Consider the following 144,179-nt stretch of genomic DNA (forward strand, 5'->3'; position numbering starts at 1 on the left):
ATACGATTAAATATGTCATAATTAAAAGTCAATCTATAATCAATCGCGATTATTGCAATTTTAAGCAAAACATTCAAAAATAATATCACTATTTAAGGCTCAATCCCACATAGTATTGGGAACAAGTGTTGGTAATGCTCAATCCCACATAGTATTGGAAACACTATTGGGAATGATATTTAAGGCTTGGTTTTCCCACTTCCTTATTGAGTGATAGAGAACAAGGGGGACTCTCGCGCGCCGCCGCCGCCTCTGTCTCGTCTCGTGGTCGTGGTCGTGGTCGTAGTAATATGTGTCTTCGACACGTCCGCGCGAATACTATATTTTTAGAAAAACTTCTTAAGAAACAAATGCAATACTACCAGTCGTTGCGATTTTGGACTATCGCAACGAATTTAGACGCGAACTTGGACTATCGCAACGAATTTGGAATAAATCGCAACGCGAACTTCGACTATCGCAACGAACTTGGAATAAATCGCAACGCGAACTTGGACTATCGCAACGAATTTGGAATAAATCGCAACGCGAACTTCGACTATCGCAACGAATTTGGAAAATCGCAACTCGAACTTCGACTATCGCAACGTGAACTTGGACTATCGCAATGCGAATATGTAAATCGCAATGCGATAGTCGAAGTTCGTGTTGCGAATCTAGAAACTGATTTACGATACCGGAGACCGCGTTGCGAATTATCGATCGCATTGCGATTTAGTTGGTTATTTTGGTAAATCCAAAAAAAATTAATTAAAATCGTATATTATAAGACATTTTTAATTACTGAGATTATTTTCTCTATTTTTAATCATCCCTTATATTTTTTAGGTGCAAAATTTAACGGTCCCACACACAACTAAGCAACTTTTCAAATCATACTACGATACAAGCGCACCTTTGAAAAATCAGACTTGATTTCCACTTTTTGGGGGTTATAAAAGTGGGATGATGGGGTTAAACAAATTTGCAGACCCAAATTCTCCATTAATGAAATTTAGCCTCTCTGTGTAGCCAGGAGCTATGTATGGCAGACAAAGGTGTGTCGAGCAAGATGGAGAAGCAGGGCACGTGCATTACTAACTCCACTGCCAAGTATGCATTCATTTAATTTTTCTTGTTCCTTCTTCCTATAGCTCCATTACTGAGTTAGTTCTTCATGTGCCCCTCTTCCCCATCATGATCACTACACCTTCTTTACTTCCACTCCTGCGCTCTTGGAGAACCTAAACCCTAAGCTAAGTGCTCTCTCTCTTTATATAGGGTTTAGCAGAGGCGGGGTTAGAGATAACACAATTTACATGATGGAATAGGGTTCCGGAATAGGAAGGGTTCCAAAAAAAATTAGATTTATTATAATAAAAATCTAATATTTTTTGATCTAACTCAACTTTACGAGAAATGAGTTCATTTCATGATCTACCTATCCTACACCGTTAGGATTTGATTTAGTAATATCACAAATCTCCCTAAATATACTGCATTCAAATTTGCAATTTACATATGACCTCTTTTTAAGAATTTGTACAGGGCTTTCAATGTCTTAGTTCGGCCTTGGGGTTTAGGGTTTATATATATACAAACTAATATTGTATGATTATTTTCACTCGTTCAACGGTCTTAAATTTATAAAAAATTAAAAAAAAATTGTATAAATAGATTCTAATCCCCCTCTCTCTATAACACAAAACACAACAAGAAACATCCACCCGATTTCAGGTGAGTTAAGTTTCCACTCTTCCTTTAGTTGGCATATCATATCTACGAATACGGACTGAATCTTAGTTCGATTATTTTTAAAAAAAATTGAAGATCTAAATGTGTTTAAACAATGATGCACACGGAATTTTATGTTAGAAGAATGAATTTATAAAATTATAAGGTGTTAAAATTATAAAATTTTATAGGGGTAAAAATAGATTTTCAATCGAAAATAAAAAATATTCAAAATATATAAAAATTTAAAACTTTTAAGAGTGGTCATCTCCACCTGCTTCTTTCTTGATCCATCCATGTATTTAAATGTTAAATTTTAGATTTTAAAAATAGAGAGATCATAAGTAGTTTTGGTACGAATCATATGCATGGAAATATATATACAGGAGGCGAGGTAAATGAATGACTAAATTTCAATGATTTTATAATATGCTTATACAATTATTGTTTTGGCATTTCATATTTTTACTCCGTTAATATTTGTAATTTCAATATCGTGTTTAACGTTTTTTTAATTTAATTTAAGTTTTCGATCTAATAAAAATGTCGACTTATAATATTTTGAAATATTAAATTTTTAGAGCATAATTGTAACTTTTTTTTTCACATATATTTTCCTTTTTAATGTTCTCTACATTTTCTTCTATTTAATTAAGTAATACTTGTTTAATATTATTTTTGTGTACGTTTATCTCGTATTTATATTGTTTTACATGTTTCGTATTTTAATAATTACTTTCTTTTATTGTCTTTGTGTGGGAAATGACCATCCAGCTCAGTTGGTAGAGCACAAGGTTCTTAACCTTGAGGTCGTGGGATCGAGTCCCACGGAGGGCATTTCATAATTCGGAGGTCTCTTACGGAAGCTGCTCTCAACCTGATGTTGGGGGTAGCCTACTATCTTATCTCCCCCTTACCCCATATATATGAGAAAAATGGACAACCATTTTTTTATTGTCTTTGTGTGAATATTAATTCATTTGACCTTTTTTTTACACAAAAGTTTAGGTTAGGGGACTCCCTAGTCCAGAGTCAGGGCATACTTAAGACTCAATTGTGATTTATATATAACTTTACAGATTGCCCACCAAGAGTGACGGTGGTGGGATTCAAACTTAGCCTTACAAACTCAAATTCTTAAATCTCAACCACTTGTGTCAGTACTCATGGCATTCATTTGATTCTCTACATAAATTAACATAACGAGTCCGATTTTCACTCTAAATTCATTTACTTAAGATATTAAAATAGAGGCTTTAAAAGATAATAAGATATAAATTTCAAATAATCATTATTTACTTAAGATATTAAAATATATAATTTATTTTGAATTAATCATTTGTATCCGATCTATTGATCGATTGATCCAGATCGGGTATTGTAGAGGCAATAACGATCTTCCCAGCTCAGTTTACTCCATTCACAAACAAATTGTTATTTTATTGATACAATATTTGTATTATCTAGACTCGTATAAACTCATATATCTAAGATTATTGAACGTTTAAACATATTCGAGTTTACATCTTATATAATGTCCGATGACAATACTTATCAAACTAAAATTAATCGCTATTTTATTTTTAAATGATGAGTTGAAAGTAGTTAACTTACATTTCACATACTAGCCCAAATCGATCTCAACTCACGTCGAAACAATTGGAAAAAAAATAATTTATCAATTAGAAAATTGATCATCGATTTTACTCATAAACTAATTTAATTTTACAGATAAAATTTTATTTATTTTAAATTGTATATGTAAGAAAATGATTAGTATTTTTACATATAAAATTATCACTGCGGTCACTCGACAACTAACTAGATACCAATAGTCCGAGGTGAAAGTTGTTATGTTAATCTTTTTAAAATTAAATTAAAGTGTTGATACAATAATATGTTGATATATGTCACATACTATTATACTTTTAAATTAAATTAAAATTAAAACTAAATTGATAGAATCCATAAATAATGAGGACCAAATGTATAATTATATCAATTTGTTAATTGTCACACTAATATCTCAATCAAATGTTAATATCATATAATTTAATTGACAATATTTAAATAATTAAACTAACAAGATTAAAAAATTCACGATCAAAATTAAAAAATTAATAAGTGATCAATTGTGTAATTTACCCAAAACTTAAATTATCTAAAATAAACAAAAGTCAAATAAAGGTACATATTTATTAAATTAAAATTGAACCATACAAAATCTAACTCATCCAATCTCATACCATCTTATAAAATAATTAACAAAGCCTCACTTCTTTAAAGTTCTAGATTTAAATAATTATATCTATAAATTATAAGAGTTATCAATAATTAATAAATACGATCAACAACCTCGAAAAAAATAGATCACACTCTTTTTTTTTTTTGGAAAATGGAAAAATGGACAAAAGTCTGAAAGAATTGTTTTAGTATATACTAATTTTTATTTAATAGAAAAATCTCCCACGCGAGGGAAGTTTTACAGTACGACATCTTTAATATATAGTTAAAAAATATTACCGATTTTATTATTATTTAAATATTAAAATCGATAAAAAATTATCTAAAACATTACTATTTCTACATAAAACATTAAATTTTTTAACATTTCCGATAAAGTGCCTAACAATAATAAAATCGATAGAAAAAATAATAAAACTGATAGAAATAATAATATTTCTGGTAATTTTTTACCGATTTTATTATTTAAATAATAATAAAATCGATAACATATTTTTACCTATATATTAAAATTACCGCACGTGATCATTTCCCCCACGCAACCAAAAACCCAAACACAAAATTCATCCAAATTAAAATGATTGAAATTTTAAAACCCTAAACCCCTTTTCAAACTCGCAGACAAAATGATTCGGAGATTTTACGAGTCTAATGGGTTGTTTGTTTGTTTCTTAGGGTACGTTTGGTTCACGGAATGTAAGATTACCAGTGAGAATAAAAGATTACCAGTGAGAATAAAAGATTATCAGGGAATAAGATTACTGAGAATGTTGTATTTTGTGTTTGGTTGGTTTAGTAAGAATGTAAGATTACCGTGTTTGATTAAAAGAATAAAATATTATTATAATGTATATTTGACCAAACTGTAATTATTATATATTTGTATAATATTACAAGTTATAAAAAATTTATATATTTTCTTTAAAAAATTAAATTCATAATATTTATATAATTTTTTTACAAAATTAAAAATATAAAAAAGGTTTAATGAAAGAATAAAATTTTATTCAACCCCTGATTTTTATATAGAATTTTAATTATAGATTTTTTTGTAAATCTAAAATAATTTAAGGATAAATTTATAATTTAACCTTCGTAGAATTTTTATTATTCAATGATAGAATAATGATATTTTTGAAAAAAAATAAAAATTTAAGAGCATTTTAGTCCAAAACACCGGTAATGTTACAATACCTAAGGGAAGAAAGGTAATGACATTCCCGATAATATACCCAAAAAAATCTACTATTGGTAATAAAACATTACCGAGAATGACATTCCCGGCCAAACCAAACGGGGAATGTGGATTCCATTCCTGGGGGAATCCCACATTCCCCCATCCAAACACCCCCTTATTGGAATCATTCAGTGTTGAATGTTGAATCATCCAACATTCAGTGTATTTGTTTCACACTTCTGAATGATTTAGTGCTGATTGATTCAGTAAAATAATGCTAAATGATTCAACAAAACAATGTTAAATGATTCAACATAAAAGTATGTCGAAACGATTTTTAAAGTGGAAGCGAGATTTTAGAAACCACGTCATTTTAATTAGGATTGATTTTTTAATTAAAAACAGTGCGATTTTAGAAAACCTCTCTTCCACTTTAAAAATCGTTTCGACAGCTTGGCGACTCCGCTGGGGACCTTTTAGAGAGTCAGGCCTATAGTCGATTAATTAATTGTCTTTGCAAACGAAAGTTATAAGTTCGCTTTGATTTGGTTTTTGATCCCTTGTTTGTTTGAATTGTTTTGTTTGCATCTTAATTTGTAATTTGGGTTAATGAATAAATAGTTGTACTAATGTGTGATCTACATGTTTTCAGTTTTCTGACTTTCACTTTAGTCTATTATTTCTCTTGGATCGAGGCAAAGGATTATGAGTTTCCCCACTGTTGATGTAAACCTTTAATATTTAGAGCATTCTAACTGTGCTCTGTCCCGTTAAGTAGGGGTGAAAGCTACGTTTACGTGAGAAAAATTACTTTTCTCCGCATGGGCTTTAGCTAGTAACCTATGGGGTACATGCCTTATGTTTACGAGTGAAACATTGAGTTTCCTCGCATGGACATAGGGAAATGTATCCTCTCGAAATTGAACTTGATCCGTTTTAAGCCTATAATGGGTGAGGATCGAGGGTCTGGCAAGCTCAATGGGGCACCAGCAAAGGACAATTCGAGGACCCTTTTAGTGATACCAAAACTTGTCCGTCTTATGTTGAATCTCTGTCCGCAGACATGGAGGGGAAACTCATTCTAACCTTTTCCTCGAATTTATTTATTTTTGCAAAAAGTAGGCGAACTAGAGATCATGTGGTTAGGTTCATTTTTTGAACAAACATGTGAATTAGATACCATGCGGTTAGGATTTTTTATGAATAACGAAACCTGAGGGTAGATACCATGTTGGGTAGGATCTACTAAAGCATGATTGGGTAGATATCATGTTGGGTAGATATCATGTGAATAAGGTTTATGATGTATATATTTTCTATCTCCATGTTGTTTATTTATTCTTCGACTATTCATTGTATATACTAACACAATTTTATTTTTGTTTGTGTTTTATGTTTTATTTATTATTGCTGCATTGCATCATCATTCATGGAGGAAGGCGTTGGTTCACGAGGTGGTCATAAAAGTATAAGGCGGTCATAAAATGGACAAGAGCTTTCATAACAAGGAAGTGGATAACGCGGAAGTAAGGTCATGGTCCGAAGAAACTCAGAGGAAGAAAGGCGACAGTTTGACTGAAGATTACATATCAGTACTACCAGAGGTTACTCCGGTCAGTCTAAAGCAAAACGATTTGCAAGAGTTACACAAAATTTGGGAAAGTTGGAATTCTGATGTGAAGTACTCTTTCTGGCAAAAGTATGGTGACATCGCCCTTCTGTTGTACGTGAAAGTAAACGAACCCCTAATCAAAGCTCTCATCCAGTTTTGGAATCCCGCATATAGCTGCTTCACTTTCAACAAGGAAGACATGACTCCCACGTTAGAAGAATACACCTCCTTGTTTCATTTCGAGACGGTACACTCGGACCGAATCTACTCAAAAGCCTCAAGGACACAATCCTTTAAGAGCAAGCTCGCAAGGATTACTGGGATGGGAGAGAAGTGGGTTGCTGATCGAATCCAAAAGAAGTGAGAGTCCGATTGCTTCCCTTGGTCATGCCTCAAGGGGCTTATCGTCAAGCATAGCGATATCGAGAAGAGCATGGAGATGTTCGCCTTGGGAATTTATGGTTTGATGATTTTCCCGAAAGTTCTTTATCACGTGAAAGCCGCAGTGGTCGATTTATTCGAGCGATTGGAAAGTAAGGTAAACCTGTTCCTGTGGTTTTGGCCGAGACATTCAGAGCACTTAGAAGTTGCAGAAGAGCTGAGAGTAGCCGCTTCACCGGGTGTGTCCAGTTGCTTACTGTTTGGATACGCAGTCACTTCTGGAAAATTGACCGAGAGTATAGTCGACGATTTTCTACGGCCTATTCACCCTTAAAAGATTTCCTCACTAAAGAGTGGCCAGAGCATCTCACCAGGAAGGATTGGGTTTCACTCTTCAGAAATTTACAGGAGCATGATATAGTGTGGCGTGTCCCTTGGTTAGCTTTTGTGGATGTGTTGTACAAATGTGGGGATTCCGATTGGGTAACCCTATTAGGGTTATGGGGTGGAGTAGGCTATGCGCCGCTGATGGTATTAAGGCAATTTGGGGCACGCCAATTCGTCCCAGCTACATCCGGTCTGAAGGCATCTGAATTTGTGTACTGTGGAGATCACTACAAGAAGACTGCTCGTGCAATGTCAGAGGCGTGGAAGTCAACCTTTAGAACTGATTTCATAGCAGCTGAGGTCATGCTGACGCCAGATTACGTGGCATGGAGGGCGGCGCGAAAGAATGATATCCTTCCTTTGGCGGATCGTGATCAAGCAATTCCTTTGTAAGCACAGTTTAAATACGTACCGTCTAAGTTGGAGATACTGAAGAGTGAATTCGAAGCGGAAATCGCCAGGAAGGAAGCAGAGTGTGAGGCCCTTAGACAAAAGAATTTCATGTTGGACATCGATAGGGGGTTCTATAATACACAGTTTGAGCTTATGCGCAAGAGAAATGATGAAGTAGAGGCCAATCTCACTAGTTTACAGAGCGATTACCAAAAGATGAGTTGAGCACGGGCAATTGCTGGCCTCGGGAGAACTTCAGAGCAGTGGCGGTTAGAGCTCCGGGCTGAGAGGGATCGTCAAGTTAGAGACGTCAGAGTCGAGAGAGAGCACCGAGTCAAAGAAGTAGAGACAGAGAAGAAGAAAAATCAAGAACTTGAGTCCGAGAGAAGGTCCTGGGTTAGGGCACTGAAGAGCGAAAGGACAGAGGCTAAAGAGTTAAGACAAAGGTACACCTTGAGCAAGAAGCGAGAAGAAGAGTTGCATGCTAATATTGAAGAACTCAGAATGAAGGCAAATAGCATGAAACTTGAACTTGAGATTAGAAAACAAAAGATCGACGAGCTCGAAACTGAGAAGAGGTAAAGCAAAGAGGAGCTAAAATTATAAAGGCAACATCGGGAGAGTGTGCTCCAAGGCAAACAGGATGAAGTATTCCTCTGGATACAAAGGTGCGGAGCAAAGAACGAGCAGATAGAGGTACTCAATCAAGAGATGCATGAAATGGAATCAAGGCATGAGGAAGAGTTAACTCGAGCCAAGGCAAAGAATGAAGAGTACAGTGCCTACGTTATGCAGCTTGAAAGTTCCTTATTTGCAGAAAGCAGTCAGCGTTGCCCAACGGATCAAAGGGTTGGCCTCGAGGAGAGCGCTGCTTTGTAAAAGAAGATTCATGATTTAGAGACTGCCTTACGGAGTTGCCAGACACAAATCGCTGGTCTTGAGCGCACCGTCCAAGGCATTAGGCTGCAATGGCAAAACTCAAACGATAACTTTAGAGACTGGAAGACAAACGTCAATCATGTGATCCGTGAAACCATGAATCAGTTAAGCGGCGTTGCGAGGCAGCTGGGAGAGATGGATCTCCAGGCAAAAGTCATCCAGAGCTACACAAATCCAGCATCAGATATAGGAAAGAGGGTCGATTGGCTTGTTAATCAGATAATGGAGCTGAACATTAGAGCTAGGCCTTTTCTGTAATGGACTTTTCTTGTAAAGATGATGCTTTTTTCCTAAATGAAAGTTGTTCTAAGACTGATCACGTCTTATGAATCAATGCCTTTCTACATGCATTTGCATTTTATTATTAATTTAAGTCTTGTGTTGCATTTTTTCGCACTTTACATAATTTACATTCATCCTCAAAGCATTAAAATTAACAATAAGGGATACATTACAGAATACTGGGAAATTCCAAGCATCACTATAATACAAGGAAAGCCATGGATGATAAGATTGCTCAAATAGAAAGAACTCAACTGCAGTTGCAAGATGATCTGAGAAAAATGCAAGAAGATATGCTTAAGGCTTAAGAGGACATGCTGTCTAAGTTGGGAAGTATGCTGGGAGGGAGAAATCCAGAGCACGGAAAGGCCCATGAGCAAACAATGAAGAACCACTTTACCCTCCAGGATTTACCCATGTACAGTCTCCGAATACCCAAGGAACATCTGTCCATACCAAAGTACACATAAATCCTGACGGCATTGTTGTTAATCCACAACCTGGATCTTATTCGCACCCCGAAGAAAGCCCATATCACCAGGTCCGGACCTTGATGAGGAAGCAAAGAAGAAAGAAAACAAGTTGTTGCAGGAGCAGTATAAGCAGCTAGCAAGTGAAGTCCAAGCTATGAAAGAAGACACCAGCTTGTACGGACTCGACGCGAAGGAACTAAGTTTAGTCCCTGATTTGATCTTGCCTCCCAAATTCAAGACTCCTGACTTCGAGAAGTATGACGGTACCCAATGCCCTTCTGCCCATATCACAATGTTTTGCAGGAAAATGACTGGGTACATAGAGGACGACCAGCTATTGATCCACTGTTTCCAGGAAAGCTTGGCGGGCTCAGCATTGCGATGGTATAATCAACTAAGGAGAGTTGATGTCAGGACATGGAAAGACCTGGCCAAATCTTTTCTTGACCAGTATAAGCATGTGAAGAACGTCAGGCTTAACAGAATGGTGCTGCAAGCAATGGAGAAGAAGCATAATGAAAGTTTCAGACAATATGCTCAGAGGTGGAGAGAGGTAGCAGTACAAGTCCACCCACCGTTGGTAGAGGAGGAAACGAACCTACTTTTTGTTAATACCTTGAAGGCTCCATTTTTCTCACATTTTGTTGGTAATCCTTCTCGAAGTTTTGCTGATATAGTTACGGTAGGAGAAATGATTGAAATGGCGATTAAAAGCGGAAAGCTTGAGGGAGGAGATTCCAGCAAGAAACAGCTGATGAGGAAGAAGGAAAACGAAGTCAGCAACGTAAGGCAGTATGATTCCCATAATATCACAGTGTCCCGACCTCAGGGAACGGTAGCATCACCCCAAATTGATAATAGACAAGGGGCAATGGATCCAAGGAGAGAGAGGCCTCAATTTGATCTGATTCCTATGACTTATAAGGAGTTATTCCACGAATTATATGATCGACATGTAGTCTCACCTTATCATGTGGACCCTATACAACCCCCGTATCCCAAATGGTATGATGCTAGTGCTAAGTGTGAATACTATGTAGGGGTTTCCGGACATTCTATTGAAAATTGTCTCGCTTTCAAAAAGGTCGTCCAAGCTCTGAGAAGAAGAAACGTCATCAATTTTGGTGACAGTGAACAGCCAAACATAGCCCAGAATCCATTGCCAAACCATGCAGGAGTCGGGATTAATGCAGTCGCTGAAGAGAAAGGAAGAATGACTGTAAAAAATGTTAGTGAGGTGATGTCACCCATGTCTTGGGTGTGGTGCCAAATGGTCAAGGTAGGACTATTAAAGACTAATCTGCCATGTGAACAGTTCAACAATGAAGAGATGTGCCACTACCATAACTGCACAAGACACAGTATACAACAGTGTTCTGATTTCTTAGGGCTGGTACAAGAGATGATGGATAGTAAGGAAATCGAGTTCTTCAAAGAAGTGGCTGAGAAAGAAGAAGCGGAAGTTTACGCCTCTGAGGGATCATCCAAAGGGGTCTATAGTGCTAGTTGTCCCCTCGTCATTACTCCCAAGAATCGAGTGGCTGAGAAGGTAGCTCCAAAGGTGATTATTACACCTCCCTCTCCGTTCCCGTACAAAGACAATAAACAGGTACCCTGGAGATATACTTGTCAAATAGGAGAGGTGGCAAAGCAACAGGAAGAAGTAGATGAAGTGGGACACATGACCAGGAGTGGTAGATGTTATCACAAAGAACCTGATAGAAGATTGTTGTCGAGAAAGGAAAAAGTATCGATGTGCAGATAAAAGAAGATGAACCCATCGTCAATGAGCTAGTAATGGAGAATGAAGCGATGGAATTTTTAAAATTTTTGAAACATAGTGAATACAGTATTATTGAGCAACTGCACAAGCTGCCTGCCCGTATTTCTGCCTATCACTTCTTCTGAGTTCAGAGGCTCATCGCAACGCCCTGTTAAAAGTTTTAAACCAAACCTTTGTCCCGAAGGAGATACCCATAGAAAAGCTGGACCTACTAGTTGCCAACATCCAGGCCGATAATTTTTTATCTTTTTCTGAGGATGAGATCCCTTCTGGGATGATTGACAATCATAAGGCTCTACACATCACAGTTAGGTACAAAGGGCATGTTTTATCCAGAGTACTGATAGATAACGGTTCGACGTTAAATGTGATGCCCTTGGTGACCCTGAAAAAACTACCAGTGGATAGTATCCTGATGAGAAGCTGTCAAAGTGTGGTTCGAGCTTTTGATGGAACGAAGAGAAAGTTCTAGGCAAGATTGATATCCCTCTGACTATTGGCCCGGCGATATACGAAGTGGAGCTTCTTGTGATGGACATCATGCCTACATACAACTGTTTATTGGGAAGGCCCTGGATTTATCAGGCCGGTGCGGTTCCGTCAACGTTGCACCAAAGGATAAAATTTGTAATTGATGGGAGGCTTATATGCATTCATGCTGAAGAAGACATTATTGCTTCGGTTTCTACTACTGCTCCATACGTTGAAGTGGAAGAACAAGCTGTTGAATGTTATTTCAGATCGTTAGAATATGTCAATGCCACGTTTGTGGCAGAAGGAAAGAAGATCCCGAAGCCTAGATTGTCAAACTGCACCAAAATGGGGCTTAAACTAACTCTTGGAAGAGGAGAAAAAATTGGCAAAGGATTTGGACGTCGGTTGCAAGGACTGGTGGGCCCAATCTACCCTGTAACTAAAAGAGACAAGTTCGGTTTAGGGTATCAGCCGACTTTAAAAGAAAAACTGAGAAGCATCAAGAAGATTCAGGAATTGAGGAAGGCAAGATTGACTGGTGAGGACCCAAGCTGGGAGCCCATGATATTCCCGTCATTGAGCAGTATTTTCGTATCAGGGGGATATATATTTCAAGGGACTTTGGAAAGCAGTAAAGTGATAGTTGAGAATGCCTTGGAGGACTTGGGCATTAATGTCATAACCGATGAGGAGTTCAAAGAAATGAGAGCTACGGGCATTTACCCTGCGCCACCGGGCTTTGTGTTGAACAACTGGACTGCGGAGGAACTGCCTGTAGTTTACAAATCTTTTGCAGAGTAATACACTAGAACTCTTCCCTATTGTTCATACCCTGGGACAATAGGTGATTTGATGTAAAGGGTTAAGTTGTGTGTTTTTACTTGCTTTCAATAAAAGATGTGTTTTGTTAATTCCCAAATGGCAAACATTTTTCATGCATAACATTTTTGGTAGTATACGTATATATTATTTCTTTCTATTTTCATATGGTAAATGATTCTCCCGTATGCATATATGTATATATATCTTCTCTTCCGTTATCATTTCAGGAGCTCAGATATCAATGATACGAATGCTGATGACCCTGACCCAAAGATTGATTTCGAGATGTCCATATGTCAAGGGGAAATCGAAGGTTATGATGACGATGAGGGATGTGAACTACATTCAGAATTGCTAAAGATGGTGGAACGGGAAGATGAGCAGATTCTGCCTCACGAAGAGCTTACATAGATCTTGAATTTGGGCACGGATGAGGATAGAAAAGAAGTTAAGATTGGCACCACCCTGTCCGCTGAAGGAAGGCAGAGCTTGATAGAATTACTTCAAGAATTTGAGGATGTATTTGCTTGGTCGTACGAAGATATGCCAGGCCTGGATACAGAATTGGTTGTCCATAAATTACCGATAAAGCCTGATTGTAAGCTCGTACAACAGAAACTGGGAAGAATGAGACCCGAGATGTTGCTCAAGATTAAAGAAGAAGTGAAGAAACAATTTGATGTTGGGTTTCTCACAGTGGCCAAATATCCTGAGTGGGTAGCAAATATTGTCCCAGTACCAAAGAATGATGGGAAAGTATGAATGTGTGTCGACTATAGAGATCTGAATAGAGCTAGTCCAAAGGATAATTTTCCTTTGCCACATATAGATACGTTAGTGGACAATACTGCTGGAAATCCCTTATTCTCATTTATGGATGGTTTCTCCGGCTATAATCAAATTAAAATGTACCCTGAAGATATGAAGAAAACAACGTTTGTCACTATGTGGGGGACGTTCTGTTATAAAGTCATGCCGTTTGGATTAAAGAATACAGGGGCAACCTATCAGAGGGCCATGGTGACGTTGTTTCATGACATGATGCATAAAGAAATTGAAGTCTATGTCGATGATATGATTGTCAAAGCCAAGACGGAGGAGGAACATATCGAGAATTTGAGGAAGCTCTTTCAAAGATTAAAGAAGTGTCAACTAAAACTTAACCCAAATAAGTGTACTTTTGGGGTGATATCGGGAAAACTGTTGGGATTCGTAGTGAGTCGAAAGGGAATTGAAATAGATCCCGATAAAGTAAAAGCCATTCAATATTTTCCAGCCTCAAGAACACAGAAAGAGGTTCGAGGATTTTTGGGGAGATTAAATTACATCGCTCGGTTTATCTCGCAGCTGACCGAAAAATGTGATCCTATATTCCGCCTTCTTCGTAAGAATGATTCAGGAGAATGGAGTGAGGATTGTCAAGAGGCTTTTGAGGCAGTAAAGAGATATCTTTCGAATACTCCGACCCTAGCGCCACCTATCCCAGGAAAGCCTTTAATTCTTTACTTGTCCGTTTATGAAAATTCAATGGGATGTGTGTTGGGGCAACATGATCAAACTGAGAAGAGGGAGAGGGCTATCTATTATCTCAGTAAGAAGTTCGCTGAGTGTGAGGCCAGATACTCACCAATTGAAAAATTGTGTTGCGCTTTAGTGTGGGCTACCAGAAGACTTAGACAGTATATGTTGTATCATACTACCTGGCTCATATCTAAGCTGGACCCTTTAAAGTATCTAATGGGGGTACCTGCATTGTCTGGAAGGTTAGCCCGTTGGCAAATCCTGTTGTCCGAATTTGATATCCAGTATGTAAGCCAGAAGGCAGTTAAAGGGAGCGCCATAGCAGAATTCATTGCGAGTAGGGCTTCAGAAGAATATGAACAGTTGAACTTCAATTTTCCAGATGAGGATTTAATGGCTATCTCGGAGGAAGAAACAATTGCGCTCACCAGTAAATACTGGAAGATGAACTTTGATGGTGCTTCAAACGCCTTGGGGCATGGGATTGGGGCAATCTTGGTCTCACCAAGTGAAGAGCATTATCCTTTTACCAGTCGGCTCAATTTTGATTGTACAAACAATATGGCTGAATATGAGGCTTGTGTTATGGGTCTTAGAGCAGCTATTGAACTCAAAGCAAAAATGCTGAGGGTATATGGGGATCCAGCTTTGGTAATTTACTAGCTCAGAGGAGAATGGGAAACTAAAGATCCCAAACTTGTGGAATATCGTAAATTAGTTCTGGGACTTATTGAAGAATTTGAAGAAGTGACCTTCAATTACCTCCCCAGCGGAGTTGCCAAGCTGTCGAAACGATTTTTAAACGGGGGGGCGAGATTTTGAAAACCGCGTCAATTTTTAATTATTCCCTTTATGATTGAATTTTAATTAAAAAACAATGCGATTTTAGAAAACCACTCGTTTCGAAAAATTTGGGATTCCTTTCTAAAATAAAAGGTGTGGTTCGAGGAGTCGCCACTAATCTTTGATTAGGGTGTGATTGGGCACCCAAAAACGTTGTCATTTTAAATAAAAATTAATTTTAATTAAAACAACAAATTAATGTCTGCGTTATCAAAATCTGAGTTCGGGAGTCGGTTACGCGTGGGGAAGGATTAGCACCCCCACAGCGCCCTAAATCGGTACCTAGTCGATTAATTAATGTCTTTGCAACGAATTTTATAAGTTCAACTTTAATTTAATTTTTGATCCCTAAAAATAATAAAATACAAATTTTATGGTATGCAAAAGCAACAAAATAAGTTAAGTTAAAATTACCAAGTCATTAGCAAGATAAAGAATATTCAATTATTTAAAAATATTGAGACCAGATCTTTAGGTCAGTTCTAACGACCTTTTCTCAATAAATTTAAATAGCCGAACATTTATTTTTCTTTCACTCCCAAAATTTTAAAGTGAGAAATCAACCTTTTTTGGTGATAATGACGGGATACACTTGTAATTTAAAATCGTCAAAAATGACTTTTCTGTAAGTTAAGAAAAACCATTCCGACGGCTTTAAATTAAAAGGGTATTACCCTTAATCCAATTATGTGATTAGTTTGAGTTATGCACGTGAGGCTATCATACAAATTATGCCAAATGAATGTCATACAAAGAGTAATTAAATAAATATTATAATTCAAATCTCATGCAACATGAAATAAATAAAAAGAATAAATAAAACATTATATACATATATTTTAATTAAAAAATATAAACTTCACATATTAACATATAATGTACAAATATGACTTAAATATAATAAAAAACATGACATGCAAAATTATTATATTTAAGTATATAAATATATACATATTTCAAAAAGTGACTAAATAGGAATAAAACTAAAATTAAACATACCAATTAAAAGTAAACGAAGGCTAAAATTAAATGAACACAAAATAAAGAAACTAAATTAAAAAAAAGAAAACATTCGAATTAATGACTAAAATATAAAGAAAATAAACCACAGACTCTTTTCATAAACATTGTCATTCCCAAGTACTGTAAACATAATATGAACAAAATATTACATAAGACCAAATTGAAATTTTCCAAAATTACACATCCAATGTCAAATTATCATGAAAATAGCCAAAACGTGATACAGGACCAAAAGGAAACACACTGAAAATTTCAAGGCGAAATCATAAACAAATGAAGTTCAATTAGGGACCAAATCAGAACAGGTTGAAACTACAATGGCCTACACACAATTACCCCCACATCAAAACACATAATACCCTCCTGGACGTCAACACGACGCCGTTTTGGACCTAAACGCGATGACACCGTTTTGGCGTGTGGTTATATGGCATATTAGGGTAAACTTGAAACCCTAATTCATTTCTAATCTCCCCCCCCCAAAGGCTTCAGCCATTTTCTCCCATCCTCTCTTTCTCTCGCTTTTCATTCTTCTTCTCTAATGGCCGACAGAGAAACTCAGAACAACCAAAGTCGGCCACCGCCGATCGGTGGCTGTTATGCCTCCGACTACCTCCCAAACCAACGACAAAAGAAGCCCCTAACCTAAAACCCAACACCTACGTTCTATGACCTTCCAAGCAAGACCCCGACCGAAGCCAAGCGGCCACCGCTGCCCTCTATCGCCCGAGTTTCCCCCTAACGACGAAAAGAACTTCCACAACGAAGAAGAAAATGTAAATTTTTATATGCTTTCTTATTCCTATGGACAAGGTTTCAATTCTAAAAAACTTCTAAATAACTTACATGGATTCTATTTACCTCTCTGACTACGCCGTGGTGGTTACCGACAACGAAGGACTCGAATCAACAAGGTAAACGCTTCACTCTCTTCTATTCTCTAAACTTTGCTTTGGTTCGAAAGACATTGATTTCTTTGGGTTCACTCTCTGGAATTTTCTGTTGCTTGTTAACAGATTGCTTTTGCTTTCTTTGAATGATGAGAAGATCTTTTTGTATTAATTTCCCGAAATGGGTAGAATTACAATGCTTTTCCTCCCTTTTGTTTCCCAAGGAAGCCCCCTATTACAAACTCTAAAAATCCCCCCACCCTTTGAATCCTTTTCCGTTCGTGAACCCAGAGCCTTCTTACGCCCATTCCTCTCGAAAATTCCTTTCGTTCCTGCCTCCCATGTGTTAATGAAATCTCTCTACTCACATTCTCGATGCCCCTTACCCTTGTTTTCTCCTCCGTCCCCCTTCGAATGTAATGGTTACCCCTCTTTCTCTCTGTTGAATACGCTCTCCCTTGAATTATGTGTATCCCTGCTAATGGAGTAATGGGCGTTGCAGGGTATGGGCATGAGCTGTTGGTGGTGTTTGCTCGGGGTGCCGAGCCTTGTCTGTCGCGCTTCACGTGGGTGGATGGTAAGCCCGAGTTGGAAATGGTGAAGGCACGGGCACGGGTTGGAAATGGTGAGCTCGTGGTGGTTTCTGCTGGGGGTTGTTGCTGGCCTCACGTGATGTTTCAACCGGGTCCCATTTTGGGTTTGATGAGTTTCAGGTTTGGGTCTGACATTGTAATTGGGTCCGATTTGGGCCTCATTTGTAATTTGGGTTTAGGTTTATAAGATGTACAAGGACTCTAAACATTTAATTTGGATTTGGGATTGAATTTGGGGCTTCAATTTATATCTTGAATTCCAAAACGAAGCAAATATGATCACAATCCAATTAAGCACCTAAAATTCTCAAATGCAAGCTTCCTCGCTTCATCATTTGAATTAATTCTTCATCGAGCACCTTCATATTAATTTGATCATCTTCAAATAGATTCAAATGGCCCGGACAAAATTAGGGTATTACAAAGTACATTCTGAATGATTCAGAGTAATTATCAAACAGAATATCACATTCAAAGTTAATTCATACAGAAATTATAAATTATTTAATATTTAAATCATTATACACTTAATTATTGTGAAGTAAACAAATAGGTTATCAATAATTCATTGTAGTTGTGTTACATATCTAAACGAATCATGAGCAGCAACAACAACAACATATACTCGGTGTTCTATGCTGACTCATTCAGGCCGGCAGCATCGACGGCACCGACATCCTCCCCACGATAACGCCGTTCTCCGAGCTCATCTATGCTCCGATACTGCCCTCTGTATCTCTCTCTATTTCTCTCACTCAAACTTTTCATCTTTCTCCATTTCTTTTTCTTTTTATTCATTAATTCACGGCAGATGACCCTTTGGGTGACCCCAAAATCATTACCGCACCATCTTCGTCGGTCGCCTATCTCACTCGACCACAGAGCACACTCTCCAGAAGGTTCTAAAACCAAAACACCCCGCTCTTTTTTCTTTTCTTTGGTTTTGCGATTCTGCTCATAAACTTTTCATTTTTTTTGGTTTCCTGTGATTTCAATTCTGTATTTGTTTGGGTGTTTTCTTTTTTCAGGCTATCAGCAAATATGGTCGAGTCAAAAACTTGCGCTTAGTTCGCCACATCGGTAGCAGTTTTTAGGGTTTTAATTTTATATTCATTTAGTTCTGAAACATTACTAGTTTTTGCATATTAGATAATCTTTTCATTATTATTCTAGCTTAGGAGGATGCATTGTGCAGTGACCGGCGCATCACGGGGTTATGCTTTTGTTGAATTCGAATCCGAGAGAGAGATGCGTCGTGCATATCTGGTACTCAACATTGATTCATTTTCTCTTTTGTTTTATTAGTTTTATTCTAGTCAGGGATTACATCTTTAATGTCCATTTTTGTAAAATTAAAATGGGTGAACAAGTATGGTGATTACTCCGTTTGCAGGACGCTCACCATTCAATTATTGAGGATGCTGAAATTATTGTTGATTATAACAGGCAACAGTTGATGCCTGGGTGGATTCCTAGAAGATTAGGTCAGTAGTGATTTTCTCTTCTTTTCCCATTTCTTCTAGCCATGGAATGTTGTCAATATTGACAGATTTCCAAATTTCTAACAGGAGGGGGGTCTTGGTGGTAGAAAAGAATCGGAACAACTTCGTTTTGGAGGACGAGAAAGACCATTTAGAGCTCCCTTGTAGGCACCGTCTTTCCCATCATTTTTATGCATATTTTGATCCATTAAGTTATCAGATACTCTTTGCACTATATGATTCTGATGTACATTCGACCCCGAATTTTCCATCTTTTTTATGCAACTTTTGGTTCATTAAGGTGCAAATCTAATTGTCCTATATTCATAAAAGATTTTAGCTCTTGTGGCTAGATACAGGGAGCTGCAGCTTTCTGTTTGCTCATTCTCTATTTCCCCTTGGAAACCAGGCAACCAATTCCTTATGAAGATTTGAAAAAACTGGGCATTCCTCCTCCACCTGAAGGAAGATACATGTCTCGTTTCCAGGTGCAGCCCCTTTCACCTCACTATCTTACACTAATTCAAACCCTTGGCATGCATATAGATATTCTAAAGTGGGACAAAATAAGCTCCACAAATACATTGTTGCATAAGTCTCGCCGATATGCATTATTTTTCACTTGTACATTTTCTTTGCTTCCTGAATTTGTTAGAGTTGCTGGTGTATGTAAATTTTATTATATTTTCATTTTTATTCTTAAATTACAAATTTTCTAATCTTTTTTTCTTTTTTTTTGTTGGGGGTGGGGGGGAGTTGGTTTTGATTCTCCTCTGAACTGGTTTGCCCCTTTTTGGGTTTAGCCTAACCTAATAAGATGTCGTTATTATACCATCTTGTCCGAATGTGTTTCTAGGTCCCATCTCCCCCTCGAAAACCTAGGAGTTTAGTGGAGAAGGAAGAATACTCTCACAAGAGAAGCTCAACAGAGAGAGAAGATTTATCCCAAAGAAGTAGCTCGATGGAGAGGGATGAACACAGAAGGACTACAGGGGGAAAGCAATACTCCAGAAAAAGGAGTCGTCTGGAGGAAGAACGCCCCGAGGATAGGTTGGAGTATTCTCCAAACTCAACTCCTGTAGAGAGGGATCATAACTACAAGTGGAGTTCTTCGGACAGAGAGGAGCACTACTCTTCCAGGAGCACTGCAGAGAGGGGAGTAATCTCTCAGAAAAGGAGCTCTAGGGACAAGGAAGAACACTCTAGCAAACGCCATAGGCATCACAACCGGTCCAAGCATTAAGCAAGGCTGGTCCCCTTTGTAGATCAGCTGCTGGGCAAGTTGGTCCTGTAGACATGAGATAAGCCTTGCGTTTACTACCATGAAGTGCTGATTAGGATTTTTGTACTGTTTCCCAATCAATAGCTGAAGAAATATGGGAGTTTAGTGTGGCTACAGGGAAATTGTTTGTATCAAGTTAATTGCAGCAGCATTAGGTCACCACTCTCTTGGTTAAAACGAGCTGTAGTTGAATTACATTACATGGATGCCAGTTCCAGGGGAATTATATTTCATTTGAATTTGATGTATTTAGTTTCATTTTTAAATGAATGGATAAGATATTAATGTCGTATTGGTTGATGTATCGTCTTTGTTCCGATATTGACACACATTGCACTAGTGAGCTTTGATGTATCGTTTTGGATATGAGAAAATCGACCGGTATAGTGGCAAAAACCATGGCTACAAACTTTGCCATGCATGACTAGAGTCATAATTGGTTTTTTTTAAACCTAATTTTGTTTTAAAAAAATGATTATGACAGATAGCATTCGCAATCCGTATTTACTCATCCACCCCAACCACCAAATAGAGAAAAAAGGCTTAAAACTTGAAAACAGAGGAACGAAAGAAATGCACACATTTTGGAAGCTGACTTTTAGATTGATTAACATAGGGCAGCGATTAGGAGTGTCCTACTCATGTTTAAACTATTTGAATTGGTTAAAAGATATACAAGCCTTGTTTTAGTCTTACATACAACTTGCAAAAGGTTTTTAATAAGTCTTTCCAAGGAACCACAGAAGTATACTACAAAGGCTGTAACTATCTGGATGAATCTAAAGTTAAGTTAATAAGGCTTTGAGGCACCACTTCCGGCATACATATGAAGCTGACTGAGAAGGCATGCATGCAACATTGGTCATTGGCTGAAGTACATTGGTTGTTACTATCATTTACAAGTAGCAGCTCAGCTACTTCACGGATGCCTACGATTCTCGTGTCACTGATATCAATGTCGAAAATTGCACTTTAACTTGGACTGTATTACCGGGCATCAACTTACGATACCTGAACCGAGGGATAACAAGATCACAAGATCGACCATAAACACAATTAAACATAGAACATGAGTTATGTCTAGTTTGCTTCTCATATTAAGATCACTGGTTGAAATCAAGTTCCCACAAAACGATCCTCTCAACTCCAAAGTTTACAATAAAGATCACCAGAAACATTGATATGAATCGAGATAACTAGTGACATAAAGGAAAAGAGTACTGCTACATCTTGACATATTAAAAACCGAGCAGCAGCTACGATGGGTTCCAAAACATCAAATATGAGTAAGAGTCGGCCAGTCTCACCTTTGATTTCTTTAGCATTGGTGACATGTGCAGCAGTTAAGAAAGGTTCAGCTAGGACATTCTTCCTTGATAGTAGCTTTACTAGTGATTCCCCTCGAGGCAGCTCTTCTTTTGGCTTGTATTTGATGTACATATTCTGCCACTATGACATGAAACATAGGAGCAAGCTTACTCGAAGAGGAAACATTAAGGTTTGCCTTCTTCAATGCCCTGTTAACATTTTTCCGAGTCTTTTGGAAGTGGACCGTACACAGAGAAGGAATGGCTGATCTGAGTATTGGCTTCCCACATGTTATGGGTCCGGCATGAGCACTATACAAACAAATTCAGGCCAATAATAAATAAAAAATCATTCTTCAGCATCCTTATTCCTACCCTATTCATTATCAATTTCAAGAAGAAGAAAGAAATCTTAACTTTTTATGAAACTAAACTATCCATAATCCCTCAAACTCCAAAACCTAAGGCAATTGTGTTTTAAGTGCATTTGGACACTCTCCCTCCGGGTAGGGATGGACCAAGGGGTGGTAGCCCCTAAAAATTTCAATTTTTCATATAATTTATATATTGTCTTTATATTCTCTATTTGACAATTTGTTTTTACCTATGGAATTTTATAAGTTCACCCTCTAAAGTTCGTCTCCCTAGTATAAAATCATGCCGTCCTCTGCAACAAAACATCAACTTCCTTCCTTGGTTATAGCAATCAAATGCCCTTTCTCATTCTAATTCACATACATAGATACATATACACACATACATACCCATTAAATTGAGATTAAAGAAAAACACAAAAAAGTCGTACCTTTTGATGACATATGTTCTTTTGGGATAATAATAGTCCTAAAGGAGGAGAAGCCTCCATTTCAGTTCTGGATGGATGCACCCTTCTCTGCCTTTGGACAAATATCATTAGGTATTCAAGGGGTTCGAAGAAGGATTTCGCTTTTCGTCAAATTCTGTCATTGGTCACTGTATTAGGTGTAAATTATAAATTATATTTTATATTTTTAATTATAAAATTTTAGTGAATCAAACTTTACGAAGACAAAATGACGAAGGCAATAATTTACAAAAATATGTATAATATAGGTTGATGTTTTGTTGAGTTTCCTAACTATTAAAATTACAAAATGGTTTCTTGATTATAGTGTATTGTTTTGTTGAGTCCTCTAACTATTAAAAGTTACAAAATGGTCCCCCAACTATCATATATTTCAAACTCGTCATTTTCTGTTAAAAAATTGTCGGCAGTCTGAGTTGGACATTAACATGCTGACTGTGATATGATAAAATATAATCCAAAACCTCAAACAACTATCATATCTCAGCCAATGAGTTAATGTCCAACTCAGATTGTCGTCAATTTTTAATAGAAAATGATGAATTTGGAACATATGAATAGTCGGAGACCATTTTGTAACTTTTAATAGTCGAAGACTCAACAAAGTAATGCCCCCATATTCGAAGATCATTTTGTAACTTTTAATAGTCGATAGACTCAACAAAGTAATGCCCTATAGTCGGGGGACCATTTGTGTACTTTACCCTAAAAAAATTCAACTTAATTAAACAATTTTTTACAAGATATATATTTAACCTAATATTTCTAGGGTGTCAAATGGAATTAAAATATATTATGGTTAATTAAGAAGATAATTATTTCGCACATCGCTACAAGCAGCTTGAAGGTTGAATAAAACCAGAAGCAGTTCCATCAGCATTACTACATGATGCTTCAGCCGGTTTGTTCCTGTAAATGAGCTTCACGTCCTCCAGCTTTATATCAGTGCAAGGAATGCTTGGGCTACAATCAAAATTCGCTGCTACTTCCGTCGCCGATATTCCGTGGATGTCCCGGTATGTAAAATCTCTGATTTTAATTATTCTTCCTGTATCGATTCTGTAGCGAATCATTTAGTTAATTATTCTTCCTAGTCAGCATAGACCAAACACGATGATTAATTCGATTGATTAACGAAACGCATGTACCAGACCGGGGCAATTGTTTTTGTCAGGGCAGTAGTGTTGATCGATGATGATGGGATTTTCGACGTCCGTCATGGTTGCGTGCTGAAAAAGTATGTTCCTGGCGAAACCGGAGCTAGGTCTCCCCCATGACTTTATTCACCCCGTTTCGAGTACCGGCAAATGTAATGGTTTTAACTGTCACGTTCTGAACACCGGGTTCTTCGGCTTCCTTCCCAAGACTCCCTATGCTGCTCCAATGTCCAACCATGTTAATTCAGAATTTATATATATATATATATATATATATAAGTGATGATCAATCGTTGATTACCTGATCCCATTGCCAGGTCCACATGCGACGCTCTCAATCAATAGATTGTTTGTGCCGGGGCCAACCGAGACACAATCATTGCCCGTTCCGGTTCTGGAGTTTAGAATGGTGACGCCGCTCGAGGCTTGCACGACACTGCCGTCGGTGTTCGGGCTGTTGCCGGTGGCAGACACTCGTACACCGCCCACTTTTACGTTGTTGCAACCATTGATGACAATGTGCTACAATTGGCTGTTTAGCGATGTTAATCCTCTTATTACAATGTTCTTTGAATTGCTGAATACTAAAGACTACAAAGCCAAAACAATGATTAACAAATTGTATTATATAACGTTGGTTAATCGCGAATATAAATAAACCATATGCAAAACTCACCGTGGCTCCGCTGGGACAGCCTTTGCCTGATCTCTTGCATGCCCACAAGCCAGTGCCTTGACCATCAAGTATCCCGCCATAAACCGAAACGCCATTTACATGCTTGAAGAGATGCCAGTTTCCAGTATTTCCGAGAACATTATAATCCGACGGAGCGACGAATGTGCGGTCTATACGTAATACAATAGCATTATTCTTGCACTGTCCACGGAAAACGACATTGCGCAGCGAAAACCTCCCCGGCGGGACGTAAATGGTCGCGGGTTTGATGGAGCCGCAGGCCAAAGTCCATGCAGCAACCATGGCTTTGGTTGAGTCCAAATTGCCCGGTTTGGCTCCATAGCTAAGAACATTGTACGTACTGTAAGTCAATGGATCAGCTACCCCATATGAAGGGAAGACAAGGAGAACAAATGCAAAAAAAAGAACACAGCTGGTTGTATGTTCCATTTTTGAGGGATGACAAGACACAAGTGCCGAAATGGGTATTTATAATTTATAAATTAGGGTTTATGTCTAATTTGAAATGCATGCAGAGTGGCAACTTACCATTGATTGTTGGATAAGCAAACTTGGTGACGCCGCAATGTTTGATCTGTTTTTGCCGATTACTTGGGGTTTTGTCTTTGCATGTGGCCATGCATGCATGCATGCAGCCGCCATTAGCTTGATTAGTAGTATATTATACATGAATATATATTTTGATATGCATATCATGAGAACAATGCAAATCAATAACATATTTATGAAGTAAAAATCATAATTTTGTTGAAAAAGTTGGAAATTCTTTTAGGAAAAGAAAGGTGGTTATGTGCAAGTAATCTCTTGATCAACGCTTACACAATTAGTTAAATAGAACAAGAAATGAGTGATGCACCTGGTAAGTGGTAACAGTTCCAATATTACTCGAACTCAGGTATAAGTGTCGGATGTAATTATGTATCCGACACGAATATTGTCAAATTTTCAAAGTTTTTCATACGTATTGTAAACGATAATTGAAGAGACATGAGTAGAAAATAAGGAATATGAGATGGATGTTGCTTAAGATGGTAGATTTCCAATTTTCCAGGGTGGATTAGCTCTTAGTAGTTAAATATATGATATAAGATTCATTCAATATATATATAAATATATGTATGATATAAGAAAACAATAGTGTTTTCATACAGATATCGTGAGTAGGTAGCCAAAAGCATGTGGGAGTTTGCAATGGAGGCGTCACCATACGCATTTGGCTGGCACCCTCCTCGCCCAGCTACCGTATTCCATGTGAATAACAACAATGCCTTGTCTCTATCTCATAATTGAAAACTTTAAGCTCAACAAAATTCCCACAAATGAAGTAATAAAAAAAAAGAGAGATATGCACTCCCAATTATTGCAAGAAGACAGCAAGGTACCTGGTTTTAAGGATTCCATGTTTTTGTTTCTGGAACTGGAAGCATGTCATGTTCATGTTCATGTTCATGTTCAGTTTCAATGTTAAATTATACTCTTATATTGTAGCATGTCAAGATACCGGATCATATGGATGACCTGGAAACTGCGATGATTGAAGGAATTTATTCGGAGATCTCAATGGATGGAGGACTGGTATTTTCCGGAGACAATCTCCGGAGGTATAATAATAAGTTAAATTCTACTCTGATATTGTTTAGCAGATGAATCTTCCAATTATTTCTTCTGCTTGTGAATGAAAATAGATAAATAAATAAATTGGCCAGAAACATTACACTATGCTGCCGCCTTCAAGCAAGAATGGTTTTTTGTAGTAGTCTGTGAAATACATCAAAAGAATATGGATGGCATGGATTGCTAAAAAAACATAAAGAAGCCACAACAACTTTTAACAAATCAAAACCAATGGTCCCGACATCTCAAACTCCCATGCTCCTTTAGTATTTTACATCTTGAAGTTGTGAGTAAAATGGAATGGAATTTGTCAGGCTCCCCTCCAGTTGTTGCCTATATATGTTTCTACAGACACTCGCTTCTAGAAGCTTCAAAGGCTTTAATGTCAGTGCCTGGAATCGTCGTTCGACTCCAAGGTGCTGTTGTGCTTCCTAAGACTACCTCCTCCTTGGCTTCTCTTGTTCGTGTTTGATTTCGAGCCAATGCGGACCGTCTTTGCTGAGAAGCAGTGACGCACGCGGACCTGATGGCTTTTCGTTTCTGTTGAACAACTTCCGTATACGACCACTGTCAATACCACCTCCTTATCCCGAGTGTCTTCGCACCACCAGTTCTGCGGGATGCCATCGACGAGATCTTCGAGTGTATGGAATTCTTCGTGATGGACTGCAATCTCAGCAAACGAATCTGGTTTGACTATGCCAGAAGCTGGTGTAACCTATGTCAAAAACAACATCACACAGTTCACGAGTCTATATAACATAACAGAGTATACTCCACTTTCTTACAACTTGAAAATCTAGGCTTGGGATTAGTTGCATATACCTCGAGCCAGCGCGGGAAGCCGAAGGCGCCTCTTGGATGGTACTCGGCTACATCCTCCTCATCCTTCGCGGTGGACTGACCGTCACAAAGGATTCTATATATAGCTTTATCCTTGTCGCATTTGTTGGTGATTCGGAGGATCGATGTGTCTTGGTTTTGCAGGACGATGTTGTTGGTGCTAACAACTGTTTCCGGAACGAAACGCAATCCATCGAGTATAGCCTTAATTTTCCGATTCGACTGCATCACCTCCCCAAATGCATGTCTCCTTACTGATCTATCTACATGCGCAACTGTAATATGGAATTTGCACCTTACAGGTTTATGGTCGCTCTCGGTAACGTCCATGCAAGCCTCGTACCTGATCATTACACATTCATTGCAGTTGCACATCAGAAATAGGCATAAGCAGCAGCACAAAATAACACTTTGTGAACAAACTTACAATATAATGGAGGAAACTATAGGACACTCTAAACTGCACTCGCCTGCTGGACCGGCCCTGTTATCACGATATATCACTCGGTCACACCATGCAGGAATACGCTTCTTTTCTCCGGAATCATAACCTTGAAAGGTATAATAAAGTGATTAAATCATCTAAGACAAGCCAAGCAAAACAGGGAAATCAAGTTTTGTTGTTGTTGTACCTGCCAAGCCTGGACGGTGCCTTTCGAACTTGTAGGTCGGAGGGAATCGAATAATGGCCTCCCGCATTCCTTGGAAAACCTTACCGGCTTTCATCTCTACCCTGAGCTGATCCTTTTCTCTTAGCCAATCGAAGCATCTTTGAGAAACAAAGTCCCTAGCTTCATCATAAGATATACCAAAGAGGCGGTAGTTAAAATCGCCACAAAAGACGACCATATCTGCTTCTGCTAAATCAAGCTTTGTTTCTTCAGTGTTAACACCTGCAGGCTGTGGAAAATGCAGTTGTACTTGTGATCTCGAAGCAACTAAGTATGTAGAGAAGGTAAACTAAGATATATATATACAATAAAGATATCGAATGGAATCGAGCAGAGCGAGGGTATACATTATTGACCCGAGCCGTTTGAACAGAAGCTGAGGCTCCAGCTGCAACACAGAGCACGAGTGGCAAGCCAGAAGAATAAAGTAGCCAAAATAAATATGTGCAGAACGCAAGAGAGGAACAGAAAAACAGTAATCGCACCATACCAGCTGCGTTATTGAGTAGATTCGATGACCGAGTGAAGGCCATATTTCGGAAGATATGATCAAAGTCAGCATTTCGCCGGTTTACTGCCTCCAAGTGTGCAGCTAAGTGACAGTTAACAAAGCATATTAATCGGTCATGCACTCTTATCCTCAAACCTACACCTCCCTGCACCATCACATTACCAACTCTTAATCTTCTATATCCTCTGTAGGTGCAGAGGCATTAATGACTATGTTCTAAACCATGAAAAATGAAGTTATCAAAGTGGACAAACCTTATTGCCTATAGCTCGACCAAAGCCACACGGGACCGCCCCAGCATCGATGTCCCCAACATGCGTTCTAAGATTCTTCCTTACCCTATATATAGAAGATAAAGCTACTAGCTTCATTAAATCGAATTCGACAAAATGTTATGTTGAGGTAATGGATACTTACCAAAGAGAAATCAGTAGACCTGCAAGCTGCCTAGAACCCATGCGTTCAAATGTTGTGTTTTCATCTAAGGCCTTTCCAATTGTGTCAAGCCACCAATGCCCAATAGAACTCCCTTCAAGTCCTACCTACACTTAGCTACAAGAGGTTAACGAAGAGATCGCATTTTGTCGAATAAGAACATTTCAGACGACATGGTATCACATTATATCACATTATATATCTTACGGTTTCTTTAGCTGCAGACATTGCAAGAAAACCTGCACCCATCTCCACTTCTTGTAGACCAACAACAACAATGCCAACATCTGATGAAACAGAACCCAACCATGACATAAGTGACTCCTGAGAGGCTCTTCCTTGACCAACATTCCATGTTCCAACAAGCATCCTTATATTGTCTTGTCTCGAGTAGATATGTTCTTTTTCCGATAGTTCTTGTCGTAATATGCCGTCAATTGGTCCCGGAGATGAGATGTTCCATCCTCGTATACCGCCGTGCGTAGCCAAGCTGAAGATATATTCGTTGCCGCTTGTTAATTTTATGACCGGACCGTTGTGAGCCATCCATCCTGCAACCAGGTTCCCCTCAAGATCCATAACCTGGACTATCCCACTAACATAGCCTACATAAATCCGTGTTCCGAAAACACAAAAGCATTGTACTGCACAAGGGTGGTGACTAACATCTTGCAACCGCATTCCATTTCCATCCCACTGCACAAGTAGGCCATTTGTACATCCACTCCATATGCTGCCATCCGGAGCAAGTACTAGTGCTTCGGTCCTCTTATTGTCTTCCGCAAATGCTCCGGCTCCTCTCGTTGCTACTCTACGGACAGCGTCCGCCGCTCCCATTATAGCGTTTCTAGAGCGTTGCAAAAATCCTCCGGATTTCTCCTTTTTCGTACCAGAAACAACTTTTACCTTCACCTCATCTTCTATGGCGCCTTGTTGATCTTGCAATGGTATGTCAACGCGGTTTTCAATCTGACCATCGATATTAAACACTTTGAGAAGATCCTTCGTCCGAGCATCCCTGCAGATCAATTAAACTCAATTATAGAGAAACTATGCAAAGCGAAAAGCATGTTATAAATACATATAATCGGCCAAACCAACCATACCAGAGAGAGAAGGAAAGAGGCTGAACACACCAAACTTTGGCTCTTACATGGTCGGAAACCAAGTACTTGATATCGGAGGAAGAAAGGTTACAATTACCATTAACAGTAACTTGGCTTCTGAGGTCAATGAATGCCCTCTCTACCAATAAAGCAGCCATGTGTTTCTCCTCTGGCCTAAGAGAGAGAGATTTTTCAATGGATTCCCATGGCCAAATCTTAATAACACCGCCTTCTCCACCAGACCACAAGTCACCTGCAACAAAGCATTATGCTTAAATGTTGTTATTTTTTTTTTTTGTAATGTAGAGAAGGGGGCTTAATCTATTGATTGATATGATATAGTTTACCATAGGAGCTCATGACAATGGAAAGAACAGAACCGCGATGCGCCTGCCATGACAAGCCTTCTTTGAACGGAGTAGTGTCATCTGTAGGAAGATCCGTCTTCCATGACCTGATTTTGCCATCTTTGTGGCCACTCCAAACCAGTTTATTTCCACCGTCCACCAGCAAACAGATGGTGGGTGGAGTGTTGGCAGACTCTTGAAAAGGCGCGGCATCTTCATCTCCCCTTCGAACTTTGGAACCGAAGCCAGGCTGATAAGCGTCCTCGAACCTCCAGAACCGAACTCCACTCTCTTGGCCTGCCCAAAGCTGAGTGTCAGTGCAAGCAATGTTCCTCAAGAACTTTCCTACTTGAGTCTCCCTAAGAGGATGTGGCCTAAGCTCCAAGCAAGGTGGGCGCCTGGGGTGGACGGTGGCACGCATTGGGACCTTGAAAATACCGGTGCCACCTCCGGTGCCAATGAACTCCGGCAGAGGCTGGAAAGGCTGGAAAGTTTGGGATTCATCGACGGCACAGCTGCCTTCCAAGGACAAGTTCTTGTCGAGCCTTTCCCTTTGAGAATGACTAGTGATAATATATTCTTCACCAGAGGCGTGGGGAGCATTGTTGGAAGTGGAGTGAGAGAAGAACTCATCGTCCGAAGACTCGTCGTTGAAGTACTCCTGCGGCTTGGGGATGTCATCAAGGCTGTGCTTACGGACTTGACGGTGACGCTTGTGGGCGGAGTTGGCACGTAGCTGCTGGCTGTAGGAATGGATCTTACGTTGGGGAGGCGGGATGGAGCTGATGCCGGCCAGTGCATCTCTGTCCTTATCGTCATCATGGATGGTGTGTTCATCCATAATAAAACATAAAAATGATTGGTGGTTTAGCAGTAGTAGATAATGTTAATGAAATGGATGTTTTGGAAAGAAAGAGTGAATTAATTCGGATGAGAAAGAGAAAAAAATGAAAGATGAAAAGCAAGTGAGAGATGGAAGGGAGGGAGTGCAAAGTGTAGGGAGACAGCGGAAAGGAAGGATGGTGAGGCGGGACATTTCTATTTATGAAGCAGATAATTAAGGACACGACAAAGAATGTTTCTTGCTTTCTTCCCTTTCTTTTAACTGCAATATCTCCATTTGCTTCATCTTTTGTCATCCATCTTAACATTAGCTTATCATCCTTTGTTCTATAAATTGCTTTTTGCACTTCATCACTTATAGTAAACCAAGTTTCATATTCATATTGTTAGTTCCATTATAAATGGATTATTTTTTTCTTAAAGTTACAATTTAATTATTTAATTTAAATATTAAAAAAATGTATCATTCTGTCGTTAAATCTGAAACTATTAAGACCAAATTGATAAAAATACATGAATTTTGAAGACTTATTCCAACTAATATGTAATGGCTAATGACCTATTTATAATAATATTTTAATTGAATGACAGGATTGCATCTTCTACAGAAAAAAATGGCTCATTTGTAACCAGATTAATAATTGAGTGACCTAGAATTAAAATAAACAGAATTATTTCCTATTACAAACGAAAAATACAAGATTTCATACACTTAAAAAGTAGAATGAAAATATTGTATTAACATGAACTATCATGTGCAAAGTGTTCCGGTTCAGATGAACATTGTAAATGAAATTAAGTGTCCTTGATCTTGAGCTCAAGCACCCCTTGGTACGGCCCCTCCATTAGCCATTATCTCAATTCATAGGGAGGAGTTGCCTACAACTCTTTTCCATCTTCCAAGCTTCTCATAGTTACCATTAATGGCTATCATAGTGCATCCAAGGGGAAGCAGCAAACCGCAGCATACAAGTCCAGAAAAGCCAGTGAAAACTTTAAGAAATAACACTCAAAGTGATCAGTCCGACAAGAACCTAGTACTGAGGCAAGGTAACAGTGAGTAACTGGCCACAAGTATTATACTCTGAAAGGGAGGATGGCGAGGCGGGACATTTCTATCTATGAAGCAGATAATTAAGGACACGACAAAGAATGTTTCTTGCTTTCTTCCCTTTCTTTTAACTGCAATATCTCCATTTGCTTCATCTATGAGAAGCTTGGAAGATGGAAACTATGAGAAGCTTTTCCCTATGAATGTCCTTTCTTCCAAGCTTCTTCTATGCTGCGTTACGACAAAGAATGCTAAAGGTGATATATATACTGTGGAACCATCTAGCTGGTTGCTAATTTTCTGAAATTGTAATATTCAGAGCACGTCATTCAAATTCGAATTACAGCTTCATATGAGTTACAGTATAGCTTTTGCAACCTCAGACTGAGAATTTTATTGACTAAAAAGTAAAAACAAGTTAACATACCTTTCTAGCTTTGATGGTCAATTCATTATCAACAATGGATATTGCCTTAAACCCCATTGGATGAAGCACCTCTTCATAGCTGCATGATTACAAAGTTCCAACAGATTGAGATGGATCTTCTCGTGCCAACAGATATATATATATATATACATACATACATATATATGTCCCTATTCGATCAAGATTTTACTAGCAATGGCATGGAAACAGAATTATAAAATATTTTTAACATAATCTAGATAAAAGCAGAAGAAAAAAAGGTGGAAGAAAACTACTCTTCAATTGCTACTTTATAAGGGGGTCCACCAGCATGATCGTCCATCTGCCATCAAGGAAATATATTTTTACTTTTAGCAACACTGTAAAGAGTAGAGGAGCAAAACCACACTTCAAATTACCATAAATTATGCAGAATGTTTTCTTTTACAAACATAGCTAGTTATAATTGGTAAAGAATAACTGAACTGAAAATAAAGGTCCCTCAATGAGGAGATGAGGAAAAGGAATAATTCATAAAACCACAAAGAAAAATGCTTACTGGAAACATCAGTGTAATAAGCTCTTAATCTGGTTTTAAAAGGTTTTGGATTTGCTGTGCCCATGCCGGTCTCATATCAGGCTCAATGGCACACAAAAAAACTGCAAATTCATAAGATTGTGATGATCGAGAGATTTTCCAAATGGGATAACTGCCCCCTTAAAGATGTCATACGTGTAATCAAAAAATAAGATCAAACATATCTGTTGGGCGCCAGGAGGAAAAATCTTCCTTCAAGAAAGTAAAATAATCTGCTTTTGGTGACGGGCAAGACATCTATATTGACAACCAAACATTACATCAGAATAAGAAATTATTCAGAAAGACTATAACTAGCAAAAATACCTAAAATCAGAGCAACTATTACCATTCTAAGGAACTTGTTAAAGTGGGAGGAGTGCAAACAGGGATGGACCGAGGGGGTGTTGGGGCCAGTCGCAACCCCCTGGAAAATTCAAATTCCTATATAATTTAAGTATCTTCTTTTAATGATCTAATTTCGCACCCTCTAAATTTCTTATATACTTCCTAGAGCTTCGTACCCCTAACATAAAATTTTGTGTCCATCCCTGAGTGCGAAGACCTCACTAACCTGCTTTGCTTTCTTTATGCCCTCCTCTGATATGTCCAGACCAACAACATAGCGTCCAGGGCATGCCATTACCACCACATCATAGCCCTGCATATTTTGAGCAGTACTTTATTCCATATAAATCAGTTAAGAAATATCAAATATAATTTTAACAATTGATTGCGAAAAAGTAAAGCCTGCACAGATTTGCGTTGAGCATGAAGCTGTTTTTTTTAAAGCAACAAGGCATATTGCAGAGAATTACAACTTACAGTGCCACATCCAGGAACGAGAGCCCTTCCCATGGGGAGTGATCCAGTGTCATGCAGATGTAAAATAATAGGCGTAGGGCGACCTAAATCCCAAGGGGTGAATCCCTGATTCCAGGACTCGTCCCAACCAACTAAAGATCAAGATGAAAGACAATCATGAAATGGTGTATGAGTTGTCATCTTCCCCAGTGAAAAGCTACATTCAATTAACAGAGCCAATGTAGCAAAACCATTATTTACTTGGAAAAAAAGATTGAAAGAATACCTATTAGCTATACAAATACAAATATGTGACTGTTGGAGTTTAAAAGGACAATTACCAGATGGAATGGTTTTAATTAGTTGTTGGAGTTTTCGTACGCGAGGGTCGGATTCGACGCTGCTGTTAGTAGTGCGGCGGTTGTGGTGGTGATGGTTGTTGTCCATGGCAAGGGTTGCTCCGAGAGGGGTGGACGGCACTGCCAGATAATGAAACCGGAGGGCGAATGATAGAGACAGCCGCATGACAGAGAGTCCTCCAAGTCAATGCCAGAGACAAGTGGGCGTGGTTAAATACACCCCATTGTCCCCACATTATAGCCCTGGTTTTGAAGTAGTCCTCAAAAATTTTAAAATTTTCTACTTAAATAAAAAAAATGAATTGGAAGATGACTTCAAGCCAATGATTTAACTCCGAACAATTCTACAATACAAAGGTCTAAATATATTCCTTGAAACAAGCAATTGAATGTCAGGTGGTATTGAGTCAAGTAGTGAAACTCGATACTAATCAAGAATGGTCATCTTCGTCAGTCAGTCAATTATCATATTATACTCTCGTGAGTCAGTCAATTACCATATTATACTCTCGTGGGATCTAAAGTAACTTCATAAATTAGACTTAATTTCGTATAGTATAAATAACTTTCATCAGTAAAAAAGAGTTGAAATCTACGCTCAAAATAATGATAAACTTCACAGTTTTCGTACAGTCCATACCACTTAAAGACCAATGTAAAAGTTCCATAACGACTTGAAGATACATGACGATACCTATAACTTTTCAAAATTCAACGATCCCATCCAACCCCATCACTAGAGCGGAACACACCTCCAATAACACCAAAACCAATCATATTCATCTAATCTTTCCGTCATCCTAATTGTAAACTTGGATGTTTAGTTCAGTTGGGAACATAACGTAAATAGTATAGAACACATCTATGTTAAAAATTTTCAAAGCGTTCGCGTAAATTAGTTTCACACTCCTAATGCATTTTTTAATGAAAAATTTTCGTAATCACTTTTCTATACGTACAAAATATCTTTCTATACTTGTAAAATATTATAATGTTCAGGTTCTATTAAAATCTTCAAGAATAATAGAGTCCCGTAGGTAGATTACCGTGGGTTTAGGAGTAATTATCCATCCCAATACCAAATACCACCTATGAGTGCTTGAGTTGAGTTCATTACTGAAGTACTAAACATATAAAACATCGATTTATATTAGGGTAAGTATATAAATAATCCCCAAACTTTTAGGTCATTTGTATTTTGATCATTCAACTTTTGAAACTTCTAATACAATCATCGAACTTTTAGTTTGTTTTCAATAAGGTTCCTGGCGTTACTTCTCGTTAGTCTTGGTTGACGTGACACTTAACTCCCATTAACCCCTTCTTCTTCTTCTTCTTCTTTTCACACACATACCTCCCATCAACGGTGGCTCGTACCACCATCACCATCGTTACCGACATCACCTCCCGACCACACCCCAATCCTCGATTCATACTTACCGTCCACCGTACATTACAAATTGTAAGAAGATCGTTCGAACACTCATCCCTGATCTCCGTCATCAATCGTTGATGACCACCATCGCGGGTACCAATAGGAGCGTCGCCCCATTCCTACCAAAACCTTGCTAGTCACTTGTTTAAACTCACATCTGTTCGTTGTAGAGAGGGCCCGAATCTCATTGAAAAACCCCAACATCCCTTTTTTGTTCTAATCAATTTTTGGCTGATTAGGCCATTCGTTCGCCATATCGCCACCACTGTTGGAGTCCTCACACCGTTTCGACCAAAACCCAGTCGATCGTGCCTTCACCCTGTCGTCCCCCCTCCATCTACCGTTGGTTAAGAAGAAGAAGAAAAAAGAATGAGTGGTTAACATGATTTAAGTGTCATGTCAACTAAAACTAACGAAAAGTAATGACATAGACTTTATTAAAAACGAACTAAAAATTTGATGATTGTATTGTAAGCTTCAAAAGTTGAGTGACCAAAATGTAAACACCTTAAAAGTTTGAGGACTATTTATATACTTTACCCTTTTTATTATTGTTAATCTATATAAATTTTATTTATTTAAAAACACATTAATAATACAATCGTTCTAATCGTGTAATTTCAAGTGGATTTAGGACTTCTTTCAATACATTAGCAGTTAAAGGTTTTCACATTGAACAAATTATTAAATAATTCTCTTTACGTAAAACTAAACATGCATAATTTAGGCAAATAGAAAATAAAATATTATATTAAATTAAGCATATATAAAACTCTAAAAATGTGCAATACATATATATCCCTATCATTCCATGTTCCGATCAGGAAAAAAACATAAAAAATAGATATAAAAGATAAAAGAGAGATGAGCAAAAAGAAAGCTATTTTGAAGATGGTCATCCTGCCCAGAACCTTACTTAGCAAACCACAGAGACAGCTTTTCACAAGTTCATACTAAAGCAAGCCCAACAACTGAAGAGAATTAAAGCCACCCACTCAATTTTGTTAATCCTCATCATCACCATCATCGTCGTCATCCTCATCATCGTCGTCATCTTCTTTTCCCTGTCAATGGTCAGAAAATATATTAACAAGAAGATTAACAAAATTCCTACTCCTCAAGCAATGAGTAGGGCTCAATGGTAACGATGCAATTCAACTCATTCGTACATGCATATCAATCTAACTTAAGAACGTGCACAGAAGTGATTTAGTCATGGAATGCATCAGCACGACGAGTGTAAATAAACAAACAGTTATCTGGCAATTCCAAAGCAGACATGAATTCCAATACAGCTTTATACTAAAATGGCAAACTAGTACTCGAGAACTTGAGCGTAATCATATATAGGTACGCTCATTTTCTTCTAAACTTTTCAAAGTATTTGGAGGATCATGTTACCCAAACCATATCTAGATATGCATCCATGTCTGACACAGATATGTCAAGAAAAATAAAGACTCAGAGTAACTATGACCTAGATGGAAATATTTCCTAGAATAAAGGGAAAATGCAAATAATGCTCTCAAATCACCACAATTTTTCTCCATTGCTATTCCAACCTAATTCCAAAATTTTCTGTTATGCCATTAAATCAATTACTTCTTTGATCGGCATTCCAGACTAAATATCTTCATCTTGAATCTTAACTTGGTCAAACACCATTCATCTCACAACAGCTAATTCTCTACACAATGCTGAACTCGGTGAAGAGTTTTAGAGCTAAACCGATCTAAAGTAATTTATAAGGCATGTGCATGCAGAAAAAACCCACAAATCCATCTCACTGATTTGGTGGGTAGAAGAATTATGCCCAAAATGTGTCTAAAACTCACCCCAAAGTATATTAAGGCCAACACATGGTATACATGTTTGCAGGGGTAGACACACCGACCTAGCTACTCACACTATCCCAAATCAACCAACTTCTCCAGGTTTAACATGGAAATTGTGGCATGCTACTAGATTTACATAATGCAAATTGGTGGCTTCTGCATTACTTAGTATAATCAGCGCAATTATCTTACCAAAACAAACCTTCATCTTACAACATCCACTACATAGTAAAGAAGCCCTATCACTCTAGTTTATTAAGAGGAAAACTGTAGTTTCCAGCTTAAACTAAATTTGTTAAGATTGTATGTAGAACTAGTTATAGTACATAAACCCCATGATACAAATGTAAAGTCCAACTGCAGGTAAAAGCAAATTCACATAGCAAGCACGCCTCACACGAATGTCACTAACTCACAACCACCCCAGAGAAAATTATCGACAGATTCCAACTGTTTGATAAGCCTCTAAACCTTAGTAATTGCAATTTATATTCACATTCTGTTATCAATATCACCAGTTCCAGGTACAATTGATAAAGTTCATATTTTAATTTCAAAATATTTTTTTATAGGAATTTTAATTTCAAAATATTACAATTGATAAAGTTCATATTTTAATTTCAAAATATTGTACTAGTTATACTCCTCCCCCACATATCTATCAAAAAAATAGAAACAACTTAATCTTTGATGAAAATTAAACAAAGATCACAAACAGCCATGCAATTTTGATCTAAAAAGCCCCTGTGGGTTGGGGGTTGGAGGGAAGGGGAGGGGAGAGTAGACCAGAGTAAGAGTGAAAAGGCCCAATGCATATATTAAGTTTTTCAAAAAAAAAAAAGAAAAATCTACCTCTTCGTCACCATCAAAATCCTCTTCGTCAGCCTCCTACATCAGGAAGTTACAAATAACAATAAGAAAAAAAACAAAACATAATTTAAACAAAATCAGAGGAAGAAGCCAGGCGAAAAAGAAGTTACATTGTTGAAATAAGTGAGAGGATTGGGCCATAAGTCCTCCTTGATAATCTCTGCTACCTGTAATGGTTTGTGAAAAACTTAGACCAGCTCTTTAAAAAACATAAATACATAACTAAATATAGATAGATGGTATGCCCATAGAGTTTACCTCATCATGAATTTCATCCATGTCATCTTTCTGCTGAGCATCAGCAAACCAGGTAAAGAAGCTGCAAATATGTGTAGGAAAGCTAGCACGTTATAGTCTGAATTGTAGCTTGGTTAAGTGAGAATCTAAGGATCAAATAAGACCAGCACAAATGGATGCAAACTTTATAACACAGCAAATGACTAGCATGGTAGAGTTATAATGCAACTTATAGGAAACTAAAAAAAAATACATGATACCCTTTCCCTTTGATGCTTTGCAATTCTCAATGTTAACATAGAAGACTCGTCTTCAGTAAAATGAAATCTCAATCAGTTAAGATTCGGCTCAATAAAACAGGACAATGACTCATAAAAATGAGAACCTTATATAATGCTAGGCTAAAATACAAGACTACATTTCACAACCTGAAGTTTTCGCCTAAGTTCTAAGATACAGGAAGAATTCATTGACAGGGAAGAAAAATAAACCTTTCTTCAGCAAACTGGCGCTTGTTTCCTTTCTTCTCATGATTAACTCCATTTGGCAAGCCCTTTGTGTATAAGGAAAGTAATTTTATATCATAATCAAGTAATACAAATGGCAAGAAGACGCATGCACATCATAAGCGGAGACACCCTCACCATTCCCTCTTTCCACTTTATTTGGGTGGCCGTAATTTTGGTTCCCTCATCCAGGAATGTAAAGGTCTTTGTAAGCTTTGTATCTTCAAAATATGGATTGGGGTTGAAGTTCTGAAAATATCATAATTAATTGAATTAAAGCATGAACTAATATTGCTTCTGTACCAGCAATTGAATGCAAGAAAAAGAAATGACCATCAATTTCAATTGCCTACCAAAAAGGTAAAAAGGAAGAACATAAATGAACTTACAAATGTAATACAATATCCAGATTTCAGATCTTTGAAATCCTCCACTTCAAGTGAGTTAATATGCTTAAATATCTACGAGTAAAAATAATTGAAAAGAAGATAAAGAAATCAGGCAAACGTCCAGAAAACAAAAAAGAAAGGAAAACCAAACAAGGAATTAATTTTGCAAAATAAAAGAAGTGCATAACTGATTTTTGCAAAAAAAAATGACATTAAACCTTCTGATCCTCTTCAGTCAAAAGTTCACCAAGAACAGGATGACTCAAGAACTGCACGTCAAAAATGTGTCAGTTTAAAAACTTTCTTCAGTAAGAAAAAGTCCCATATATTAATAGGAAAGAATAGAATCACATACAGCAGTTAACCAGAAATCAGGAATCGACTTGATGATTTCACTCCGCTTATCATAGACTGGCTTGCGAACCACATTGTACTTCTGCTCCACTTCCAAGACTTTCTCGCTGGCCTCCTCATTGATCTACAACATACCGCAAAAGGAACAAAAGAAATAAATAAAGAAACACCAATGCGTAATCATTTACCACTTCATCAATAAGCTCATAAACACATCATCATTAAATCACCTTCTCCACAATATAATAACCTAAAGTATCCCACAAAAAGCATGTTTAATAAAAGCAAGATGAACAATTAAACACGCAGAAAAGAACAATTAAAACGAGTCAAGCTTTGAACAATAATTAAAACAGACCAGGTACAAAAACTAACAATCACATGAATGAATAGTATTTTAAACATTTATTCCATTGATCCGCAATTGAAATTAATAAAAACACAATACTTAGACACTTCAAACAATTAACAAAAAAAAGGAGAAAAGAGAACAAATCACTTCAGCCTGCAAATTTTCCTGAATTTTTCATACAAATCATAAACAAGCAAAGAAGCAAAAACCAAAACAGCGCACGTACACACATGGATATATAAAATGAAAGTAAAATGCAAATAAAAGAAACGGACCTTTTCAAGCTCATCTTGAATCTCTTGAAGCTTCTCAATGGAAAGGACAAGTTCTCCATCGATTTGTTCAGAGTTTTCTTCTTCTCCTTTCTCTGCAACTTTCATCTTCTTCCCTTTATCAGCCACCATTTTCGTTTTTCTTAATCCAAACAGAAAAATCTTCCAAAAAAATCAAACGCTAAAAGATTAGTCTCTTCTCTATCTTTTGACCTCTTTCTCTCTGTTTTCTCTTCCTGCTAAAACCCTAAATTCATTGTCGACAAAGTCGCGAGAGAGAGAGTAAAGAGTGATGAAATATTAGGGTTTTGGAGTTTATATCCGCTCCGTTAGGGGGATATTTTTGGATTTTACAAATGGATCAATAGGAATCTGACGGCTGGATAAGTAGGGTATTATAGTCATTTTACCCTTTTCTAAGGGTAATATGGGAAAGGCAATCCGTTTTAATATTTGGACACAGAATCTTCTTAGCTCTCAAAAGTACAACTACACTGCCGAGAAAATTGTACTTTAAAAATTAAAATAAGTTATCGGACAGAACTGAAATTAGTTCGATTGATTTTGTTGTCGATATATTATACATGAGAATATAGTCTGTTCATATCGGAGTTTCCATCAGTTTATTTACAGAGAATGCTGATGCAGGATCACAAACTGTTCATATAGGAGTTTCCATCAGTTTCTTTGGTTAACTACAAGTTCATTGCAGTTAAGTTCAGGTTAGCATCGTTCCGTAGCTTCCTAGTCTTGATAATCCGCTCACCCCGTCGATGCCGTGATGTTTTCACCGGCAACCCAGTACATTTTCACGGCAAAAAGTATCTTTTCCGAGACGAGGGGACCGTCCTCATGATCCTGCATTTGTGTATTCCATCTCATTCCTCCCGCAATTTTACTTACCTTGTTTAGGACGTCAACTCGATCGCGGATTATGACTGCCCCTTCGGGCCTTAAAATCCTATCCATCTCCAGAAGAACGTCTTCAGCTCTGCATCTGCAACAATAAACACACAAATATACTTGAGATTTTTTACGTTTGCGTACCCAAACCACTGAGGTATTAGTATTAGGGCGAAGGCTTACTTGTTACTATACAAGTTGAATACACCATTTGCGTGTATGAGATCGTACGTCCGAGGATATGTCGAGAAAGCTTCACACCTGGGATAAAAGACTGTAAATTGTCCGACAACGAAAACCGTTACATGAAACGTATTTCAAATCTGTAGTGACTCGACTCGCACTTCTGTAACGGTGCGTAGTTTGCACAATGCGACGTAACAAAAGTTTTGAACATAGATATGGAAATATATATGAACATCAATTCTGGCATCGCAGACATAGTGTGCAAGGTTTATAACTGACATCCATGCTCATTAGTAAACTTAGTATCCTAAGCACCAAGATCCAGGGCATCAACGATTCACTTCGTATGATCTTAGATGACTTTTCGGTGCCATTTACGTTAAATTCTCGGCACTCCTGTCAAAAGGACAAGCACAAGCAAGCAAGGCAGATAAAGCCTGCAGGATCCTGGTGAGAAAAATTAGAGAAATTTACTCTCTCTCAACATGCTGTCTACCTTATCGAAACCCCAAAATTCGTCTAAATCGATACAGGAAAGAAACAGAAAAGAAGAAACAGGGTTGATTTTGTAATTATGTACCAGGGTTTTCTATTATAAATAGAGATGTAACCTAGACCTAAAAGATCATTGAATAAAATTCTAGCGCCGCCTAGGCACCGAGGACGTAAGCACATTGCCGAACCTCATAAAATTCTCGTGTTCTTTCGTTTTCTTTACCCATTTTCGTCAACAATTGGTATCAGATGTCAGGAGCAAAATTCGAAGTCACGAAATTCGATGGTCAGGGTAACTTCGGATTATGGCAAACGAGGGTGAAGGATCTATTGGCGCAGCAAGGGATCTTGAAGGCTTTGCGACCTACAAAGCCGGCGTCGATGGATGAGGAAGATTGGGAAGAATTGCAACAGCGAGCGGTAGGAACCATACGATTATGCTTGGCGGACGAGGTCATGTATCACGTCATGCATCTATCGTCTCCAGACGAAATTTGGAGGAAGTTGGAAAGTCAGTTTATGTCCAAATCCTTAACGACAAAACTGTATCTGAAGCAGCGGTTGTATGGGCTGAAGATGCAGGACGATCACGATTTGGCGCAACACGTGAATGTCTTCAATCAAATCGTTTCTGATCTGGCTCGGCTTGATGTGAAAATTGAGGATGAAGACAAAGCGATGATTCTGTTGTGTTCGTTGCCTTCCTCTTACGAACACATGGTGACTACTCTTACATATGGGAAAGAGACTATCAACGTTGAGGAGATTACTGCAGCCTTGTTGGCTCACAACCAGCAGAAGCAGAATGCAGGGGAAAGCTCTCAAGCCGATAGCTTATATGTCAAGGGTAATCGAGATCGTGGACGGAAGCCAGAGAAGGCAGGGTCCGGGAAGCGGAATTCCAGATCCAAATCCAGGGATAAGAAGACGATTCACTGTTACAAGTGCAAGGAGGCGGGACATATGAAGCGAGACTGTCCGAAGTTGAAAAAGCAGACTGATGAGAAGCGTGATGGCTCATCCAAGTCTGTGAACGTGGTCGAGGATGATACTTCTGATTGCAGTGAGGGTGATATGCTTTCTATTTCAACGACACAATTGACGGATGCTTGGATTCTTGATTCTGGATGTTCTTATCACATCACGCCAAATAGGGAATGGTTTTCGACATACAGGCCGGTTAATTCTGGTTCGGTTTATTTGGGTGATGATCGATGTTGCAATATTGTTGGTATTAGTGATGTCAGAATTAAGATGCACGATGGCTCCGTTCGGACGTTGAGTGGTGTTCGACATATCCCAGACTTGAAGAAGAATTTGATTTCCTTGGGCACTTTGCACAAGAATGGTTTTATCCCTAAGGCTGACGAGGATAGGGAACCATTCGGATTGTTAAAGGAGCATTGACTGTGATGAAAGGAAAGATGACTGCAGGGAATATCTACAGATTGTTAGGGAGTACCGTTGCAGGTGGAGTTCACTCTGTTGAGTCCTGTGATGATACGACAAAATTGTGGCATATGCGCCTTGCTCATCTTAGTGAACGTGGTATGACAGAATTACACAAGAGAAACTTGTTGCATGGTGTCAAAAGCTGTAAGCTCGATTTTTGCAAGTATTGTGTTCTTGGTAAACAGACTAAAGTCCGTTTCAAGACTGCGAAGCACACAACTCAAGGGATTCTTGATTATGTGCATTCTGATGTATAGGGGCCTTCCACGACATCGTCTTTGGGTGGATCTAGGTACTATGTTACTTTTATTGATGATTTTTCACGGAAAGTTTGGGTGTATTTTTTGAAACAGAAATCTGAAGTTTTTGAGAAGTTCAAGCTGTGGAAAGCTGAGGTAGAAAACCAAACAGGACGAAAAATCAAGTGTTTGCGGTCTGACAATGGTACGGAGTACACAGATTCACAGTTCCTACAATTCTGTAAGGAGCATGGGATTCAGAGGCATTTTACAGTGCGCAAGACACCACAACAGAATGGTGTTGCGGAACGAATGAACAGGTCGTTGAATGAAAGAGCCAGATGTTTGCGGTTGAATGCGGGGCTTCCCAAACACTTCTGGGCTGAGGCTGTTAACATGGCATGTTAACTTATCAACAGATCGCCAAGGGCATCGCTGGCTGGGAAAGTTGCAGAAGAGGTATGGACTGGTCATGATGTTAGTTTTGATAACTTACGGATTTTTGGTTGTCCTGCTTATGTGCATGTACCTGCTGATGAGAGATCCAAACTTGATGCAAAATCGAAGGAGTGCATTTTTATGGGTTACAAGAAAGGTGTCAAAGGATTCAAGTTCTGGGATCCAGTTGCGAAGAAAGTTGTGATTAGTAGAGATGTCGTTTTTGATGAACAGTCTATGTTGCAGCAGAAGCAAGACACGACAGTGGTAGATTTCGAGCAGTTTCCAGTTGAGAAACCAGAAACTTCTCAACCGACTTCTGGTGGTTCCACTACGGATGATTTGCAGGATTATAGTCTCGCCAGAGACAGGGTGAGATGGACGAATATAAAGCCTCCGAACAGATTGGGTTTTGAAGACTTGGTATCTTTTGCACTTACTGTTAGCAGTGATGATCCAGTTACTTTTCATGATGCCGTTACTAGTCAGGAAAACGACAAGTGGATGACAGCTATGGTTGAGGAGATGGAGTCTTTGAATCACAATCGCACATGGGAGTTAGTTCCCCTTCCTGAGGATAAGAAGTCGATTGGTTGCAAATGGGTGTATAAGAAGAAACCAGCAGTAACAGAAAAAGAGGGGGAGAAGTTCAAGGCTCGTTTGGTAGCGAAGGGTTTTTCACAGCAGAAAGGAGTTGATTATGATGAAATCTTTTCTCCTGTGGTCAGGCACACTTCAATCCGAGCAGTACTTGCATTGGTGGCTAGTTGGGATTTGCATTTAGAGCAGATGGATGTTAAAACTGCTTTTTTGCATGGTGATTTAGAGGAGCAGATCTACATGCGGCAACCTGAAGGTTTCACTCAACCTGGAAACGAGCATTTAGTTTGCAGATTGAAGAAATCTTTGTGCGGGTTAAAACAGTCTCCGAGACAGTGGTATAAACGGTTTGACTCCTATATGATCAAGATTGGCTACAACCGATGTGAGTATGATTGTTGTGTCTATGTTAAGAGCCTTGATGATGGTTCTTTTATTTTTCTATTACTGTATGTTGATGATATGTTGATTGCTGCGAAGAACATGGATGATGTTATCGGTTTGAAAACTTTATTGAGTCAGGAATTTGATATGAAAGATTTAGGTGCTGCAAAGAAAATTCTTGGAATGGAAATTTGCAGGGACAGAGACTCAAGGAAACTGCGGCTATCTCAATGGGGTTATGTTGAGAAAATGCTAGAAAGGTTTGCGATGAGCAGCGCGAAACCAGTTAGCACTCCATTGGCGAATCACTTTAAGCTCTCATCAGAACAGTGCCCTAAGACAGATAAGGAAGCTGAAAATATGGCAAAGGTTCCGTATTCTAATGCTGTTGGCTGCTTGATGTATGCGATGGTATGTACTCGTCCTGATTTAGCTCATGCTGTTAGTCAAGTTTGTAAGTACATGTCTAAACCTGGTAAGCAATATTGGGATGCAGTCAAGTGGATCTTTCGGTACTTAAAGGGTACTGTGGGACATGGAATTGTTTTTGGGAGTCAGCGGGATAATCCTTTGGTTGTAGGATATGTGGATTCAGATTATGTAGGTGACTTGGATAATAGAAGATCTACGACAGGGTATGTGTTTACTCTTGGTGGAGGGCCTATTTGTTGGAAGTCTACTGTTCAATCTGTCGTGGCACTATCTACAACTGAAGCTGAATACATGGCAGCGGCTGAAGCTGCAAAAGAAGCTTTATGGCTTACTGGTTTAGTGAAGAAGTTGGGTGTTCAACAAGGTGGAGTTCAGTTGCTTTGTGATAATCAAAGTGCTATTCACTTGGCTAAGAATCAGGTGTATCGTGCTAGAACTAAACATATTGATGTAAGGTTCCATAAGATCAGAGAGTTGGTTGCATCTGGAGAGGTTTTGTTTTAGAAGGTACATACTGATGAGAATGTCGCTGATATGTTCACCAAGCCAGTTACGACAGACAAGTTCAAGCATTGCTTGGACTTGTTGAATGTTTCGAGTTGTTAAAGAAGCAAGGTAACCCAACCCACATTGAAGTTTCCAAGGGGCAGGATATTCGCCAAGGTGGAGATTTGTTAGGTATGGCTCATAAACATATCAGTAAAGAGGACAGGAGGTGGAGCGGAGTGAGCGAAGCGAACATCAACTGTCTTTACAAAGAAAGTCTCGTTGTGGGGTTACAAATTATGTGGGTTGGGGGTGCGGGGGCGTAGCCCCCGCGGTACGGTACAGGGTTGATTTTGTAATTATGTACCAGTGTTTTCTATTATAAATAGAGATGTAACCTAGACCTAAAAGATCATTGAATAAAATTCTAGCGCCGCCTAGGCACCGAGGACGTAAGCACATTGCCGAACCTCATAAAATTCTCGTGTTCTTTCGTTTTCTTTACCCGTTTTCGTCAACAGTAATGCAGTTCATCGATGATTGAAATAACAGACTTGCATTCCAAGTAATTGACTGTGAATTCTAAAGTACTTTTAACAGATAATCTTCCGGTTCATAAATGTATCGATATTGTATAAATATTTGAATGGTTTGAACTTTTATTAAAATCTGGACGAAGAAAACGATATCCGGAATTGCATATAACTAAGATAACTTCGGCTCTGAAACGAAAACCAGTACCGAACTCAAGTAGGATCTGAGTTAACAATGCCACAAAACAATAACAAAGACCAAAAGTATAGGAGCAATTGAACATGTAATAAAATCCCTGCTTATTGATTACTCGGATCAAACCAAATTTAAGAAATAATAATAGGAGATCAATCGGAAAAGTGGAAGAGATGTTGAAGATACTCATTTTTTTCATTTAAATATTATTATTATTATTATTATTATTATTATTATAATTATAATTACTAATTTTATTATTTATTACTAATATTATTATTAATTATTATTACAAACGGGCCAAATCCGGCCCAACCCAAAAGCCCAAATATGTAACCCTAAACCCATTTAGGGTTTGTATCTAAGTCCCAGCCGCCGTAGATCCAAAGGCCCTGATGCAGTCCAGCCGCCCCACGTCGGCGTCTCAGCCAGCTGCCAGTGCCACGCCACGAAGTCGCCGCTTCGCCAGAAGCCTCCAGAAGCCAACTGCCCCTCCACATGTCGAGCTCTATGGTGAGTCACCATGTAGCTCGGTGACTCACCAAACTTCATTCCTCTGACCAGTCCGAGAGCCACATCATCGATGGCTATAAAAGCCATCGATCACACCTGCAACAAAAAAAAAAAAGGAGGAAGAATCGGAGATAACCAAAACAGACAGCCAACAACAAGAAAAAAAACAGAGGGAGAGATACAACAACAACGAATAGCAACCACAGCAGCAAACCAAAGAAAAAGAGAAGAAGGAGACTTACCCTTGAAGCCTTTGTTGCCCTCGGAAGCCAAACGTTGCCAAACCGCCGTTTAAGCGAAGGTAGAACCCTTCGGTTTTGTTTAGATCTACTGCTATTGAGAGGGATTTTAGAGAAATAGAAGTTAGATTTGTGCTTAAGGAGAAATAGGGCTTCGCTTAAGCTATTTTCCAAATTCCAGCCACCATTCACGGTGGCCGGCGGTGGTCGTCGGCACCGGGATACGACGACCGGCCTGTAATCAGGCTCCCTCCAGGCGGAGTTTGAAGAGAGAGAGGAGAGAAAAATTTTCTCTCTATTAGAGAGAGAAAAAGAAATGAAGAAATGAGAAAATGGCTTAAGGGAGAAGCCGGTTATAGGGTATTTATACCCGAGATGAAACGACGCCGTTTTATAATGAAACTGTGCGTTTTAGTAAACCCCGTCCGTGACCCTTCAGGTTTTGTAGAATTCCATTTTAGTCACTAAATTAAATTTATAATAATTTTAATTCAGTCTTTGAATTTTAATTTTATTCATTTTAGTCCTTTTTTATTAAAATAATATATTTAGGATAAATGACAGATTTAGTCCCTTAATTTTAATAAATAATTTTTTTAATCCCTAGTTCATATTCGAATTTTAGATAATTTTATTTTGGTCACTAAATTATTAAATTAGAAAATAAAATATTTAATACCTATAATTTCAATTAATTAGGAATTAGATTTAGTTTTATTTTTATTATAATTTAGTTATTTATTTTATATGTTTTCATTTTACTGCTTAAAATATATTGTTTTAGTGATATTTTTATTTTATTATATTGTTAAATATTTTTATATATTCATAAATATACATATAATAAATAGTAATTTTTAAATATTTATTTTTAATATCAAAGAAAAGGACAGTCTTAATACAACTGGATGTCCTATTTTGATATTTTAAAATTAAAAATTAAACAATATTATTTAAATTAATATTTATCAATATCAAAGAAAAGAGCTGTCTTAAGGTACCTAGAAGTTCTTTTCAGATATTTTTAAATAAATAAATATTTTTATATAATTTTGAAATAATAAGATTAAAAATTAAATATATTTTTTGAATTTTTAATAATAAAGACAATTTATAATTAAAAAGTACCAATTTTGGGCGTTGTAGGGGTGCTAATCCTTCCCTAAACGTAACCGACCACGAATCCCTTTTTATTATTAAAAAGAATGAATTTTTGGTTATAAACGCAGATCAGTTTAGTTTTTTTTATTGGTGTTTTATTAAAACTCTTTTAAAAAAAATAATTTTTAGGTATTCAACCTACCTGATCCAAAAGGCCGATGGCGACTCTCAAATTATTTTCAAAATTATTTATTCACATCAATTTCCCCGCCAAATTTAATATTTCGTGCCCGGACGAAAACCGGTTACGACAGCTTGGCGACTCTGCTGGGGACCAGTTAAGCTTTAAAATCAATTGTAAATTGTCTCTATCAGTTAGAAATTAAAAATTAATATATTAATTTTTAATTCTTTTCTTTCAATTTTTTATTATTTATTATTTTTATATATTATTATTTATTATTTTATTTATTTATTTTATTCAAGAATTAATTATTTTATTGGTTTGTTAGAGGTTTGAACATTTCTCCTCACACACAACACTTGCATAACATAAAGCTCTATAATTGAGTTTGTTCCTTTTAAGTGGGAGTGAAAGCGACGTCTTCGTGAGAATTTATTCTCCGTGTTAGACCTAGCAAGTAACTTTCGGGGTTCATATGCTCTATGTCTTCGTGAGAATTTATTCTCCGTGTCAGGCATAGAGAAATGTGTCATCTCGAATTGAACTCGATCCGCTAAAGTCTGTAGTGGACTAGGATTGAGGGTTTGACAGCCCAAGGGGGCATCAACAAGAACAATTCGAGTACCTTTACTCCTAGAACTGAAACTCTGCATATAATGAACCCTAGAAATTCTTTTGATCTAAGACAATACTGAAACTCTGTTCATAGGTATACATAAAGGAGAAATAAGCTCTAGCTTTTAATTTATTTTATTTCCTTTTCTTTTTCCTGAATAAATGCATGTGAACTAGAAATCGTGCGGTTAAGTTAAATTTTCCAAACAAAGCATGGAACTAGAAAGCATGAGGTTAAGATTTATACATTGATATACAGTTTTTTTAGTTGGTACTAACTATTCTATTTTTTTTTTCATGTATATTACATTGCTCTAATCTGTTCATATTAATTTCTTTTGTTTGCATTACATGATCATGACATAATCAAAAGGTGTTGACTTGAAAGATTGTTCATCATATTGGAAAGAAATCGTAAATGGACAAAAAGTTTTATGATCAAACAAAATATGATGCGGCCAAGGAAAGACATCCTGAGGAAACTCCGAGGATCGAGGGAAGTTCTGTATACAGAGAACCGGTTATATTAATACCAAAAGTATTACACAAAGATCCTACCAGATTGATACCAAAAGCAATCTATGGTAAGAGCATCAGTCAGTGTATTCAGAGTAGTGGAGATTTTTATGAAGCTCAAGCATGTTATTTGAAGGACTTGAATGACCAAAACAAGAAATTGAGCACAGAGATGAAAACCATGCATGAAGATTTTCAGAAGATCAGTCAAGCCTTTCAAAATGCTGGTCTAGGAAGTACCCCAGAAGAGTGGATAACAGGGGTCACCAAGCTGAAAAAGAGCTGCAACATATATGAAGATCTTGTTCAAGAACTTCTTGGACAGAAAAGTTCTCTTACAAGGGAAAATGAGCAACTCCGAGAAGTGACACAGAAGATTAAGGAGAATGTCATGGAAGAAGTTGCAGTCCAGACAAACAATATGTCCCTTAAGCTGATAAACTAATTTGGCTTTGGAGAAATTAGGAATAAAATATATCCCTATATGTAAAGTTTTGTTTGATGTACCGAAACTTTTGTGTTCAATGAAATCTGTTCTAAGATGATCACTCTTGAGTAACACCTTTTCATACATACATTTGTATTTTACATCCTTGCATTTTTCATTTTGCATTTATACTGTTATGTTTGCTTTTGTATTGCACAATTTGTATTCTTATTATTACATTCACATATTTACATTTACATTTGCATTTGGCATCTTTGCATTTTTTTTTGTCATAATACATTAAAACATTCATTAAAATAAGGATTTCAAACGAAGTGATCTTGGTTTTTCCTTGAAGCAAGAACGCTCAGCACGACACAAGAAAAATGTCTAAAGAAACTGAAGATAGGCTAGCCAAATTTGAGATAAAGCAGAAAGAAATACAAGAGGAATTGAGGAGCAAGTTGGCACAAATCGAAGCTAATTCTCAGGTCGATCTACTGAACAATATGAAAGAAATGATTGAGAAGCATTTGACTGCTAGAAAGAATCTTATTGAAAACTCCACAAATCCTCTGGGTATTACGCCTGCTCATATTCCTGAGCACACCTCTGTACGTCAGGAAATCCAATCACCAGTTCACTTCACTGTTAAGAAACAACAATATCAGGCTGGAGTTTCGTTCCCTACTGACTGTCTTACTGCTTCTAGGTTAAAGCCAAATGAATTCTGTACTATTTCTAGAGAGACGGTTGAGTCATTTTATGAGTTTGACGCCAAAGAACTGAACTTGGTCCCCGACTTAATTCTTCCACCAAATTTTAAAATTCCAGATTTTGAGAAGTATAATGGGACCACATATCCTGAATATCATATCACTATGTACTGTCGTCGTATGACTGGCTATGTAGAGAATGAAAAATTGTTGATCCACTGTTTCCAAGACAGTTTATCCGGGTTTGCATCCAAATGGTATAATCAGCTAAAACATACTCAAAAACGTTCTTGGAGGGACTTATCTCAAGCCTTTTTGGGTCAATACAATTACATGGCTGATATGGCCCCTGATCGAACAATGTTGCAAAGCATGAATATGAAGTGCAATGAAAGCTTTCGACAATATTCACAACGATGGAAAGACGTTGCTTCTCAAGTACATCGACCATTGACTGAAAAAGAGTTCACTACTTTGTTCATAAGCATATTAAAATTTCCTTATGTTAATCACATGATAGGGGTTGTCCCTAATAATTTCTCTGATATCATCATAAGTGGAGAAATCATCGAAATGGCTATCAAGAATGGCAAGATAAGAGGCTCTGACGATACTAAAGTCAAGAAAGAAGCTGGGGTTAATACAGTGAGGTATTATTCAGTTAAACATGGTGCCAAACCTTATAAAGTGGTCAAGAAGAAAAAGAATGTGCAGGGATTTCAATTTCCTCCCTTCCACTGTTCGAGTGAAAAATTGCATCCAAAAATGCTCTCATCCAGATCAATTACTCCACAACTTGATCAATCACAATGGCCTCCAAATGAGAATTGGACCTATAAGGAAATTCCTTGGATAAATCAGACTAGAATTCCAAATTGTTCAGCTAAGGTTCCTGGTAACCTTAAGGGAAATTTCCAAGACCCTTTAGAGTAAGCAATTCAAAAATGCAAGAAAAGGTTAAGGTTCAATACTCAGAAACCGTAGTTGCAACAGAAACTAATGTAACCAAATCCTACGAAGAATATCAGGCGCAAGAAAATGGGAAAAGAAATCAAAAGGCTCCCATGGATGTAATTCGAGATTGGCCCATAGGTCTAAGAAGGAATGAGGCAGATATAACCCAGAAGACACCTCAGATACCTATATCAGATTTTCTGAAAACCAGTAAGGCAAAGGACAACTTAAAAAAAAAATCTGGTTAATATTACCCCAGTTATAGCTGAAATGAGTATTCAGAACCCCCTCGATAACATGAGAGCATTCATTCGTTCAGAACGATCAAAGAAAGTGATAGCCTCGCGAGCGAGAAAAACTCTGAAGGTGTTTCAAGAATCTATCTCAGACATATACCCTCATTTGGTTAAAGGTCAATACATTACACCAATATTGGTGAAGGTGTCACCGAAGCCTTATACTCATTGCTATGATCAAAATAGCTTCTGTAATTTTCACTTTGGAGTATCTAACAGGGAATTGTTGGTCACTGTTAAAGGAAATAGAGACGCTCATCGACAAGGGAGTCTTGACACAAGAAATGATCAAGAAATGGGGGGCAAATAAAGATAAAAATCCTGGGCCAAGTACACACCCAACAATAGAGGAGTAATGATGCATAAACAAGTGGAAGTTGATATCTACCACTGTAGTACCTTTCTACTTTTAGCATCTTGTTTGAATATGTTTTTTGTTCCTTTCTCCGCCTTTTGTGCAATAAATAAATTTGTGTTGCTTTTAAGGTTATGAGCATTGAATCAATTTTGTAAGCTTCCAATTCTTTGAATATCAACTGGATTAAAAATTCTGCATGATTAGAGTTGTAATCTTTGACAAAATATCAAGATTGAAAACCAGAAAAACAAGGACTCTTGACCTTACCCCAGAAGAAATACACCCAAACACTATCCTATTACAAATATGAGATAGCTTTCTCCATTGAAAGGAATTACAAAAAGGCTTGGTATTTATATATAGGAGCGTACAACATGGGGCATCATTGGTATATTACATTACAAAACTGACTAGAGTATTTTTCTATTGATGACATTCGATGATGAGCGTAATTTTTACAAATAGGTAAATCTAGTTTAAGTCAGTTGCTTGGGAATTGAATTCTAACGAAGAGATTTTCTGAATTCCACCAAAACACCTAGGCTATAACAGGTTCTTCTTAACAAGCTTAAGAAATTGGATTTGGATACTCATATAATATAATAAAGCTTGAGTTATCCCCCTAAAGCAATTGGTTAATAGCCCTGGCTTTATGGATAATATTCAGCTAGTCTGTTATGCTTGAGTTGTCCCTCTAAAGCAATTGGTTAATAGCCCCGGCTTTATGGATAATAGTCAGCTAACCCATTATATTATTATATACAATAAAGTTGTCCCTCTAAAGCAATTGGTTGATAGCCCTGGCTTTATGGATAAGTTTCAATTAGCCTGATAAAGGTGATTATATTATTATATACAATAAAGCTGAATTCAGCTAGTCAAAATGGCAAATGTGTTAACAAATGGACTAAGGGAGTTACGAAACGCCTGTTATAGTCAACTTCACACAAGCACTCAGAAATTTCATTTTTAGACCGATATTTTCGCACTACTTTGATTATATGAGTCTAAATGAAAAATTCCAGAGAATTAAAATGGAAGGACTCTATAAGGTATAGTAATTGGTAATCCTAGTTGCGTCATTTTGTACGCATCCAGTTAAAATACCAAGTCCTTAAAGTGAGGCATGTGACAAAGTTCACAAAGAGAGAGAGAGGAGTGACATCTTAAATAGATGTAACCATAGAAAATAGGAAAGCCATCCTAAAACCAACTCAAATTTTGATACTTGTCAAAGAGCTATAATTCTCAAACATTAAAGAATTGTTTTGATATTCTTTGAATTCATGTTTATGATTTGATTCTATTGTGAACCTATAATAGGCAATACTTTGCAAAATTCTTTCATTCTTCAATAAAGAAAAGAGAAAAAACATTTTCAAACAGGACAGTCTCAAACGAGGAAGGTCCTTGAAGAAATTGTTGCATATTCTACCTCAATTGAAGAAAAAGAATAAACAAGGACAGAATGATGAAGCATTTCTTGAAAGCAAGTAGTCCAAGAAGCCAGAAAGTCTGGAGAATTGAACTTGTGATATTCTCCTATGACATTATTAGCAGCTCATCAAGAAAGATTATCGTTTATCTCATGCTGAAGGCGATAAGCATCACCAGACAGATTATTTTCCCCAACCATTAATCCATGTTCTCTAGAAGATTACATCACAGAGATATAAGTCCCAGTAAGATGTATTATGGGAATGAACAAGTCATTACCTGCACTCTGGTTATATCATGATGCTGGCTCAAGTCTTGATACTTCATTACTACTTCTTCTATGCCGATCACTTTCTTTGTCAAGATGATATCCATTATGTCCTTCAGAAGATTGCTGAATTTGAATTTGAGGACTTATGGCACATAATAAGACATTGAAACAAATTCTACATTTGTATGCCGTACAAGATTCCAAAAGTTAAGATAACCAGTTTTACCATCAAATAAACCTTTCCATGGTTAGGGAAGAGTGGGATATGGCAGTGTGTATTTTGGAGCAGCAGAAGAGACAGTCACTGTGGCAGTCATTGCAAGAAAATGCACCAGCAAAAATCTTCTATTTCATTCTGATGATGTTTATTTCTTCCAGTAAGGTTGTTACACGGGATGCTACCGACAACAAGGTTGAATCCGCCAAATCTACTCATCAATTGCTCCAACTAATCATCATTCAGTTCTTGCACATCTATTTTCAAAGATATGCCAAGATAGTAAAAGACGGCCTCTGCATCACTGATTCCAGAGAAAAGAGATAGGATATTGATACCACCGGGAAATATGTCTCTAGCAGATCTTCTTCATTGTGTATGGTTTTTAAGGAAACCTAGAAGCATTTCCGCCTCATCAGATTCAAGTGGAGCAACTTTATTCCTTCCAACCCATACTAGATTCCATTTTCAGCACTCATCAAGAACATACTTCTGGACACTCAAATGTGGCTCATTGTCATAAGCTTCAAGAGCTTTACAGATCCTTTCTGTCAATTTGGCACTTCCTGTACATGTTTATAAACAATTCAACTTTGTTCTTGGATTCCAGGAAGGCCATCATTTCTTTGTCAATGGAAAAACATCATCACATAAAGGAAGCAGAATAAGAAAAAATCTGTTCTTAATTGGCAGAATTATGAATATAGCCCTTTTCAGTGTAGTAGCATGAAAAATGCTTTGAATCTACAAATTCTGGCTCTACATCGAATAAGTACTGTGATATCCCAGTCCAAACATTAACTGGAGCAGAGTGCCACGTTCTCGTGGTAGAAATAAGGAGGCTCATAGCATCTTCTGGAAGTGTTCTTTGAGTTATCTGATCTGGTTTGGGTAAAACCAATCATTGAATTCGGAAGAATAATGTGCTCAATAGCATCTTCTGGAAGTGTTCTTTGAGTTATCTGATTTGGCAGAACCAATCATTGGATTTGAAAGATGAATTTGCTCATAGTAGAAATAAGGAGACCCAATAGCATTTTCTGGAAGTATTCTTTGAGTTATCTGATCTGGTTCGGTAGGAATCCCATAACCAATCATTGAAATTGAAAGATGAACTGCATGATCATCTTCATTAAGAAGCTTCTTTTCAAGCTTCCTCTGCTTCTTCCTTTTCCACAAATCATAGCCCAAGTTTCGTCTTTGCTTGTAATTAGGGTCATTACATATTTGCTTCCTATCTTCTACTGAAAGAAGTGCGTCAGCAGCCTTAACCAGTTGATCAGCACATATAAAATCTGTCAATTCTGCAATTGATGAATCTGAACCACATCTCTTCATGGCTATTGAAGCCTCAGCCTTTGAATATCCTGTTTTTGTCAAGTATAACAGTTTACTCTCCTCATCAGAATTAGAATTCAGGATTTCCTCGATATCAGAAGAACTATCAATATCTGTGAAATCATCCTGAAAGATCGCTTCATAATCAGATGAGTTGTTATCAGAATCAACATGTTGCATGGGTGTGGATTTTTGAAGAGCCTGTATCACTGTATATGTAGTCTTGTATTGCATCATATTACTGTTTGCATAAATTGGTTTCTCTCCCACAGAAAAGTATATTTCAGAGATGGCCTTCATTGAAAGATGATAAGCCACTGTGTCAGCCTGGAACGGATTACCAAGCTATTTTTACTACTCTATCTGATTAAATCCCTCTAGATTCAGAAAATGGTCACCTCATTCAGAAGACACATATCTCAGACATTTCCGTCAGAATGATTGAGTACTTCTAAAGTTTGTGACAACATGAAGAGAATTCCTCCAGTTACTTGACAACACTGCTGTTCAGTGACACCATAATGAGAACATTCAAGATAAACAGATTTGGGGCACGAATAAATCCACAAGTACCTACAACAGTGCATTGTCAAAATTAGACCTCATGAGGATCATGATATTCCAGTCAAACAGACATTAAGAGTAAATCAAAAGCAGAATATTGGGGCATCTCGAAAGCCCATTTCAGACAGAAATGTTTCATGTGGGACATCTTGAGGGCTCATTTCCACCAGAAATAGAATATTGGGGCATTTTGAAGGCTCACAACAATATGAATATTTGGGCATTCTTGGAAGCTCATCTCAACAAGAAGTAATGTTGAGCATACTTTTAGCATCTGTATCAGCAAATGTTGGGGCATTTTAAAGATTCCTTCAGACAGATCCATGTGGGGCATTTTGAAGGCTCAGATTAACAAGAAGCAAATGTTGGGGCATGCTGAAAGCCCATTTCAATCAGAATCAAGAATGTCGATGCATTATGCACGCTTGTATTACCCATGTTGGGGCATGCTGAAGGCCCATATCATCCTGTGTCAAGATCATTGACTTGAAAAAATATTTCCAATGAGACAGAAAGATATGAAGAATGAAAATGGTGAAACAGTGACAGTCGAACTGACTATACATAATTGCTTCGTTCATCAGGCAGTTACATTATGATCATGTTGTTGAACAAATGTTTACTCAGCAAGTATGTTTTCAAAAACCTAATCTTCTTAACCGTATGTCACATGACAGTGTGTTCTTTGATAAATTACATTACGGTTGCATGAATAAAGATGATCCCCAGGCAGACTACTCGATCCAGGGTTCAGTTCCTCAAGATCTCAGCATTCAATTTGGCCTTCTGTGTGTCGGTGATAATTGAAAATATTTCTTTGAGATTCCTAGCAAATAGTTTCAACCATACTATTGAGATTATGAAGCTGTTTTTCACATCAGTTTTTGCTTGCTTGATGACATTGAAAAGGGAGACTCGACTCTCACTTATATTACTGTTATTCCCATTGTTATTTGGGATCATCATTGCTAGCCAAGATGAATTGAGTTTCCATCTATTTTGGGTTTTATCATGTGTGTTTCATCCCCAGCAGCAAGAATTCCACGGATATCTTTCCATACATAGCTCTTATAGTGAGTGTGTTTCTAATTCCTACAATGCTCATTACAGAAGAAAACGTGATCAATATCACACTTGCCCTTGCTCGAGATGATATCAAGATCAGTTGGTATCTTTTATTTAACTCAACACTAGCATATATCGTGAATTTGACCAACTTTTTGGTCATACCAACATTACACTTATATCCCCACTGAGTTTTGTTCTCAAGTGATCTTGTGATATCATACAAAAACTTTGAACACTAGGCAAAGAGCTTTAATAATTGAGAAATCTGAGCAGAGTCCACAGAAAAGGATGAATGCGTTGTCAAATGTTTTACATCCCACAGAAAAGTATGAATGTGTTGTCAAGTGTTTTACATCTAAGCTGAAACCACATGAGATGAAGAATATGTTATCAAATGTTTTACGAACCAGTTATTCTGATGTTGAACCAATGTTGTGATCATATGGTTTCCATTTTTGATCCAAGATGAAGTTTGTCTTCTTCAACTTCAAGATTATAAGATGAGATATGATGAAGATTTTTTTTTTCCGCAAATGGAGAGCTGAAATTTTAACCACAAGAAACTAGTTAAATATGGAGACATATTATATGGTCCAAGTTGCTTTGTTCGGGAACCAATTAAATATGGAGACATGAAATGAATTGAGATAAATTCTCCTTATGATGTGTTTCAAGAGTCAAATCAGAACAGACTTTACTCTCCTAATTAATCCCCGCTGAGTCAGGCATATCTACATCTACACTCTTCAAAGATGGTAGATTCCTTTTTTAAAGATGACAGATTCTCTTTTCAAAGATGAAAGCTTTATCGAATTTCTGCACAACTCCAAGCAAAGAAAATTGGTTTTATCCAAGACAAAATGGGGCATCAAGGTCATAGTTCTGATTACGATAAGAGTTCCACAAACGAAACAATTCTTCTGAGACTTTCATGAAGCAAAGAAGACATAAAGATACAAGTTGATCATATGGTTCTTCAGAAATTCAAGCTTGATAGCATAAGTTGCTACACTGATATCCAGAGGTGAACCTGGCAATAAATGATGAAGTGGAGGAAAACCGAGTTCACCACTTTGAAGTCAAATGAAGATTGCATAAACATTCATGCATCATATTTAGACATTTGCAAAAATAGGTGCATTTTCATTCATTTTATCCATGTTGAATTCTGACAGGAATTTCAAGGATTTTAGCAAAGATTCAAATCCATCATTCAATGGATCAACATTTCCAGAGAGGTTCATAATGAGAAGAACTCATCTGAAGAAGGAAGAAGAAATTCATAATGAGAAGAATTTGTTCAACCTTTTGTTTGAATCCATCATTCAATGGATCAACATTTCCAGAGAGAGTTCATAATGAGAAGAACTCATCTGAAGAAAGAAGAAGAAGTTCATAATGAGAAGAACTTGTTCAACTTTTTGTTCAAATCCATCATCTGATGGATCATCATTGCCAGAGAAGGTTCATAATGAGAAGAACTCATCTGAAGAAGGAAGAAGTTCATAATGAGAAGAACTTGTTCAACTTTTTGTTCAAATCCATCATCTGATGGATCATCATTGCCAGAGAAGGTTCATAATGAGAGGAACTCATCTGAAGAAGGAAGAAGAAATTCATAATGAGAAGAATTTGTTCAACCTTTTGTTTGAATCCATCATCTGATGGATCATCATTGCCAGAGAAGGTTCATAATGAGAAGAACTCATCTGAAGAAGGAAGAAGTTCATAATGAGAAGAACTTGTTCAACTTTTTGTTCAAATCCATCATCTGATGGATCATCATTGCCAGAGAAGGTTCATAATGAGAGGAACTCATCTGAAGAAGGAAGAAGAAGTTCATAATGAGAAGAACTTGTTCAACTTTTTGTTCAAATCCATCATCTGATGGATCATCATTGCCAGAGAAGGTTCATAATGAGAAGAACTCATCTGAAGAAGGAAGAAGAAGTTCATAATGAGAAGAATTTGTTCAACCTTTTGTTTGAATTCATCACTTGATGGATTATCATTGCCAGAGAAGGTTCATAATGAGAAGAACTCATCTGAAGAAGGAAGAAGAAGTTCATAATGAGAATAACTTGTTCAACTTTTTGTTCAAATCCATCATCTGATGGATCATCATTGCCAGAAAAGGTTCATAATGAGAAGAACTCATCTGAAGAAGGAAGAAGAAGTTCATAATGAGAAGAATTTGTTCAACCTTTTGTTTGAATTCATCACTTGATGGATTATCATTGCCATAGAAGGTTCATAATGAGAAGAACTCATCTGAAGAAGGAAGAAGAAATTCATAATGAGAAGAATTTGTTCAACCTTTTGTTTGAATTCATCACTTGATGGATTATCATTGCCAGAGAAGGTTCATAATGAGAAGAACTCATCTGAAGAAGGAAGAAGAAATTCATAATGAGAAGAATTTGTTCAACCTTTTGTTTGAATTCATCACTTGATGGATTATCATTGCCAGAGAAGGTTCATAATGAGAAGAACTCATCTGAAGAAGGAAGAAGAAATTCATAATGAGAAGAATTTGTTCAACCTTTTGTTTGAATTCATCACTTGATGGATTATCATTGCCAGAGAAGGTTCATAATGAGAAGAACTCATCTGAATAAAGAAAAAGAAATTCATAATGAGAAGAATTTGTTCAACCTTTTGTTTGAATTCATCACTTGATGGATTATCATTGCCAGAGAAGGTTCATAATGAGAAGAACTCATCTGAATAAAGAAGAAGAAATTCATAATGAGAAGAATTTGTTCAACCTTTTGTTTGAATTCATCACTTGATGGATTATCATTGCCAGAGAAAATTCATAATGAGAAGAATTTGTTCAACCTTTTGCTTGAATTCATCATTTGATGGATCAACATTGCCAGGTAGAGTTCATAATGAGAAGAACTCGTCATCTGAAGAAGGAGGAAGAAGTTCATAATGAGAAGAACTCTTCAAGAGCTTATTCAACCTTTTGAATGACTCTATCACAGAAAAAAAGAGGTCATCATCATCCCCAGCAGAAAGTTCATAATGAGAGGAACTCATCTGGAGAGAGAGAAGAATTTATTCAATATCTCCATTATGATCCAAGTTAAGTCAAATGAAAAACTTATTATCTTTTCGTCTTTGCTCTATTCTTGTTAACACAAGAATGAGCAAAGAGGGGCAGCTGAAGATACTCATTTTTTCATTTAAATATTATTATTATTATTATTATTATTATAATTATTATTATTATAATTATAATTACTAATTTTATTATTTATTACTAATATTATTATTAATTATTATTACAAACGGGCCAAATCCGGCCCAACCCAAAAGCCCAAATATGTAACCCTAAACCCATTTAGGGTTTGTATCTAAGTCCCAGCCGCCGTAGATCCAAAGGCCCTGATGCAGTCCAGCCGCCCCACGTCGGCGTCTCAGCCAGCTGCCAGTGCCACGCCACGAAGTCGCCGCTTCGCCAGAAGCCTCCAGAAGCCAACTGCCCCTCCACATGTCGAGCTCTATGGTGAGTCACCATGTAGCTCGGTGACTCACCAAACTTCATTCCTCTGACCAGTCCGAGAGCCACATCATCGATGGCTATAAAAGCCATCGATCACACCTGCAACAAAAAAAAAAAAAAGAGGAAGAATCGGAGATAACCAAAACAGACAGCCAACAACAAGAAAAAAACAGAGGGAGAGATACAACAACAACGAATAGCAACCACAGCAGCAAACCAAAGAAAAAGAGAAGAATGAGACTTACCCTTGAAGCCTTTGTTGCCCTCGGAAGCCAAACGTTGCCAAACCGCCGTTTAAGCGAAGGTAGAACCCTTCGGTTTTGTTTAGATCTACTGCTATTGAGAGGGATTTTAGAGAAATAGAAGTTAGATTTGTGCTTAAGGAGAAATAGGGCTTCGCTTAAGCTATTTTCCAAATTCCGGCCACCATTCACGGTGGCCGGCGGTGGTCGTCGGCACCGGGATACGACGACCGGCCTGTAATCAGGCTCCCTCCAGGCGGAGTTTGAAGAGAGAGAGGAGAGAAAAATTTTCTCTCTATTAGAGAGAGAAAAAGAAATGAAGAAATGAGAAAATGGCTTAAGGGAGAAGCCGGTTATAGGGTATTTATACCCGAGATGAAACGACGCCGTTTTATAATGAAACTGTGCGTTTTAGTAAACCCCGTCCGTGACCCTTCAGGTTTTGTAGAATTCCATTTTAGTCACTAAATTAAATTTATAATAATTTTAATTCAGTCTTTGAATTTTAATTTTATTCATTTTAGTCCTTTTTTTATTAAAATAATATATTTAGGATAAATGACAGATTTAGTCCCTTAATTTTAATAAATAATTTTTTTTAATCCCTAGTTCATATTTTTAATTTATTTTATTATAAAATTCGAATTTTAGATAATTTTATTTTGGTCACTAAATTATTAAATTAGAAAATAAAATATTTAATACCTATAATTTCAATTAATTAGGAATTAGATTTAGTTTTATTTTTATTATAATTTAGTTATTTATTTTATATGTTTTCATTTTACTGCTTAAAATATATTGTTTTAGTGATATTTTTATTTTATTATATTGTTAAATATTTTTATATATTCATAAATATACATATAATAAATAGTAATTTTTAAATATTTATTTTTAATATCAAAGAAAAGGACAGTCTTAATACAACTGGATGTCCTATTTTGATATTTTAAAATTAAAAATTAAACAATATTATTTAAATTAATATTTATCAATATCAAAGAAAAGAGCTGTCTTAAGGTACCTAGAAGTTCTTTTCAGATATTTTTAAATAAATAAATATTTTTATATAATTTTGAAATAATAAGATTAAAAATTAAATATAATTTTTTGAATTTTTAATAATAGAGACAATTTATAATTAAAAAGTACCAATTTTGGGCGTTGTAGGGGTGCTAATCCTTCCCTAAACGTAACCGACCACGAATCCCTTTTTATTATTAAAAAGAATGAATTTTTGGTTATAAACGCAGATCAGTTTAGTTTTTTTTATTGGTGTTTTATTAAAACTCTTTTAAAAAAAATAATTTTTAGGTATTCAACCTACCTGATCCAAAAGGCCGATGGCGACTCTCAAATTATTTTCAAAATTATTTATTCACATCAATTTCCCCGCCAAATTTAATATTTCGTGCCCGGACGAAAACCGGTTACGACAGATGTCATTTGGGTTTACCAGTCATGATATATGCCAATCAATCCTTGTTCATAAATAACTCCCAGTGTGTCTTTCTCAGCTATAGTTGGCATAACATTCATAACCCATAGTTTTGGAGAATCAAGGGCAGCAGCAAAACTTCCTAGACCAGCATTCATATCGATGATGTTGCGATACCTCCCCGAGTCGATAATATTGTTCACATTCTTATACGCTTCCACACGCCTCTCCCATAACAACTTATCGTCCTGATATGCCTCAACGGATACTCCGGGGACAGATTGACTCGATATTCTGAAGGGGACCGCATTAAGCCTCTCAGGAAATGGCTTCCAATCCCCGCCAGCAACATCATCCGATTCAGTTGTCTCCGGATATGGAGTTACACATGCCTCCATTTTCTTATACCTATGTTCCATAAAAACAATGGCATAGGATAGACAAAGTTATTTCGAACTCGTATCATTAAAACTTAGAAGAATAGCATGCAGCAATTCTGTGAGTAACAAGAGAAGAGAGAGATCTGAATGTTGGTTCCGAAGATCTTCATGCTCAAATCATAGCAAAGCTTTGATTTGCTGCAGTAATCATACATTTCATCGAACTTATCCGGAAATTGTCATTTTCGTTCGGCCAAGACACATATGTTAGATTGTTAAAAGGAGAATGAGTGAACGGCATGAATGTTATACCAGACATCATCAGGATCTCCTACACAATAAGTAGGTTTCGGATCATTCTTGTGGCATAGATTGTAATTTTTTCTTTTTCTCCAAACAGCAATCTCCTGGATTTCTCGAATCTTTTCCCAGCAAAGGAGTAGTGCAGTCTGTTCAATCTTCCTTTGTTCCTTCTTCAGCCCCTTTTCAGGACGTTTCAATGATTGGTAATTATTCCTCCAGTTGATCGGAGGACCGGAAAGCACCCAGTAACCACCAGGTCTAAGAACTCGATCGATTTCCATCATATACATTCCACCTGCAGAAAGATGTCCAATAACAATGGTATAAAATGATGTTTATTATGGTCTAAGAGTGGCCTTAAACCTGGACTGCATTGAAACATCAGAAGTCAAAATCGTTTTATCGATTGTTATACTTGCCGTTTTTACTCCATGGAATCGAACAACGAGAGCAGTGAGCCATGTCAAAGGCCCTTGAAGGAAACGGCATCTTTATAGTTCCCATCACTCCGATAACAGCAGGAGCACCTCTGTCCAAAGCAAATTGAACTTGTGCTTCATGAGAGTCTCTCGGTGCAAATGACATCGTTATGACATTCTTTTTGAATAAATATGCTCCGAGACTCGCAACCTAAACACAATGTAAGGGATTACTACAATTTGCAGTCATCAAACTATTCAAGTAGCCAAGATTAACAACTGAATGCATAAGTTATCTTTATGCTAATTTTTCAATCACATTAACGGAAAACCTGATGCAACATTAACTTACCCCACATCCAGTATCTAATGCTGTCCGGACCGTCCCGTTTTCCATCGGAATCACAGATGCAAGTTGATTAATATACGTATCCACTCCTTGAGGAAACTGTGGTCCTCCACCTGGGAAGCTAAACACATCAACGTCATATTGTATCCAGTTCTGCAAGCCCTTCTCAACTGTCAAGTTCTTATATGGAGCATTTGCATAGTGCACAAAGTCCCTACTCTGTGGCCACAAAAAGGGGGTCGCATACCCTTTAGGCGCCGGAATAAGGCAATGCAACTTCTTTTCTTCAGGCGGACAATGTCGTTCCCTATAGATCATATTTTCCCGGGGAAATTTCATTGCCCTCGTTTGATCATGACATGGTGTGTAATCAATATACTTCTCTCATCACATGGTTGGAACTCTTTGGTCAGTACGTCCAAATCATCAGCAACTTTCACATCATCACCAACGTGAGGAGTGCAATCAGGTTTTCTGGTGATAGCCGAGGCTATCTTGTCGAATCCGCTGCGCCGCAACACGCCTAACATATAGAAGAAACAACAGAGGCCAACTAGTATCAAAATAGACATAGAAATCGACCTCCTCGTTTTTAGCTCACCAGGATTCTCTTTAGTCGCCATGATCAACCTCAAAGGCAACCACCTAGAATGAAAAAGAAAAACTCCAACAATGGTAGATAAAATTATATGTACACCAGTATTGGTGAGTTGGTCCCGTTTATACTACAAAACAGAATATATATATATATATATTAAGAGATTTGGATTGATCAAACACGATAACCTACTCAAAAAGCCTTGATTAGCTAAACTAGTTGAAAATTTCAAGCATATATATACAAGCAAAAGTGCTCATACATGCATACATACCTACACATACACATATACATGCCTACACATATACATACAAATATATATATATGCCTGCAAAAACATCAAAGTTATAAAGTGGATTGGACAAAATTCAATGAAAATCCAAAGCTGTAATGACACTGAGAAGCAAAAGGTTGAAGCTTTTGAATGAATCAAAGCTGAAAGACAACCTGAAAGACAGTTGTGATTAAATCGCGATCATTGGTTTGGTTTGTAGTTTTAGTTGGTTGAGAATCTCACTCTCTGTTTCTCGGAGGAAAATAGGAACTTGTTCTGTTCCAAATCCTTATATCCATTGTCCAATTACACAGTTGATATCCCACTTTTCTCGGTTTGAAAAACCATAAATATCATTCGAAAACTGCAAAAAAAAAATACTTCGTAATTTTGTGGAGAGTGGGATTTGAACCCACGCCCTTTCGGACCAGAACCTTAATCTGGCGCCTTAGACCTACTCGGCCATCTCTACATTTTACTGCGGTTTTACATATATATATATATACCCATATTCTATATGAGTCTACTAATAGAGTGATTGGAATTTTAATAGAGTGTTAAGAATTTTAATATTTATATTTCATAGAATTAAAAGTCATTATATTTAACAATGTCGTGATAAATTTAAGTATTATTTTATTTTATCTTCAAATATTAGTTTTAGACATTAATTTTTTTTATTCATTTTAAACTATAATTCATAATAATTTAAATTATAAATTTGATTATTATATTAAAATTAAAAAAAATAAACAATTTAATAGATATTGAATTGCACCTTATAAGTTTTATTAAAAATTTTAGAATTTTCATTTATTTATATTCAAACAAGTAAATTGAAGTGAATATTTTTTAGATTAAAATTTTTATATATGCTGACATTGTCTATCGTTGAAGCAAGTATAGAGTTTAGAATTGAAGTAATGAACGTTACACTCTAACCTTTCTCATGATCTCCCGATATCTTTAATTATCACATCTGTGTTTTAATCCAAATGAAATCCCTTTTTCTTATTTACAGGGCAGAGAAATCAGGCTCCACAGGCTTAAACATTTTGGGCATTTTTAACATGGAATCATCATGGCTAATTCTGGCCATCACCCTCTTTGCTCCTCTCCTAGTGTTTTTAGCAAATTTAGATGTCAGTAGGGTGACACCAAGATGCTGTGTCTGATGGCTGGTATCCGATGATCCACCTCCGTCCTCCTGCTCTTCTGCACAGCCTAATACTCCCTCGCCGCCATCGTCGAACAAGTTCTCCTGTTTCGCTAGCTCAATCGCCAGCTTTCTCCTCTTGTACCGTCTCCAAGCAGCTTCGATGAAGCAAGCTCCCCATGACACCTCCATTGGTGGGAATAGTATCTGAAAGCGTGTTGCAGTTTCTTGCTATGCAGTCGCTTGAATTGTTTCGCCACGTACTTGAGCTCCCATGTGCGGAGAGCGAAGGCCTCGACCTCCGTTATCGACTTCACCGTTCGGGTCGACAATGGAAGGTTTAGGAAAGAGTCGGAGTTGGGGATTAAGGCCCATGTTAGCAACTCTTCACCACAGAAGTCACCAGGTCCTAGTGTTATGGAATTGTAGAACCCAATCCTTCCGCCGTTGGTCGTCGAGCTTTCGACTTCGCCTCGGATGATGAAAAGCATCTCGCGCACCGGATCACCTTCCCGGACAAGGAACATGTCCTTGGTGTTCAAGAGGAGACGAGGCGTTCACATATGGCATCTAGGAGCTGGTCATCCATCTGATTAATTAAAAAATGGAACCTGAAAACCAAAACCAAACATTAAGGTTAGTCATTCCTACGGATGCATGTAAGAAAACTAACGGTAGCATACAATCAGGATAGATCGAGAGGCGTTGATGGAACCGATGACCGTTTGAAAAATTCAAATCTCTATAATATTTTTTATTGATAATAGGATGTCATTCCCTTAAAAAATTTCAAGTTCGTTTAACATAAAATTTTATATCTAACCATAGCACACAATGGAGACTCACACGGCGAACAAGGGCGAGACAAAGATGCCGTTGAATTTAACGCCGGAGGTCCAAGGGTAAGGCCTTCAATATAGCTTCTTCATCAACGCCTCTTGTTGCTACCCATTGATAGTTAACGAACCGGCGGACACGGTCTTGCAAATCCGGCGGAAATTGCCGGTGTCTCATCCACTCTTCCGTATCCCTTCGTCGGATTCTCCACTCCTCCAGTCTTGCTGTAGTAGATTGAAGATAGCTCTTCAAGGAAAGCATAAGTTCACTATATAGTAAGATAACTTGGAGTGAAATCACAGTCAATTTAGCTAAGGGTAAATTACAAACTTTATCATTCAACTTTTTCCTCATTCTTATTTTAGTCATTAAGTTTCAAAAATTAATTTACACATTAAATTTTTTGTTTACTCCTATTTTGATCACTGAATGTTGAATCATAAATGAAAGGGTGACATGGTAGCCATGTGTGCTAATGTGGACAACGTTTTATTGATATTAAATTTGTGTGTCATCCATGTTATTTTCCTTTCTTTTTTATTTTATTTTCTTGCTGTAATAATTGAAGTTTTACAGTTTCACCTCTATGTCACACCAAGATATCGACAAATTCATCTCATTGTCTTCGATCATTAAATATATCAATGAACTCATCTCATTATCTCCTATCACTCTATAGTTTAGATTTTACCTAAATTATTTTAGAACTCGTAAAACTAAACCCTAAATCATAAACTCATAAAATCCAAACCGCTTTAATTTATAATAGTCACCAGTTGATCAACTTGAAATCAATATATACAACTCGTTTTCTCTTTCATCATTTTCTCCATCACCTAGAAATCAAAGAAAATTCAAAACAATAATATTTTTCACAAAAATTAGAAAATTTTGGGTTCATTTCATAATTTAAAAAAAAATCCAATCATACTGTCATTAAAATAGAAACAACTAGAAAGTTTACTGAATAAATTGAATTTTTTAAAATTTAATGATTAAAATAAGAATGAGAAGAAAGTTAAATGATGAAATTTGTAATTTACCCTTAGCTAAAAGGTGGGTAATTTACCTGCATGTTGCCTATTAGATGTGAGAAGAAAACTAGACCAGCGATGCAAATAAGACAGCAAAATATTTATATGAACTGCATATATATATATATAATTGCTTCAAGCACTGAAAAGCCAACACCAAAGATGAAACTGATTTTATAACTAAATATTTACAATCCCCACCAAAGGCAATAAAAGAACTTATCCGTGAACGCCGAATACGCGACGTTGTTCGTAAAGGCATCGGCAAACATTCCGAACTCGAAATCTTTGTTGTCGTCGTTAATAGCATCGCGGTTAATGATCACATTAGTTTTCTTGAGCCAAGCGTTCCGTGCTGGCTTCCTGACGGTACTACAATCGAGGAAGTAATGATTGCACGATGGCGAATGCGTCGCGTTCATCTCTTTCGTGCATTCTAAACTCCAGCAATCGTACTGCCGTTAAGTCGACAAGACATACCATGAAGCTCCTAAGACCTGCAATTCAAAACCACAATCACAGCAGGGGATGATTCGAAAAAGAAGGGGAGATGTGCTGCTCACATGGCTAGCTAGCGTGCACAGGACGAGGTTGTACACTGCCCCTGACCAGGCAGTATTGGAGACGACTCCGGTAATTTTAACGATGCCTTGATTGATTGGAAACATGCTTACGAATCGAGGAATGTATTGAAGGAGGACGATGAAAGAAAGTGTATGGTTTGCATAAGCAGCCGTTCCACTTTTCGATCCCGGAATTATGAACCAGATGACAATCTTTGTCTAGAAATTAAGTTGACAAGTTGGAAATTTCATCTTGGTTGATGACCAACTTATTGGAAATTTCATCTTGGTTGGTGGCCAAACTTTGAACATGTGAATTTCATATTTGGTGTCTAACTTGTACACATTAAAAAATTCTTTGGTAGGTGGTCAAACTTTTAACATATTGTTCTTAAAACTCAACTATAAATAGGCCTAAGTATTTCCATTAGAAATCATCCCAAAAACAAGTTCTCTCTTCCTCTTGTATTATTCATTCTCCCACTTTGGGAATTCTAAAGAATCTCATTTGTTGTAATATTGGCGATATAGTGAAGTTATCATCCGGTGTGGTGCCCGAGGAGTAGACGATATTCTCGTCGAACCTCGTAAATTTGGTGTGTTCTCTCCTTTATTGTTTTCATTCGGTTCTTTTCCATTGTGTTTCAATATTCAATAGTTTGACAGGTTTATCCACTGTGCAATCTTTGGTGGTTTTAATCTTGACATTTTAGGTCAATTTTAAAACTACGTTCGTGTGGGAAATAACCCGTTTTCCCCAATAATTGGCATCAGAGCTTCGGTTGAGGTTATCCTGGTGGTTCCGTTGTTGAAAAGATACAGTTCGTGATATTGAATATTGTTCGTTAGAATTAAAATGCCAAAATACGGATCAGTTGAGACATCAAGATCTTCATCTGGACCGGTGAGGAGGGTGATGTCAAATGCAAATTTCTCGGTGGAGTTATTCGATGGATCCAGTCATTTTGGCATGTGGCAAGGCGATGTGTTAGACGTTTTATTCCAACAAGGTCTAGACATCTCCATTGAGGAAGAAAAGCCCGAATATATGGAGGAGAAAGAATGGGGAACAATCAATCGTTTGGCGTGCAGCACGATTTAATCTTGTCTTTCCAGGGAGCAGAAGTATGGCTACAAGAACGAGACTTCTGCAAGTAAGATGTGGAATGCATTGGAGGAAAATTTCCTAAAGAAAAGCTCTCAGAATCGTCTCCAAATGAAGAAAAGATTGTTCAGATTTGATTATCAACCAGGCACTAGTATGAATGAACACATCAATGCGTTCAATGAGCTAGTGACAGACTTATTGGGCATGGATGAAACCTTCAAAGATGAGGATTTAGCCTTGATGTTGTTGTCATCTCTTCCAGATGAATTTGAGCACCTTGAGACAATGTTACTTCATGGCAAGGATAATGTTACCCTTAAAGATGTAACTGTTGCTTTGTATAGTTATGAGCTCAGGAAGAAAACCAAGAAGGAGAGCAAGTACGAAGCAGCGGAGGCCATGGTGGCAAGAGGTCGCTCGAAAAGTCAAAAGCCAAAGTGGAGAGGGAGATCAAAGTCGAAGTCCAGACTGGGAAAAGATGAATGTGTCTTTTGTCATGAGAAATGCCATTGGAAGAAAGATTGTCCGAAGCTGAAGAAGAAAGGAAAAGCTGCTCCAGATGCATGTGTTGCAGAGCATGATGCAAATGACTCTGACATATCATTAGTTGCTTCATCAACAACATTCCATTCTGATGAATGGATATTAGATTCGGGTTGCACCTATTATATGTCCCCTAATCGGGAGTGGTTCTCCGATTTAGTGGAACTAAATGCAGGAGTTGTTTATATGGGCAATGACAATGCCTGTAAAACTGTTGGGATATGTTCAATTCGATTGAAGAATCAAGATTGATCAACCAAAGTTCTGACAGATGTCTGATACGTGCCCAGTTTGAAGAAAAATCTCATCTCGTTAGGAGCCTTAGAATCCAAAGGCTCAGTAGTCACTATGAGAGATGAAGTTTTAAAAGTCACATATGGCGCACTTGTGATGATGAAGGGCATCAGGAAAAATAATTTGTATTACTACCAAGGTAGTACAATTATTGGAATGAGCTAGTGGCAGACTTATTGGGCATGGATGAAACCTTCAAAGATGAGGATTTGGCCTTGATGTTGTTGTCATCTCTTCCAGATGAATTTGAGCACCTTGAGACAATGTTACTTCATGGTAAGGATAATGTTACGCTTAAAGATGTAACTGCTACTTTGTATAGTTATGAGCTCAGGAAGAAAACCAAGAAGGAGAGCAAGTACAAAGCAGCGGAGGCCATGGTGGCAAGAGGTCGCTCGAAAAGTCAAAAGCCAAAGTGGAGAGGGAGATCAAAGTCGAAGTCCAGACTGGGAAAAGATGAATGTGCCATTGTCCGAAGCTGAAGAAGAAAGAAAAAGTTGCTCCAGATGCATGTGTTACAGAGCATGATGCACATGACTCTGACATATCATTGGTTGCTTCATCAACAACATTCCATTCCGATGAGTGGATATTAGATTCGGGTTGCACCTATCATATGTCCCCTAATCGGGAGTGGTTCTCCGATTTAGTGGAACTAAATGCAGGAGTTGTTTATATGGGCAATGACAATGCCTGTAAAACTGTTGGGATAGGTTCAATTCGATTGAAGAATCAAGATTGATCAACCAGAGTTCTGACAGATGTCCGATACGTGCCCAGTTTGAAGAAAAATCTCATCTCGTTAGGAGCCTTAGAATCCAAAGGCTCAGTAGTCACTATGAGAGATTGAGTTTTAAAAGTCACATATGGCGCACTTGTGATGATGAAGGGCATCAGGAAAAATAATTTGTATTACTACCAAGGTAGTACAATTATTGGAGCAATTTCAGCAGCTTCCGGAGGTGATGATTTGGACGCAACCCAGTTGTGGCATATGCGGTTGGGACATGCTAGAGAGAAATCCTTGTAAATTTTGGAAAAGAAATGATTGTTGAAAGGTGCAAAGGCTTGCAAATTAAACTTTTGCGAGCATTGTGTTCTGGGAAAGCAGAAGAGAGTGAAGTTTGGCACCACTATACATAATACAAAAGGTATTGTGGATTATATTCACTCAGATGTATGGGGTCCTTCAAAGACATCGTCTTTGGGAGGAAACCATTATTTTGTAACTTTTGTATATGACTTTTCCAGAAGAGTTTGGGTGTATCCGATGAAGTCTAAAGATGAAGTGCTTCAAATTTTCCTGAAATGGAAAAATATGATCGAGAACTAGACTGGTAGAAAGATCAAACGTCTTAGGACGGACAATGGAGGGGAATATAAAAGTGACAAATTCTTTGACGTTTGATATGAGTATGATATTGTTCGACACTTCACTGTTAGACATACACCACAACAGAATAGGGTGGGAGAGCGTATGAATCGAACACTATTAGAGAAAGTTCGATGTATGTTGTCTAATGCTGGGTTAGGCAAGGCATTTTGGGATGAGGCTGTGACATATGCTGGCCATCTCATCAATTATCTGTCGTCATCAGTGATAGGAGGAAAAACACCATTAGAGGTATGGTCTGGAAAACCTGCTACTGATTATGATTCCTTACATGTATTTGGATCCACTGCTTATTATCATGTGAATGAATCCAAGCTTGATCTGAGAGAAAAGAAGACTCTCTTTATGGGAATCACCCATGGAGTGAAGGGATTCCGCCTTTGGTGTTTAGACACCAAGAAGATAATTTGTAGCAGAGATGTTACCTTTGATGAATCTACCCTAGTAAAGAAGGTAACAAGTGAAGCTGTCCAAATAAGTAGTACTCCGCAGCAGGTGGAGCACACTCCAAAATAGGTGGAGTTTCAGCAGAAGATGATCCCAGAAGTTGATGCAGCTGATTCTTCAACTCCAATAGAAGAATCAGAAGATGAAGAGGTTCAAACCCAAGAACCATTGGAGACATCAGAACCACTTGCAGTTACAAGGCCAAGGAGATAAATTCATAGACCTGCTCGATTTGTTGATATGGTGGCCTATACTCTTCCAGTTGTTGATGATGATATCCCTATCACTTACCAAGAAGCAATACAAAGCTTGGAAAGTGATAAGTGGAAAAGTTCCATGGATGAAGAAATGCAATCTCTCCAAAAGAACAACACTTGGAAACTGGCACAATTACCGAAAGGTAAAAGAGTCATTGGATGCAAGTGGGTATTTGTAAAGAAAGATGGATCTCATAGCAAGAAATATGGTCGCTAAAAGGCACGGTTGGTAGCTAAAGGCTACGCTCAAAAGGAGGGAATCGACTACAATGAAGTATTTTCCCCTGTTGTGAAGTATTCCTCCATTAGAACATTGTTGGCCTTGGTAGCACAGTTGAATTTGGAGCTAGCTCAACTTGATGTAAAGACGGCTTTCTTGCATGGTGATTTAGAAGAGATCTATATGACTCAGCCAGAAGGATACAAAGATGGTGATTGTGAGAAATGGGTTTGTAAGCTGAACAAATCGCTATATGGATTGAAGCAATCTCCGATGCAGTGGTACAAGCGATTTGATAGCTTTATGAGGAGGCAAAAGTATACTAGAAGCAAATATGATCATTGTGTGTATTTGCAAAAGCTGAAAGATGGATCTTTCATTTATCTTCTCTTGTACGTTGACGATATGTTGATCGCTTCGAATAGTCAAAAGGAGATAGATAAATTAAAGGCTCAGTTGAATCAAGAGTTTGAGATGAAAGATCTAGGTGAGCCCAAGAAGATTCTTGGAATGGATATAAGCAGAGATAGATAGAGAGGGAAGCTTTGTTTAACACAGAAGTAGTATCTGAGAAAGGTATTACAATTTTTTGGCATGAATGAAAATACCAAACATGTAAGTATCCCATTGGCTTCTCATTTGAAACTTAGTTCTCAATTATCTCCTAAAACTAACGAAGAACGAGTGTATATGGCAAAAGTTCCATATGCTAATGCAGTTGGGAGCTTGATGTATGCAATGGTGTGTACGCGTCCTGACATTTCACAAGAAGTTGGAGTTGTGAGCAGGTACATGCATGATCCTGGAGAAGAACATTGGCAAGCTGTGAAATGGATTCTACGGTATCTCCAACAAACCGTGGATGTTGGTTTAGTTTTTGAACAGGATGAAGCACTTGGTCAGTGTGTAGTTGGATATGCTGATTTTGATTATGCTGGTGATTTGGATAAGCGTCGATCAACTACTGGGTATTTGTTTACTATTGCTAAAGCCCCAGTAAGTTGGAAGTCTACATTGCAATCTACGGTGGCCTTGTCTACTACAGAGGCAAAATACATGGCAGTTTCAGAGGCTATAAAGGAAGCAATTTGGCTTAACGGGTTGATGGAAGACTTGGGAGTTATTCAAAGTCACATTAGTCTCTATTGTGACAGTCAGAGCGCTATTCACTTAGCGAAAAATCAAGTCTACCATTCAAGGACTAAGCATATCGACGTGAGGTATCACTTTGTGAGGGAGATCTTTGAAGAATGAAAGATTCTATTTCAAAAAATTGCGACATAAAAAAATCCTGCAAATATGATGACCAAGGTGGTAACAGTAATCAAGTTCAATCATTGTTTGAACTTGATTAACATCCTGAAAGTATGAACACCTTCGGGTGTGTGGCGCTTGTGAGCGCAATTAGAGGCACTACAAATTTGGGGAGTTGAAGAAGTTGAGTAGGCTTGGTAATTTCAAGCCAAGGTGGAGATTTGTCTAGAAATTAAGTTGACAAGTTGGAAATTTCATCTTGGTTGGTGGCCAACTTATTGGAAATTTCATCTTGGTCGGTGGCCAAACTTTGAACATATTGTTCTTAAAACTCAACTATAAATATGCCTAAGTATTTCCATTAGAAATCATCCCAAAAACAAGTTCTCTCTTCCTCTTGTATTCTTCATTCTCCCACTTTGGGAATTCTAAAGAATTCCATTTGTTGTAATATTGGCGATATAGTGAAGTTATCATCCAGTGTGGTGCCCGAGGAGTAGACGATATTCTCGTAGAACCTCGTAAATTTGGTGTGTTCTCTCCTTTATTGTTTTTATTCGGTTCTTTTCCATTGTGTTTCAATATTCAATAGTTTGACAGGTTTATCCGCTGTGCAACCTTTGGTGGTTTTAATCTTGACATTTTAGATCAATTTTAAATCTACGTTTGTGTGGGAAATAACTCGTTTTCCCCAACAAATCAATGCATGTCGTTTGACACATGCTGAAAGAAAGCTTGTTTAGATGCCTCTCTAACAAGAACAAAACAATAGAGTATAAAAGTGAGCTAACCTGTGGGAGAGAGAGAGTAGCAGCAAGATCAATGATGAAACTCGACTTCAAGTATCGAATGGTGATCGCTTTCCTGTCCATTATGAGCTCTCCCCTTCCGAAGACCTTAGAATTGGGTGCGACGAAAGCTGTCCTGAACTTGACGGTAATGTGTATGAAAAAGAACAAGTCGGTGACGGTACGGAAGAAGGTGACAACGATGCCGAGGCCGAGATCGATCTACATGAACTCGGGGGCACCGACAACCGGAAGGTAAAAGTAGAGATGGTCCAAAAACAAAGCTATAATACATGTAAAAAGATCAAGGATTTGATTCCACCGCGGAATTTATCGCCTGAGAGAGAAGGTCTGAGGGAAGTCTCCGAACCTTTTGGACGCGTAGTGTTGAAGAACGCAATCCATCTTCCACTAATAAAACAAAACAAAAACACATTTCGAATGAGATTAACAACGACAACAATATCTTATTCAATAAAAATGTATATGAAAGCTTTGTTGTATCAAATGATTTCAGGGAAAAAAGTGTTTAGGATTTTTACTTACCAGAAAGGGGGTGGTGGTGATTTCCCTGAAACCCCCTTGGTTGACATGGAAGGTGGAAAGGTAGGAGACATGGAAGATGGAAAGTTAGGAGACAGGGAATGAAGCGAAAGAGAGAATAAGAGAGTTTGGGTTTGAGGAGATTTTAAAAGTAGGGAGGGTAAGCAAGTTCTGCGGATTTTCATGGGCATGGAGGTAAATACCATTTTTACTTAAACGGCAATAGATAGAGCGCATCATTTAGTATTGGGTTGGTTAATATAATAACATTAGACTATAATATATATTATATATCGGGCTTAAGTGGTTGATTGAATTTAGTTCAGTTAATATTATCGTTGATATATTATAAAAAGATGTGATATTAAATATTTAAATATAAATTTATCAAGTGATTTCGGTAATCAAAAGAAATAATTTTTTCTAGAAGTCTTTAGTTCATATAATTATATTTGTGTGTGCATATGCGTTATCGAAGTCAAAATAAAATTTAAACATATATTATATATAAATTTTATTTACTAATATATTTTCCCCTTTACACAACAATAGTGAATATTTTGTTTCATGTTTGTTGTCTTACTTTTCTAAGTCTTTTTAAAGTTAAATTTATTGTGTGTCTAATCGGTAGTTATTTGATTGTCTTATCAACGTATTCATGTTTTGAACTTCTAAACTAGTTTTCTCATAATTATAAATACTCATAATCACATCAGATATATGTTGTTTGAGTTATAATAAAGTTTGTAGACACTAGTTTTTGTCCCGTTCTCGATACTAATTATATTTATTATTATTACTATTATTATTATTATTACAAATAATACAATAAAAATGAAGGTCCAGTTGCATCAATTTTGGTGGCCCAAATAATACAACAAACTTGGAGCCCACTTTACAAGATCAACTCGGTCTAGGCCCAGACCCGGTTCAAGCCCATATGACCCAAACCCGATTAGGGTTTTCATATCTCATCTCAGCCGCCAGCATCTACAACCGTTGGATCTGGAGAGATCCAACGGTCCAGATATAATCTAGCAGAAACTCTAGAGTTCACCAACCCTAGAGCTATTCCGGCCGCCGCCTCCAGGTGTTCCAACCAGATGCTGCCACGACGCCGCCGCCTCTAACAGAAAGATCCAGAAGAAGCGAGGATAGTCGCACACTTCATCATCTATATGGTGAGTCACCATCATAAATCCGGTGACTCACCGAACGAACAGTGTTTTAAGGGCTATAAAAAGCCTTGATTTCCCTGTAAAAAAGAACACAACAGAAGAAAGAGAGAGGAGCAAGAAACCAAAAAAAAAAGGAGCAACAAACCAAAATAGAGAGAAGAAACCAAGAAGAAATTTACCCTCGAAGAAGCCTATTATCACCGGAAACCATCGGATTTCGAAGGTAAAAACTTAGATCTATTAAGATTAAAGAGTTTTTAGAAGAAATAAAGGTCATATTTAGGTTGGAGAGATCTACATTTAGGGGGTAATTTAAAAAATTCCGACCACTATAAATGGTGACCGATGGTGGTTATCGGTATCTGAGTTCGGCTTCCGGCAATGGTCGAATTTCTTCCGGGGAGGAAGTTTAGAGAGAAGGAAAAGAGAGTTCTCTCCTTAGAGAGAGAACAAAAAATGAAAAAAAAATGAGGATATGAAGGCCATTTTTTGGCCATTTAAGGGTATTATACCCTCACCAAAACTACGTCGTTTTAGTGAGGGGTGTCTCTGTAATTTCTTATATGAGAAAATCATGTATTCAATACTTAGACTTCGTAAACTTTCTATTTTAGTCACTAAAATCAATTTAGATGCATTTTTATTTTATTTTCAAATTTTATTTTATTTATAATTTAGTCACTTTCTCACGTTTATATATTTTATGGTTAATAACGTATTTAGTCCTTTTAATTATAATATTTATATATTAATAACTGATTAATAATTAAGGATAAATTAGACTACTAGTATTAATATTTTTATAATATTTCGAATTATGACCAATAATTTATATATTTTTTATTTAAATCTTATATTATTATTTTGGTTATTATTTAATTGCAAATTTTATTTTATTTTTATTATTACCTTTTATAATTAAATATTTTAAATCTAATACTTATTTATTATTTTTATCATATGTATCCTAATAATCTATACTAGTGTTTAAAATAAAATAAAATGATATTATTATTAAAAATAAAAAAATTGGAATGGAATAGCACTAACTTTTGTTAATAAAATTTACTATATTTTAATATTAATCCACGTTTTTTAATTAATTATATTATTTTACTTTAACTTTTGTTTTTTTATAAGAGCACTAACTTTTGTTCTTAAAATTTACTATATTTAAATCCTAATTCCATGTCTCCACTTTTAAATATATTTAAAAGAGCACTAACTTTTGTTCATAAAATGTATTATATTTTAATAAACCCATGTTTTTTTATTTTAATTAATTATGTTGAGTTAATCGATTGACGAATATGGCCAAGAGGGGGGTGAATTGGCAATTAAAATTTTGGTGGAAGCTTTTGCAGAAAATTGAAAGAAATTTGCACCGCGATTTAGAGTGGTTCGACTTTCTCAACCGAAGTTTACGTCCACTACCTTAGCTATCCACACTAAGGATTTTCCACAAATTCACTATTTTGTCTTTCTTTTGAGGACAAAGAGTAACCTTACAAACCCTCAAGAATTATACCCTAAATTCTTGAGAACACTCTCTCCCAAAGAGAACAATACAAATTTGCAAACTTACAAGGAAATCCTCACAAGGTAGATTGTTTGCACAATTCTAGAAAAAAAGAACACTCAAAAAATGAATACAATTGAGCACAATAAGTGTTCTTGAAAGAAAAATGAATATTGAATGAAAAATAGGCTTGAAATGCTCAAACTTGAGGTTTGATGCTTTCTCTTGATTCTCTATTGATTCTAGTTGCTTGATGTTTCTTGTTGTTGATCAATGGCTTCTAAGCTTGCTTAAATACACCTTGAATCACTTCTGAACGTTGGGGATCATTAATGAAGATAATATAGCCGTTTTAGTGTGAAATCAATTAATAAAATAGCTTGGAGCGTGGGGGAATCGGTACCCCATAGGGGGAATCGGTTCCCTAAGTGTAAAATTCAAATATTTCGACCGTTGAACAGTGGGGGGAATCGGTACCCCCTGGGGGGAATCGGTTCCCTCCGAGCATACTGGAATTCTCGGAGCCAAACCATTCAGGGGGGAATCAATACCCCCTTGGGGGGGAATCAGTTCCCTCTGAGCAATCTGGAATTTTTGGCTTTGAAATGGTTCGAAATATTTTGTAAAATCGTTTGAAATTATTTTAAGATTAAAACTTCATTTTACACTTGAGTAAGGATTAAAAATGACATTTGAAAGATTTGGAGTAATATTTTGATATTCGAATAATTATATCGAATATACTTAGAAAATCTTTTTGGAAAATCTTAAAATTCATTTAACTTAATTTGTTATATCGAAATATCAAAATGTTTTCAACAATCTCCCCCTTTTTGATATAACAAAACATTTTAGTAATTTTAAGATTTTGAAATCAAAAACGACGTTTTTGAAAAATTACTCCCCTTTACTTTAATACTTCTCTCATTTAAAACATTTAACACTTCTCCCCCTTTTTGTTAAATCAAAAAAACTCGTAAAAGATTTTAAACAAGGTTTTTGAAATCATTTAGCCAATTTGATTATAGTTTAAGCTTCTACGATCATAATCAAGAGAAACGCTAGTCATTAGTTTCATAATCAATATTCATAAACAATGTGATATGGAAAAATTGGTCATATATTTAACATGATGTAAATGATGAAATAAATTTAACTAAACCAAATATATAAATTCAAACATCTAAACAAATCCAAAGTCTAATAATCCTCAAAATCAAACATTCCAAAATATTCAAAATGTTGGAACAATAATCTTTTAGTTCAAAGTTCTAAAGCTAAACACATAATCAAACATCCGGATCGAGAGGAGGAAAACGAGCTCTCATAGCGGCCATCTCATGTGAGAGTGCATCAATACGTTCATTCATCGAAGCGTTGTTTGTGCGCATCTCTCGAAGGATTTCTAATTGTTGAGCTCCCATTGTGGATAAATGGGACTCTATAGAAGTAAAGCGCGAATCCATGGTAGCATATCGGAAATCGAATGTCTCTATAAAAGATTGAAAATATGAGGCATTTGATGCGTTTGTTGTGCTTGCTCCTCGGGCTGCTCAGGCTCATCTTCGGCTTCAACGATGTCTCGCATTAGTTGTTCAAGCTCGGGATCATCGTCACCTTCTAGTGGAGCTCGTGAAGAACTAGCTCCCGGAGTATTTTCAGAAGATCGAACCCATTCACCGATTTCCTTATCCTTTATCCATCCCGCTCTCGTTAAGGAAAGAAGATTTATTTATTTCTTTAGAGGAAAGGAGGCATCTAGACCAACTCTAAGCCCGACTTTAGTAAAAAGATTACTCAAAATACAACCGTAAACTAGAGATGAACAGAGTTTCTTGTTAGGAACAAGATTTACGGTTTCAACAATTTCAGTAAAAATGATCTGAGGTAGGTTTATTTTAATACTGTTTTCAAAACAATGTAACCACCAAAGATCCAAGGCTCTAAGAGTAGAATAACGACCTCCAGATGGTCGAAACCACCAAGAAATCATTAGATGAAGAAAACGTTCATGAAGGTCTAAGACACTCGCACTATCCCTTCTTTTATAACGAGAACCTAAAATTTGTTTTTCATTTGAAATATCATCGTTATCTAATCCTAATGCCTTGGCTATGTAAGCCGAGTTAATATGTAAGAATTGTCCTAGGAGATAGGAACAAACTTCTATGGTCTCAGTTTGAGCTCGGTTTTTGACACAAACGGCATTAGAATAAAAGATGCGAACAAGTTGATGGTAAACTATAGGTTCAAGGTCACAAAGTTTATCAAATTTTCACTCTTGTAAAATAGGAAGATATTTAAAAGTAATATCTAACATAGCTTGACGAGAAGGGATACGTTCTTCTCTAATTTTGTAAGAGTCGAAATATTGATAATACCAAAAACGATGATTTCTATGACCAGGATGATTGAAGCATGAATTTTGGATAGTTAGAATGGGATCAACTAGATTAGGATTAGAAATTGGAATTTCAGGAATAGGAGGAGGATTTGGAGGTGGATTTGGTTGACGGTGTGAGCGACTAGATGATGACCTAGCACGTTTAGGATTGGACATGATTTAGGAAATAGAATGGATAACCTGCAATTTAGAAAACACATGTATGCAATTCAATCAATTCCAAAACTTAATTGAGTCCTCAATATTTCAAGGTTCACTAAATCAATCCTAATGGGCAAAGTTTTTGAAAACTATTGAAAAATAAGATTTTGAAAAACAATATATGTATAGTTTTCATAACAACAACATAATTCAATTAAAACACAATAATTTGACAAACATAAATTTCAAATTTTTTATTTTTGATGAAATTAGTTGTAATATCTAGTTTTTATTCACTAAACAATCAATGCCCGATCACTATTTCTATCTAGAACTAATTAAAACTAGTAATATGTTCAAAATCAATGAAATAGAGAGTTTATAAAAATTTACCTTGAAAGATGAGATTGAGTGGATTTTGATGTTGTTTGCACGATTTTAATGATGCTAGTAGGTTTAGAAGATGATATTTGAAGTGAATTTCGATTAAAAACGTTGTTTTGAGGCAAGAATGGAGATTTGAGAGAGTAGAGGGGAGAAACGGCAGAAGAGAAGAGAAGAGATTAGTCACATTCAATCCCCTCTGCACCAAAATGCTAAAATCCAATTTTAAGCACACAAAATGCTAAATTAATTTTCTCTAGTGGTATTGGAAACTCATATATTGAAAATTAATCACGTTTAAACAATCAAATTAATCTTTAAACTATATTTGAACATAAAATTAATTTTATCAAGAATCGTAAACTCCCCCTAACTAATAGCAATGAATGCAATAAAAAATTAAGCATGTTTCATTTAGTCTTAAAAGTGCTAAAATTATTTTAAACACTAAGTGAAGATAGGTTGATCAAACCTAATTCTCTCCTAAGTGTCCAAAATCTTTCCTTGTCTAAAGGTTTTGTAAAGATATCCGCTAATTGGTGCAAAGTACCAACAAATTCTAGAACTACATCTTCCTTAGTGACATGGTCTCTAATGAAGTGATGTCTTATTTCAATGTGCTTAGTTCTAGAGTGTTGGATGAGATTTTTAGTGAGACAAATAGCACTAGTATTGTCACACTTGATAGGAATGATATCTACTTCAATTCCATAATCAAAAAGTTGTTGTTTCATCCATAAAACTTGTGCACAACAACTACCAGCTGAAATGTATTCGGCTTCAGTGGTAGATAATGCAACACAATTTTGTTTCTTTGAAAACCAAGAAATCATCATATTTCCAAGGAATTGACAAGTACCGGAGGTGCTTTTCCTATCTAATTTGCATCCTCCATAATCCGCATCAGAAAAGGCATGCAAGCTAAAGCTAGAGTCTCTAGGATACCAAAGTCCTAAACTAGGAGTGTCTTTAAGGTATCTAAAGATTCTCTTAACAGCTAGTAAATGTGATTCCTTAGGACATGATTGAAATCTAGCACATAAGCAAACACTAAAATAATGTCCGGTTTACTTGCAGTTAGATAAAGCAAAGAGCCAATCATTGATCTATATAATTTAACATCTACACATTTACCTCCTTCATCTAAGTCAAGCTTTGTTGAAGAGCTCATTGGAGTGTCGTGAGGTTTGCCATTTTCCAGTCCAAACTTTTTGAGCATATCTTTGACGTATTTAGCTTGATTGATGAAGGTGACATCTTTTCTTTGCTTGATTTGGAGTCCCAAGAAAAATAAGAGTTCCCCTATCATTCTCATCTCAAACTCACTTTGCATTAGCTTAGAAAATTCTTGGCAAAGAACATCATTAGTAGAACCAAATATTATATCATCAACATAAATTTGAACTACTAATAAATCTTTACCTTTATGCTTTAAAAACAATGTAGTGTCAACATTCCCTTTTGAAAAACCTTTTTCAATTAAAAAGTTTGACAATCTTTCATACCAAGCTCTAGGAGCTTGTTTTAAACCATGAAGCGCTTTTGTCAATCTAAGAACATGATCCAGAAATTTTGAATCTTCAAAACCTGGAGGTTGTTCCACATACACTTCTTCCTTTATAAAACCATTTAAAAATACACTTTTAACATCCATTTGATATAATTTAAATTCATGAAAACATGCAAATGCTAATAACATTCTAATTGCTTCCATCCTAGCTACGGGAGCGTATGTTTTATCATAGTCTATGCCATCTTCTTGAGTATACCCTTGAGCAAAAAGTCTAGCCTTGTTTCTCACTATATTACCACTCTCATCAAGCTTATTCCTAAATACCCATCTAGTACCTACAGTAGATTTATTACTAGGCCTTTCAACTAATGTTCATACTTTACTTCTCTCAAATTGATTTAATTATTCTTGCATAGCCATAATCCAATGTTCATATTTAATGCTTCTTTAATATTCTTAGGCTCTATGCATGAAATAAATGCAACATAATTACAAATATTTCTAAGAGAAGATCGAGTTGTTACCCCTTTGGATGGATCACCTATAATCTTACCATCCTTGACATAGTTGTACTCTCTTGGATAAGATACTTCCCTTTCTTCAATGGTTGGATTCTCAAGAGGATCATGAGTTACCTCATCTTTTGTTTCTTCCTTTGATGATGGTTCTTCAACGTCATGTCTAACTTCATTTGTATTTATAATACCTACATCATCATTCATACAAGAATCCTTCCTCGGAAGGGGATTATCATCGAAAACAACATGTATAGACTCTTCTACAACTAAAGTTCTTTTATTAAATACTCGATAAGCTTTAGAATTTAAGGAATAACCCAGAAAAATTCCTTCATCACTTTTAGCATCAAATTTGCCAAGGTTTTCTTTACCATTGTTTAAAATAAAACATTTACATCCAAAAGGATGAAAATAGCTAATGTTAGGCTTTTTATTTTTGAAAATTTCATATGGAGTTTTCTTTAAAATAGGCCTAATCATTACTCGATTTATAATATAACAAGCGGTATTTGTGGCTTCTGCCCAAAAATATTTTGGCAAATTATTTTCACAAAGCATGGTTCTAGCCATTTCTTCTAAAGTTCGATTTTTCCTCTCAACAACTCCATTTTATTGAGGGGTTCTAGGTGCTGAAAATTGTGACTAATACCATTAGAATTACAAAACTCAGTAAATCCAAGATTTTCAAATTCAATGTCATGATCACTCCTAACACTAGTTATAGAGTGACCTTTATCGTTTTGGATTACTTTTGAAAACGTGATGAATTTTTCTAATGCTTCATCTTTAGTACTTAATAATAGAACCCAAGTATATCTAGAATAGTCATCTACCAAGACAAATGCATATTGTTTTCCACCCAAGCTAGTAGTCCTAGTTGGCCCAAAAAGATCTATATGGATCAATTGTAATACTCTACTAGTTGATACGTCATTAATGGATTAAAAGAAACTCGCTTTTGTTTTCCTTTAGCACAAGCATCACAGATTTTATCATTATCAAATTTAAGCTTAGGCAACCCTCGAACTAAATCACCTTGAGTTAGCCGTTGCAAAACACTCATACTAGCATGTCCTAGTCTCCTATGCCATAACCAACTGTCATGTTCATCCTTAGCAACTAGGCACAAATTAATCATATCAATAGAATCTAAATACACCATGTATATGTTTCTTATTCTATGACCAACAAGCATAATCCGATTAGATGCAATGTCAATGACTTTACAACCATTAATATCAAACATGACATTAAATCCCTTATCACAAAATTGACTAATACTCAATAGATTATGTTTTAATCCATTCACATATAAAACATTCTTAATTTGTATGGAAGAGGTATTACCAATAATACCAATACCTTCAATGTGACCTTTTGAATCATCACCAAAAGTCACTTCTCCTCCATTTTTGGCGTTAAACTCAATGAACCAGTTTTTGTCTCCGGTCATGTGTCTTGAGCATCCACTATCAAGGTACCATGAATTTGAATTTGTTTCCCGTGCCTTGTAGCAATGCTCTTTTCCTACAAACATAGATTAATTTCTAATTTTTGGTACCCAAATTCTTTTGGGTCCATATTCATTAGTTTCCAAAATCCTAGTCTCCTTAGGTATCCATTTGTGTAGGATATCCTTATTTTTAGTAGTAATGAGCTCTTTAGGAACCCATATACTTCTAATGATTTTTCCATTAGAGGTTCTTTGGGGACCTCTATGATTGTAGTTTTTAAAACTTTTTCTAACAAAGTTGGATTTTGAATTTTCTCTATTTTCAAAACGTTTTGTTCCAACTTTATCAAAAGAAGTTTTAAGATCATCAATTTTCTTTTGATGATCATAATTGACCTTTAAAAGTAAATTTTGCAAATCCAAATTTTTCTTTTCAAACTTTTCTAGTTTGATTTGCAAATCTTTGATTTTACTTTCAAGATCGTTGTTGGTTTTGGATATGAGTTTATTTTTATTTTTCAATTTTGAAACATCATTTTTATATTTTAAAAAAAATTACTCATAATCCGAAGTCTACCCATTATATTCCTCTAATAACTCATCATAGGATAAATCATCAAAATCAGATGAGTTAGAGGTTACCTTAGAATCTTCCCCGAATGCAATCAAGCACAAGTTTGCTACTTCTTGTTCCTTTTCATCGGAACCTTCTTCATCGCTCCATGTAGCCACATGAGCCTTGTGCTTATTATTTGATTGACCCTTTTTCTTCAATTGTGGGCAATCATATTTGACATGCCCCAACTTTTTGCATTCATAGCAAATGATTGGGTCATTCTCTTTTGGTTCATTTTTGAGGCCTTCAATTCGTTTGAATTTTCTTCCTCGGTAAGGTCTCATCATTTTTCTGAACCGTTTGACAAACAATGCCATTTCCTCGTCATCTTCATCCGAATCACTCTCATTTTTTGTGGATTTGAGAGCAATTCCAATATTTTTCTTCTTATCCTTCTCCTTTGGTGTCTCTTCAATCTTATCAAGGTCCACCTCATCTTCAAGCATCATTTCATGAGTGAGGAGTGAACCGATTAGCTCTTCAAGAGTTAAGGACGTTAGATCCTTAGACTCGATGATTGTCATCTTTTTTGATTGCCACAATTTTGGGAGGGAGTAGACTAACTTCCTCACAAGCTTTTCATTTGAAATGATCTCTCCATATGATTTGAGACCATTGACAATCTTTGAGAATTTATCCGTCATAGCTTTGATATCTTCATTTGCTTTCATCCTGAAATTTTCATAGCTATGCGTTATAATACTAATTTTAGATTTCTTTACCTCATCGGTACCTTCATGAGTGACTTGAAGTTTGTCCCATATTTCTTTGGCGGTTGTACAAGATGAAAATCTTTTGTATTCATCTAGTCCAAGAGCACAAAATATGATATGGATGGCTTTGGAGTTGAGCTGGAACATTTTTGTCTCTCCTTCACTCCATAATCTTGGATGAGTGAGAGGCTTGAAGTATCCTTCTTTTACAACATTCCATGCTCCCATGTCACTTGCTTGAATGAAGTGCATCATCTTATTTTTCCAATAGGCATAATTAGCCCTATTGAAGAAATGAGGCTTGTTGACGAGCATCGAATCGAGACCGGAGTCGAAGTTTGAAGTAAAGGCCATTGATAACTTTGATTATCGATGTAACTCTTCCTGAATCGACTCAAGAGACGATCAAACCATCAAATGAATTAGGCTCTGATGCCAAATGTTGAGTTAATCAATTGACGAATATGGCCAAGAGGGGGGTGAATTGGCAATTAAAATTTTGGTGGAAACTTTTGCAAAAAATTGAAAGAAATTTGCACAACGATTTAGAGTGGTTCGACTTTCTCAACTGAAGTCTACGTCCACTACCTTAGCTATCCACACTAAGGATTTTCCACAAATTCACTAATTTGTCTTTCTTTTGAGGACAAAGAGTAACCTTACAAACCCTCAAGAATTATACCCCAAATTCTTGAGAACACTCTCTCCCAAAGAGAACAATACAAATTTGCAAACTTACAAGGAAATCCTCATAAGGTAAATTGTTTGCACAATTCTAGAACAAAGAAAAGAACACTCAAAAAATGAATACAATTGAGCACAATAAGTGTTCTTGAAAGCAAAATGAATATTGAATGAAAAATAGGCTTGAAATGCTCAAACTTGAGGTTTGATGCTTTCTCTTTGAATCTCTCTTGATTCTAGTTGCTTGATGTTTCTTGTTGTTGATCAATGGCTTCTAAGCTTGCTTAAATACACCTTGAATCACTTCTGAACATTGGGGATCATTAATTAAGATAATATAGTTGTTTTAGTGTGAAATCAATTAATAAAATAGCTTGGAACGTGGGGGGAATCGGTACCCCATAGGGGGAATCGGTTCCCTAAGTGTAAAATTCAAATATTTTGACCGTTGAACAGTGGGGGGAATCGGTACCCCCTGGGGGAATCGGTTCCCTCCGAGCATACTGGAATTCTCGGAGCCAAACCATTCAGGGGGGAATCGGTTCCCTTTGAGCAATCTGGAATTTTTGGCTTTGAAATGGTTCGAAATATTTTGTAAAATCTTTTTGAAATTATTTTAAGATTAAAACTTAATTTTACACTTGAGTAAGGATTAAAAATGACATTTGAAAGATTTGGAGTAATATTTTGATATTTGAATAATTATATCGAATATACTTAGAAAATCTTTTTGGAAAATCTTAAAATTCATTTAACTTAATTTGTTATATCGAAATATCAAAATGTTTTCAACAAATTATAATGCTTCATTTTTTTTTTGTTTTCTTGAAATATGTATTTTATTCTCTTAATTTTAATATTTTTAATATTTTCATATTATTAGAGGATTATTTACAGCTATAGTACTTTTCATATTAATTCATTTTAGTCATAATAAATCTTATATGATATCCTCATTAGCATCATTGGACTCGATTCAAAACAAATTGATTAAGGGTAAATTCGAGCATTTTAATATTGTCATAAAGTGACTGTCTTAACGTATAAGAAAGTTACTTTCGATAATTTTAAAATGAAAGTATATACCGTCAAGTAACACCAATTAAATCGAATCCATTTTTAAAATTCAGGGATTGAGGAAAAGATCATATTCTTGTAATTAAATTCATCGAGAAAATACAGTTAGATCGAATCTATGGTCTCGTTTCGAGATATTTAATTAATTAAATATCCTTATTCTCATTAAATATTGGTAAAATAAATAATATAATTGATTGCTTAATCTCTTTTTAATTTGTTTGACACTTACATGTGTTCACTCTAAAAATTATTTTGGGTATTATTATTTTGAAATTTAAAATGAAATTTTAATATTTTTTATTTAAATTATAGTAAGAACCGGTTGCTTCAAGGTATGATAGATCAGTTCTTCTAGATAGGAAATAATTAAATATTATTATCTTTCATCCAAAATTTCTAAATATGTTATTTTAGGGGATCTTAAATTAAATTAGACTCGAGCTTATACATTTTATTGTAAAGACAATTAATTAATCAACTAGGTATCTATTAGGGCGTTGTGGGGGTGCTAATCCTTCCCCACACGTAACTGACTCCCGAAATCAAATTTTGGTAACGCAGACCCCAAGTTTGTCTTTTTAATTAAAATTCATATTTTATTAAAATGACAAATTTATTTTTGGGTGCCCAATCACACCCTAATCAAAGATTGGTGGCGACTCTTCGAACCGTACGCTTTATTTTAAAAAGGAATCCCAAAATTTTTAAAACGAGAGTTTTTTTTTTCAAATCACATTCACTTTTCACAAACAGAATAATTAAAAATTGGTGTGATTTTTAAAATCTCATCTCGGGCAAAATACCGTTTCGACAGCTTGGCGACTCCGCTGGGGACTTTTTAGAGAGTCAGGCTATTAGTCGATTAATAAATTGTCTTTGCAAACAAAATTATAAATTCATTTTAATTTAGTTTTTGATCCCTTCTTTGGTTTTAAATAAGTTTTGTTTGCATTTTGACTCTTAATTTGCTTAACCACTAAATAGTTGTACTGATTTGTTTGCTAATATTTTTAGATTAAATAATTGTTCAGGGTCTTGAGTTTTCTGTTCAATGTTGTTTGCTTTGTTTTCGCTTTTCCTCATACATTGCATAACTGCATTTGCATAACTGCATTTGCATAACATGAGCTAAAACCCCGCTCCGTCCTATTTAAGTAAGAGTAAGTAACTACTCCCTCGTGTGGTTTTCACCTCCGTGCGAGATAGTGAAACGCTCCTTGGGCTCACGCCTTATGATCCTCGTGAGGTTTTCACCTCCGCAATGACATAAGGAAGTGTGTCCCCTCGAATTGAACTCGATCCGAACGCTTGTGAAGGGCCAGGATTGAGGGCTTGGTAGTCCAAGGGAGCACCAACAAAGGACATTTCGTTGACCATTTTTACCTTTAGATCCAAACCCAACATATAATAAACCTAGAACTTAAGTCTAGTTAGAGCCTCACCCAAATAAGTCTCTTAAGGTTAGCATACAAGGAAAAGCATGTTGCGTCTTTTAATTTACTTAATATTACTTTATTTTTCGAACAAATGTATGCGAACTAGAAATCATGCGGTTAGGTTTATTTTTCTAAACGAAGCATGGATCTAGAAAGCATGAAGTTAGGATACCATTATATATATGATTTTTTCTTTCCATTAATTGGTATTAACCACTTTATTTTTATTATCCTTATCTATTTTAGATATATTTTGTTTTACTCTAACTTGTTTATATTGATTTCTTTTGTTTGCATGGCATGATCATGACATGATTAGAAGGTGTTGATTTAAGAGTGATCATCAAAATAAAAGATTTTCATTATGGATAAAGGGTTTTATGATCAAGTAAACTATAGCATAGCTAGGGAATGGCATCCTGAGGAAACTCGAGGATAGAAGAGAGTTATGTGCCCAAAGATCATATGTCCGTTGAAGAGAAAAAGGAGATACGAGAGATAAGAGAGCAAATGTTCAAGATGATGGATAGAATATCTGTTTTGACCAAAGGAAAAGAAACTCCTACACATAAAGAGAGAGAACTCAATTAACCTAATCCTACAATCTCAAATACACAAGGGACCATTGACCCTAACCAATATGAGAAATCACGCACAATTATCATTCGTATCAACAAGTTGTCTGGAGACCCCAAGGAAATGGTGACAACTATAGAAGTCCAGAAAGATGAAAAGAAACCATGCAAGCAGAATTAGTGGGCATTTGAGAGTATACTTACAGCGCCAAGAGAAATAAACCCGAAGACTCCAGTTCAATCCAAGCCTAGAGGTGGCTCTCATTTTGATTCTATCCCTATATCATATAAGAAATTGTTTGATAAATTTTAGAGGCCCGAGAGGTGGCCCCGTATTATGTGAAGCCTTTGCAGCCTCCGTATCCAAATTGGTATGATGTCAATGTTCATTGTAAGTATCATGCCGGGGCTCAAGGACATTCCATTGTGAATTTTACTACCTTCAAACATCGAGTCCAACATCTTTTGGATCATGAAGTTTTGGAGTTTGAAATGAAAGGGTGACTGGGTTTGGTGACTGATTGTCCTATTAAACCGGAGCCAAAAGTGTTCAAAGGTTAGGATATCAGTGGGGGCATCCAAGAGGAAGAAGATTTGCTAAAGGCTGAAATTCAAGTTCATCATTTGAGGAATAAAAACAATAAACAAAAATATGAGGCTCAAATGCCTCATTTGAAAATTGAAAATGATAAATTGAGTGTAGAAATGGAAACCATGCGTAAGGATTTTCAAAAGATCATGCAAACCTTTCAAAAGGCTGGTACAGGAAATACACCAGAAGAGTGGACAACATGAGTCACTAAACTGAAGAAAAATATTGAACACTGGAAAAATAATTGCAAGGTGTATGAAGGACGAGCCAAGAAGTTCTCTTATGATTTGCATATTGCATAAAAAAGGCATGATACAACTGTTAATGATTTGATAAGATGTCAAGCCAAAATTCAGATGTATAATTTATCCATAGCCAATATGGAAGCTTCATATCAGTGCCATAAGGGTGAGATTGATGTTGAGCTATAAGCCACTAGAGCTAAGAACAAGAAATTGATAAGGATGGTAGATAATTTTGAAAATATTGCCCAAAGATTTCATAACAACGAAGATTTTATTACGAGGAAAAATGAACAACTTTGTTTACAACTCCAAGAATTGACACGTAAGATGGAGGAAAAAGATAATGTCGTGAAAGAAGCTATGATCCAAGCAAGCCATTTGGCTTAGCAGTTGATCGATCTAGCTGGCTTTGCAAGATAATTAGGGCAGATGGATAACTCAACACCCGAACGTGAGTGGAAGTTAACTTGGCTTTGAGGGAGATAGAGAAGTTAGGAGTTAAAGCTATTCCTTATGTGTAAAGTTGTTTGATGTATCAAAAACTTTGTGTTCAAATGAAAGTTGTTTTAAGATGATCACTCTGGAATGACACCTTTTGTATACATGCATTTGCATCGCATTTGTTTATTTAAGCATTTTACATGCACTAGTTATGAAAATATGAAAATAACTCATGAAAGGTTTTGTAACAGTAAAACCGAGATCATTCATTCATATTATTGTATCATCATAGAGCAATCTCATGAAGGATCACAAGATCAGCTGCAAGAACAATTTGACTGGTTATATCAAGAGACGAATAAAAAAAACATTAGGATCTCTACAAGATGGATCGAATCATATGGTCCAAGTAATGAAAACTAAGAATGCTGATGAAAAATAGATGACCGTTAAAGAGCAATAGTGCTATCAGGTCAATACGTCAAGGATGATAACATACCCTGGGGCATCCCACTCGAACCTAAAGAATAAACTCATTAACTATGTAGAACATGAGGAGGGATTCAAGCAGGTTGAGGAAGCAATCAGAAATATGAAAGGTGTTAATGCCTCCCACAAAGAACTAGAAGCAAAAGAACTAAGCTTGGTTCCAGATTTAGTTATCCCTCATAAATTCAGGATGCCTACTTTTGAGAAATATGATGGCACCAGTTGTCCCAAAATCCACTTGAGAATATTTTATAGAAAAATGGAAGGGTATTTAAATTTTGATGATTTGTTGATTCACTTCTTCCATGATAGTCTCGTTGGGCCAACAGTAGTATGGTACAATCATTTGAACCGAGAGCAGATCAAGAGATGGGTTGATTTAGCTAATACATTTTTGGGATAATATCGATATGTTAAAAGCTTAGCTTCCCTCACTTAAAGATCTTCAAATGATAAGGATGAAAGCCAATGAAAGATTTAAAAAATATGCTTTAAGATGGAGAGGAGTGGCAGCACAAGTTCAACCTCCTATGATAGAACAAGATATATCATTTATGTTTCATGATTCCCTTCCAACTCCTTTTTATGAGTTAATGTTGCAAGTTTGAGGGATGGATTTAAGTATCTTGTGACAAGTAGAGAATTGATTGAAAATACAATCAGAGAATGAAACTTAAAAGTCACATCCAAAAGCCCACCTGATCAAAAAGAGAAAGCTGATGATGCGAATGAATGTTGCATCCAGAATCCCTGTAACCGCAAAATAAAAGGAGTAATTAGTCATTCAGATCGACCAAAGAAAGTCCCAAAATTGAAAAATACTTTGAAGGTGTTCCAAACTTCTATCTCAGAGCTGTATCCTCATTTGATTAAAGGTCATTACGTCACACCGAGGCCAAAAAAAGTTCCACCAAACTCTTCTGCTCATAGCTATGATCAATATAGTGTTTGTGATTTCCACTTGGAGGCAGTTGAAAATTTTACAGGGAATTGTAGACCACTGTTAAAAGAAATGGAAATGCTCATTGACAAAGAAGTCTTGACAAGAGAAATGATCAAGAGCTGGGGAGAAAATGAGGGCAAAGACTTTGTCCCAATTATACATCTCATATTATAAGAGTAATGAAGCATGCTAAATAAATAAGTGGAAGTTGTTATCTACCACTGTACTACTTCCTGTTTTCAGCATCTTGTTTGAACTTGTTTTTTGTCTTTTCTAAACCTTTTTGTAAGATTCTATAAATAAATTTGTGTTACTTTTAAGGTTATTAGCAAATAATCAAATTTTAATCTTGCAATTTTTTGAGTATCAAGTAAATTAAATATTCTTTTAATTTTTTCAAGAGTTATAGATCTGTGGCAAGTGGTAAAATTAGACCTTTCAAATCACATACAATGCTAGAAATACAAATACTTGATATATTCTTGGTCCTTATCAAAACCAAATCCTGACATTACATTTATCTGAGACTCTAAAGTAATGTCTCTACCTATTTTTGAGACACCAAATCCATATGTTTATCTTCTCGGGTAAAGTTGATTGGTTTTCCACCATATACACGACTTCAAAAGTCACACATTTTTCTTCCAAATACAAAATCATCATACCGATAAAACCAAAAGACCTCAAAAGAACCAAACTTTCAATTATCCGTGAATCTTCCTACAAGAAGAAACGAGATGGGGCATCATGGACCAACTTGTCGAAGAGAATTTTGAGTAATTGGGGCATGCTCAAAGTAAGAAGAAGAAAAAAAAAAAGAAGAGGGATTGATTTAAATAATTATATCATGCATTAATTATATAGTTTTCATGTAAATAAATGTTAATCCTGAATATTCATTCCTCTGGGTTATCTCTTTTCACAAAGACTTATATGTATGAAATGATGAACGACCTTCTTTCATTTATATCTTTGTAAAAGAAGAAAAAATATATCCCTTGTTGTCCCCATTTGAGTCTGAATGATTTTTCTTCTTATTCAACCCTAACCAAGGATCACCTCCACACTGGGGGGCAAGATGAAGGATATCTGCTCACATGAATAAAGATCATCAATCCAATTTTATTATGAAGACAAATCTCCATGAAGTAAATAAAATTTTGAACCACAAGTTAGGTCAAATACAATGTGCTTGAAGATCAATCCTGTCAAGAATAACGAAAGAATTTTCAAAATGCAAGAGGAAAAGGAGGTACTCAAAGCAATTGAAGTTTTATACTCATCCATCAGAGAAAAAAAGAAAAAAAAATTGAATCAAGATGGATGACTCATTGAGCCTCAAGTTACAAGGTTGATCAAGTGAAATCAATTCAAAGATTCATATTCAACAAGAAATACAAGAAATGTTCTAGACATAAGAAGGATCCAAAAAAAGAAATGATGAAATACAAGTAGCAAAGCAGATCCAAGTCAAGCAAGGCAATATTGAAGGCATCAGAATGAATTGATCCTTGGTTCAATTACCCTTAAACACTTGTTTGGGCCTATTTATCCCTTTCTTTCATAACCATAAACCCTGGCCTATGTTACATCCCTAAAAAGTTCATTCTAATCATACATAGATTTCTAAGTAAAAGATATTATCTTCATATTTCATTCTGCTTCTCAGGATTGATTTTTATTTGCAAAAATTGTTTTTTAAAAATATTTAATACATGATATGGAAAATGATAAAAGGGTGGTTCAAGATGTAAAATTTGTAAATAACATCTTGAAACCAAAAGAGGATTTGAGTTGAAAACCTGAAAAGGCAGCTCGAATATTGAATGGTGCAATAACGACATAAGAGATGATCTTAAGCTCTTGATGAAGTACCACACATCCCAAATATGTTCTTGATAGTCTGGAATCAAGAAGTATCTCTATGAGATGAGCATAACAAACATTTCTTCAAGTTAGTGGACGTTCACAGAGATATATGCGCTGGACCAACCTGAGAAACCTCACTTTACCAGAATCAACCTATACTAAATCAGTCAATAATTTTGACATTTTCCATAGGAATATGATTTTTTAATTTAAAAGTATAGTTGATTTATTTGATATTCATTAAACTCATATTTTATGATTTGATTCAATTGTGAACCTGTAAGGAGCAATATTTTACAAAATTCTTCCATTCTTTGATAAAGAAAGGAGGAAAAACATTTTCAAACATGACAGTCTCAAAGGTGAAATGTCTTTGAAGCAAGTTGACACTTATTCTACCTTTATCAGAAAAAAGAATAAGAAATGCCAGAATAATGAAGCACTTCACATTCTTGAAAGCAAGTGGTTTAATAAGCTAGAAAGTCTGGAGAATTGCACTTGTAAACAATCTTTTGTGACATTATCAGCAATTCATCAAGAATGATTACCCTATTCAAAAAGGACATATATCCCAGTGCATAGCAAAAAGGGCAAGAATACGACCAAATCAAGAAGGATATAATCACCTCATTCAGAAGAGACACATATATCAGACATTTCTGTCAGAAGGATTGATTACTTCTTAAATGTCTATGGCAACAACATGAAGAGAATCCCTCAAGTTACTTGACAACATTATTGTTTAGTAACAATAGAATGAGAGCATTCAAGAATAACAGATTTGGTCATGAAGAGAGCTACAAGTACTCACAATGAGGCATTATCAAAGTTGTACCTCATAGGAATCATGAGATTTAAATTCAATGAACATTGAGAGTAAACATTTTGACTTGAAGGTTGATGTATTTTTGAAGGTCCATATTATCTATCTGGGGCATCTTAAAGGCTCACATCAGCATGAAAAAGACAGAAGTAATCCATGTGGGTATCTTAAAGGCTCACATCAGCATAAAAAAGATAGAAGTAATCCATGTGAGGCATCTTAAAGGCTCACACCAGCATAAAAAGGTTGGGATATTTTGAAAGTCCATTTCAACCAGAAATAGAATGTTGGGACATTTTGAAGGTCCATTCCAGTCAATCAGAAATGATTCATGAGGGGCATTTTTGAAGGATCATATCAACAAGAAGCAAACACTGAGGCATGCTAAAAGCCCATATCATCCTTCAGAATGATCATTGATTTGAACAAATATTTCCAATGATAGAGAAAAATATGAAGAATGAAAAATGATAAAATAGTGACAATGGAGATGACCATATATGATCATTTTGTTCATCATACGGTTGCATTATACTGGTAATTTCACCTACATTGATGCTGATAAGTTAAGGCATCTCACTTGTATTCCCAATGAGCTTTGTTCTTAACTGTCCTTGTGACATCATGCAAATGCTCTGAACACCATGCAAAAATTTCTCTGGTTGAGAAATTTGGGCAGAAGTCATAGGAAAGAAGGAATGTGTTGTCAAATGTTCTACGAACCAGTAACTATGGTGCTAAACCAATGTTACAATCATATGGTATTCCCATTTGTTGACACAAGATAAAGGTTGTCTGCTACAACTCCATGGGGTAAAAATGAGAAATGATGAAGAATATTTTCCACATTGAAATTTTCAAGAAACTAATGGAGCCAATTAAGATTGAACGATGGGTTGTTGCTTCAATGTCTCAATATGATGTGGTACAAATAGTTTTGTTTGAGATCTATTTAGATATGGAGACATGAAAGGAATTATGATAAATTCTCATTGTGATGTGTTTCAAGATTCGAATTAGAACAGATGTTGTTATCATAATTAATCTCTATCGAGTTTGGCATAGTTACATCTACATTCTCCAAAGATATATTCTCATTTCAAATATGAAATATTTATTGGATTTCTTCACAAGTTCATGAGAAGAAATTCAGTTTTATTAAGGACAAAATAGGGACACTAAGGTTATAATTCTGACTGCAGCAGAAGTTCCATAAATGAATCATCTCTTCTGAGATTTTTAATGCAAATTGAGACAAAGAAGACACAAAAATATAAGTTGATCAGATACTTCTTTAGAAATGAAAGCTTGATAGCATTAGTTGCTACACTGATATCTAAAGTAAACCATGGAAAAGAATGATCAAGTGGAAGAATATTGAATTTACCACTTTAGAGTCAAACGAATATTGAATAAATATTCATGCATTCATAAGAACATCATTTGCATAATAGAAATGCATTACATTGATACATTTGATTGTATTCAAAAACAAGGTTTTTACGATCTTCGTATGAAAAAAAAGATTCATGATGAAAAATACCTTACAAATGGAAGGTATAATTCAAATCCCAAATACAGGAATCACTTTAGGAGAAGCAAACATCTAAAGAATAGATGGATGCAATCAACAGAGAAAGCATTATTTTTTTGGGCATGTTACCCATTCAACAAGTTGTTTTGGAAAATGAGAAACCAATTTTCAGAGTTTCTCATTTAATATTTTCTAAAAAAGAAATTTTTGAAAAGTAAGAAGTTTCTTACTTAGTAAATTATTTCTCACAAATTTGTAAATCCTTCGGGTCATCTGTTAGTCTTTGAGCAAGATGATAAGTCCTTAGGGTCATCCGTCAAACCTTTGGGTAGGATGTTTACATATGATTTTCACATGAAAATGAGAAAGCGATTTTCAAAGTTTCTCATTTAATATTTTCTAAAAATGAAATTTTTGAAATGTAAGAAATTTCTTACCCGGTAAATTATTTCCTACAAATTTATAAACCCTTTGGGTCATCTGTAAGTCCTTAGAGCATGATTTCTAAATCATTCGGGTCATCTGTTAGTCTTTCGAGCAAGATGATAAGTCCTTAGGGCCATCTGTTAAACCTTTGGGTAGATGTTTACATATGATTTTCGCATGAAAATGAGAAAGCGGTTTTCAAAGTTTCTCACTTAATGTTCTAGAAAATGAAATTTTTTAAAAGTAAGAATTTTATTACCCAGTAAATTATTTCCCACAAATTTGTAAATCATTTGGGTCATCTATCAGTCTTTCGAGCATGATGTTTAAATCCTTCGGGTAATCTGTCAGTCTTTCGAGCAAGATGATAAGTCCTTAGGGCCATCCGTCAAACCTTTGGGTAAGATGTTCACATATGATTTTCGCATGAAAATGAGAAAGCAATTTTCAAAGTTTCTCATTTAATGTTCAAGAAAATGAAATTTTTGAAAAGTAAGAAGTTTCTTACCTAGTAAATTATTTTCCATAAATTTGTAAATCCTTCGGGTCATCTGTAAGTCTTTTGAGCCAGATGTTTAAATCTTTAGGGTCATTTATTAGTCTTTCAAGCAAAATGAATAAGTCCTTAGGCCATCTGTAAGACCTTCAGGCAGGATGTTTTTACTATTTATTGATTTCCTAAGAAAGAGTGGACAAAAAATTATTGTTTTTTATCTTTGCCCTATTCTTGTTGACACAAGAATGAGCAAAGAGGGAAAGCTGTCGACACTAGTTTTTGTCTCGTTCTCTATACTAATTATATTTATTATTATTACAAATAATACAATAAAAATGAAGGCCCAGTTACATCAATTTCGGTGGCCCAAATAATACAACAAACTTGGAGCCCATTTTACAAGATCAACCCAGTCTAGGCCCAAACCCGGTTCAAGCCCATATGACCTAAACCCAATTAGGGTTTTCACATCTCATCTCAACCGCCAGCATCTACAACCGTTGGATCTGGAACTCTAGAGTTCCAACGGTCCAAATATAATCTAGCAGAAACTCTAGAGTTCACCAACCCTAGAACTATTTCGGCCGCCGCCTCCAGGTGTTCCAACCAGATGCTGCCACGGCGCCGCCGCCTCTAATAGAAGGATCCAGAAGAATCGATGATAGTCGCACACTTCATCATCTATATGGTGAGTCACCATCGTAAATCTGATGACTCACCGAACGAACAGTGTTTTAAGGGCTATAAAAAGCCTTGATTTCCCTGCAAAAAAGAACACAACAGAAGAAAGAGAGAGGAGCAAGAAACCAAAAAAAATGGGCAACAAACCAAAATAGAGAGAAGAAACCGAGAAGAAACTTACCCTCGAAGAAGCCTATTGTCGCCGGAAACCGTCGGATTTCGAAGGTAAAAACTTATATCTATTAAGATTAAAGAGTTTTTAGAAGAAATAAAGGTCATATTTGGGTTTAGGTTGGAGAGATCTACATTTTGGGGGTAATTTAAAAAATTCCAACCACCGTGAACAGTGGTCGGCGGTGGTCATCGGTGTCGGATCTCGGCTTCCGACAGTGACCGAATTTCTTCCGGGGAGAAAGTTTAGAGAGAAGGAAAAGAGAGTTCTCTCCTTAGAGATAAAACAAAAAATGAAAAAATGAGGAGATGAAGGTCATTTTTGGCCATTTAAGGGTATTTATGCCCTCACCAAAACTACGTCGTTTTAGTGAGGGGTGTCTCTGTAATTTCTTATATGAGAAAATCATGTATTCAATACTTAGACTTCGTAAGCTTTCTATTTTAGTCACTAAAATCAATTTAGGTGCATTTTTATTTTATTTTTGAATTTTATTTTATTAATAATTTAGTCACTTTCTCATGTTTATATATTTTATGGTAAATAACATATTTAGTCCTTTTAATTATAATATTTTATATATTAATAACTGATTAATAATTAAGGATAAATTAGACTACTAGTATTAATATTTTTATAATATTTCGAATTATGACCAATAATTTATATATATTTTATTTAAATCTTATATTATTATTTTGGTTATTATTTAATTGCAAATTTTATTTTATTTTTACTATTACCTTTTATAATTAAATATTTTAAATCTAATACTTATTTATTATTTTTATCATATGTATCCTAATAATCTATACTAGTGTTTAAAATAAAATAAAATGATATTTTATTAAAAATAAAAAAATTGGAATGGAAGAACACTAAGTTTTGTTCATAAAATTTACTATATTTTAATATTAATCCACGTTTTTAATTAATTATATTATTTTACTTTAATTTTTGTTTTTTTATAAGAGCACTAACTTTTGTTCTTAAAATTTACTATATTTAAATCCTAATCTCATGTCTCCACTTTCAAATATATTTATAAGAGCACTAACTTTTGTTCATAAAATTTATTATATTTTAATAAACCCACGTTTTTTTATTTTAATTATAATGCTTCATTTTTTTATTTGTTTTCTTGAAATATGTATTTTATTCTCTTAATTTTAATATTTTTAATATTTTCATATTATTAGAGGATTATTTACAACTATAGTACTTAACGTATAAGAAAGTTAGTTTCGATAATTTTAATATTGTCATAAAGTGACTATAAGAAAGTTACTTTCGATAATTTTAAAATGAAAGTATATCCCTTCAAGTAACACCAATTAAATCGAACCCATTTTTAAAATTCAGGATTGAGGAAAAGATCATATTCTTCTAATTAAATTCATCGAGAAAAAATAGTTAGATCAAATATATGGTCTCATCTCGAGATATTTAATTAATTAAATATCTTTATTCTCATTAAATATTGGTAAAATAAATAATATAATTGATTGCTTAATCTCTTTTTAATTTGTTTGACTCTTACATATGTTCACTTTAAAAATTATTTTGGGTATTATTATTTTGAAATTTAAAATGAAATTTTAATATTTTTTTATTTCAATTATAGTAAGAACCGATTGCTTCAAGGTATGATATATCAGTTCTTCTCGATAGGAAATAATTAAATATTATTATCTTTCATCCAAAATTTCTAAAAATGTTATTTTAGGAGATCTTAAATTAAATTAGACTCGAGCTTATACATTTTATTGTAAAGACAATTAATTAATCAACTAGGTATTATTTATGACATTGTGGGGGTGCTAATCCTTCTACACACGTAACCGACTCCCGAACTCAAATTTTGGTAACGCAGGCCCCAGGTTTGTCTTTTTAATTAAAATTCATATTTTATTAAAATGAAAAAGTTATTTTTGGTGCCCAATCACACCCTAATCAAATATTAGTGGCGACTCTTCGAACCGTACATTTTATTTTAAAAAGGAATCCAAAATTTTTCGAAATGAGAGTCTTTTTTTTTTAAATCACATTCACTTTTCACAAAGAGAATAATTAAAAATTAGTGTGGTTTTTAAAATCTTATCTCGGGTAAAATACTGTTTCGACAAAGTTGATTGTTAATATATATGTTGTCATGTATCTCCAATGTCAGTGATGGATTCCAAACTTTAACTTCGTCAAGTTGAAGCTCACTTTTACCTTTCTCTATATTGGGTTTGGGTTTACTAGGGTTTTAGTTCTCCGGTTGAACGAGGGGTGTAAATGAGTCGTGTCGAGCTCGAGTAGTGCTGAGTTCGACTCGATTCAAAAATTCTGAAATGAAGCTCAACTCGATTCGAAAACTCGCGAGTTTAAAATTTTTCATGAACTGAAGCTCGTTATTAGCTTGAAAAGGCTCGAAATGAAGAAAAAAAATTCTTAAACTTAACTCGATTGAAGCCTCAAACTCGAACATGAACTTTAAATACATAAAAATCTTACTGTATTTTTAAAAAAAATCATACTGTATTTTTAAAAAAAATCAATACATAAATGTTAATATTATTTATAATTTATATTTTAAAAAATAAAATCTTAATATATTATGTTTTCGAGTTGCTCACGAGCTTTTCGAGCCGAATATCAAGTAGATCGTTTCGGCTCGTTAAGAACTCGAGTTGAGCTCGAGTCGAGTCCATTCGATCTGAATATTTATCGAGCCTTAATTGAGTCGATCTCGAGTAGCTTGTGATCAGTCTCGTCTCATTTAGAGCTTTATGTTGAACAAGTGAAATAGTGACTCGGTTTAAGCACCAACTAAAAGATTTTGAAGAGTTTTGTGGTGTTTAAACGGTATCGAATTCAACTAAGGAGGGTTGAGAAATAGGTCGTAGCTAGGTGGAGGAGGATGGAGTTGTTGTTAGACATGGTTAGTAGGGATTAAATTGAAAGATTATTAAAATATTAATGATTAATTTTTAAAATGAAAACTAAATTAAATAAAGGATAAATTTTAAAAATCAAACTTATTATTATATCATTTTTTGAAAAGGGGTGTTTTATAGCTTTGCAAGGGTTGGAATTACATTATTATATTAATTTTATTAATTACACATCGTCTGATAATTTTTTTAACAAAAACTTATTACTTTGTTATTTTATGATCATTTTATAATTTCTTTTAAATCATAAGACTCAATAAAATTATGTTCTATAGTTAGAAGATTATCTATGTATTTTATATAGGGGTCAACAAGTTGATCTCGACATTAGATATGGTAAACGGGTACAATTTCGTAAATTTTGTACTGCATCCGGTCCAATTGGAGCGGATATGGGTATACATTTAGTAGATAGTGGGCGAGTGTGGATGTAAAAAGTCATATCCGCCTTGAGTAGTAGGTAGATGATGGGTTTGAGACCTTACTCACCTCGCATCTGCCCATCAATTAACTACTCACCATATAAATTTTGGATCATTATGAATTTAGGTATAATTTTATATACTATTCTGTAAGTCTTAAGATTTTATAGGATATGAATTGTAATTTAACCAACTATTCAACTTATATAATATGTGAGGTTTTTGCCGGGCGGGTATCGGCTGGTATAGGCGGGTACGGGATAGGGGATGGGTATCTAGTTGACTAGTAGGTGTGGGGATGGATTTGAGAATGTATAAGCGTGGACGGATATAGATTTAAAAATTTTACCTGTGGGTATGAGGATGGGGAAAAGGGTATCCACACCTACCCTACTCGTTTGCCATAAACTTCGAGTTGTAACTTCATAAACTCAACCCGATTTTTTTAAATTCAAGTATAGTTATAAAATAGAACTCGAATAATTCAAATAGTAACTCAAATAACTCGAATTTTTTAGTACTTAGTAGATTGATTTTCAAGTTTGAGTCGAGTTCCTCGACTTCGATTTTGTATGATATATGTATATCACATATGAAAAAAATATAAACAAATATATATGTATTGTATATGATTATAGAAAATCATTTAAATTGAAATCAAATAATATCATTATATTATAAATATTTACAATTAACTTTAAATAGAAACTCGAACAACTCGATTAGACTTGATTGAATATTTACCCCTAATTTTACCCTAAAATATTGTACATGACTTTTTAGGCTTAATATAAAACAAGGTGCCTAAATTTTTTTGGTCAATTTAAGTGTCCAACGTTCCAAACGTTAAACACGTGACATCATTCGATTGGATGGTTAAATTTATTTTAATTTATTAAAATAAGACCAAATTGAAAGGATATGTAAACAAAAGAGACCAGATGTGTTATTATACCAAATAGTTAATTACCACGTGAGCATTTTCGTCAATCATTAATAACTAATGACTTGATTGACTATAATTAAATTGTTAGATAATCTAATTGATAAAATTAAAAGATCGATACTAAAAGTAAAAGGACTAAAATAATTGAGTAGTCAATAATATAGTTGACTCTAAAAAAAATTGCCGAACTATAAATATTAGTAGATTTGACGTTCTTATTTTTATTCACGCTTCATCTTCGATATTTCTGTGAAATTAGGGTTTATTACTATTCTTCTTTTTCCTAGTTTCAGCTAAGAAAAATGGCAACTGAACAACAAAAAACGGCGAAGGAAGAAGTAAAGTTGGATTTGTTCGAAGACGACGATGAATTTGAAGAATTTGAAATCAATGAAGGTAATTCTTTTTCCCTTTTGTATCTACTTTTTTTCTTGTAAAAAAAAAATCCTGGATGCTATTGTTAAACTTTAATTTTAGGTCTATGTCAAGTAATTCTGAAAAAAATGATGCCGATTAGCTTGATTCTTTCGTTTTCCTCTCTATTTGTTGAAGTTGAGTTCTATAAACTTATGACGAACTGTTCGTTTCGTTAAACTTGCATTGTTCCGGTTGTAGTTAGATCGAGTATTTTCCTCAGCAACTTATATTTAACTTAAGAATAAGGTAGGGATATTTTTGCTGCGATACTTGATGGAGTCGAACGGGTCACGGCTTCTGTTGTAAATAGAATTTGAAAGATGTGATCAAATGAATCTAACATTATCAATGTTTGCAGCATTAGCTGCAAATCTCCTTTTTTTCCATGTATGCTGGAGTTTGTTCCTCTTGGTATGTTATACATCTAGTATCTGCTGCCTGGGCTCTTCTCATTTACTGGTTACTTGAAAGTACAACAAGGATTAAAGATTGTCTTATAGCTTGTCTCTTTGCTCTCTTAAGAAAGTGGAAAAAAGCATATTACACAACAAGAGTCTCAACCAAGATGCTTTTGGGTGAGGGAAATCGTCATAGTCAGCCAGCAAGCAATTCCAAGAATGCCAACTACATAGTCTTTCTTATTTCCACCACTATCATAAACTGAGAAATAGATTAGGAAAAATCTGCAGGGGCTATTATCGACAGGTTATAGAAGTGTTTGTTTGTGCCGTTAAACTCCTAACTTTTTACCTAGATAACCATATTATACAAGATCTAGTTTGAAATCTTGGGTAAATTATTGTTGAAAATCTATGCAAAGTAAATTGGTTCTTGATTCATCAAACTCTCTTTGCAGTCCACAAGCTGTTGACTCTCTTGTATATAATGGATGAATTATACTGATATCAACTTTTGTTGGGGTAAGAGCTTGCCTTTGTGTGTGCCACATTTTAGTCTAATAATTCTTTTAGTGAGCTCCAAGCTGAACTGACCTATTGTCATCCATTTGACTATGGCAGTTTTTGAAATTCACAAGATTTGAGATGTCACCTTATAGCCATATTATCCTTCCACAAGCTCAACTTTAAAGTCTGGTAATGACAGAGAAGTATGGTTTTGCTCTAGTAACATATGAGAATGAAAAGTCTACTGATTTCTAGAGTTTGTTCTGGTACCAGATCACAAGCAATCTATCGTGTTCGGAAACATGTAAAGCCTGATGCAAGCAATCTATATGCCACTAATTACATTGTTGTATAATGCTGATTTCAATCTGTGTGCTGCTTGCTAACTAATGCTCTTATTTTAGTTACATGTAGTATACTTTGCCCACTCTCGTATTTTGAAATATGCCATCTGCTTCTTCAAATCACCACTTGTTTCCTTTGGGTAATGGTACTTGGATCATGAGATTTTGCCTCTTGTCATTGTAAGCTGATGAATCTGTGTTCGATTATCCAATAATACATTTTTGAAATCTGAACAATTTTGTTTTGGTTTCAGACTGGGGCAATGAGGAAGAAGGGAAGGAAGTGGCTCAGCAGTGGGAAGATGATTGGGATGATGATGACGTGACTGATGACTTCTCACTGCAACTGAGAAAGGAACTCGAGAATAACACTGAGATGAAGTGAGTTTGAATCGTTTGTCTCTCATGGTTTCGATGTGCTCTGCACACTTGCTTGTTTGAATGAATATTCCTTTCCTTGCAAAAAATAATGTATGGACTTTTTAACTTGTTTTAATAGGCTTGGATTGTATGTTTGGTCTAAACTTTGAATGCAGAAATTGGTTTTATGGTTATATAGCCTTTGATTTAACTCTGCTCAATGCCACGAGCTTGTGCTTTGTTAAACCTAGTTTTCTTTACCTAAGAGTTGTGTCAATATCCTTATATTTCTTCCATTGCTATACTTGGTTTTTCTTTTTTCTTCTTTTCTCGGATTTAAATAATAATGCTATTACACCCAATCTAAAAAACAAAATCAGGGTCATTAACAGTACAAATTTATATACATATTATGGAAATCAAAAAATCTATCAAATTGGTGCCTGTAAAAATCTATCAAATTTATATACAAGGGTTAACTATGTGTTTATTTAGTTATCAGTTTTGGTTCGTTTTAATACGTAAATTTTCCATTTTTTTTAAAACTATACTCGGTGTTTAAATTTTGTTTTATTTTAGTGTCCCTTAAAAACAACATTAAATTTTGAAAAAAATGGAAGTTTAGGTATTAAAACGGACTAAAATTGATAGTTTAGGGACTAAATGTATTAAGCTTTTGATGGTGGTGTATTAACATGAAACAAAAATTAAACATTAGGTATGATTTTGAAAAAATTAAAAGTTTAGATACTAAAATGGGTTAAAATTAATAGTTTAGATACCAAACATGTAATTTATCCTAAAGCCAAATAATTATGTACCCAATTAAAAAAATATAGAAATGATCTAGTTATTGTAATTTATCTCTAAATATATAAGAGATAATTATATTATTATTTCGGGTTGGGTTAAATGTTTTTCACCATAAACTTAAACTCGATCAACTCGTTCATATGCTTAAAAAATCAATCCGATGTGAATTGAAATTATAAAAAAATATATCCAACTTTATAAGATTAAGTTAGAACTTATTAAATTTCAGGTCTCATATTCATCCCTAATTATCATTATGATTATAATAAAAATGAATTAAAAATTTAAGTAATTTCATTACAAGTTTAAAAGGTTTGTGAGCAAAATCAAATACTCTAAAGTTTAGGAATAATTTATGTAGTTTATCCAATAAATTATTTTTAAAAAAATATTTTTTCAATTTTAAGTCATTGCAAAATATCTTGTTTAGGGGTGTAAACGAGCCGAGTCGAGCTCGAGTATTGTCGAGCTCGACTCGAACTCGAAAACTTTAAATGTAGGCTCGACTCGACTCGAAAACTCTCGAGCCTAAAATTTTCAAGCTCGACTCGAACTCGAAAGATAATATTAAAACTCGACTCGAACTCGAAAAGGCTCGAACTCAAAAAAAATTCAAGAGCTCGATTGAAGCTCGAGACTCGAGCTCGATTGAAGCTCGATTTTGAGCTCGATTTTGAGCTCGATTTTGAGCTCGATTCAAGCTCAAACTCGATTAAAGTTCGAACTCAAACTCGAATTTGATCCTTAGGGGTAAATTAGCTTTAGGCTCTCTAGATTTATGCGTTTTGTACAAAACAGTCCCTCAATTATTTAAATTTTAGCTTAAATTAGTCCTCACATTTAGATTTTTCTTAATTTAGTCTCTGTTTAGGATTGTTTTCTTTAATTAGTTGTGTATATTTATTTTGCATGTTGATATGTTTATGTATAAGTATGTGAATAATTTATTTATGAGCCACATAACATCATTTTGCATAATTTGTATGTTACCTTCATGGCATAACTTAAACCCTAACACATAAACCCTAAACCTTAACACATAAACCCTAAACTCTAAATTTTAAACCTTAAATCCTATCACATAAACTCTAAATCCTAAACCTTAAACCTTATCACATAATTAGTTATGAGGTAAGTACAATATAGTATCTTGATAAATGCTCAAACCCTTGATATTTATGATATTTGAACCCAAAACCTCAAAATATAACAACAATTTAAAAAATTAGTTATTACAAATATTTTCATTAGAAATATATTAAATATTTGTCATTAGAGAAATAATTTTTTTTATCAATTTAAAATAAATATAAGAATATTTATTCAAAAATAATTTTTAACCATTTTCAATTCAAGAATATTTATTCATCAATAATGTATTTTTAATATATTTTTAATAATGTAATTTTAAAAAATATAAAATTATAATATAATATTTTTTCGAGCTGCTCACGAGCTTTTCGAGTCGAATATCGAGTAGCTCGTTTCGGCTCGTTAAGAACTCGAGTCGAGTCCATTCGATCCGAATATTTATCGAGCCAAGATCGAATCGATCTCGAGTAGCTCGCGATCTGTCTCGTCTCATTTACAGCCCTAATCTTGTTCATAAATAAATAATATAAAAAATAGGATATTTATTTATAATTATTTTTAAAATATAAATGAGAGGCTTGGGCCTTCTGTCGCAGGCTCAGTTGAATCGGAAGGGTGAGCGAAGCCGAGGAGTTTCCGTTATCCTTATTTATTTATTTATTTTCTTTTCTCTCTCCCAAAATTAAAGCCAAGCGAACTTGAACAAAATAGAAGATAAAAGAAGAAGAAGAAGAAAATTAGGGTTCTTAATCACCCAATTGTTTTCAGAAAATCTGTTCTTGTTTTTTTTTCATCAGAAGCTATGGAATCTGATTCGATCATCAACGCTTCTTCTCTTTCAGTCTCTAACTGCAAGGATATCTCCAGGAAGAAGAGGGTAGACTTCGTTTATACCTTTTTTTTAATCATTCTCATTTTCGATTTTTTTAAAATTTCATTTTTTTTCTTTTATTTTAATTGATTTTTAAAATGTTTTCGTCGAGGATTTTTCAGAGGTCTACAAAATTGAAGCAGTGCAAACTCGATGCTCGCCGTGAGCAATGGCTTTCTCAAAGTATGTTAATTGATATTATTGCTATTTTTTGTTTCCTTTTTTAATTGAGGTTTTTTATGGTTGTTGTTATTGTTATTATTATTCAATTTTGACTTTGAGTAGGTGCGGTGAAGAACAAGGTTTGTTGCAAGGAGGGAACCAAGGATGGCGATTCGAAGCAAGCCCCGCCGGGTGAAAGGGATCGTTCCTTCGAGAACTTTGAGATGAGGAGCACTGCTGCGGCTAATGGTGAGGGAGAAAATGTATCTGTACAACACGAGAGTGATTCTGAGTCTTCACCTCTGAATAGCCACACGAGCAGCTGCCTGCTGGGAGGAATGGATTCTGGAACAAGCTTCACCAATAGCAGCAGCAGTAGCAGCTCGAGTAGTGGCGGATGCTGTTCTGGCAATGTCACGGAAGAAGAAGGCGATGATGGATGCTTGGATGATTGGGAGGCCGTTGCTGATGCATTGGCTGCGGATGATGACAAGCAGGAAATGGACCCCAACGAGAATAACAAGGAAAACCCTTGTTTAGGATCTACCCCTGGACATGAGCCAAATCCCCAGTTTGGTTCGATCAGGGAAGGATCAGATTTGAGGGGTTCCAAACCTGAGTGTCCAAGAATGGTGCAGAGGGCAGAAGGGAGTACCAGGGCATGGAGGGCTGATGACACTTATCGTCCGCAAACTCTTCCTAATTTGTCAAAGCAACGGAGTTTTCCAGCTACTGACTGGCGTTTTCGTCAAGGAAGGGTGCCATGTGTGCGAAGCAGTGCAATTTCGGTGCCATCATCATGTCCCATATGCTATGAGGATTTGGATCTAACGGACTCAAGGTTTTTTCCCTGCTTGTGTGGTTTCCGGCTCTGTCTTTTCTGCCACAAGAGAATTCTTGAGGAAGATGGACGTTGTCCTGGTTGCAGGAAGCCGTATGAGCGTGATCCTGTGGAGGCTGAAGCTAGTGTTCAAGGAGGCAGTCTGACATTTAGGACGTTGGCTCGTTCTTGTAGCATGGTTGCAAGGTCTTAGAAGCAGTCTCTGTTTTTCGTTAATTATGTATGTTGGATTACTCTTTTCTTTGCTCCTACTTTATCGTGTGTTTTGTTAGTAGTAGACTCTGGGTTCCGTAGATTTAGTTGTGAGTATAATAGCATTATCTCTTTTGGCACCCGGGAATTGAGCTATGTTTCTATGAGTTTATTTCTTATCTGTTTGGTGAATGAGTTGATGTAGAGTACTCATCTTGGCATGTGAATAGATAAGGTGGTATAGAAATTCAGTACATAAAGAGTATCATAATAAATTCTGTGCCTCACAGTGTATCCAACTTCTATATTGAAGTTCTGAATTTCATAGTATTCTGTTTTGTTGGTAGTTCTATTACTCCTTAAAGTTCTGCAATTTTTTTTTTTTGCTTTAATGCATTCCTGTGGCGTTTACGGGCATTAGTATGACTGCTTTAACTAATTTTTATACCCCGGATGTGTGTTGTTTTCACTTTGAGATGAGACTTATTCAGGTTTAGATTTTATCTTAGAAAGGCTGTCGTAAGTGCACTAGGTTTGGGGGGTGTATCTCTATTTCACATCGTTTCATGTCATTTGCAGAATCCATCTGTGCTTTTGATAATTTGTGCATGCTATTTGTCCTTTATACTGGTTGGGGAGGTTGGTAATTAGCCTTTCTATCAATTTTGCATAAAAGTTGCTAATTGGAACAATGTAAACTGTCTCTTTAGATAGTTGGATGTGAAACCCCAAGATGTATCTGTTCTGTTTCCATGGTTTCGTCTACTCTTTTTTCTTTTTATAAATAATAAATTAGATGACGAACAATCTTTAGTATGGGATACAATGGTTTAGAAGTTCATCACTTATAAAGAGGATCAAAATGAATGACTACTACTAGTCTGTTAATGGTGTACTTTGTAAGCTAAGGCATCTTATAATTTCTCCAATTTGTAGGTATACCATTGTATTAATGTTTGAGCAAATTGTTGATCTTAGTATGCCAGACCTGGATGATTTTGTTAGGTTCATAGCTTTTCTCTTTGAAAGACCTAGTGCTGAAAATATGCTCAACCTGATCCTAAGACCTACATTGCCAATTGTTGTGGAGTTAGGCATGAGTTTCAGATATAAGTATGTTTCTGTATCGGTCATATCTCGATTCTAATGTGTCTAATATATCCTACTCTTAACGAAATCGGTATACTTACAGTTGTGCTAAAACACATGAATGTTTTCTAATGTCATCTGTCTAGTAATTCTCATTGCTTTTTACGCCTTAGATTGCTAACAGTTGGCAAAATTGTCAAGTTTTGCTCCTTTTCTGTCGTTGACTTTGCCTCTTTGGCTTATGCTGCATTTCCGAGTATTTAATTGTATCCTTTTCCATGATATATTAATCTTTAGAAATTGATTTTTATATATGATGATGTGTTTGTTTCCGAAACTCGGCATCTGAGGCTATTTTCCCCAAAAATCAGCCTACACCTATATATTTTCCTGTAAGTCACCGTTCAGGTAATATTTTTTGATCTAACACCCTTTACAGAAAGGCGCGCCACTGCACCGCGCCTTACACCACGTGGGGTAAGGCGATCTCCTGCAGCGCGTCTTGTTAAACGTGTAAAAAATTCGGGTTTTAATTTTATAAATATTTTAAAAGTGGTGCTTAATATGTAATTAATTTCTGTTAGGGTGATATTTGTGTAAAAACGTCAACTTTATCTATTTATTTTTTTTTATATTATTTTTAACAACAGTTAATAATGTTTATTGACTTTTAAAATTAATTGTTTAAAAATATTAAAATAAACTTTTAATTATAATTGAAAGATCAAATGAATTATTATTTATTTTTTTTTAAAATAAATAAAAATGCAATAAAATGAATTAAAAATGAATAAAATTCAATAAAAATATAATGTAAAGTTAAAAATATCACATCTTTATTTAAAATATTATTTCTAATATTAATTTTTAAAAATATAAAATAAATATTAAATTTTATTAAAAATGAATAAATATTATTAATTGTTGTTAAAAATAATAATTAACGACGAGACAAAATATTATATTAAATATTATTAACTGTTAAAAAATAATAATTAACTCTTTGATCGATGTTTATTCGTGGTACAATTGAGTTGATATTTAGACAGCAGTAAGACAATTTTAAGTTATTGACTTTGTACAATCGAATTTTCATTCGATTCTTGTAGCTTTCCACACCTACGATTGTTTAACAATCATAAACTTGACTAAAATAAACTTTTAATTACAATTGATAGATCAAATAAATTATTATTCATTAATTATTTTTTTAAACAGTTAATAATGTTTATTTATTTTTAATATAATTAAAATTTAATATATATTTTATATTTTTTAAAATTAATATTAGAAAGAATATTTTAAATAAAGAGGTGATATTTTTTAGCTTTACATTATATTTTTATTGGATTTTATTCATTTTTAATTCATTTTTATTGAATTTTTATTTATTTTTAAAATAATGAATAATAATTAATTTGATATATCAATTGTAATTAAAAGTTTATTTTAATATTTTTAAACAATTAATTTTAAAAGTCAATAAACATTATTAACTGTTGTTAAAAATAATATCACAAAAAATAAGTAGATAAAGTTGGCGTTTTTACACATATATCACTCTAACAGAAATTAATTACATATTAGGCATCAGTTTAAAAATATTTACAAAATTAACACTCAGATTTTTTACACGTTTAACGGTGCACGCCTTACCCCATGTGACACCAGATCAGCCTAAAATGCGTTGTAGGGGCACGCTTTTCTACGAAAAATATTAGATCGAGAAATATATCATGAACGGTGCATGACAGGAAAATATATAGGTGTATGATACTTTTTGGGGAAAATCGCAGGCTTCTGAAGATAAGTTTTGATTTTTTTTAATATAAAAAATAGGTATTAAATATTCAAAATTTAAAGTTAATATGTGCATATAAATATGTATTTAGTATAGGTTGAAAGCGTATTTAACATAAAACTTATTGAAAATAAGTAATAAAAATATATATTTAAAGCCACCAATAAATTGAAACGACGTGTTAAAAAGTATACGGACATCCGAAATACAATGAGACGAATTATAAGCGTAATATAAAAGCATTGAAAGCGATAAAGCAAATTGAGAAACACTTTTATCTTAAAATAAAATGGCAAGGTTACAATTTAATCTTGATTCTAAAATTTTAAAAATACAATTATAAAAAGGGTAAAGTATAGTAATGGTCAATGAGCTTTTCTAAAACTTTCATTTAGGTCCCCAAACTTTTAAAACTTGTAATATAATCCCTCAACATTTAGTACGTTTACAATATGGTCCCTCAATATTTAGTCCATTTGAAATATGGTCCCCGATGTAACTGTTAGGGGACCATATTGCAAACGGATTAAATGTTAGGGGATTGTATTGTAAGTTTTAAAAGTTGGGGAACCTAAATGAAAGCTTTAAAAAATTCAGTGACCATTACAATACTTTACCCAAAAATTAATTATCCAAAAAAAATTACCTCAATGAATGTAATACTGAACAAAGAAAAAGCGCTTGTTAATAATGTCATAACAGGTGAAGCATGCACTAGCAACAAGCTTCCCTCCAATTTTAAAATCAAATCAGAAGACAAGAAAGAATTTGTACAGATGATGTTGCAGACTCAAAATCTCATCCAAGGTCTCTCTGTTAGCTCTTATTATCCACTGGAAATAGCTAACCGAAACTCAAAAATAAAAATAAAAAATGGGGAAATTAAGGTTTGGCATCACTTGGAAGCATCAGGATTGGGTTTCACTTTGTTATCAGCCTCAGCCGAAGCTAAAGTCTCCGGTTTTGGTTGTCCAGTTCCACAATTAGCAGTAGCAGCAATATCCTTCCCTAGTGAAGCGGGTTTATTTTCTCAGTAGAATCTGCTGCTTTTGAACCTTTTCCATTCTTGGCGTCCTTTCTTTCCTTTTCATCTTTATTTTCCTTTCTGTTTTTGCCATCTTTGGGTGGAGGATTCTGTTTAAGCTTAACGAAAATATGCCTCATTCTCGAAAGATCAGTTGGTTTCCCCAGTTTTGGACCATGAATTACCGACACCGAAGGAGTTTTATCGAAGTCTTTCCTTCCTCTCTTCTTCTCGATATTCGTCAGCTCTCGAGGAATGATCTCAGCTATTGCTTTCCAGTAATGCAGGTGAGCTTCTTTGTGGAACTTGCCTTGATTAGCTAAGTATAGTTGCATATCAACAACACGAAAGATCAATTCAGATCTTCAGCCTCGTAAACAAGTGAAGAGAATTCGGATAACCACAAATGCTTGTTTCTTCTACCTTCTCTCTTTCTCTATTGTTAGCCTTATCAGTTTCGTAGTTCTGATTCCTTTTCTCGTAAAACGATCGCTTGTACTCATCTGCTTCGGCGATTATCTGATCCTGCATCTCCCTCTCTTTTCCCCTTCTCCTCCAGATGAATGGCGTTTAAGCTGCACCGGAAGGAATTTAAAAACAATTAATGAAATGAGATATTACGAAAAGAAGGGAAAATGAAACAAACCGACGCCATTCGCGTCGTGTGAAGTTTTCCTTTTGCATATGATCAGGCGGAGGCAACACTGGTCCTTCAGAGGCGAAAAAACCATCATCATCAACATCATGACCACGACCATTACCGTCCATCGCAAACCCTCCAAGAGAGGTCATGAACTCAGCGTTGGGCGCCAAAAACCCGAACCCATAAACGTCCGACGAAGGTTGCTCGTTATGATTGTCGATATTATTATCAATGTTGTTATTGTTAGTGACAATATACCCAAGGTTTTGACTGTGACTTCTACTGCATGTGGTTGTGAGCGATGTAAGTAGAAGTATCGGCAGTGAGATCATCGTAAGGGAAAGCTTGTGGAGGAGGGAAAGAGGAGGAACCATGGGCCCCCTTATTTAAGACATCGTCGTCGAAAGAGCTAGAATAGAAATTAATGTCTTCTTTTCCGTCATTGTTCGTGGCAGTGAAGGACTCCATTGATGAACAAGTGGAAAATCCTAAAAGTTTTGGTCGCGCTATAGGGATTCTGTGGCAGTGCGAGGGTTTTCGAATCCAAGAGAGGGAAGATGAAGTTCGTTGGCTTCGCTTATATCATTATATTAACAACTAGGGTAAAGTATAATAATGGTCACTGAACTTTTCTAAAGCTTTCATTTAGATCCTCTAACTTTTAAAACTTGTAATACAATCCCTCAACATTTAATCCGTTTGCAATATGATCTCCAACAATGACATCAAGAACCATATTACAAACGGATAAATATTGAGGATTGTATTGCAAGTTTTAAAAATTGAGAAACCTAAATGAAAACTTTAGAAAAGTTAATAAACATTACTATACTTTATCCTTATAAAAAACATGATAACTCGATTGATCAATCAAATCATGTAAAAAGAGGATGAATTAACTCTTTTAACTCGATTGACCTACAATACATGAACAAAAAGGAATACCATTCGTATCTCTCTCTTAATTTCCTGTTTAAGGTCCTAATTAGTTCTTGTCAGCTTCTAAATAGGCCTTTGCTATGTGCCATTCACACATTATCTTTCCCGGGGAAACATAGAGGATATAGACAAAAAAAACACCCAAAAAAAGGAAACAAAAGATAATGAGGGGGGAATTAGTCACGGTCGCACAATTTCGCCCTCTTCGATGAATGCAGAGGTGATGATAGTATTTCTGAGGTCACTAGGTCATAGCCAAATGGTGCTGTAGTTGACGAGAATGGTAGTGCGGATGATAATGATGACGGTAATAATGCAGTATGGTTATCGTCTTCTAACTTCCTTTTGTTGACTCTTCTCCCTTCTTGTTCCTCTGTTCCACCTCTCGTTACGCAGTCTCTCATCAACCGTTTTACGTCCGACAGTTTCACGGGCTTGACTAGAAACTCCTCCGCCCCCTCCTCCAAGCAACTGGACACCAAAAAAAGTGTTTTAAATCATTGTTCGAAGTAAACGAAAAACGATCATATACCACATTACTTATGAGAAAAACAAACGGCAAGATCAAGCAAGCACAGATGCATATATAAAGTCATCGAGGACAATCTAGCTAAACCTAGAGATAATCAAAATACTCGAATCGGACGAGTCCTAGACCTGACCTTACGTGAAGGAAAAAATCACAGCCAAGAGATCCATAGAATATTAATCAGAATATTATTTTAGAGGACAAGACACAACCAGAGATTTAAATAACGGTATAAAATATCAGCTCCTAAAAAAATCAATTCCTTTTGAAAAAAAAAACGCTGCAGTGCTATAATAACATTCGTTATTACCACAATCGGATCTAAAACACAGTCGTAACCACAATTTAAATCCCTGGACAACTAGACATACGAATGATGTTTCAATGTAATCAAGTTTTTGGTTGGTCCGTTTCCCGCAAAAATCCAAACAAAATATAGAATCTTTTCAGTATTGTCATATCACAAAAATATATCAGATTTGGCTAAATCTTATCAATAACAGCAGATTCCTTCATTTCAATTTTCCCAGATTTCCTCTTAAAGTGAAAGTCTATCGAATATATTTCCAGATCAACTCCCAAACAGATTGGATTTTCCGAGAAAATCATCATCAGATAGAAATATAACAGCGTGTATCAATCACTACACCTATCAATACGAGCGAGGATGTTCTCAGAGGACATGATCACCACTGGAATTTCTCTGAATGCTGATGATCTCTGTTCCAAAAGGATCAGATGAAACATAATCAACAATCAAATTCCAAAATGTTTCACCTTCATTGATGATCAAATAAACTTACATGGGTATAAAAAAAATGACCTTGATTTTCTTGAGGAGTTCATATCCAGTCATTCCGGGCATGGAGTAATCAGTCATTATAAGATTCACCTTCAAACCCTGTAACAACAACAGTCATCAAACAGCAATTCAGCCATTTTAAAAAACACCACACAATCAATACCAAATTCCATCTGACATTTTTTTCTCGGAAACCAAGCAGATAGAAGAACTCACATTGAAACCCAGAGACCCTTTCTCTCCATCCAAACCAAGAAACTGCAAAGCTCTAGCCCCACTCTCCACAGCCGTCACTGCAAATAAAAAAATCTTCAAAATCCACTAAAAAGTACCCCACAACTTTTTATCCAAAACAAACCAAGCAGTACCTTTACAAGATGATATCTTCAGCAACATTTCAATAACCTTACGATCTACATAACTATCATCCACAGCAAGAACATGCAATTCCTGGGAGGACCCAGATGATAAAACCTCACCAGCAACCTCCATATTCCTTTAGACTGTTTATAGTTTTAGACACAAGGAAGCAACAATGTGGGTTTGGGTTTTTTAAATGAAGAAGAAAGAGAAGAAGAATCTTAGAAAAAGAGAGGTAAAGGCGAAGATTATGAAGATCCATCCAATATCGTATAGTAAGATCTTACCAAATCTTTCAAAAGCAGAGAGAGAGAGAGAGCATTATCCCCCACCTGTTCCTTGTCCTGTCAAATTCACTACGACTATTCCCTTCCATTCCCGTGTATTAATGTCAAAAGTAAATGGTGGATTTACGATGTACGTAAAAATCACCATTTAATGGAGGCAGGGAGACAAATCATATAAATAAATTGTTAACAGTGAATATAAGGGGATTTGGGGTACTTTTGATGTGCTGCGTTTAAAAACGATTAAAAAATAACGTGATCGGTTAAATCAGTGATAGGATAAATTTTAATCTGGTTATATTATATCATTTAATCGAAAATATTATTAAGTACAATAACATATTAGGTAGCGCTTATATAAGGTAATAGGTAGCGATTATATAATAAAATAGGCATTTAACCGAAAATATTATCAAGTACAATAACATATTAGGTAGAGCTTATATAATATAATAAGTAGCGCTTATTTTGACCTATTTTATAAGTAAATCGGTATATTTATACCGGTAACATTACAAATTTACCTATTACATTATAATTATCGGTTTCGATATTTTATGGATCGATACAATTTTAAATGTATCGACACTTTATGCGTGCATCTCGTTGGACATTCATTTTGGAAACAAGTATCGACACAAACTTAAATAGTGTCGATACATTATTTAGACCTATTTTTTTATAAAACCGGAATATTTCTATCGGGTACATTATAAATTTACCTATCACATAGTAATTATTGATTTCGTTGTTTTTGGGATCGATACTTTTAATAAATGTATCGACACTTTATGCGTGCACCTGTTTGGCATTCTTTATGGAAAAAATGTATCGACACAAATTTAGTAAGTGTTGATACTTTATGATGACCTATTTTCTTATAAAACCGGTATATTTATACCGGTTACATTGTAAATTTACATATTACATTATAATTATCGGTTTCGATTTTATTGGGATTAATAGTTTTAATAATTGTATCGACACTTTATGCGTGCACCTCGTTTGGGCATTCATTCTGAACAATAAGTACAACACAAATTACACAAGTGTCGATACATTATGTTGACCTGTTTTCTAATTAACCGGTATATGTATACTAGTTACATTGTTAATTTACATATTACATTATAATTATTGGTTTCGATGTTTTCTTGGGTCGATACTTTTAGAAAAAGTATCGACACATATTTAGGTAGTTATTGTACACACCTAAATATGTCACGCGAATTTAATGTACCCACCCTTCAACTACCACTACCACTACCAATACCACATCCTATTGAAAGCACGACTGAAACATGTTGAATGAACTTTACTTACATCTCCATCAACCCCGGGACCACTGAACTTGCACAACAATATTTTTTCCATGGATCATACTGATGCAGACAATGTTAAGCCAACCGAGGAATGCCATAAAGTACATAATGTTGATTAATCTGACAGATTGGTTGGTCAGCTCTTCTCTTCACGTGATCAAGCTTGGTACTTTTACAAGGGATTCGCACGGGAACATGAGTTTAGTGCACGTAAGGGAAAAACACGGCTTGACGTGGAAGGAAATCTGAAGACACAAGAATTTTGTTGTTCCAAAGAAGGGTTTTGAGTATCAAAAGACAATATTGTTGATCGTCAACGTGCTCATACGCCAGTCACAATAATAAGATGCAAGGCTAGAGTCGTAGTTGCAACAATAAATACAAACGATCACTGGGTTATAAGTAAGTCTTACTAGAAACATAATCATGCATTGTGCATACGTGCTATGACACCATTTATGCGTTCTAATAGAATTGTAAGTAAGGCTGATATCGATGAGGCAACAACATTGAAAGAGGTCGGTGTTGGCACGTCACAAGTAATGAACTATTTAACGCAGTAGGCAGTGGGCTATCATAATGTTGGATTTACACATAAAGACCTCTACAATGCACTTCAAAGAGGTAAAGTAAAGAAAATCGTTGATGGGGATGTGAATGCCCTTATTGCTTACTTTGATTATAAGAAACATGATGATCCCGGGTTTTTTATGACATATTCGGTAGACGAATCAGGGGCATTGCATAATCTTATTTGGTCGGATTCTACATCGAGATCAGATTACACATGCTTCAGTGATGTAATTGCGTTCGACACAACGTACAAAGATAATTTGTATGGTCGACCAATTATGCCTATTTTCGGTGCCATTCATCACCATAACATAATTGTGTTTGCCATTGTCATAATCGCTGATGAGACGTCCCAATCTTTTGAGTGGGTACTACATAATTTTTTAGAAGCCATAATGAATAAATCGCTTATTTCAGTTGTCACCGATGGGGATAGGGAAATGCAGAGGGCTATCAAATCTGTTATCCCTTATGCTAAGCACAGATTATGTTATTGGCATCTTTCTCGCAATGCACAAGCTAACATTGTTGACCCAAAATTTACAGCAATATTCTCAAAATGCATGGCTTCCTGGTGGACAACCGAGGAATCTGATATTCAATGGCATTCGGTTGTTTCAGAATTCAACGTCGAAAAACATCCATGGGTGATTGAGAAGGGAAATACTCGGCACGTATGGGCACAAGCATATCTAACCAGTCGTTTCTTTGCCAATATTTGCTCAAACAAAGGTGTGAATCAATGAATGCTTCACTAGCGATTGCACTGAAACACAATAAGACATATTTAGATGTTGTTCGTGCAATTGAAGATGGAAATAGTAGAATGCGTATGAACAAGTTGAAAGCGGATTACTTAAGTTCCCAGATGAAGCCCTTCCAAATCACAAAACTGGTCGAACTTGAAAGCTATGCTGTTGAGATTTTTACCCGCGAATCTTTTCTTGCGTTCCAAGATGAACTTCAATGGGAGACATTGTACTGGATTGAGGAAGAGATTTAGTCCTTATCAGATGAATGTTAACATATATTTTGACAAAGTACAAAGAAAAAAATAGGTCATTTGAAATTAGTTTTGATTCTCGTACGAAAACCCTAATTTGCTCATGTAAAAAATTCGAGACTGTTGGACTTTAGTGTCGCCATCAACTTCACATTTTGAAGCACGTGGATTACACATATTTGCCCGAGACTTTGATTCAAAGTAGGTGGACTAAGGATGCGAAGGATTCTGCACCCAGTTATGTTGACTTGAATGTGCCTCCAGAAGTGATGCAAATGACAAGGTTCGCTGCTCTACGTTCAACGTCAAGTAGGTTATGCTACATTGCATCAAAGACAGATGTGTCTTTCAAAACCGCAAGAGATGAGATGAAAAGACTACTACAATAATTTGAAAATTCGTTTGGTTTGAATGATTCAGTCAACCAGAGCAGTGTAGTAAACAACGTTCGCGACCCTTAACGAAAACAATGCAAGCGAAAAGAAGTACCGAATAACAATGTCTAGAAGAAAATTAGGCGATGTGGGTAATGCAACGGTGAGGGATAAATCAAACTAACATGTCATCAAGTTAAGTTCAGTTTGAATACGAGCACACAACCTACATCAACTGATTTTTTCGAAGACGGAATGGAATGGTCATTCAGTCCCGCACGTGATGACAACGATCTCCATATATCGTAAGTATCAACATGACTCCTATTGTGTATAAGAAACATATACAACAACCTATTGCTAACTTTTCTCATCTCATACATAATTAGATTCACATACAAAATTATAAATCGTATGTAACTTATACAAAAATAACCATACATTAACAAAATTTCCTCTCTTAGTCTATTTTGATTGTGGCTTACGAGACCGTTTAATATTTCATCCACATTATCACATAAATGCCAAACAATCTGTAGACTATAGTCTCCCGCAATCATGGTCGAATCAGTTCTGTAACTGGGATTATCCATGTTAATCATGTTAACTGCATAGCCAATAAAACTTGGGGGTCCAAATGGTAAGCTATGAATTGGTAAGGTAAGCTTTTTTTTAGGGTTTAGGGTTTCGAGCCCTCCAACGTAAGGAGTGCATGATTGAACATTACGTATAATAGTTGTATTCAGTTGTTGAAGAATTGTTCTTAATTATATATAAGGATAGTTGTTATGATATATGTTCACGTTTCGGGACCAATTAGTTAGATGCGTGCAGTAGCCTATTGTAACACCCCCAACCCATACCCGACCCGGATACGAGTCCGAGGTGTCACATTGACTTTTCAAACTTTGACTCTTGACAAAATTCAAAGAATATTTAAAGCTTTAATTAAAGTAAAAACAGTTTATTTACATAACTTGACCACAATAACTAAAATTAATCAGAGCATATTAACTTAATTCTTTAGTACATGCCAATTATATTCAAAATAACCAAAAATCATTTAAATCATCTATTTTCTGATCTGAAATTTGTAAGGGAGATGCTGACCTGTCTTGCTCTCTTAGATTTTCTTCTAGCTTTCCGAAACCTACTTGTGAAACACTCACACGCTAAGTCGATGACTTAGTGAGGCAAATAAAAATTATAATGCACTTGATAACATTTAACAATGCATGCAAGTTTCATTCTATCATGCTATACTAAATCAACTTATTTCATTATAGCATACAAAATCATATCAGATTACTTAACAAAATATACCTACATACACATAAAGCATCATCAATAGTTTATCTTTTAATCACATACTTTTATACTTAACCCCTTAATCAAACAATACACACACACACAACATTTATCATATCACAAACATATATTTGTTATTATCTTCTGATTAGCCCATGGACGTATGTGAGAACTATAGGTATGTGAGTCTATAGAGGTTGTGCACTAATGCTGTCACCACAACTTGTATAATTGCACCGAAGTGCCACGTAGACTTGTACCAGAGTGCCGCGTAGAATTGCACCGTAGTGCCATATAATAATGTCCATAAAGACCACATATCATTCCTTAAAATCATATAATATACTAGGGATCAAGTATGTGTCTCACAAGACTTCACACATGTTCCAAAGAATATATATATATATATATCCCGAAGGACCGCGTAGACCCTCGACTCTTGGCATGCCAACTATACCCCAAAGCTCTCAAGACACATAACATGGGCATTATCTTTTATATCCTTGCACATATTCATGTAAACATATCACAAATTCATATAAGCTCGTAGCTTCATTTACACATACATGTAATCACGTAGTTCACTTACACATAGCACATTTTCATGTAATTCACAGATATCCCTTAACTTATATCTCTTGATCATTTAATCATAGCTTCTTATCACATATCTCATAGTCATGTCTTCATATATTCATTTCATCACACAGGCTCATAGTTTCTGGTCATATTATTCACATTCTCTGACTTATCTCTTATGATCTGGTAATCACTACACTTATTTCATATAACTTATTACCGAATAATTCACATATAAGCACCTAGATCACTTTCACATAGCTTATATAAGTTTCCTGAATCCTTTCATATTACCTGATAACGTATATCATATAGGTATATAATAACTTATCTCATTTTGTCTACTTTATGCTTTATTTCTTTATATTCCCTTAGATTATATAACTTATGTCGTATTTCTAAACATATATATTACACTTAATCATATTTTATTTATATACTACTTTAATCCATTTAATTAATTCAATTTTCATACATTCCTTATAACCTTTTCATATAACCCCATAGATCTTTAGCATATAATTTATCATATATGTATACATATCAGCGCTTTATATTCAAGTTCCCTAATAGATATATTATTCTCATTCCATTCTATAATTCAATCTTATTTAGTTTCCTCAATTCTCATTAAATCAAATAACTCTATTTTACTAATTCGCATAACCATGTATTTCACATAGTCTTATATTTCATTATCTTATTACTTATATTTATTCTCCTATGATTCTTCATAAATCTCTATTTCCATTTCCCTATATCTCTTAACTTATCTTCTATATTCATATAATTTCATAACTTATTTGATATTTTCTCATTAACACTTACTAGTGTGTGTACATAAACCACATAGCACATACAAACCATATCAATTCATATAATCAAGCATACATACACTCATATTCAACTTATGCCTTTAATCATGAATTCATATGTAACTCTTCAGGAAATAGACTCATCGCAAGTCTTCTTCCCATCACCCATCATATACTATTGAATATGCACTCACCTAACCTCACTAGTCAATTCCAATCTCTTATCTTTCCCTTTGATCGATCTTACTTGACAATGATTCCGGAACTCGTTCAGGCTCTGAATCTACATAATTATACATTTTCAAGACAATTATTAGATACATACACATTGTAATTTGATACTAGCAACTTAAACGAACTTAATAAACCCATATTCACATTTTTCCTTAGGGGGTGCATCGATGCACTATAGGTGCATTGATACACAAAATGGCTTCGAATTTTCATGCATCGATGCATCCCCTTAATGCATCGATGCACCTTCAAAATTGTCTTGGTGCATCGGTGCACACTCAAACTGCATCGATACATTCCAGGCATTCGGTGTTCTTCTTTTAAGAGTGCATCGGTACATATTGAATGTGTACCGATGCATCATGCCCAGAAATTGTATTCAAGCCCGAAAATCATCAACTCTTCACTCAATTCTTCTATTTTAAGCCCCTAACATGTCATTAAACTCAACTACCACTTTATAAACCAACTTATATCCATATAAGCTATCTTTATCTTTCATATCTCTTCATGATTCTTAAAATTAAGAATCATTCCCAATTTTCCATGTTATCCAAACTTTGATTTAACACTTATAACTTCTTATTCACACTTATGACAAGTCAAATTCCATTACCACATTCATTTATTAACTCCTTTTCAGAAATTCACTTTGAAACTCATTTTCTTTAATCTTCCGTAACTCCTTTATGTTTTGATTTCTAAGATAACTTAAGCTTCCTTAAGCTTAATTATTATCTAATGATCAAAACCCAACCTTTAATTCCACAAATAATCAAGAGTTCATAAAACTCACCTTATCTCTTGAAGCTCACGGCTGGAGAAGAAGAAGAAAGAAAGAAAGAAAGCTCTGGAGAATTCTCTCATTTCCCACGTTCTTATTACCCTTTATAAAGGGAAATAAAATCTTTCCTGAGAAATGACCATAATACCCTTATTACTTCCAAACTTTGTTATTAAATCCAACAACAACATTTTTTTCATTAAAATCCCTAAACTTTTAATCTTTCTGAGATTGGTCACTAAATTACCAAAAATTCCATTTTGGTCATTGACCTGACTTTTGGGATGTTACACCTATATCCTCGAGGCAGAGCACAAGAAATTTGGCACTTAAAGATTTACCAAGAGAGGTAGCTTTTCCTCTGAATGAAGACCGAACCTAGAATCAACTTTGCAATTATGCCTATCATATTGAAGAGAACCTGTTGAAAAATAAGATTTGCACACAACTGCAAGCATTTTAAACGCTAAACCCAACTCCTCACATGGAAATTTTTCCATAAAATGATTGACATCTCTGTTGCATAATTTTTAATGTGAGTAGTTAGTTTAGGGTTTAAAATGCTTACAATTATGTGCAAATCCTATTATTCAGCAGGTTCTCTTTAGCATGATAGGCATATTGTAAAGTTGATTCTAGGTTCGGTCTTCATGCAGAGCAAAAGCTACTGCTCTTGGTAAATCTTTAAGTGTCATATTTCTTGTGCTCTGCCTCGAGGATATAGGCTAATGTACGCATCTAACTAATTGGTCCCGAAACGTGAACGCATATCATAACAACTATCCTTATATAAAATTAAGAACAATTATTCAACAACTGAATATAACTATTATACGTCATGTTCAATCATGCACTCCTTATGTTGGAGGGCTCTAAACCCTAAACCCTCAAAGGAAGCTTGCCTTACCAATTCCTAGCTTACCATTCAGACCCCGCAAGGGGTTTTATTGGCTATGATGTCAACATGATTATGAGCTTCCTTTATCCTTTCGCATTCAGTAAGACTGTAGAGATTTGAAGGTCATCATCTTCTCGAACAAAGATTGAACTTACAACCTATAACCATTCACAAACAACAAACTTTAAAACCTAACCCCTCTTTTTAAAGATTTTATAAAAAAATTAGGGTTCCGACAACATACCTATCGAACACAAGAATGGAAAAAAGTGTCCAATATGGAAATCAATACCATAATATCGAGAAATTTACATAAATAACTGATTGTAATTATTATGAACGGTGGTATTCATCACAGAGGAAGAGAAGAGAACTGCCTTTAGAGTTTATCAATTTGGGGTTTATAGCGTTACATATAAATAATGAAGGAAGAAAAAACGCATTATTTATAAGTATCGACACAAATCTAAAACGTGTCGATACATTACGTTCACCTATTTTCTCATAAAATCGGTACATTTATACCAGTTACATTGTAAATTTACCTATTGCATTATAATTATCGATTTCGATGTTTTTGGGATCGATACTTTTTAAAAAATGTATCGACACTTTATGCGTGCAACCCTTTTGGCATTCATTTTGGACAAAAAGTATCGACACAAATCTAAAACATGTCAATACATTATGTTCACCTATTTTAACATAAAACCGGTATATTTATACCGGTTACATTGTAAATTTACCTATTATATTATAATTATCGGTTTCGATGTTTTTGGGATTGATACTTTTTATAAATGTATCGACACTTTATTCGTTCACCCTTTTGAACATTCATTCTGGACAAAACGTATCGACACATCATTCAAAAGTGTCGACACATTATGTAGACCTATTCTAACATAAAACCGATATATTTATATCGGTTATATTACAAAATTACCTATTACATTATATTTATGGGTTTTGATATTTTAGGGATCAATACTGTTTAAACATGTATCGACACTTTATGGGTGCACCCTTTTTGGATTTTCCTTGTGGACCAAAAGTATAGACACAAATTCCACAAGTGTCGATATATTATTTATATTTATTTTCTCAAAAAACTGATTTATTTATACCGATTACATTGTAAATTTACCTATTATATTATAATTATCGGTTTCGATGTTTTTGAGATCGATAATTTTTATAAATGTATCGACACTTTATGCGTTCACCCTTTTGGGCATTCATTCTGGACAAAAAGTATCGACATAACATTCAAAAGTTTCGACACATTATGTAGACCTATTCTCACATAAAACCAGTATATTTATATCGATTATATTACAAAATTACCTATTACATTATAATTATGGGTTTCGATGTTTTTGGGATCGATACTTTTTTAAAAAATATCGACACTTTATGGGTGCACGCTTTTTGGGCATTCCTTTTGGACAAACAGTATCGACACAAATTCCAGAAGTGTCGATACATTATGTAGACCTATTCTCTCATAAAACCTGTTTAGTTATACTGGTTACATTGTAAATTTACCTATTACATTATATTTATGGATCTCGATGTTTCTGGAATCGATACTTTTTAAAACTGTATCGACACTTTATGGGAAACTTTAAGTTTGGAAACTTTATGTATGAAAACTTTGTTGTGGAGATTATAGAAAATGATTCTTTAATAATGTGTTTCGATACATTTGCACGCATATGTAAATACATTAATAACTAGTATTGATATTTCAACAATCCTCAAATGTATCTGTATACAGAGAAGCAAATATGAAATAATCAATGATAACATGCATATTAGCTAAGTTAATAAGTTTTGAAAAAGGTAAGTTGTTACCTTATAAATGAAATTGCATAATTGATTCATAATGTTCAAGTAACAAATGTTATGAACCATCAAACGGGTAAAAGACAATATTGATTGAGTTCAAAGCTGAGTTGTGAGTTGATGGGGTTGTCACACTTATCACATGGTGGGAATAAAGTACTCACATGGGAGAGATACATAGATTGTTTTTTTATGCACAGTGCATCCCATCCGAATGAAGATATACACACAATATAATCAAACCAAATCATACATACACAATAAATTTAAACATAACAATGTTCAAATAATGTACTTTTTTATTCGACTGCAGCAACAAACAAACATATTTCGCTTTAGAAACGCCTTCTGAAATGCAACAACAATTACGCTTCGATTTCAAAAACTCGTCCGTTCTATCTATTTTTCAGAGGATATTTAACTATGCCATTTATATTTTCACCGGATATGTTATTTATATTTAATCGATACAACTAAAAAAGTGTCGATACTTTTATGTCATGTGTCGATACTTTCGATAGTATAATTACCTATTTCTTTGAAAGTATCGATAATTTATTACGCGTACTTATTAAAGTATCGACACTTTTAATATATCCGGTAGCACTTTACCGATTTTGTCATTTTGAGACCGGTTTTTTCATATTTTTACCTGTAATATCGTTGTGGACCGATACATTGTTATAAAGTATCGACACTTTATAGGTGCTAAAACTGCTTCTCTTTTAAATTCACAAAGTATCGATACTTATATTAAAGTATCGACACTTTAAATATATCCGATCGCTCTATATCGGTTTTGTCATATTTTTACCTGTCATATCGTTATGGATCGATACATTTTTATAAAATATCGACACTTTATAGGCACTAAAACTGCTTCTCTTTTAAATTCACAAAGTGTCGATACTTATATTAAAGTATTGACACTTATATTAAAGTATCGACACTTTCAATATATCCGGTCGCTCTATAAAGATTTTGTCCTTTAGATACCGGTTTTTTCATATTTTTACCTGTTATATCGTTGTGGATCGATACATTGTTATAAAATATTGACACTTTATAGAAGCTAAAACCGATTCTCTTTTAAATTCACAAAGTGTCGATACTTATATTAAAGTATCGACACTTTCAATATATCTAGTAGCGCTTTACCGGTTTTGTCTTTTCGAAACCAATTTTGTCATTTTTATCTGTTATATCATTGTGGATCGATACATATTTATAAAGAATCGACACTTTATAGGCGCTAAAACTGCTTCTCCTTTAAATTCACAATGTGTTGATACTTATATTAAAGTATTGACACTTTCAATATATCCGGTAGTGCTTTACCGGTTTTGTCTTTTCGTTACCTGTTTTGTCATATTTTTTTTTGTTATATTGATGTGGATCGATACATTTTTATAAAGTATCGACATAAACCGACAAGCTAAATTTGCCGGTTATCAAATTTTTTAATATTTCTTTATGATTTAAACCTACTACATTATTATTATTCAATATTTTTGATAGTGTTAAATCAAATTTATTAAATATCTTTTAATATATCTAATAACATCATATATATATATATATATATATATATATATATATATTATCGTATATTAGCCTGTCTTTTTCCCGAGACATGCCCGGGATTTGGATTTGGATTTGGCTTTGACTCTGTCACTGATACTGTTAGAGGTGTAGAGTTAAGCAGAGAGTTGTTGAATTGAAACTGGCACGGTTACGATCTCGAAATGGAATCGGGAAATAGAAGAACACTGAACGCCTTTTACTTATCTGTTGTTTGCTTTCTGGTTGGTCAGTTTCTCTTTTTCCCCACGCGTCATCTCTTTGACCACCGTTTTATCTTATTTTTCGTCTTAAAAGAATAACTCAACAAACATTTTGCCTAACTATACAATTAAAATTAAGTAAAGACAAGCACGAACCCGATAATATTAGTGATAAATAAATTATTATTATTTTTAAAGAATTATGTTCTAGTATAATAAATATTTGAAGTATAAATATTAAATATCAAATGATTAAAAATAATATTTAAATAAATATTATCAAATACTTACTTCAAATTAATTAAAAAATACTCAATTTTCTTTAAAACTCAAAAAAAAAATTGAAAATCTGAAAACCCATTGTTTCAAATCTCATCTTCTATTGTCAGTAGTTATTTTTTATTATTGTCTGTATAGTACCGACCATTATCTATGTATCATCTCAATCCTCTAAATATATAAACTCATAAACTCTTGACCTTAAATTTGATAAATGTGAATTCTAAATCTATAACACTAAATTTAACAGGTAAAAAGTTTAACAAATATTAAAGAAGATAGAAAAAAAAAAAAGGAGTTTACGCATGAGAGAGAGGGGGAAAAAAGGAGAGAGGGAATTAGTGTAGGCCAACGAGGGAATGGAGCGAAATGGTGGTTTGTGCCTGAAAGGGAGGGGACGAAGGGGAATGTTTATTCTAATGATTTTTTCAATAATATTTTTATCTTTCTAAAAATATAAATTTTAAAAAGAAAAAATAACATCAGTAACCAAAAATTCCTTATAATATACGATTTTAACCAATCTTTTTTAGATTTGTCAAAATGACCAACTAAATCACAATGCGATCGATAATTCGCAATGCGATCTCCGGTATCGCAAATCAGTTTCCAGATTCGCAACGCGATTCTGACTATCGCATTGCGATTTTCCAAATTCGCGTTGCGATTTTCCTAATTCGCAATGCGAATACGTAAATCGAAACGCAAATTTGAAAAATCGCAATGCGAATACGTAAATCGCAATGCGAATATGTAAATCGCAATGCGAATACGTAAATCGCAATGCGAATACGTAAATCGCAACGCGAATCTGACTATCGCAATGCGATTTACATAGCGCCATTCGTATCCAACTCGTTTTTTTTAAATTCCAAACACGAATATATTAATATATCGGAACACTGAACCGTCCATAGTATATCCCGTAATCGCAACTCATAATCTAAAACCCTAAATCACAACTCAGTCTCATCTCCATCTCTCACACTCTAAGGCGACATCCGTCCCCATCTCCGACGATATCAATCTCCATCTCCGGCGAAATCATTCACAGTCAGAAATGGAAAATCAACCAAATCAACCACCGAGGGTTAGTTTTTTTAATTATTTTTATTTTGAAAATTTTGCATTATTATTAGGTTTTTCATATTGAAATTGATGATAAGTTTACTGGTGTTTTCAATAATAGATTAACCATTTCACTTAGATTGCTTATTATATTCATTCGATTGCTGCCAATACTACTAAACTGTTTAGTCTTTAACCCTGTGAAGTTAGTATTTGTCTTTGTTTTTGTCTTTTGGTTGAAGTAATGTAATCCATTCAAGTTTCTTTCAATTTTAGTATTTGAAACCGAGAATAACTATCGCAATGCGATTCTGTCGTTGCGATTTTCATTTCGCGTTGCGATTCTTGCGTTGCGATAGTCAAATTCGCATTGCGATAGTCATTTTCGTGTTGCGATTTTCATTTTCGTGTTGCGATTTAAAGTTTCAGAAACTATTCTTCTTCTGCAAATTGAAACTTGAATGAATTGCATTACCTCAACCAAAAAACAAAAACAAATACTAAATTCACAGTGTTGCAAATTTAAGTTTGAAGAATAAACTACTACTCTTTATGTTTATTGTTCTTGTTATATCTTCACAGTGTAGTTTTTGGTATATCTAAATTGGTATGTTTATTGTTTTTGCAGAACTTTTATTCGGCTCAATTGACCTTAAGAAATAAAGTAAGCCTGGCCAAAACAATTGCGTCGAAGCTTTAACCTGCACAAAGAAAAATATTTGAGGATACTTGCTTCGGGCCATGGCTGAAAGTACAACATCCGGGTGGAGATGCTATGTTGACCCATCTGTTTCTTCAAACCATGACTAGCGATCTACCAGAGACTATACAACGTCGTGATGAAGAGATATGGTTTGATTTTCCACCGGCATATACGTGTTTTGGGCGGGAGGAGTTTTGCTTAATCACTGGTCTACGCTTCGGACACGATGATGTAGATCGGTACACTAGACATACCGCCTATCATGGTTTTCCCGGGTTTTTCCTGAGCTGTCAACGGAGAAGTCGAATTTACATGTGGAAGACTTGACGAGATTATTGAATAAGAAAGATGGTTTTACTCGGATGGATGACGTCGATGTTGTTCGAGTATGCCTTCTAATACTTTAGCAAGCCGGCTTTTTTAGGCAGAGAGGCCCGACAACCTATTCCTAATGATCTAATTAAATTGGTAGAGGACCTAAATGCATGGAACTTGTTTCCGTGGGGTTCGTATCTATGGAGAGCTACATGGAATAAGTTGTCGTCTGCCTTTGATGATCGGAAAAGTTTGCGTGGCGATGGTTCCAAATACACTTTGTCAGGCTTTATTTGGGCCTTTAAGGTAATAATTTTTATATAATGTTTCCAAAATTATAATTAATTCTTTAACAATTACTAATGTTTGTTATTATATTGTTTGTAGATTTGGATATTTGAGGCATTTCCTGCCATGTAGACATATGCATTAAAAACTTCTAATGATATTCCTAGTGCTATTTCCTGGAAGAGGAAACGGTCCTTGCAGCAATGGGAAGATTTACTACCGTATACTACAATAAATAATGTAAGTTAACACAAATACTACCATATGTTTATAAACAAGTTATTACTAGTACACGTTTAACTTTGTTTGAGCTTTTATATTGTTAGGAGGCCAACACTCCATTACAGAGGCTGACACCCACGGAAGCTGAGCTTGTCACTGATTGGTGGCAAGATAGTAAGCTTTTTTTTGATGGTACGGATGATGAGCAGCCACCACTTCGAGAGCCATCACCTCACCCAGAGCCATCACCTGATCGACCCGAATATATACCTCCACAACGAGAGTCATCACCTATTCTGTCACATCATCGAGCCTCTTCTCCACCATCACCTCATGATAGGCGACCGGCAAAGATGCCACGACGTTTATCTCCCTGTTCTCTACCTCCACGGGATGAGTTAGGGGAGTTACGTAATGAGGTCAATGCCTTGCGTGAGGAGGTCGGTACTTTATGCGATGACAATGGTGCATGGCGTGTTGAGGTGTCTACTTTACGTGGTGAGGTAGCAGCTCTACGTGAGATTGTAGCATCGTTGCAGAATGAGGTTCATACTCTACACAACGAGGTAAGTTTAATATTTTTCATATTTAACTTGATGATAAATTTACTCGTAATTTCACTTAGATTGCTTAGTAAATTCATTCGGTTGCTGCCAATACTGTTTAACTGTTTATTCTTTAACCCTGTGAAGTTAGTATTTGTTTTTTGTTGTATTTTGGTTGAAGTAATGCAATCTATTTAAGTTTCAATTTGTAGAAGAAGAATAGTTTACTATCACAATGCGAAAATGACTATCGCAACGCGAAAATGACTATCGCAACGAGAGAATCGCAATGCGAAATGAAAATTGCAACAACAAAATCGCAACACGAAAATGACTATCGCAATGCGAAAATGACTATCGCAATACGAAAATGACTATCGCAACGAAAGAATCGCAATTCGAAATGAAAATCGCATTACGATTCTCTCGTTGCGATAGTCAAATTCGCATTGCGATAGTCATTTTCACGTTGCGATAGTCATTTTCGCGTTGCGATTTTAAGTTTCAGATTCTATTCTTCTTCTGCAAATTGAAACTTGAATGAATTGCATTGCTTCAACCAAAAGACAAATACTAACTTCAGAGTGTTGAAAATTTAAGTTTCAAGAATAAACTACTACTCTTTATGTTGTCATTGAACCTGCACTAAACCTATATGTTGTCCTTTTAAATGTTTATATAAGTGCTTACTTCTGGAATGTTATCTGATGCATTTTGTGAACAATGATATAATAATGACTTGGGTGAATACCGTGCAAGTTTGAAATATATTTGTCTTTGTTTTCACTGTTTAATATCATGTCTGTTTATTTACTGATTTATGTATTAATTTATTTTTAGCGGCCCGCTAAGGTGGATGCTCTACGTCGGGTTTTTCTTGCAAGACGGAGTTCACGCATCAGACGGCGTGTACGTGCCATTACGTCTCCGTTCACCCCAATAGTATGAAGAATCCGTAAGAAAAAGCCCGACTCACCTGTCATCGTTCAAAGAGGCCTCCCATATCGTTCAAGAGGCCTAGGGATGGCAAAAAAACCCGAACCTGACGGGGAAAATCGAAAATCGAATTAAACGGGTCAGGTTCGGGGATGATAAATGGGGACGGGGATGGGGAAAACCCATTTATTTTAAACGGGGACGGGGACGGGGACGGGTTTGGTAATCCCCGCCCCGATTACCCGATTACCCGCCCCGATACCCGACCCGATAAATATTAAAAATAATTATATATATATATATAATATTAATAAATTTAATTTAAATAAAAAATGTATATTTATATATTTAATTTAAATATATATATATATACCCGGCCCGATTCTCGGCCCAATACCCGTCCCAATACCCGTTTAAATAACCGTTTATGCTAAATGGGGATACCCGTTTCCCCGCGGTTTTCCCCGATTACCCGATGGGGATCCCTGTTTAAATCCCCGCGGGTTTTTTAAATGGGGACGGGTACCGGTTTTTTAAACGGGGACGGGGACGGGGAGACCAATACCCGGCCCGAACCCGGCCCGTTGCCATCCCTAAAGAGGCCTCTATCATCCCTCAAGAGTCCCCTCCCACCGTTCAAGAGGCCACTGTCATCGTTGAAGAGGTCCCTCCCAACATTCTAGAGCCCGATTCACACGGCGTAATATATCGAATTATTGAGAAGCCCCCTCACGTGCCGGACATGATGGATGACTGTTGGTTTTCGTATAAGTTACTGGCCAGTAGCATTCCGGCAGATGAAGTGGAGAGGAAACAACTACCGGAAACAATTCTGGATAATACCCTTTGGGCTAAGACCGCAGTTGATTTTTATCTACATGAGTGGAGCCAAGGGTGTTACGCTGACATATACAAACTCAACGATGATATGCATTTGTTGATTGAACGGTCTTGGTGGGGTGTATTATTAGGGGTTGAAGACAACGGCTATTTCGATGGGGGGTAAGTCTTATATTTCTTCTTATATTTCAGTTTGATTAATTTTTTTAAAATTTATGTAATTCACTAATATATGTCTTTTTTTTGTAAAACAGCATATTGATGCATGGGTGACACGTCTTCTAATTGTAAGGAAATTGAAGAAAAATATAAAAAAATGCGATATACAATTATGCCGATGTCTTTTCACGTAGTTTACTTGAAGAATCAACGACAAGAATCATATGTGTTGGCTAATGGACAAGCTAAACTTTATCCTGCATGGTGGGAGGTCGATAAGGATAGTATATTTGTTTAAATATTTTAAGGGTGTTCATAAATAAGTGCACAATTTGAATTATTACATTTCGATGCATGTGTTTATCCCTGTTTTGGACCGTACTCATTGGCTTCTCGTCGAGCTTCAGCTCCCATCCCTAAAGATAATAGTATATGACAACATGATAAATTACATATCATTGTCTGATTTGAGAGATATTATTAAGGGATGGAGCTCTCATTTGGCTAAATTCTTGGATGCAATTAATTTTTGGACTAATTCTGGAAGCAAGAAACCAAATAAGTTCAATGTTATAGTTATCAGAGACGAGACCGCGCCACAACAAACGAAGGAAGCCAGAGGGGATTGTGGTCCTCTCATATGCATGTGCTTAGAGCGTTTGACGACAGGAAGTACACAGTTTCTACCTCCTACCGATAGAGATAGAGGGTCAGTAGGCTTGTGGTTTCGGTATTTTATGGCTAGAGCGATATATGCGAGACGCTGCCTACCTGCATCCGCGTTATGAAAGTGTCCATAAACAATTTGTAAGTCAAATGCAAGTGTTGTTAAACATATATACTCTTTTTTGTTTGAAAATGTTTGGTTAAGTAGCTAGAATTCAATAATTTGCTGTTTGTAGGTTTTAGATGTGTAGAAAGTGTTGTTGATTTAATGTTTGGTTTCTGCAGGTTAATCCTGAAGTGAGCTGCGTGAAATGGATGTATGGGTGCAAAAGTTGATTCAATAATTGATGAGGAAATAATAATTATTATTATTTTTTGATTGTTTAATTGATTTGTAAAAGATGATTTGTAAATGTTGATTTGTTTAATTGATGTGTACATAATTATTATTTGTACTTATTTAATTGATTGAAATATAATAGTTGATTTCAATCTGCATTATGTTGAATGCAAAATAGACTATCGCAACGCGGAAATGACTATCGCAACGAGAGAATCGCAATGCGAAATGAAAATCGCAACGAGAGAATCGCAATGCGAAAATGAAAATCGCAACGCGAAACTAAATTCGCGTTGCGATTTTCATTTTCGCATTACGATTCACTCGTTGCGATTTTCATTTCGCATTGCGATTCTCTCGTTGCGATAGTCATTTCCGCTTTGCGATAGTCAATTCCGCTTTGCGATAGTCATTTCCGTGTTGTGATAGTCATATTCGCGTTGCGATTTTCGCGTAGCGATAGTCAAATGAATGTCTAATAAGTGATAACAACTGAACATATCATAGCAATGTTCAAACTCAAGTTACTAATACATGCCTAACTGAAAATGTTAAAAGTTCACACATAATACACATAATACAACGTTTTTTTTAAAAATCACCTAAGTTAACAGTTCCAAAAGGTGAAGCCGGTTGTGATTGGGATTTTGATGAGGATCCATATTTTGGTAGAGGAAAAGATGATTGTGATGGCACTGGTGATCCACATGTCAACCTTGTATGACCACTTTCCTTGCACCGACTACATGTCAATCTCTTCTTCTCTTCACCCTTAGATGGTATACGATCGTGACTTTTTGGTCGGCCAGGTAGCCTTCTGTCCATGGCTAGTGGCAAAACTGTTTGTAAGTCATCTGGTATGTCCCACTCAGAAGGATGTGGAATAGGGTAGACAATCTCGATATAAGTCTGTCGATATACTTCTGTAGTGTAACAATCCATAGCGTATACGCTTGAATCATCTTGGTTTAGATGAAGAGCAACTTTTATAACATGGCCACACTGATAACCAGATGTTTGCCATTTCATACAACTACACGTCTTTTCATTTAGATCGACAAGCCCATTTAAGTTATTATTCAGTACTTCAAACAAAGTGTTTAAACATGGTTCAACTCTCTATGACGTTGACTTCACAACACGTTTCGTTATCTTTTTTTCAGTCCATGGTGTAACACGATGTTCCAATGTTCCTGTAAATTTAAATAAATAATACTTAGTAAAATATATGATAAGTTACGAATTTAAAGAAATAATACCTGCATGGTTTCTTTTCTTGTAGTACCACTGTTGAATAGAGGCTCGAAAAAACTCCATTAACATAGTAATGGGTAATTTCCGGGAATGACGACTTAGAGCGTTGATTGATTCTGCACTATTAGACGTCATGAAACCATATCTTGCTCCAAGTTGATGTACTCTTGACCATCTTTCAAACCCAACATCTTCTAGTGTTTGAGCACACTGAGGAAAAACACGTCTTAAACAGTTTATATGCTTATTAAAATCCACTTCCCGATAAGCTTTTACAGCCTTCCAGTATGTCCATTTGTGATTTTTTATACCAGCAGACCTTGATTTTAGATTTCTATACAAATGAACACCACAAAGTATATGAAAAGCATATGGGAAACACCTTCTAACAGCGTTGTCAATTGAGTTTGCCCTATCGGATATGATTGTCAGATTGCTAATAGGACCTATGCAATCCCTAATATGCCCCATAAACCATGTCCATAAATCAGAGGTTAAAGATTTGCCAACCCCGTAAGCTATTGGCAGTATCCCATTGTTATTGATTACTAACCGCAACACCAATGGCGATAAAAAACAACTCAAAGCGTCCATCTCTATCTGTTTTGATATGAGTTACCGACCCAAGATTTTTCAGCTTTAAATTGTGACAATAAGCCGGCAGTTGGGCAAACGATGCTTCTGGCGACCCCCTCAACAATTCCAAGGCATAACATTTGGCTCTCCAAGCTTGAGAATATGAGATACTAATCTTGAACCGAGCATTCATGTCAGTCATAATTTCATGTCCCCGATATACCCTGCCATTCAAAAACATTAACTCAGCCAGAAAACCACCCAACACCTTTTTGTTTGCCTGTCTATGATGAGGAAAAACTTGGGTTCTTGAACATGTATGTTTATCAATAAAAGTCCTAACTTGAAACATTTCGCAATCTTTTATCCTCTTTGCAATCATACGCCACGTACAGTTTTTGTCAATCATACACCTTGTTTCGAAACGATATTTGCTTGATTTGTTAACTTTTAGTTGATAGTCATCTTCCACACATTTCGTATAAAAAGCTATCTTCAAGTCTTCCTTTGTATCAAAACAATCATCTTTCTTGATACGAATAATTTTTGTGTAACAATCAACTGCTATCTTTACCAACTCTTCTTCTGGTATCTGAAGTAATTCTGACATATTCCAGTTATACTCCCGTTGCATTTTCTTCGGGGACTTTTCTTTGGGGATTTCTTATTCTTCTTCTTTTTCTTCAAGGTTATATGAATTACAGAATGGATGTTCAACATGTTCATTTACAGTCGTAACTTCCTCCTCATTATCATCAACAACATCTTCCTCGGCAACGACTGTTTCATCATCAAAATTCGGGTATTGACCAATATCAAAATCATTACACGCAGGGTCTGTTTCTTCTTATGAAAAATCATCAAAATCCGAGTATTGACCAAGATCAAAGTCCGGGTATTGACCAAGATCAAATTTCGAATACTGACTAGTACTCACAATTTTTTCTGTTGGCTCATCATCGTCTAACTGGTCAATACGAAAACCTGAATTTGGTGCTGAAAGTTGATTGGGATTTGGATTAGGGAAAGGTTGTGGTTTTGAGATTGTGTTTGGTATTGGAAATGTGGTGAAACAATATTTGCTTGGTGATGAAATTGTGGTGGAACCGTTAAATTTTGAGTACCATAAACTGGGGTTGAAAAACTTAGTTGATTACTACCCGCTACTGACCCAACTTCACTACTTCTAGGTTCAACAACATACAATGTAACATCATCACTTGAAACACTAATGTAAGTAATGAATCGTTCAACATCTTCATTGTCGGTTAACAAATAAACTTTACCATTTCTCTGATAAGATAGCCTAAATCTACTTAGGGGCTCTAAATTCAATTTATTTGCAACACGTAACATTAGAGTTTTATAAGTTAACTTTTTCAATGACAGTTTTAGTTGAAGATTCATGGGTAAAGGCATATATTGTAAAATACCATGAACATTCTCCCATGACCCTCCAAAACACAAATCTATCCAAACATGATCAACATTAGATGATTTCATTATTGTAAATTAATTTACTAAACAAACGAGCTGCGAAACTAAAATATGTTGCCGGATGGGGAAGGATGTCGTTGGATATAGGAACGGATGTCGCCGGAGAGAGTGATAGATGGAGATGGAATGAGTTGCGATTTAGAGATTTAGGTTATGAGTTATTGCTGCTGCGTAGTTATATGCCCAAAACATTTGTGTTGCAAAACTAAAACCTGTTGCGAATTCAGAAATCGAGTTGCGAATTTGAAATTCAGTATTGCGATAGTCATAATCTCGTTGCGATAGTCAGATTCGCGTTGCGATTTTCGTATTCGCATTGCGATTTTCGTATTCGCATTGCGATTTTCGTATTCGCATTGCGATTTACGTAATCGCATTGCGAATCTGGAAACTGATTTGCGATATCGAAGATCGCGTTGCGAATTATCGATCGCATTGCGATTTAGTTGGTCATTTTGGCAAATCCAAAAAAAGTTGATTAAAATCGTATATTATAAGGCATTTTTGGTCACTGAGGTTATTTCCTCTTTTAAAAAACATATAAACAAACTATATCAGATAACAATCTTTTAACTGTTGTTACAGTTTAAAAGAATAACGTATAATCGTTTAAATACCTATTTTAAGTAAAATTTTATTTATCAACCTAAAGTTAAAAAAAAGTAGTTTAGACTTTTTTTTCCATTAAGTTTGTTTTTTAAATACTTAACTATAAATAGTTATACTTATAAAGTATATGTATTTTATCAATTATTAAAAAAATTATAAATAAATATTATTTTATAATCATTCTAAACTATTTCATAAAATAGATTTAAATATATAATTGTCCACTAAATTATGCACTTTAAATTTAGTTGTTTCTGAAAACAGTCACCGTTTAAGATATACGCATGTTTTAAAATTTACCTGGCACTCTCTGCGCTAGGGTTCCCGCCGTCTCCTGCACGTGTTTTTGCTACTGCCGTTTGCGCGTTTATTTAGAGCTCTTGCTCTTTCTTTCGAGTTTTGCTCGTTTGAGTTTATATTATCGTGAGTTTTTCCATCAGGTTTAATGGGGGAATTGGAACAAGATTTGGAGAATCTCAACCTAAGAAGAAGCCTTTGTTTTCACACAAACAACCGATCAACCTATAATCTTTTTTTACAATTGCTTAGTAGGGAGATTCCACACATCGACAGTTGTGAATTTTCAAGCCATGAAGATAACGCCAGCCAATGTTTAGTATCCAATTGGGGGTATTTCAATCACAAAGTTGGGTGGTAACAGAATCATCTTGGAGGGTCCCTGGTATTTTAATTCTCACCTATTAATTTTACATTGTCTACAGAAGTGCGATGATCCGAAGCTTGTACCGTTAGACACGGTTGAGTTCTGGATATCGGTAAACAACTTACCAGTAGACTACATCTCAGAACAGGTGGCACGACAGTTCGGCAATTTTATAGGCTCTTTTGTTGAGCATGATTCGTCAGCCCTATCCTTGGGGTAGAGTGGAAGCATTCAAATTCGAGTAAGGATATATGTTAGGAAGCTATTGAAGCGCAAGAAGAAACTAGCATTGCCAGATGGATCTTTTACCTATGCAACTTTTAAATACGAAAAGTTACGGTTATTCTGCTTCTTATGCGAAAAAATTGGCAATGGGGAGAACTTTTTCCCGATGCGAGTACTTCAAGGTCAATCGAATCTAATCCCCCAATGGGACATCTCAATTCGGGCACCACAAAGAAGAAGAGGGTCCCAGACGAACCCTTGGTTAAGAGAGGAAAACGAACGGGAGGCTGAAGCAAAGTTGAGTAAGGACCCAGGGACCACAAAAGCTTGGGTAGAGAAAACCTTTGGGGTTTTTAGTGTCCGGTGAAGGATCGAATGTGATAATGACAACTGTTGATGAGGAAACCCCCATCCACAGACAAGAGAAGGTTAAAAGGCTTCGAAGCATCTCAGTTGCATCGGAGACTCCAGGCGACAAAGTTACTGAGACTACAATTAGATCGGCAGGCCGGAGTATCCAGGCCAGTCGGAAGCAATTAAACTCCTAAGTTGGAACAGTCGGGGACTAGGGATGACCCGAACTGTTCGACGTCTCTGGCACTTGCTGAGAGATGCTAATCCCTCGGTGGTTTTCTTCATGGAAACAAAGTTACAGAATGCGAGAATAGAAAAAGTAAAGAAGTCATGTGGTTTTGCTAATGGCAATGAAGTAGAACCGCATGGAACACGTGGAGGATTGTGTTTGGCTTGGAAATCTAATTGTGATGTTCAACTTCGCTCTTACTCACGTGGTCACATTGATGTGTTGATTCAGAAAGACGATGATAGATACACCTGGAGATGTACTGGATTTTACGGTGCATCAAATTTGAGCGAGATTGTTGACATAAAACTCCAACTGAATCTAGGGGCGGATAAACATGCATTATACTGGGAACAACGTGCTCGAGCAAATTGGCTCAAAAATGGTGACAGAAACATAGCATACTTCCACAAATTTGCAACCCAACGAAAACGTCGCAATAAAATTGGTGTTTTAGAAACGGATGAAGGAGAGGAAGTTGAAAGTGAGCTGGGATTGGCACAGCTTGCTCATGACTATTTTCAGAATTTATTCACATCGTCATCATCTCTGGTTGACCCAAAGATTCTTGCTGGAATAAACCCTTGTATCACAAATGACATGAACAATTCACTTCTTAAAGACTTTATTATGGAAGATGTCACTAGAGCCGTTAAAACCATGTGCCCCTGAAAGCATCTGGCGAAGATGGATTAGGAGCGATTTTTTACCAACAATATTGGCATGTGATAGGAAAGGAAGTTGCAGAGTATTGCATAGGTCGTCTTCAAGGCCGGTTCGACATGAAAGCAATAAACCACACACATATCGTACTGATCCCAAAAACTGAAAACCCAAGGAGATTAGCCAATTCCACCCAATCAATTTATGTAACGTGCTTTTCAAAATAATTTCAAAGATGCTAATGCACAAAATGCAAAATCTGTTAGATGGTTGTGTAGATGAATTACAGAGTGCTTTCGTCCCCAGGAGATTAACGTCAGACAACATTCTTACCGCTTCATTCTTTCCAGAATCGACGACTGGGGTAAAAAGGATTAACGTCACAACAGTTACTCTGTTGTTATGAATGGCATTGTAGGTAAATCTTTTGAACAACGAAGAGGTCTTAGACAAAGAGACCCCCTAAGTCCTTACCTATTTCTGATTTGTAGCGAAGGTCTCCCTCTGCTTTGCGGAGACAGGAAACTGCCAGGGGAAATTTCAATGGGTTTCGAATTAACAGATACACACCCACCATAACTCATCATCTCTTCGCTGATGACTGCCTAATTTTTGGGGAGACCACAAATCAAATACCAAGGCGCATAAAAGATATTCTCAGAGTTTATGGCAACAGTTCGAGACAACATATTAATTTTGGCAAGTCAAGAATATTCTTCAGCTTGAAGAAGTTAGAAGAGAGGTATGTCGAATTCTTGAAGTTTCGCATGAATCGAACCCAAACGGTACCTAGGGCTGCCTACAATCGTAGGAAGAAATAAGAGCTTTTTTGTATTTGTTAGACAAGTTTCGGAGTCAGATTCGTAATTGGTGTAATCGAGCGATATCTCAAGGTGACAAGGAAGTCTAAATAAAATCAGTCCTGCAGGCAATTCCACTCTACGCCATGAACTATTTCCTACTGCCTAAAACCCTATGCCATGAGATAGAGGGGATTATGGCAAAATTTTGGTGTCACAAATCTAAACAAAGAAGGGGTTTTCACTGGTGTAATTGGCTGCAATTATACCAATTAAAAGATAACGGTGGACTTGGTTTTCGAGATATGGCAATTTAGTATTGCGCTGTCAGCAAAACAAGGGTGAAGATTATTTATTAATCCTAATTTTCTTGTAGGAAGATTAATTCTTGCTAAATACTTATCCATCAGGTGATTTTCTAAACTCAAGACTAGGAGCAACAGCATCATCCATGTGGAGGAGCATTTGGAGCGCAAAAGGATTACTCCTAAAGGCCTTGCGATGGAAGGTGGGCACGGGATCCTCCATCTCAATTTGAAATGATTTCTGGCTACCAACAAACCCACCTAGAATAGTTTTAATGAACTATAATGACACAGTTTCTAACGTTAATGAGCTAATTGACGAAAACACAACATGCGGAAAACGGAAATGATAAACAACATGTTCAGAGTACGAGGCAGAACTAATTACAAGTACTCCGATTGCACGTTTTGAACGGACTGATTGTAGAGTTTGGAGCGGGAAAAAGACAAGAATTTACAGCGTCCGCAGTGATTACCGTTTGTTCATGGAGGAAACAAAATCCTATCCACAAGAAAAAGCCATGTTTAAATACAAAGAGGAGATACGGAACAAGCAAGAACAGGAAGCAACCAAAGAAACAAAAAAAAGAGAGATATCAAACATTTACACCAACGATCCCAGATAACACCAAACCAAAGAAAAAAGGAGAAGAAGTCGAGAGTCTTACCGCAGAGAAAAGCAACCGTCACCGGAAACAACCAAAACCCGAAGATATTTTCATAGATTTGCTCCGATCGGGAGCTTTTTAAGAAAAACGGTCATCGGAACCGTCATTAGGACGGTCCGATCTACGTTTTAGTATAAAATAAAATTTTCCAGCCACCGGATGCGGTGGCCGGAGGCGGGGACAGCGGCGGTAGACGGCTGCCGGCCGATAATCGGCTTCCCTCCGGTGAGGGAAGTTAGAGAGAAGCGAGAGAGTTTTCTTCTCTCTCAGTTAGAGAGAGAAGAGAAATGAGAATGCTGGCCCGAAGGGCCAGCTGTTTGGGAAATTTATACCCCTTCCCAAACGACGCCGTTTTGGGAGGGGTATATCCATAATTTCGCTTTTGGCCAAACCCTTTCCGCAGCCATCTTAGTTTTGTAACATTCCATTTTAGTCACTGAAATCAAATTCTAAATGTTTTAATTTGGTCTTCTAATTTTGTTTACTTTATAATTTAATCACTAATATGTTTATATAAATATTTTAGGTAAATTACAGATTTAGTCCTTTAATTTTAATAATTAATATTTTAATCCCGAATGCATGTTTTTAATTTATTTTAATCTGATATTCGAATTTGATATAAGTTAATTTTAGTCCCTAAATTAATAAATAGGTAGAATAGCATGTTTAGCCACTGAAATTTTAAATAATTAATTACGAATTAGATATTTATTTTTAATATATTCTAATTTAGTCATTAGTTTTAAATTATTAATCATTTTTATATAGTTTCATTTATTTTAGTTGTTGATTTAATTCTATATGTTTATTTGTAATATATTATTATTATAATTAGTAGTATTATTATTAAAAAATATATATATAACAAATAATTATTTATTTTATTTTTCTTTTTATTAAAATATTTATATGAATTATTTTTTATATAAAATAATAATAATAATAATCCTATTTTAATAATATTTAAAGAAAATGACTGTCTTAAAGCACCTAGAAGTCCGTTTTCTGATATTTTTTACCCTATAAAATATATTATTTTTAAGAAATATTTTATTTATATTTTTTTAATATCGAAGAAAAGAGCTGTCTTAAAGCACCTAGAAATTCTTTTCTGATATTTCTAAATAATTAAATATCTTATTTATATAAAAATTAATAAATTTCCTTATAATTATACTAGTAAATTTAAAATGACATAATTATATATTAAATGTATTTTTGAATGTTTAAGTTTATAACAATAGAGACAAATTATAATTAATGAGTACCAAATTTTGGGCGTTATACGGGTACTAATCCTTCCCTAAACGTAATCAACCACGAATCTTTTTTAAAAAAAAAATTTGGTTATATGCAGATCAGTTTTATCTTTTAAATTATGTTTTATTCAAAACTATTTTAAAAGATTGTTTTTAGGTATTTGACCTACCTGACCCAAAAGGTCAATGGCGACTCCCAAAATATTTTTTTAAAAATAAAATCATTTATTTATTCGTGTTATTTTTCCCGCCAAGTTAAAAATTTCGTGCTCGGACAAAAACCGGTTACGACAGCTTGGCGACTCCGCTGGGGATCCGGTCAAGCTTTTAAAAATCAATTATAAATTGTCTCTATTAATTAGAAATTAAAAATTCATATATTTAATTTATAATTCCTTATTGTCAAAATTTTTATATATACTTATTATTTTTCATAATATTTATATGTATATTATTTTTTTTAATTTTTTTTATTTTCAAGTATTAAGTTTCATTATTTATTTGTTTGTCAAAGGTTTGAACATTTCTCCTCACACACAACACTTGCATTGCATAACATAAGCTTTATAATCAAGCTTATCCCTTTTTAAGTGGGAATGAAAGCGACGTCTTCGTGAGAATTTATTCTCCGTGTCAGACATAGAGAAGTGTATCCCCTCGAATTGAACTCGGTCTGCTTTAGTCTGTGATGGACTAGGATTGAGGGTTAGCAGCCAAAGGGGGCACTAACAAGGATAATTCGGGTACCTTTATTCTTAGATCTGAAACCCTGCATATAATAAACCCTAGAAACTCTTCCGATCTGAAGCCATGCCGAAATTTTGTCCAAAATAGGTGTACACACAGGAGAAATGAATTCTAACTTTTCCTTTTAATTTATTTATTTATTTTTCTTACTGAATAAATTGCATGTGAATTTAAATTATTTAAAGTATGAAGAAAGCATGTTTAAATAAAGATATTTAAGTAGACATTATTATTAAATTATTTTTTCCTTTATTATGTAAACTAATTCATTTCTTTTTATGTGTTCTTTTTTTCTTCTGTTTGCATAGCATCATACATGATAAAAGGCATTGATCCTCGTGTTAATTGTCTCATTGGAAAACCTTCATCCATGGATAAAAAGTGTTCAAATCAAATAGTTCTAAACTCAGAAGTAAGACAGTGGGCTGAGGACTTACAAAGACAAGGGGGAGACAGTCTGCAGGATGACTATGTATCTGAGTTAGCCAGTTAT

General features: G+C 35.6%; 5 protein-coding genes, 1 long non-coding RNA gene, 1 other non-coding gene and 6 pseudogenes across 9 annotated transcripts; 3 read left to right on the forward strand and 10 right to left on the reverse strand.

The window, feature by feature from the left end:
* The first annotated feature begins 17,446 nt into the window (after window positions 1–17,446).
* Window positions 17,447–20,656, forward strand: LOC120204642 (annotated as a pseudogene).
* A 239-nt stretch (window positions 20,657–20,895) lies between these two features.
* Window positions 20,896–22,522, reverse strand: LOC120204556. Of its 2 annotated transcripts, XR_005523953.1 has the most exons (3): window positions 22,426–22,522; window positions 21,621–21,932; window positions 20,896–21,324 (listed from the first exon to the last, which is right to left on the reverse strand). It is a non-coding gene; the product is annotated as an uncharacterized LOC120204556 (long non-coding RNA). The 2 variants fall into 2 exon arrangements; XR_005523952.1 differs by lacking the exon at window positions 22,426–22,522 and having other exon boundaries at window positions 21,621–22,024.
* A 761-nt stretch (window positions 22,523–23,283) lies between these two features.
* LOC120204531 lies at window positions 23,284–24,747 on the reverse strand (annotated as a pseudogene).
* A 1,495-nt stretch (window positions 24,748–26,242) lies between these two features.
* Window positions 26,243–30,703, reverse strand: LOC120204557 (type I inositol polyphosphate 5-phosphatase 12-like). 2 transcript variants are annotated; one of them, XM_039204618.1, is made up of 11 exons: window positions 29,846–30,703; window positions 29,499–29,751; window positions 28,600–29,410; window positions 28,375–28,499; window positions 28,212–28,296; window positions 27,937–28,102; window positions 27,794–27,834; window positions 27,408–27,675; window positions 27,203–27,326; window positions 26,758–27,118; window positions 26,243–26,650 (listed from the first exon to the last, which is right to left on the reverse strand). In XM_039204618.1, the coding sequence occupies exons 1-11, from the start codon at window positions 30,684–30,686 to the stop codon at window positions 26,318–26,320; spliced, it is 3,408 nt and encodes a 1,135-aa protein (XP_039060549.1). In that variant the 5' UTR covers window positions 30,687–30,703; the 3' UTR covers window positions 26,243–26,317. The 2 variants fall into 2 exon arrangements, with proteins under 2 accessions (XP_039060549.1, XP_039060548.1); XM_039204617.1 differs by having other exon boundaries at window positions 27,794–28,102.
* Window positions 30,704–31,871: 1,168 nt separating this feature from the next.
* On the reverse strand, window positions 31,872–34,095 carry LOC120204522 (annotated as a pseudogene).
* A 1,961-nt stretch (window positions 34,096–36,056) lies between these two features.
* Window positions 36,057–40,411, reverse strand: LOC120204558 (NAP1-related protein 1-like). The gene is made up of 10 exons (XM_039204619.1): window positions 40,139–40,411; window positions 39,513–39,635; window positions 39,376–39,426; window positions 39,158–39,229; window positions 38,907–39,017; window positions 38,754–38,815; window positions 38,284–38,344; window positions 38,136–38,192; window positions 38,008–38,043; window positions 36,057–36,384 (listed from the first exon to the last, which is right to left on the reverse strand). The coding sequence occupies exons 1-10, from the start codon at window positions 40,265–40,267 to the stop codon at window positions 36,325–36,327; spliced, it is 762 nt and encodes a 253-aa protein (XP_039060550.1). The 5' UTR covers window positions 40,268–40,411; the 3' UTR covers window positions 36,057–36,324.
* A 352-nt stretch (window positions 40,412–40,763) lies between these two features.
* LOC120204559 lies at window positions 40,764–64,592 on the reverse strand (annotated as a pseudogene).
* Window positions 64,593–65,201: 609 nt separating this feature from the next.
* On the reverse strand, window positions 65,202–65,282 carry TRNAL-AAG. Its single transcript has one exon. It is a non-coding gene; the product is annotated as a tRNA-Leu (tRNA).
* Window positions 65,283–65,825: 543 nt separating this feature from the next.
* Window positions 65,826–74,947, reverse strand: LOC120204644 (annotated as a pseudogene).
* A 27,732-nt stretch (window positions 74,948–102,679) lies between these two features.
* LOC120204562 (protein DELETION OF SUV3 SUPPRESSOR 1(I)-like) lies at window positions 102,680–104,766 on the forward strand. The gene is made up of 2 exons (XM_039204622.1): window positions 102,680–102,875; window positions 104,400–104,766. The coding sequence occupies exons 1-2, from the start codon at window positions 102,782–102,784 to the stop codon at window positions 104,528–104,530; spliced, it is 225 nt and encodes a 74-aa protein (XP_039060553.1). The 5' UTR covers window positions 102,680–102,781; the 3' UTR covers window positions 104,531–104,766.
* A 2,226-nt stretch (window positions 104,767–106,992) lies between these two features.
* Window positions 106,993–108,643, forward strand: LOC120204560. Its single transcript, XM_039204620.1, has 3 exons — window positions 106,993–107,287; window positions 107,404–107,464; window positions 107,567–108,643. Exons 1-3 carry the CDS (start codon window positions 107,213–107,215, stop codon window positions 108,475–108,477), a joined length of 1,047 nt encoding a protein of 348 aa, XP_039060551.1. The 5' UTR covers window positions 106,993–107,212; the 3' UTR covers window positions 108,478–108,643.
* A 3,618-nt stretch (window positions 108,644–112,261) lies between these two features.
* On the reverse strand, window positions 112,262–113,407 carry LOC120204645 (annotated as a pseudogene).
* Window positions 113,408–113,947: 540 nt separating this feature from the next.
* LOC120204561 (two-component response regulator ARR6-like) lies at window positions 113,948–116,085 on the reverse strand. Its single transcript, XM_039204621.1, has 5 exons — window positions 115,672–116,085; window positions 115,520–115,596; window positions 115,325–115,402; window positions 115,151–115,221; window positions 113,948–114,443 (listed from the first exon to the last, which is right to left on the reverse strand). The coding sequence occupies exons 1-5, from the start codon at window positions 115,793–115,795 to the stop codon at window positions 114,149–114,151; spliced, it is 645 nt and encodes a 214-aa protein (XP_039060552.1). The 5' UTR covers window positions 115,796–116,085; the 3' UTR covers window positions 113,948–114,148.
* Between the last annotated feature and the right edge of the window lie 28,094 nt (window positions 116,086–144,179).

Source organism: Hibiscus syriacus, unplaced genomic scaffold (assembly GCF_006381635.1).
Source record: "Hibiscus syriacus cultivar Baekdansim isolate YM2019G1 unplaced genomic scaffold, ASM638163v2 tig00011079_pilon, whole genome shotgun sequence".
NCBI lineage: Eukaryota > Viridiplantae > Streptophyta > Magnoliopsida > Malvales > Malvaceae > Hibiscus > Hibiscus syriacus.

Excerpts from the sequence above, each read along its gene's own strand:
- LOC120204560 (XM_039204620.1), top strand. The coding sequence starts at position 107,213 with ATGGAATCTGATTCGATCATCAACGCTTCTTCTCTTTCAGTCTCTAAC. Across the intron at positions 107,288-107,403 it reads ATATCTCCAGGAAGAAGAGG|AGGTCTACAAAATTGAAGCA; the intron begins GTAGACTTCGTT and ends AGGATTTTTCAG. Across the intron at positions 107,465-107,566 it reads TGAGCAATGGCTTTCTCAAA|GTGCGGTGAAGAACAAGGTT; the intron begins GTATGTTAATTG and ends GACTTTGAGTAG.
- LOC120204558 (XM_039204619.1), bottom strand. The coding sequence starts at position 40,267 with ATGGTGGCTGATAAAGGGAAGAAGATGAAAGTTGCAGAGAAAGGAGAA. Across the intron at positions 39,230-39,375 it reads TGACTGAAGAGGATCAGAAG|ATATTTAAGCATATTAACTC; the intron begins GTTTAATGTCAT and ends TTTTACTCGTAG. Across the intron at positions 38,044-38,135 it reads CTCTCACTTATTTCAACAAT|GAGGCTGACGAAGAGGATTT; the intron begins GTAACTTCTTTT and ends TTCCTGATGTAG.
- LOC120204562 (XM_039204622.1), top strand. The coding sequence starts at position 102,782 with ATGGCAACTGAACAACAAAAAACGGCGAAGGAAGAAGTAAAGTTGGAT. Across the intron at positions 102,876-104,399 it reads AGAATTTGAAATCAATGAAG|ACTGGGGCAATGAGGAAGAA; the intron begins GTAATTCTTTTT and ends TTTTGGTTTCAG.
- LOC120204561 (XM_039204621.1), bottom strand. The coding sequence starts at position 115,795 with ATGGAGGTTGCTGGTGAGGTTTTATCATCTGGGTCCTCCCAGGAATTG. Across the intron at positions 115,597-115,671 it reads GAAGATATCATCTTGTAAAG|TGACGGCTGTGGAGAGTGGG; the intron begins GTACTGCTTGGT and ends TTTTATTTGCAG. Across the intron at positions 115,222-115,324 it reads AACTCCTCAAGAAAATCAAG|AGATCATCAGCATTCAGAGA; the intron begins GTCATTTTTTTT and ends CTTTTGGAACAG.
- LOC120204557 (XM_039204617.1), bottom strand. The coding sequence starts at position 30,686 with ATGGATGAACACACCATCCATGATGACGATAAGGACAGAGATGCACTG. Across the intron at positions 27,676-27,793 it reads AAACGGCTCGGGTCAATAAT|CCTGCAGGTGTTAACACTGA; the intron begins GTATACCCTCGC and ends CATTTTCCACAG. Across the intron at positions 27,327-27,407 it reads GCACCGTCCAGGCTTGGCAG|GTTATGATTCCGGAGAAAAG; the intron begins GTACAACAACAA and ends ATACCTTTCAAG.